The sequence below is a fragment of the Enhydra lutris genome, unplaced genomic scaffold, assembly GCF_002288905.1.
Source record: "Enhydra lutris kenyoni isolate GAN:26980312 unplaced genomic scaffold, ASM228890v2 scaffoldscaffold9, whole genome shotgun sequence".
In the NCBI taxonomy this organism is placed as follows: domain Eukaryota; kingdom Metazoa; phylum Chordata; class Mammalia; order Carnivora; family Mustelidae; genus Enhydra; species Enhydra lutris.
Genome location: NW_019154093.1, coordinates 32,646,836 through 32,791,014, shown reverse-complemented (window position 1 = coordinate 32,791,014; position 144,179 = coordinate 32,646,836). Strand labels below are relative to the sequence as shown.

The 144,179-nt window shown below is 41.1% G+C and overlaps 1 pseudogene; it reads left to right on the top strand.

Annotated features, from left to right (window-relative positions):
- The first annotated feature begins 27,729 nt into the window (after positions 1–27,729).
- On the top strand, positions 27,730–28,248 carry LOC111142894 (annotated as a pseudogene).
- Positions 28,249–144,179: the final 115,931 nt, after the last annotated feature.

The window sequence follows — 144,179 nt, the reverse complement described above, 5'->3', positions numbered from 1 at the left end:
TCCTGGAATTGAGCCCCGGATTTTTTCCCTGCTCCGTGGGGAGCCTGCTTCTCCCTCTCCCTGATGCTCCCCCTCTTTGTGCACTCTCTCTCTCTCTCTGTCAAATAAACAAATAAAATCTTTTTTAAAAATTTCATATTTAATTTCAGGAGATTTATAAAATCACACACAATTTCAGGCTGTTTATAAAGTCAATGAGCTATGACTGAGCAAGAAATAGATTTCAGATTTTGAACACCTGCTCTAAACAGTTTTATTCACATGAGAGGGAACAGAATATGAATTGATTGATTTGAAGAAATACTGGTATTAAACATAGTGCTTAACTCCTCTATATACACATATACCTGAGTCAAAAAGGGCACATGTGAGGGGTGGGGAGAGGAAAAAGCAGGGGGAGAGAGAGGATGAATCATGATCAGTTAAAATAAGTAATAATAATAACTACCATTTATTAAGGTTCTGCTATATATCAGGTATTTTATATACAATATTTTAATACTCATAAAAATCTCCTAAGGTGGAAATTATTACTCCAGAAGAGAAAATTGAGACTTAGATGAATTAAATGATAAATTCATTGGGGTCACTGACTGATATGGGATTCAGCATAAGATCTTTTTGGCTCCAAACCCATGCTTCCCCCAATATGCAACACTACTCAGGAACACAGATTAAAAACAAACAAACAAGCAAATAAACCACCCAAAATAACAAAAACTCCCAGCTAAAATGTTAGGAAAAGAAAACAGTTTATCTTAGACATTATCTAATACAACCCTATAATGAAACCAAGTTTATTTTATTTTTTTATTTTTATTTATTTTTTTTTAAAGATTTTATTTATTTATTTGACAGACAGAGATCACAAGTAGGCAGAGAGGCAAGCAGAGAGAGAGGTGGAGGCAGGCTCCCTGCGGAGCAGAGAGCCCGATGTGGGGCTCGATCCCATGACCCTGGGATCATGACCTGAGCCAAAGGCAGAGGCTTAACCCACTGAGCCACCCAGGCGCCCCTGAAACCAAGTTTAAAATGCCAAAAGAAAACATGTGCCAAGGGAATGTTAACTGAAAATACCATTAGAATCAGGTAAGAACTTAATGTATATTGAGAAGTCAGCCAGCAAACTTCACCCTTTATTCTTGATGAAAACTTTTTAAAAACTGGGTTTGGAAAGTTTATTAAAGAGGCTGTGTCATCACTATGACAACTCCCAACTGCAGCAGTTTGACAAAGGTTTACTTCTTGTTGCCATCACACTTGGCATAGTATGTGTGTAGTGTGGGGGGAAGGGGGATGGGCAGGGCTCTGTTCCACTTAGTTATTCAAGGGACTACTTCTGGCCAGTGGTCCACCTTCCATAGGCCCTCAGCTTCCTCCACTGGATCTTTTGTAGTGAGCCAACTGGTAAGCCAAGGAAGAGAACAAGAGAATCACACTAGCCCTGCTCACATTCCATTGGCTGGAGTGAGTCACATGGCCCAAGCCACGTGCAAGAGAACTGGGAAATGTAGTTCAGTTGTGTACCAAGAAAAAAGAAAACTGTTCTAGAAGGTTTGTGCCATTGAGCTTCTTATTATACCCTTTGTGTGATACATATTTAAAACTAAGATGAACATTTATATTTATTGTAGAACTGACAGAGTTATTTCCTCAGCCATGACTACAAGAACAAATTCTAATTCTAGTCCTACTGAACATACCATGAGACACTGATAGTAATTGTTTAAGAAAAAAAAGAAAAGAAATGTAAACACAGGAAAAAGGAAATAAACATATCCACACATGACATTTTTATCCGTGGAATTAAAACAAAATGATAGGGGCTCCTGGGTGGCTCAGTGGGTTAAGCCTCTGCATTTGGCTCAGATCATGATCTCAGGGTCCTGGATCAGCCCCTCATAGGGCTTTCTGTTCGGCAGGGAGTCTGCTTCCTCCTCTCTCTCTGCCTGCCTCTCTGCCTACTTGTGATCTCTGTCTGTCAAATAAATAAACAAAACCTTAAAAAAAATAAAAAATAAAACAAAATGATAGTAAATTACAAATAATTCACAAATAATCTCATCATATATTTAGAGTATAAACTACACATCTGTATCAGATCAAATCTAATCCATCTTTTCTGATGTCCAGGATGGCCTTTTTCTGATGATGATTCCCCTGCTTCCTGCCTGTGCCACCTTTGCTAAACTCCCTAAGTTTCCTAGAATCAAGTCATAGCCCCGACATGCCTGTGCTACACTCCACACAATTGCATTACTGCTTTTAGTTACCACTTCCAGATGTGGATGTACTACCGCTTGGTAATGTGAATGTTAACGTACAGATAAGTTCTCCCCCCAGGGCTGGAAGACGCAACTCAGAAGTGGAGGAGAGTTATTTTCCTGTGGGATAAACCTTGACCAATAGGGAATGGGAGGTCAAAGAAATCTGTGCAAGTAACTTTCTCCTTTTCTGCCCCTGTGAACTATCGATATAGTTCCTACTTGCCCTTCTGGAAAGATCCTCCATACTTAGCAACACCCTTTGTAGCCCATTGTGAAGTAGTTCACTGTACTGCACTGCTTCTTTCCTTACTTCATTTATCCTTTATTTCTTTATTTTCTGGGTGGGTGCCTCCCCAAAGTCCAGCATTTCATCCTTATCTAAGGCTCTGTTTCCTTGAGGAGCTTGTCAAAGCTTATGTTCACTCACAAATAAATCACATTACTATATGTTAGTGACCTATCTAGAAAATAAGATGAAAAATTATTATCTTTCAAATAATAATTAAATATTGCTTTGGCTGAAGTGAATTTACTTAAAAGGAATTATGAAAACATTCTGGGAGAAATAAATGAAGAAATAATAAATAGGCATATAAGCTATGGTCCTTATTCAGGACCTTGGGAAAGTGGAAAGAATTTGGGAAAGAATTCTTTCTAAGGTAATATATATTTAATGGAACATCACTTCAATTTCCCATGAGATACTTTATGTAACAAGACAAATTAAAAAAAAAAAAGACAAATTGAGTGTGAAAATTTCACTGGAAAAAATGAAAAGTCAGAAATATATATTTATGTAAATGATATAAATTCTTATTAGATTAAAAACCACCTTATTGGGGTATCTAGTTGGCATAGTCAGAAGAGCATGTGACTCTTGATCCCAGAGTTGTGAGTTTGAACCCCATGTTGGGGGTACAGATTACTAAAAATAAATTTTTAAAAAACTTTAAAAAATATGATCATCTAAAAAAAAAACAAACCTACCTTATCAGTATGATGATAATATCATTTTTGGTTCTTTACTATTCATAAAGTACTTTCACATGTTTTCTCATTTATTCTTCACAATAACACTATTAGATAATTATTAGAAAAGGATTAGTGTTTTCTGTACTCTAGAGATTTTTTATTTACTTTTTGGATTTCGTTATAGGTGGCCTTGCTCCAGAAATAATTTGAAATGCTTCATCTCACAACTGAGAGGTTTGAAGGTTGGACAACTCTCAATTAAAGGACTAGTAAGGGGATACTGGGACTCCCACTCAAACATTTTGACTCCAGAGCCCAATTTTTTTCCCACTATACTTGACAGTCTTCTGTTATAATATGACAATAAATCAAAATACGTAGATTTATTTTAAAAACACAACATTTTTAATGGAATGGAACAGATTCCAGAGACAAATGGAAATTCTTAAAAGAATTGTGCATAATTTAAAATTATTTTCATGATCCTATGTGTTCATATCTTGTAAAACTACCTCAAATTATTTTAGAAAGTGGGAAAGATATAAACAAAGAATGAAAAAATAAATGAATGAAGTAAAGAATATATTTCAAACTATAATATTAAACACTATAATATTTAGGAGAGAATACTTAGATACATTTTGTTAGAATAATCAACCATAGTATAGTATGGAAAATTAACTCAATCACCCATATTTCACACTTAATATTACAAAAAAAAAAATTCCAGGAAAGTTAAAATACTAGCTTGCTTCATAGTAGGCTCTTAAGAAATATTTACTAATTGAATAAACATCTAAAAAATAACTAGAGTTCCTGATGGGTTCATAGGTGAATTCTAAACCCAGCAATTTATAGAAAGTATTGTATTTCATAATCAAGTGGTGGGATTTAGACCACCTATACAAAGCTGGTTTAACATTCAAAAATCAAAGAATGTAACCCATCATATCAATGGGATAATCATATGATCATATCAATAGATGCAGAAAAAACATTTGCCAAAATCCAACACCTATTCATGATAAAAAAAAATTCTCAGTAAATTAAGAATAGAGAGGAATTTACTCAGCTTGATCAAGAATATCTGAAAAAAGCCTATAGCTAACATTACAGTTGTGGTGAGAAATTTGAAGCTTTCCCATTAAGATCAGGAACAAGGCAAAGATGTCCTTCCTCACAACTCCTTTTCAACGCTGTGCTGGAAATCCTAGCTAATACAATAAGAGATGAAAAGAAACAAAAAATACACTGATTGAGAAGGAAGAAATATAACTGTATTTGTTCACAGATAATATAATTGTCTATGTAGAAAATTCCAAAGAATCAGAAACCAGCCCCCCAAAACAAAACAAAAACAAAACCTTCCCTGGAACTAATAAGCAATCATAGGTTGAAGGATGCAAGCTTGAGATACAAAAGTCTTTCATGTTCTTATATATCAGTAAGTGGGACAAGTAAAATTTGAAATTAAAAACACAATCTCATTTACATTAGGACCCCCAAAATGAAACACTTAGGTATAAATCTAACACAATACATATGAGACGTATACAAAGAAAACTACAAAATTCTGATAAAACATATCAAGGAAGAACTAAATAAACAGATATTCCATTATTCATGGTTAGAAGAAGCCTTTTTAGGGCCGCAATACTACTCTGTAAATACTATTATGATGAATACATATTATGATAAATTTGTCCAAATCTACAGATTAGGTAACACCAATGTAAATCATAACTGTGGACTTTGGATGATAATGATGTGTCAGTGGAGGTTCATCAATTATAACAAATGTGCCACTCTTGTAGAGGATATTGATAAAGGGAGAGATTATGGCTATGGAGGCAGGGGATATATGGGAAATCCGTGTACCTTCTGCTCAATTTGCTGTGATTACTCTGAAACAAAAAATAAAATTAAAGAAGAGTTTTAAAAATTTAAGAATTATTGGAAGGAAAGGAAGCTATACATCGGTCCCAAATGTGGAAGAGGGATTCATGGAGATGATCAGAGACAAGGTAGATTTGAATGTATGTGCATTTTAAACATTTGACAACAAAATGTCTTTGGCTTTCAGTCTATCTCTCCCTTACTAAATTCTCTCCAGTGGCAGAGGAGTTGCTAATCTGATTGGTTAGAGTCTAGGATAGGCACTGTGTGGTGCCTACCAGTAAGTGATGTTACTGTGTCCACCTGCGGTCCTACAGCCAGTACTTGCTTCCAGCCTGCTTTCCCACATTTTCTTTTCTATGTCCTTTATGTAGCAGGAGGATTTGCCTTTGCTGGACACATCAGGTTCTTCTCTAACTTGCTCATCCATACGCTAAGCTTTCAGTCTCATGCTGCCTTCTTGTTTTAGGCACACTGTGGCAAAGCCTGGCCCTTAGTGGCAGACCTAGCTATTTTCTACCACCATTTCCTGCTTCCGAGATTATGTAAAGTATAGGAACTTTTCTTTTTTCTTTCTTCCTTCCTTCCTTCCTTTTTTTTTCCTTTTTGGGGAGTCGTGGCTTCATCTCTTCTCCCCTCTTTCCTCCCAGGTGGAAACTAAAGCTCTGCTTTGACTCAAATTTATGCAGCTCTGCAGACACTTATTCAGAAATGGATGTATGAAAAGAATAAGAAGATGAGTCTCTGGGTAGAGACTGCCTCCATAGCCACATCTCTTCTATCCATTCACTCTGGCCACAGTCCTTCCTCCTGGCCAACTGGAGTGGGCACAGGACTCGTGCTTGAATGATAATATGCATTGGGTACTGTTCTAGGTGTTTTAACAAATTAACTCATTTACTCTTCACAATACCCTTATGAGAGAGTTATAGAGGGATTAAGTATCTTCTCCTATGTGACACAACTATGTGATAAGTGAATGAATGTTCTGAGGTCTAAAACCAGGTAGCTTTGTTCTCAAGTCCTCCTGATTTCAATGACTCAAGCTGGACCATTCAGAGTTCTTTCCTGGGATTTTTCCAACTTGTGCTGGGGTAAGAACAACTACTATATTCCCAAGACTTTGCGATGTGAATCTAAAGCCATTTGTAGACATGTTCCCCATCAGGTGTCTGTCATAGAAGACAATGAAATTAAGAATAGGAGACAAGCAGGGATGCCTGGGTGGCTCAGTCGGTTAGGTGTCTGCCTTCAGCTTAGGTCACAATCCCAGGGTCCTGGGCTCAAGTCCTGCATCAGACTTCCTGCTCAGGGGGGATCCTGCTTCTCCTCTGCCTGCTACTCTCCCTGCTTGTGTTCACACACTCTCTGTCTCTGACAAGTAAATATATAAAATCCTAAAAAAAAATAGGTGACAAGCAGAATCACTTGGTAGGTCCCTAGAAATGTCAAGACTCAGCTTCTAGTTATCTTCAGCTTTTCTTAGTTTCATTAGTACAGGAAATGCATCAATTCCTTTTTCTGCTCATGCCTTTTCAAGCTGTGTTTCTGTCATTAGCAACCTAAAGTGTTTTTACTATTAGAAAAATTGGAAACCTGAATCACCAGGTTTATGTGACAAAGTAAGCATGATCATTAAAATGGGAATAAGGTGGGCTTTTTTAAAATTTTATTTATTTGACAGAGAGAGAACACAAGTAGGCAGAGAGGCAGACTGGGGGGCGGGGCGGGGAAGCAGGCTCCCTACTGAGCAGAAAGCCTGATGGGGGGCTCGATCCCAAGACCCTGAGATCATGACCTGAGCCGACGTCAGAGGCTTAACCCACTGAGCCACTCAGGTGCCCTAAGGTGGGCTTAATAGTCTCTGTTAGAGAAATTGCTAACAGAAGACCTCAGATAAAGTTAATTAGTTATAGATTCACAAAAATGAATTTAACAGAAGGCCCACTAAAGTTTTGATCCTCATAACCCCAAACACACAAGCTCTGGTAAACACAGGCTTAATGTAGGCCACTGCATTATAGAGACACATCCTGTCATCCATTTCCAGACCCAAATAAACTTCCAGACCTTCAGAATTTCCAGGACCTTACTATAACCTCCTCTGCACCTGCTATGAATCTCCTTTCCCCCAAACGATATGTTGCCTATGTGACTATGCATTTAGGAGACAGAAATATCCACATTTGGGACTGGGGTATAGAACACTATTAGATTAGGCTCCAAACACTGCTTTGTGGCTACCTACAAATACCACCATGGGTGTTATGGGATCAGATGGTCTGAAGCTGGTTTCTAATCTGAGTTCACCTCATAGATGGTCCAGTGCAACTTAAATCCATTTATAAGGTAACTTCCTACTCCCTGATCTCAAATGAATATCCCTGGCCATTGAATCCCACATTGGATCCCTGACTTACAAAATAGCAATCATGAGAGGAAAAGCCAAGTAGAAAATGTTAGAGATCTTCCTCCATAACAAAGTAAAAAAACAGAGTGATATGAATCTCTTGGAGCATTGCATGGATAGTGACACATTAAAAGAAAAATAAATTAGCCCTTTGTCACTGGGCTGAAAGTTGATTACATATTTTTGGCTTCTCTACAATCATTCACTCTTTTTTTTTTTTTTTAACTTAAATCCTGGATTTTGAAGCCACATTAATTTTCTTCACTTGTTTTTGATATAGTTTTAGTGTGTTATTTGTTATTTATGTCTGGTATTTGTTTATGAGCTAATGGTTTTAAGATTTCTATTTATTTATTTATTTATTTATTTAAAGATTTTATTTATTTACTTGACAGAGGGAGACACAGCGAGCGAGAGAACACAAGAAGGGAGAGTGAAAGAGGGAGAAGCAGGCCACCCAACGAGCAGGGAGCCCTATGTGGGGCTCAATCGCAGAACCCTGGGATCATGCCCCAGCCGAAGGCAGACGCCCAGTGACTGAGCCACCCAGGCGCGCCAAGATTTCTCTTCTTTTAAACTATATTTAAAAAGCTAAACATGCACAGTAAAAATCTTCTTACTCCAACACATAAACAGAAGTTAGTCGAATAGAAAAATGTTATGGAAAATAATTATCTTGGATATTTAATGACGAGTCAATAGGGACAATGATAGCTGGCTCACAGGGTTAAGGTAGCACACATTTCTTATCTCCTGAGATGTATATGAGTGAACCTCTGCCTGCTAGTCAGTTTCATCTTGAAGACTGTTTAGAGATAAAGTTTTGAAATAAGTGCTTAATATAGAATGTGAAGGGAAGAAAGATCCTGTCAAATATTTCAGGTTTTGGGAAAACATATTTTGTTAGTCTATTCATCCAGGTAAGAAATCTGTATTTTATTTTATTTTTAAGATTTTATTTATTTATTTGACAGAGATCACAAGTAGGCAGAGAGAGAGGGGGAAGCAGGCTCCCTGCTGAGCAGAGAACCCGATGCAGGGCTCAATCCCAGGACCCTGGGATCATGACCTGAGCTGAAGGCAGAGGCTTTAACCCACTGAGCCACTAAGGTGCCCCAGAAATCTGTGTATTAAAGCTGTCATTTTTCTAAATGATTTTATGGATTTTATAAAGTTCTAACCAAAATCTTAATTTTACTTTTTAAGAACTTATCCAAATCATTCTAGAAATTTTCTATAAATTGGAAGAGATATAAATGACAAGAGAGTTATTGAAAAAGATGACTATGTAGTGGAACATTGTTCACTAACAGTTACAGTGAAATAATTAAAGTGGTACCGTATTAATTCAAAAACAAACAAAGGAGACAGAAGAATATGCACCACATGAAAGAACAGACAAAATCCTCAGAAAAGGAACAAATGAAACCGAGATAAACAATATGCCTGATAAAGTTTAAAGTAATGATCATAAAGATGCTCATTGGACTAGAGAGAATAGTGCAGAACTCAGTGAAAACTTCAACAAAGAGATAGAAAGTATTTTAAAAAGAACCAATCAGAGTTGAAGACTACAAAAACTGAAATAAAAAAATACACTAGAGGGAATCAACAGTAGATTAATGGATGCAGAAGAACGGCTCAGTGATCTGGAAGGCAGGGTAATGGAAAGCATCCTAACTGAACAGCAAAAAGAAAAAAAAGTAAAAAAAGTTTAAAAAATGAAGATAGGTTAAGGATCTCTTGGACAACATCAAGCAAACAAATATTGGCATTTCAGGGGTCCCTGAAGGAGAAGAGAGAGAGAAAGGGGCAGATAATTTATTTGAAGAAAACCTCCCTAACCTGGGAAAGGAAATAGACACCCAGGTTTAGGAAGCCAAGAGAGTTCCAAAGAAGATGAAACCAAGGAAGTTCACACCACAACACATAATAATAAAAATGTCAAAATTTAAAAATAAAAGACAAACAGTTATCTTTTCTTCTTTCTTCTCTTGCAGTAAGACAGAGGTAAAAAGTTTCACACAGGGGAAAAACCCATAAGTTTACCAGCTGATTTTTCAGCAGAAACTTTGTAATCTAGAAGGGAGTAACATAATATATCCAGAGCCGAAAGTAAAAAAACCTACAACCAAGAATACTCTCTCTGGCTAAGTTCTCATTCAGAATTGAAGGAGAGAAAAAAAACTTCCCACACAAACAAAAGTCAAAGGAGTTCATCACCACTAAACTGACCTTACAAGAAATGCTGAAAGTACTCGTTAAGGTGGAAAAGAAAGGCCATAATTAGAATTAAGAAAATTATGAATAAAAAGATGTGAAATATGACAACATATACATGAAATATGGAGGAGGAGAGTAAAAAAAAGTTTTTAAAAATGTGTTCAAATTTGGGGTGCCTGGGTGGCTCAGTGGGTTGAGGCCTCTGCCTTCGGCTCAGGTCATGATCTCAGGGTCCTGGGATTGAGCCCCGGATTAGGCTCTCTGCTCAGCAGGGAGCCTGCTTCCTCCCCTCTCTCTCTCTGCTTGCCTCTCTGCCTTCTTGTGATCTCTGTCAAATAAATGAATAAAATCTTTAAAAAAAAATGTGGCCAAATTTAAGTGACCATTAGCTTCATATAGACTGCTATATACTTGACTGCTATATATGAATCTCATGGTAACCACAAACCCAAAACCTATAAGAGACACACAAAACATAAAGAGAAAGAAGGCCAAGGATAACATTACAGAGAGTGATCAATTACAAGGAAAGGAAACAAGAGAAGAAGAAAGAAACAGAAAAGAATTACAGAAACAAGAAATGAATAAAATGGCAGTAAGTACATACCTGTCAATAACGGTTTTAAATGTAAACGGCCTAACTGCTTCAATGAAAAGACACAGTTTGGGAGTATCTGGGTGGCTCAGTAGTTTGAGCATCCGACTCTTGATCTCAGGGTCATGAGTTCAAGCCCTGTGTTGGGCTCCACACTGAGTGTAGAGACTACTTACAAAGTAAAAATAAAAATAAAAATAATTAAAAAAAAGACACAGTTTGGCAGAATGTATTAAAAAATAAGACCCATTTATATACTGGCCACAAGAGACTCACCTCATATCTGAAGACACATACAGACTGGAACCAAAAGGTTGAAAAAAGATATTCCATGCAAATGGAAGCAAAAAAAAAAAAAAAAAAAAGTAAGAGCATTTACATCAGACAAAATAGAGTTTAAAGCAAAGATTGTAAAAAAAGAGAAAGGAGAGTATTACACAATGAAAATGGGGTCAATGCAACAAGAGAATATAACAATTGTAAATATCTATGCATCAACATTACAGCACCTAAATACATAAAGCAAATATTAACAGACATAAAGGGAGGAATTGACAGTAACACAATCATAGTAGGGGATTTTAGCACCCCACTGATATCAATGGATGAATTATCCAGGCAGAAAATCAATAAGGAAACAGTGTCTTTGAATAGCACATTAGACCAGATGGACTTAACAGATATGTACAGAACATTCCAACCCAAAACAGCAGGATACACATTCTTTTCAAGCACACCTGGGACATTCTCCAGGATAGATCACACATTAGGCCACAAAACAAGTCTCAATAAATTTACAAAGATTAAAATCATTATCATGCATCCTTTTCAACTACAACAGTATGAAACTAGAAATCAATCACAAGAAGAAAAAAAACAGGAGAAAAACACAAATTCATAGAGGCCAACCAACATGCTACTAAATAGGCAATGGGTCCATGAAGAGATCAAAGAGGAAATAAAAAAAGTATGTGGAGACAATTTAAAAAATACATGGAGACAAATGAAAATGAAAGCTCAATGGTCCAAAATCTTTGGGACACAGCAAAAGCAGTTCTAAGAGGGAAATTTATAACCTCAAGCAAGAAAAATCTCCAATAAACAACCTAATCTCATAACTAAAGGAACCAGAAAAAGAGAAACACACAAAGCCCAGGGTTAATAGAAGGAAGGAAATAATAAAATCAGAGCAGAAACAAATGAAATAGAGATTTAAAAATTAGTAGAAAAGATCAATGAAACCAAGAGCTGGTTCTTTGAAAAGATAAACAAAATTGATAAACCTTTAGCCAGAGTGATCAAGAAAAAAAGAACAAATAAGTAAAATCAGAAATGAAAGGGGATAAGTAACAACTGACGTCTCAGAAATACAAAGGATTATAAGTGAATACTATGAAAAATTATATGTTAACAAATTGGATAACACAGAAGAAATGGATAAACTCCTGGAAACAAACAACCTTCCAAAACTGAATCAGGAAGAAATAAAAAATCTGAAAAGATCAGTTCATAGTAATGAAATTGAATCAATTAAAAAAAAAAAAAACTCCCAACAAACAAAAGCCCAGGATTAAATGGATTCACAGGTGAATTCTTATTTTTTTTTAAATTTTATTTATTTATTGGACAGAAAGAGAGAGAGCACAAGCAGGAGCAGCAGCAGAGGGAAAGGCAGGAGCAGGCTCCTTGTGAGCAGGGAGCCCCACTCAGGGCTTAATCCCAGGACCCTGAGATCATGACCTGAGCAGAAGGCAGACACTTAACTGACTGAGTCACCCAGGTGCCCCTCACAAGTGAATTCCACCAAACATTTAAAGAAGAGTTAATACCTATTCTCAAACTATTCCAAAGAATAGAAGAGGAAGGAAATCTTCCAAGTATGTTTTAAGAGGCCAGCATTACCCTGATACCAAAATCAAAGACACCACAAAAAAAGAAAACTATAGGCCAATTACTCTGATAAACATAAATGCAAAAATCCTCAACAAAATATTAGTGAACCAAAATGAACAATACATTAAAATAGTTATTCACCATAATTAGGTAGGATTTATTCCTGTGATTCAGGGGTAGTTCAATATTTGCAAATCAATCAATGTGATATATCACGTCAACAAGAGAAAGGATATGGTTTTATATGATCATCTCATAGATACAGAAAAAGCATTTGACGAAATCCAATATCTAATAGTTTTTTTAAAAGATTTTATTTATTTATTTATTTGACAGACAGAGATCACAAGTAGGCAGAGAGGCAGGCAGAGAGAGAGGTGGGGGGAAGCGGGCTCCCTGCTGAGCAGAGAGTGTGACGCGGGGCTCAATCACAGGACCCTGGGATCATGACCAGAGCCAAAGACAGAGGCTTTAACCCACTGAGCCACCCAGGTGCCCCCTAAATCCAATATCTATTCATGATAAAAACCCTCAACAAAGTAGGTTGGGAGGGAACATAGCTCAACATAATAAAGGCCATATATGAAAAGCCTATAGCTAACCTCATACTCAGTGGTAAAAAACAGAGCTTTTTCCACTATGATAAGGAATAAGACAAAAGGTCCACTCTTACCACTTCTATTCAACACAGTTTAATTGTCAGGGAAATGCAAGTCAAAACCATAATGGGATATGACATCATACCTGTCAGAATGGCTAGAATCAGATAGATAAGAAATAATAATTATGGGTCAGAATGTGGAGAAAAGGATCTCTGTGCACTGTTGGTAGGAAAGCAAATTAGTGCAGCCACTGTGGAAAACAGTATGGAGACTCCTTGGAAACTTAAAAATAGAAATACTATATGATCCAGTAATTCCACTACTGGTTATTTACCCAAAGAAAACAAAAACACTAAATTGAGAAGTTATATGCATCCCTATGTTTATTGCAGCATTATTTATAGCAGCCAAAATATGGAAACAAACCAAGTGTACATTGATAGATGAATAGATAAAGATGTGGTATATGTACACACACACACACACACACACACACGATAGGATATTACTCAGCCATAAAAGAGGATGATATCTTGCCATTTGCCACAACATGGATGAACCTACTTCACATTAAGTGAAGTAAATCAGACAAAGAAATACAAATACTATACAATGTCACTTTTATGTAGAATCTAAAAAGAAAATAAATGAATAAACAAATAAAAAGCAGGCACAGACTCAAATACAGAGAACAAACTTGTGGTGACCAGAGCGGGGAGGTAAAGGATGAGGAAAATGCATGAAGGGGAGTGGGAGATAAAGGTTTCCAGTCATGGAATGAATAAATCATAGGGATAAAAGGCACAGCATAGGGAGAAGAGTTAATGGTGTTATAATAGTGTTCAATGGTGACAAATCACAGTTATAGTTGTGATGAACATAGCGTAATATATAGAGTTGTTGAATCACTATGTTGTACATTTGAAACTAAGGTAGCATTGGGTGTCAACTATACTTAAATTTAAAAAAATAGATAGAAATTCAATTAAATAGAAATAAAAAAACCAAGAAGCTAAAACTGGAATGTATAAAAACTTAATACATAAAGAAAAGTAAGGAAGTAAAGAGTGTTATAGAAATTGGCTACTCTGAAAAAAAAGAACATTCTTCTCTCATAACGCTTTATCAAATAAATTAAAGTTATATTACATTTAACTAAAACAAACACAGGATTATTTTAATGTATCGAGTTTTAGTCTAGGAGAAAAATCTGAGCATACTCAACTAAAGAACAATGGAGGACGCCTGGATGGCTCAGTGGGCTAAAGCCTCTGCCTTTGGCTCAGGTCATGATCCCAGGGTCCTGGGATGGAGCCCCACATAGGGCTCTCTGCTAAGCAAGGAGCCTGCTTCTCCCTCTCTCTCTCTCTCTGCCTGCCTCACTGCCTACTTGTGATCTCTGTCTGTCAAATAAATAAATGAAATCTTTAAAAAAAAATAAAGAACAATGGAAAATTTAAAAAACATAAATTGAAAGATTTGATATGATGCATATATTATAAATCAAAAGTAATCATAAATATAATTTAAAAAACTAATAACAAACTGGGGAACAAAGTTTGTAAATAATGGCAGTTAAAAGATCAGTGTCCATAGATATACAAAACTCATGGATATTGATGAAAAAAAAGTGTGAACTCCTGGTTAAAAGACAGAGACCAAAACATCAACAGTTCACAGACATATATACATAAATGCAAAAAATTTAAAAAGAAAAGACAAATGCTTAACAGTATATAAAAACACTTAATGTTATGAGTTATGGCAGAGATGGCTAATAGCCATGTTCCTTTTCCACAGCAACTTTTTAGTTAGGAACTACATTTCTTAACCACACTCGCAGGACCATATGCAGGATCTTATAACTGGTCTCTATCAGTGGAATGTTAGTGAAAAGTGAAGTTTGTCCCTGTTAGAGGAAGGCTTTTAAGTATTGAAATGAGCCTTTTTCACATTCTGTATTCCTATTCCACCTTCTGGATTTTTATTTGACTGAAATTATCTGGCATTTTCAGCTCTTATAATTTAAGGTGGTCTCTTTACTCCTAACAAGATTCATAAAATAGAAATTCAGAGGAGGTTTCAGAAAGTGGGTATAAAACAAGTAATACTACTATGCGAGTATTAGGTTTTAAGAGAGCAGTAAGACTATACTCAGAAAAGCAAGGAAGAAGACATGGGTTATTGGAAACTGTGAAACCATTTCAGATAGAATTAGGTTTCTGTATGTAACAGACAAAAAAGTAATGGTGATTTAAACAGGATAGAGAATTATTGCTTTCTCACATAAAGAAATTCAAAGACAGGCAATGTAGTACAAATATGATGTCTACACATTATCATTTAAGACTTGGGCACCTATCTTTCTGTTTCACAATCCTAACATTTTGTTCCCTTACTCAAGGTCACATAATGATTCGAGATGGATAGTGGAATGCTAGCTGCCATAGCTACAGGCTCGAGGAGGGAGAAAATGCAGAGAAAAAAAGACTGCTGAGTCCGTTTCCTTAAAAACCTTTGTGATGAGTAGCAAACTCTATTTCTGGTTCTGTTTCCTTGGTCAGAATCACTGCATCATCACACCAAAATATGAGGAAATGTGTTTTATAGCAGGCGACAAAATATCCACTTAAACCTTGGACCAAAGGGAAATGATGAAGATGATAGGCAACTGGCAGATATCTCATAGGGCCCATCCTACAGAATGGAGAAGGGAAGTTCTAAGATGACCATTGAAAGCAACTCTGGCCCCACCAAAAAGGGTGTAGCTCTCTGGGGGGAGGGTAGGAATGAGAGTTCCATGCTTTACTTTTTTTTTAATTTTATTTATTTATTTGACAGAGAGAGAGAGAGAGATCACAAGTAGGCAGAGAGGCAGGCAGAGAGAAAGGGGGAAGCAGGCTCCCCGCTGAGCAGAGAGACAGATGTGGGGCTCGATCCCAGGACCCTGAGATCAGGACCTGAGCCGAAGGCAGAGGCTTAACCCATTGAGCCACCCAGGCATCCCTATTTTTTTTTAAAGATTATATTTATTTATTTGACAGATCACAAGTAGGTAGAGAGGCAGGCAGAGAGTGGGGGTGGGGGAGGGGGAAGCAGGCTTCCTGGTGAGCAGAGAGCCCGATGCAGGGCTTGATCCCAGGACCCCGAGATCATGACCTAAGCAGAAGACAGAGGCTTAACCCACTGAGCCACCCAGGCGCCCTGACAGTTCCATGCTTTAGACGATATGTTTGAGAGGGCAGGACAACTTGAGAATCTGTAAGAACTTTTTTTGTTTGTTTATTTGTTTTGAGAGAATGAATGAGAAAGTAATAGTAACTACAAACTCCAGGAAAAACAAAAGTGGTGCAATAAAATTATATTGAAATATAAAATAATGGTGTAAGAAAATAGAGTTCACTAATATTTTTAATAAAGTATATTCTTTTTTTAAGTGTCCAGGGGCTCAGATGGGAACCATGTAAAGAAAGACGTAATCCAGGGCACTTGGGTGGCTCAGTTGGTTAAGCGTCTGCCTTTGGCTCAGGTCATGATCCCAGGGTCCTGGAATTGAGTCCCAAATCCAGCTCCTTGCTCAGCAGGGAGCCTACTTCTCCCTCTCCCTCTGCCTGCTTGTACTCTCTCTTTCTGTCAAATAAATAAAATCTTAAAAAAAAAAAAAAAAGGAAAGAAAGACATAATCCTAGCATACTTCTTGAAGGAATATTATGAGAAAAATGTTTACATAGGTATAAATATGAAAACTATACATACTGGTTTTTAACATTTATAGTCAGCCTTTAGACAAGATATGGATCAGTTTTAACAGTAAAGCAGAATAACTGTTACCATTATAATGTAAAAGTATAACTGACAGAAGGTGGGAAGTGGGAGCTGGGGGGAAACAAAGTAGAGGGTTTTTTTCCATTTCTCATATACAGAACTGAATCAGAATCCTGATTCATGGAGATAGAAAGGGAAGTATGATTTTAACTATTTTTTAGGGTTATAATGATAATTAATAAAAGAACTAAAAATAATACATTGGGAGAAGGAGGAAACAGACAAAGTATCATTTGTTCCCAGAAATTAGGTCTTTAATGTTAATAATTTTAATGAAATTTACATTTTTAATAAAAGTAATGTTTTAATTGATAATTAAGTATTAAATAAATTCCATGAACAGTATGTCAGGGAAGCAAAGAATTATAATAAATTTACATATTAATTTAAAATAATTTATCTATATTACAAATGAGTACATTTTCACTGATGTCATTTATTTCTCAATCGTTCTAACATAATTAACATCATTACAGATCTTCCTTAATTTGTGATGTGATGATGTCCCAATAATCCCATTATAAGTTGGATATATTGTAAGTTGAAAATGTATTTAATACACCTAACCTACTGAACATCATAACTTAGCTCAGCATCCTTTAAACATCCTCAGAAACTTACATTAGCCTATAGTTGGGCAAAATCATCTAACACAAAGCCTATTTTATAATCAAGGATTGAGTATCTCAAGTAATTTATTGAATACTGTACTGGAAGTGAAAAAAATGGAATGGATGTATGGGTACAGAATGGTTTAAGTGTATTGGTTGTTTATTCTTCTGGTCAAGTGGCTGACTGAGAGCTATAGCTCAGTGCGGCTGCCCAACATAAGAGTATTAGACCAGGGGCACCTGGTTAAAGCCTCTGCCTTCAGCTCAGGTCATGATCCCAGGGTCCTGGGGCTCTCTGCTCAGCGGGGAGCCTGCTTCCTCCTCTCTCTCTCTCTTGCTGCCTCTCTGCCTACTTGTGATCTCTGTCTAATAAGTAAATAAAATCTTAAAAAAAAAGTCTCAGACCACATATCACTAGCCCAGGAAAAGATCAAAATTTAAAGTACAGTTTTTTATCAAATGTGTATTGGTTTTGCATTATCATAAAGTAACAAAATAATAAGTGGAACCATCATAAGTTGGGGACTGTCTATACTAGCCAGAAGGTAGACCTGTATAAGCTTTAAAAATACATGAATTCTTACGGACATTGGGGAGGGTATGTGCTATGGTGAGTGCTCTAAAGTGTGTAACCCTGGCAATTCACAGACCTGTACCCATGGGGCTAATAATACATTCTATGCTTATAAAAAATAAAAAAATACATGAATTCAACATTTTTATCTTTTAATTTACTTGCTGTAATTTGGAAATACTTCAGTAGCTTTGGATGGTTTCCTTCTATTCAGGAATTGTTTCCAGAAAGATTAAGATAATGATCTTTCTTTACATATAAATTTGCTGATAATAAGAGAGAACTTCAAAATAATTTTGCCAACCTTACAGCATCTCAATTTAAGATTACTGTTTTCATTAAGAGGTTTTGAATCCCCTAAATATTTGTGAACACTAATGTGGACTTTGTGAGATTCTGGGACCCATCATTTCCCTGAGGCAGCAGGAAAATGTTTGTTTCTCTTCCCAGGTCCACCTTGATCAACATAAAATGCAGACTTGAAAAGAAAATAATTCATTAAAAGGTGGAATTGCGGGGTGCCTGGGTAGCTCAGTGGGTTAAAGCCTCTGCCTTGGGCTCAGGTCATGATCCCAGCATCAGGCTCTCTGCTCAGCAGGGAGCCTGCTTCCTCCTCTCTCTCTGCCTGCCTCTCTGCCTACTTGTGATCTCTGTCTGTCAAATAAATAAATAAAATCTTTTTAAAAGAAGATGGAATTGGGAGCTGGTAGAAAAAATAGAGCATTACCTTGGTCAGAATTCCTTCCTTTCTTGGGGATACAGATGAGGGGTAATTGGGGCAGTTGTGTTATATTCAGGGTGATGATGAGACTGAATATTTTTTACATCTCCTGACGGAGAAACACTTGTACTTTCCTGAACCAGTGCCACTAGGGCCTCTACTCAAAGCTCCTGAAAATTAGGAAAATTGATACAGTGACTAACAAAATAAAGTAGAGAAAATCCCTGATTTTCAAGTACTTCAAATTTTACTTCCCTGGAAGCTATGTATGTATGTACAATGTATGTATGTATGTATCAATGTATTAATCGTCTCTATGTAGTATGATATAGGGGGACTTTCTTTTTCTTTTTTAAATTTGCATTTTCTAATTTTTCAATAATGAATATGTAAGATACCTATGAAAATAAAAAGGGGGAAAGAATGCTAAATATAAAAACAAAAATAATTTGAATGCATTCCCCTATTTTCTTCATTTCATTTTCTTACTCTTGTTGTCATCCTTTTGTTACCCCCCTGCAAGGCAATCTATACACAGGCTGAGCCACAAGTCAAGATTTCAAGCTTTGTGCTACATACTAGGTTGGCTATTCTCAATTCTGAAATACGTGAAGAAGTTCAGGTTATTTTTTCTCACACTAACAGATTCTGCTAACAGGAAAAATATCTACATAGGTATAGATATAGATATTAATATACATATAGATAGATATTTTTCAGTTATCTATTTATAGATTTTTTTTAAAAGCAGAATGTAAATTATATGGACAACAAATCTATATTTATAAAAAAAGTTATGAAAAAGAAATATACCAATGTGTAAATAAGTTAATTTTTAATATAGTGTCTAAAAAACACCCCAAGTTGGCCAGTTTGTAGGTAGTCAATTAATGTTAGCTGAATTTTGATTTGTAATCTCACTTTTAAGGAATCTCTCATAAAGACATAATCCAAAGGAGGGGTAATTTATATAAAAATGTATTCAGCTTACCCCTAAATGCATGAAAACTTGGATGTGAGCTAAATATTTAAAAAACAGCAATATGGTAAGTAAACACATTTGGAAGCAATCTAGTTGGTGTTTAGTCTCTGGATGGTAACAGATTTCCTCTTTATAAATTGTACAAAAGTTTTCCGTTTTCTAAGACAATGTCTGATAATAGCCACAAAAAAATGACACATGAACATACACATATCATGTTCATTGAAAAAAAGAAAAGAAAAATATGTAGACAATGAATGCAAATATGAACCAATCTATATCCTTATTAAGGCTAATTAATAATTTACAAGAAATGAAAACAAAGTTTTAATATTAAGTGGATTCCATATGTCTCTTGCAACCTGTGAAAGCATCTACATGGATACTAATAATCTTTAAATCTATCAACAGAGGAACACTTATCAAAGCCATTCTAAATAAAGTGCACTGAGAGATTAGTGGGTCTGTCCTACTATTGAGCAGTTCATAGCTAACAGTATAAGTAAAGATACTTGAAAGAAATGAAAAATCTACTTTTGCTTTCCAGTCTTGGAGGCATTTTCAGAATTCCCAGAATTTCCTGTAACATGACTTACATCTTCACAAAGCTGTGGAATAACCACTGGAATTCTCTTTACTAGACTTTTTTTTTTTTTTAACAGTAAGGGGAAATTTTTTTTTTAAGATTTTATTTATTTATTTGTCAGAGAGAGAGAGAGAGAGAGAGAGAGATCACAAGTAGGCAGAGAGGCAGGCAGAGACAGAGGGAGAAGCAGGTTCCCTGCCGAGCAAGGAGCCCGATATGGGACTCGATCCCAGACGCTGGGATCATGACCTGAGCCGAAGGCAGCCGCTTAACCAACTGAGCCACCCAGGCATCCCTCTTTACTAGATTTTAATATTAAAAAAAAAAAAACAACAAAAAACCCACTGTAGGGGATTTTCTTATGAGATCTGGGCTACCACAGGGCCTCAGCAAATTGGTTCTGGATATGGTGGTCTGTAGCAGAGACTTAGGTAATTTTTTTTTTCTTAAATGCATCATGCTCTAGGTATGTTTATTCTGTAAATTCAGAAAATATGCTTTATGGCAATTTCCATTTGAAAACAAATAAAACACATTTCCATGCCTTGAGAGTATAGCTGAGTTAACATTTTTTATTATGAGCAAAAAAAAAAAAAAGTTGTAAATAAATTTTTGTTTGTAACCATTTTAAAGATTACCTCAAGTTAAAGTATTTTTTCTATAAATGTTTATATTAACTTGTCAGCAAAATGCATTAATTTTTAAAAACTCAATCATTAATATCTCTGCATTTTTTCCTAATTCTCATAAGAAGTCTTTTATACATTTTATAACACTAATCAGTGAATGCATTTGATTTTGTGTCCTGCTTTTTCTATTTACTATTATGTCAAGTTTTATATTTCCATATATGAAGATTTTTCATGTTTGTTTTAAATCAATATTTTTAGCCATATGTAAGTATTGATTCTTCTTGAAAACTTAATGAATTGTGCATTTAATTGAAAATTCACCTTTTATATCTCAAAAATGCCGAGACAAGGCATTTATTTTTATCTATGAGAAATATTTTTATAGAAAAGTCTACACAACCAGGAACATCTTCTCTCCCCAGGCCATCTCCTACTATGCTTCTTTGACTATAAATTCAGTAAATTCAGTAAAGATATTCACAAATCTTTCTCTGCAGCTCTGATCTCTTTTGGGGATTCCAATTTGGATCTCAAACGGCCTCTTATACATGTTCATTTCTACATGTTGATATAAATTAATTTTCTTCTTTTTTAAGCTTTTATTTATTCATTTGACAGAGAGAGAGTCAATGAGAGAAGGAACACAAACAGGGGAATTGGGAGAGGGAGAAGCAAGTTTCCTGCCTAGTAGGGAACCAGATGTGGGGTTTGATCCTAAGCTGAAGGCAGATACTTAATGACTGAGCCACCCAGGCACACCATAAATTACTTTTCTTGATTAATAAATACAATGGACTCTTAAGAAATGTCTATTTGCTTGTCAATATTTGCTTTTTATATGTAGCCAAAAGGAATTCTTGATTATATTCATACCAATACATTCTCATACCTGGAGGAGAGAAAAAGTCTTAGGGGGAGATTTTCATCAAAACATACATAAAAGTAATAACAGAAGAGGCGATCAGTATTATCAAGAGAGAGGTTTGTTGTCTTGTGGGTATTCCCTTTGAAAAATGTCAACATTTGTCATTATCCTCTATGACAGAGGCAAAAATATAAGGTCTTGCTGTGATGACAGGAGTTGGCAGTAGGTGTAATGGAGCTTGGGATCTAAGGGAAGAAAAGATAAAAAAGGAAGAATAAAGAAAAGGGACTTCCAGGACTTTCCTTCTTCTTACCAAATATGATCTAATTTCTTGACATGACATAACAGACTGTATCTTTCCTGTGATTTCTCTCCATCTTCTAGGACTAGTCAAGGGTACTAAAATAATATTCCATGCGTATTAGAGTCAGATAGACCTGGATTTGAAATCTATCAATGACATTTGCCTGCTGTGTGACCATGGACAAATAATTTCAGTTCTCTGAGCTTCCATTTCTTCATCCACCAGTGGAGTTTATAGGAGCATCAAGTGAAACAATTAGCTGAGATGCAAACCTCAGTTTCTGACACACATCAAACATTCCATAAATAAATAACTATTCTCTATTCTCTTCCTTTAGACAACTAAGCAACCTAAGAGGAAAATACCTATAGATACTGACATTTGCAAGAAAAATTGTCAAATGAAGTATTAGGACAATGCCAAGAGAGCATCAAGTGTAGGTAAGAGCAGAAGGACAGAGAAGCATAAGAAGGATGTCCTGTTATGAGAAAAATGACTTGAGAGATTATCAACTGTGTTTGAAAATATGGAGAGAAGACTTTTTAGTTCTGTCAGAAAATTTAGGGATATTTAAGACAAGTATGGGTGATTTTATTAAGAGAATCTTTATGGCTTAGCCGAAAATAATATCTTATAGCCTTAATAATGAAAACACTGAGTAATAATTTAACCACAAATGGTGATGTAACTACTTTGAAAAGATGAAGAAAAAGGAAATATGTACTTTTGTGGGGATTAGAGATCTGAGAGTCTTCCATCACAGGAATTTGGCAGGCAATATTTGAAAAGGGAAAACAAAAAACAAAAAACAAAAGATCAAGCAATAGCACTTACCATGTAATTTAGAAATATAGGGGTAAATGCCAGAAAACATGGCTAAAAAACTTGGAAATGCTTCTTTATGCAGAGGAAATTAGGAATGGAGTCTGGCAGGACAGACAACCGTTTTAAAATACTTGTAGTATTACTTGACTTTTTAAACTAGTACTTGAATTACTTTAATTCCCAAAAAAGATAGAAAGAAAGAAAATGAGAAAATAAAGAAAAAAAGAGGAGAGAAAGAGAGTTGCAGTGCCTATCCTCTCTTCTCCCTCACAAATGATAAGGTATTTTTTTTTTTTAAATCAGCTGTATGTTTTTGTCCTAAGCATAAATGGCAATATTACAAGTTTTTGAAAAATTGAAATTCAGAAAGAAAGGGAGTAAATGGTAGGGGAAGTTTAAGAGAGTTCCCGGAAGCTAGGAATCAAAAAAGTTTAATGTGGTTTGATTATTTTAAGGCGAAGAGAGGGTGGGTGGTGTTGTGGTTTAAAGACCACTCATATGACGGGATTTTAAAGTGATCCCAGCACAGTGATATAAGAAGCTGTCACATGATGTGATGAACACTGGGTGTCATACGCTACTAATGAATCATGGCACACTGCATCAAAAACTAATGAGGTACTATATGTTGGCTAATTGAATTTAAATAAAAACAACAACAACAACAACAACGAAGAGGCTAGTTTAGAAAGTTGGGGCTGACATCTTCTAATGCAGTTCTTACTAAAAGCACTACTCTATCTTCTAAATTCACAACCCAATGGTGTTTGAGGACTTTTCCAGTTTTTCCTTCTAGAACATCAGCTTCTTTGAGTTCGGGTACCAGATTTCCCACACATATGCATTTCACACAAAACTTGACACAGTATTGGGCACATAGACTGTAGTAAGAGAACATTCAGGAAAATCAGTGTTACACTAATTCCTTGTATAATTCTGTAAAATTTATTTATACATTCCCTGTAAAATTTATTCACTCTGTTTTCACATTAGCATTTTCATTAGAAAAATCAAGTGTATTAATTACCTCACCTTCTTAGCTCATTTCTCTTCTTTAAAAAAATTTTTTATATTAGTTTATTTGCTATATCAGACAAGTATTTACAATACTTTTATGTAGTCATTCTCTTTAAAAATTATTCTTTTGATTATTTGACAAATATTTGTTGAGGAATTTTATTGTGTCAGGTCCTATGACAGAGGCTTAGAGCAGTGAAAAAGAGATAGCTATCTAGGAAAAGAAAGATTTCAAATAAAAAGTCATACAACTAATATGTAAGAATGAATCGTGCTTAAAGAGTTTTAAAGTGAGAATTAAAAGGGACATTCTCTTATGTATCCTTGGGTTCAGAATTCTGGATCCAATTTTTCTAGCTTAGAAAATTCAATTTCAAAAAAGTGGGTATACAGATTGGCTTTCTTTAATAAAAGCATAATAGTGTGCTGGGAGGTAACAGACACCTATTATCCACATAGCTTTTTAATCTCTTCTGTATTAATTCTTCTATTTATAGCCACTCAATTTATAAAATGCAGCTGCCTGTAGTATTTCTCCTAGTTGTAAACAACACAACAAAGTCTTAGCTTAATTAAAAGGCTATAAATAGGGGGAAGAATCCCAATTCCTTTCCCTTTTCTTCTGCTGTCAATAGGATTAGAATATTTCTCCATCCAACTTTGCCTTCAGATGCTTATCACAGGCATTCTCAGAGCCAGCAGCTAATGAGAGGTATCAGCAAGTCAGGGGGGGCAGAGAAAGAGGCTTATTTTCCAATTATGAACGTACTGATTCATTCACACTGACTCAAGCATTTGTTTTAGATTCAGGTTGTCATGGACTTGCATTTAACAATAGTGGCATGTGGATCTCTGCCATTTTTCATCAATGTAGTATGGGGATGCCATTTAAGAAATAGAAAAGGAGCTGAAAAGGAGTAAAATATGCATGGCCAAGGCCAAAACTACATAAACTTCTTGAAGAATCATAATTATTTTTACTCATCATTGGCAAATCTCAAAATACATTATAATATTGGCTTATTCTACAAACTTTAAACTAGACACTGAGAAATACAAAGTAAAGAAGTCATTATCTGGTCTAATATTACAGCTTAACTAGAGACATGGGAAACTTAATGGCAGTATTAGTTAAAGCATCAGATTACAAGTAAAATTAAAGTAAAATTATAATACTACTCTTACTGTTTTTAACTCTTACTATTATTCCTCAAAACCTATGAATGTACTCAATATTTTCCTAAAACTATACCTCATTAGTAATATACCATTATAGTCAATTTTTAGTAAAAAGGATCATATTATCTTGATTAACTGTTCATCATTGTTCAAGTAACCATCTCAGACACATTCTTTTGCCTAACCTAAGTGTGCTTTGGACTTAGGAGAATAATTTATACTACTATTTGTCATACATCAGTAGCCAGGATACCACCTTCAGAAATTTTGTTCATTTCCAGGCATTAATTGTACTATTATTTTTTTCATGTTTTTTTTAATTGACAAATTTTATTTTAATTAAATGGACTTAAGTAATAATATGATTAAAATCAAAGGATTGGTATGATAGCTGTATGTTTTTCAAATAAACATTGAAATAAAGCCCAGAGTCTACAGTATATAATTGTTATCAGCTGGAGTGTTAGTTTGAGGCAAGCTACAACTCTCACTCCTTTTAAAGCTACTGAAAACCAAGATTTTTTTAATTGTTCTTGTAGATCAACTTAGCCTATCCCGAGTGACGAGGAACATACATCTTACATTAATAGTTGTGTACTACCCTTCAAGTTCTTCACTGAAATTCTTTTCAAATCTTTTAGTTGACTCCAAAACTGTAAATGAACAGTGAGAATCCAAGAAGCCTAGCAAAGAGCAGCAGCTGGGAGGGAAAGGCTTCAGTAGCTGCAAGGACCTGGGAGAAAGAGTTTGAAATTCAAATTCTGCCAAATAAGAAGAGTTTGAGAAATATCTTAGACTTTTCACTAAGACCTCAGGAATGCCACACTTTATGAATAAGCTTAGGACTAACGGCTCCAGTCTAGAGTTAAAGGCAGAATGGAAATAAATCCACTATAACAAGACCTAAAACAAGATTCCATTTAACATTAATAGAATACAGACTTGTGGTTATCAGAAACAGGGGGTGGGTGGAGAATATAAGTGGAAGAAAATTGGATGGTCAAAAGGTATAAATTTCTAGTTATAATGTAAATAAGTACTAGGGATTTAATGTAGAACATGATGACAACAGGTAACATTGCTATGTGATATATAGGAAAGTTGTCAAGAGGATAAATCCTAAAAGTTCTCACCACAAGAAGTGTTTTCTTTTCTTCTTTCTTTTTTGAATATCGTGTCTATATGAGATGATGGAAGTTAGCTGAACCTATTGTGATAATCATTTCACAACTTATGTAAGCCAAACTATCATTGTATAAATCTTAAACTTATATAGTATATCAATTATTTCCCAATAAAACTGGAAAAAATAAGACTGATGTGCCAAAAGCTTAGCTGTCTGTGAATACAAACTCAACATTCTTTAGGGGAAGGATATAAAAATACATTATCTCTATAACATAGATCCATAATATCCATTATAAAATATTACTAAACATTTGAAGAATCAGTCAAAGAGAAAACATAGACAAGAAAAGCAAGCCCACAGATGACCCTTATGTTAGCATTGAGACAGGACTTTTAAAACACCTATTATAAATATGTTAAAGGACTACAAACAAGAGATGAGCAAAATGGGTAAACATGGAATCCCAAAAGAGAAACGGGAACTCTAAAATAATCAACTTGAGATTCGAGAGCTGAAACATACAATATCAAAAAAGAAAAATGTACTGGGTAGATTTTAAAAGATTAGACATTGTAGAAAAAAAGAACAGTCAGTTTCAACACTCAGTACCTCAGAATGTGGCCTTTTTAGAAATAGGATTGTTGCAGATGTAATTAGGTAATGTGGTGAATCACAATATGGACTCCTAGTCCAATACAACTAATGTTCTTATAAGAAGATGGCAATTGAAGACAGAGGTACAAAGAGAAAGTCACATAAAAATGGGGGCAGAGATTAGAGTGATAGAAGCCAAGGAACATCTGGGGTTATCAGTAGCTGTAAAAGAAAAAAGGATCCTCTCCTGAAGCCTTTAGAGGGATCATAGCCTTCCTAATATCATGATTTTGGACTTCTAGCCTCCAGAACTGTGAGACAATAGAATTCAGTTGATTTAAGCCACCCATTCTGTGATACTTTGTTGTGGCCACCCCCAGGAAACTTCCATATATTCTATATATTTCTATATATTTCTCATTAAGTTAAACATACACTCACTATACAACTCAGTAATTCTGTTCTTAAGAATATATCCAAGGGAAATGAGACTGTGTGTCCACAAGAAAACTTGTACATGAATGTTCATAGCAACTTTAGTTATAGTAACCACAAACCAACATAAACAAATGTCCATCAATCGGAGATTGGATACACAATATGGTATATTCCTGATATTGAACTCTACTCAGAAATAAAAATGAACTCAAAAATGCAACAATATGGATGAGTCTCAAAAACATTATGCTGAGTAAAAGAGGCCAGACACAGTATTGAACATATTGTTTAATTCTATTTATCTGAAAATCAGAAAAAGCAAAACTAAGTTATAATGGTAGAAATCAGAACAATGTTTCCTTCTGTAGGTTTACATCTAAAGGGTCATGAAGAATGTTCTGATGTAATGGAAACACTCCATATCATGATTGGGGTTGCTGGTTATGCAATGTATACATTTATTAAAACTTACTCTCTTTTCCACCTGCTTCCCCCTCACCCCAAGTGCCACTCTGGCAGCAGGGTACTCACTCAGAGCTCATGAGTCCTGCTAAGCTAGGGCCTCCATTGTCTCTCTCCAGCTACCATCATGATCATCTACCTGAACACCATTAACGGTGATGAGATGTTCTCCAAGATATGGGATGGCCCATGGGTTATGCACAGAGTTGGGGAAGATGGCAGTAAGACAGAGGGTAACATTGATGACTCACTTATTGGTGGAAATGTCTCCACCAAAGGCCCCAAGGGTGAAGGGACTGAAAGCATAGTCATCACTGGTGTTGATGTTGTCATGAACCATCACTTACAGGAAACTGGCTTCAGAGAAGAAGCCTACAAGAAGTACATCAAAGATGACATGAAATCAATCCAAGGTAAACTTGAAGCACTGAGGCCAGAAAGAAGAAAACCTTTTATTACAGATGCTGCAGAAAAAATCAAGCATATCTTTGCTAATTTCAAAAACTACGAGTTCTTTATTGGTGAAAACATGAATCCAGATGGGATGGCTGCTCTGCTGGACTACCATGAGGATGGTGGGACCCCATATATGATTTTCTTTAAGGGTGGTTTAAAAATGGAAAAATGTTCACGAATTTGGCTATGACTTTGGATGTATCACTGGTTGTCATAATCGGCTACTGCTCTTCATCCATGCAATACCTGAATTAAAACAAATGGGACTCAAGTCATCTTGAGCTCTTTATTTATTTTGACCTTGATTTATTTGGAGTAGAGCAACTGTTTTTAAGAAGAAAAAATCAGGTCATATAGGCTGTCTAAAAATAAAATGCATTTCAACTCATTTGAGAGGATGTTCTTCATTTAACAGATATTTAAATCCATCCTGTGTTGAGTCCTGGAGAAGCAACCTTGGTTGTTTCTATTGTGAGAAAGCAGAAGACTGTGGCTAACTTCCACAGTGAAAACTGTGGAACTGGGACTGGAACCTAAAAAACAAGAGCCAAAAATCTTAATTCTGAGTTCAGGTGAAAGGAAAGGCCATGCTCATAGCTGTGTCAACATTTGAAGTAGATTCCTTACACATTTCCTCACTGACAAACGGAAGTAGTTAACTCTGGAAGAGATTACTAAAAGCATAAAAAGAGATTAACACAGTTGGAAGCAAACACAGTAACAAAACAACTTACCTAACTGTATACTTAAGATCTTTATATTTATTGAACATAAATTATATAAGAGTAATTTTTAAAAACAACAGTGACAACAAAAATAAAAAAACAAAAACTCTTAATAGAAACACAAAGAGCAAAGTTTGACTTCCACCCGTGGGTAGAATGGAGAAATACAGGATAGGTCAAGTCTCCTGTCAAGGACAACTAGGAAAACCAGCTAAACTACAATAGCCATCTATGTCAAGGTTCAGAAAACTGTAGAAACCATGAAGACTAGATGGATTAAGATTCCAAAGACAGAAAACCATGAGATCTGAGCTGAGGGTCTGCAGATATTTTCTGTTTAGGAGTTTTTGCCAAGTTTTTGGCAAGCAAGAAGGTGTCAAACTAGACTTTGCCCAATGAGAAGTGACTGCTAAGTTCAGAAAAACAGACATTTTGAGGGTTTCACATGGCTAGAAAGATAAAACTGTAGACTTGATGAGTCTCAATCCCATTGCCAATTTTTCCTTCCAGATTTGCCAGATCCCACCAGGCTAGAGTCTAAAGAGTGGAAGTGAAAAACCTTTCATATTTACTTGGGAAACCCTATAGTCTGGTCTTCAGTTTACCCTTCTGACTTTATTTTTCAATGTACCAGAACCCACAGATGCTAATGAGAAGGAACACCTCACCTTTCCTTCCTTTTCCTTTTTCCCTTTCCTTCTTCCCTGTCCTTTCCTTTACTTTCCTGCCTTTTTTTGCTTTGTTAATGACAGTTTCTATGCTTGAATGGCCTTTCCCATGACATGTCTTCAAATATAAAAATCGATCTTTTCTTCAAAACCAATTCAAATACTTTTTGTGTGACTTTGGGAAAATTTCTTCCTTATTCTGAACCTCAGTGTTTTCTAACAAATGAAGATGGAATACAGCTGCAAGATTGTGGTGGAAATCAAAGCAACAATATAAATGAAATTATCATATTGAGTACCTAGCACACTAAAGTTCTTCAAAAAAATTATTCTTCACAAAGTCTATGTAGAATAAATTATATTTTAATATACCAAAAAAGGAAAAAATGAAAGTTTAAAAAGCAATACCCTTACAGTAGAATAAAAACACAACATATGTAAGCGTATATATAGCAAAATTTGTGCAAGAGCCCTATACTGAAAGCTAGAAAACATTACTCAAAGTAAATTAAGAACTAAATAAAGTGATACACCATGGTTATGATTTAGAAAACTAAACTTTTTAAAGATATAAATTTCCCCAAAGTTTATATATAAATTCAAAACAGTTTCAATCAAAATTCCAGCCACTTTTTTGGTCAGGAATTATGAACTGATTTTACTTATTTTTTGTTTTAATTTTAGCTTTATTGAGGTGTAGTTGACATAAAATTATGAAGACGATTTAAATTTCTGTTTTTTTTTTTTTAAATATTTTCTTTATGTATTTTAGAGAGAGAGAGAGTGAGAGAGTATGAGCTGGGTGAGGGGTAGAGGGAGAAGGAGACTCCCCGCTGATCAGGGAGCCTGACACAGGGCTCAGTCCCAGGATTCTGGGATTATGACCCGAGCCAAAGGCAGATGCTTAATTGACTGAGCCACCCAGGCACCCAATGATTTAAATTTCATAGGAAAATACAAAGAATTCAGAATTTTTTTTCTTAAGATTTCATTTATTTATTTGAGAGAGCAAGAGCCAGAGAGCATGACCAGGGTGAGAAAGCATGAGCAGGGTAAAGGGCAGAGGGAGAAACAGAGTCCCCGCTGAGCAGGGAGCCTCATGTGGGGCTTGATCCAGGGACTCCAGGATCATGACCTGAGCTGACGCCAAGCCCTTAACTGACTTAACTGACTAAACCACCCAGGCACCCCAAGAATTCCGAACTTCTAGGAATTCTTTTTTTTTTTTAAAGATTTTATTTATTTATATGACAGAGAGAGAGCATGCACAAACAGTGGAAGTGGCAGGCAGAGAGAAGCAGGCTCCCTGCTGAATAGAGAACCTGGGACCTGAGCAGAAGGCAGACGTTTCCCTGAATGAGCCACCCAGGCACTCCCTAAGGAACTCTTTAAGAATAATTCCATTACTAGATATCATTATGTATTAGAACACTGTAGTAAATAATTAAAACAGTATGATATTGGTGCAAAGATAGATAAATGACCAGTAGAACAGGATAAAATCCAGAAACAGACCCATACCTATGTGGAATCTAGTTTCTAACAAATACAACACTATAGAGGAAAGGTAATCCATGATATATCCATGAGAAAATTTTTTTACTTGAATCCATACCCAACATTATACATTGGACTATGTTAAAATTAATAACTCCTGTTCATCAAAATAGCTTCAGACAGTAAGAAGGCAACCCGGATGGAAGGAAGATAGTCTCAATACCCACATGTGACAAAGACTTCATATCAACTGTACGCAATGAACTCCTACAAAGCAATAAGAAAAGGAGAGATAATCCATTTACAAAAAAGGGCAAAAACTTGGTCGCCTCACAAAGAAAGGTGGAGAAATGGCCAATAAATTTTTAAAAATGTTTGCCTTTATTGGTCTTCAAGAGAAAGCAAGTTAAAACCACCATGAGATACCCTTGTTCCCATCTGAATGAATAAAATGAAAAAGTAGGAAAATATCAGGTGAGGAGGTAAAGCAACAGAACTCACATACACTGAGGGTGGGAGTGAAAATCGATACAGCCGTTTTTGCAATATCTACTCAAGCTGAATGTGTGCACAGTCTATAAACCAGCAGTATATATACATATTCAGAAATAAAGACCTATACTAGAACATATATAACAAGACTATTCAAATGCCAATCTGCAGAAGTATAGAAAAATAAAACATGATGTTGCCACACAAAGGGATTCTACACAGCAGTGAAAATAAAAAAAATCTGTGGCTCTGTTGTTAAGTGTTTGCCTTTGGCTCAGGTCATGATCCTGGGGTCTTGGGATCGAGTCCCACATCAGGCTCCTTGCTCAGCGGGGAGCCTGCTTCTCCCTCTCCTTCTATCCCCTGATCATGTTCACTCTTTCATTCTCTATCTCAAATAAATAAATGGAATCATAAAAAAAAAAAAACTATGACAACATGGGTGAATCTCATAAGCAGCATGTTAAGCAAAAAAAGACACAAAGGAGTCATAGTGTGCTCATAGCATATGATTCTGTTTATATAAGATACAAAAGGTCAAAACTCATCTGCGCTCTTAGAAGTCAGCATTGTCGTTATCTGAGGGAGAAGGAGTACTGAGAGGGAGCCCAAAGGGGTTTTTTGGGGGGTTATAGTTTGATCTGTGTGCTGGCTACATGGATGTGTTCAGCTTGTGAACATTTGTCAAGCTGTATACTTACGATAAAGGCAATTGCTGTATGTGTATTGCATTTTAATAAAAATTAAAAAAAAATCTTTCCTGTCCCTTCTCTTTCATTCCCTGCACAGATAAAATATTGGCAGGTCCCTTGGCTTTTCCAGTCATGCTTGGATAATAAATAGTCCCTTTGTTTGGGCATTAAAAAAATCCACTCTAGCCTAATAATCACATAACTCCAGCCTGGTCCAGGGTAACCATCACAACTTCAAATTCTTGTCCAATATAAAGCTTCTCATCCCAGTGGGGGCCTGACCTAGGCAGGGAAGCCCACAGAGGAGGCCGTGATGTTCCCGGTCGGTGTCTTCACTGGTTCCCAGCCACTTCTTCTGCTCACTGGCTGCTGGCTTGTCTAAGCCCTCAGATTCAGGCCAAGGTACAGGGGATTAGGGGAACGGCACTGTTTTATACGGCCGGAGCAGCTGCAGTGTACTTTGCTCCCCGGGATCCTGGCTCTTATGAAGTGCTTTTGTGGGTTTTCTGGAGAGCGTCCCATGGAGACCTCAGATGGCAGTGGCTCCCTGCCCCGGGCTGTGCCCAGTCCCACACACGTGAGCTTGTCCTCTGGCAGCTGCTGTACGAGCTGTTCCCAGGCCTGGACTTCCAAACATACTGTACACAGACCCTCACCCTTAGGGTCCTTTCTCCTTGCTGGGGAGCCCTCTTGAGCATGATTCATTTTGAGAAGATTTCAGATCAGCTCCTTCTCATGGGATTGACATCTTTCCTTCCTGGAAAACACAAATGTTCGCCCCGCTGTTTGTGGAACTGCCGATTGCTGCCAATACATTCCTCTCTCTGTACTCTGCTCAGGCTGGTCACTCACTTTGAGATGACTGGATTAGGTTAATTCCCAGGTCTTCATGTTCCCCAAATTTCCGAGGTGCCCTTAGAGCTCCCTCGCTTGGCTTAAGGTGCAGGAAATTGACGCCTTTTCTTCTATCTGCATAGTCAGTGAGCGGGCAATGCATAGCGCACTGATTATTCTCTCCAAAGAAATCCCCTCTGACCTGGCCTTTGGGACATCATCACCTCTGTTCTCTCAAGGTAAGCCTCTTAGCATCTTCCTCTAATGCAATGGAGACCCAGTCTGATACTTATACCTGTTGGGTTGTTCTCAAAGTGAGACAGCGAAGTCTTATTTTAACATCTTACATAATTAATCTCTTTCCTCTTCTCTTCTATCATAGGTTTCCTCTCTTGGCTTTTGCCACTTTCAACCCTGTGTTTTCGTTATTGATGTGCATATCAAATTTCCCCTACTGAACTATAGATTTTTGGAGAATTGGGTTCAAAGCTGATTTAACTATGCATCTCCCACAAAAGCTAGGGGAGCACTGGTACAGAGTTGGAGCTTAAGGCACATTGAGGGAAGGAATAGGTAAATAATTGAGTTGCCCCCTGCAGGACTGGACACTTTGACCTCCCCCAAGGGTTTCCCGATCCTGTAACCATGTTTAAAACACACTCATTCGTCTCCTATTTACTCAACAGATATTTTTTGAGAATTTATTCTGGTCAGGTCCAGGATAAATGACTGGAAATAAAACAGACACAGCCTCTACCTTTTTGGAATTTATAAGTGAATCGATATGAGTTTGACATGACAGATGAGTAAGCTTTGGCTAGGTGGACGGGAAGGAAAACAGCCAATCACTGCAAGGAAACAGCCGCCAAGGACTCCTGACTCAGGAGAGAGTGTGTGGATGCGTCCAGAGAGGGTATGTGGGTGAGCCAAGCGTATCAGAGAAGCCTGAAACAAGGGCAGCCCGAGCTTGCTCCAGGTTATTGTGGCGGGTGAAGTGGTACGATGGGACAGGCACAGGTAGGCTTGGGCAAACAGCAGTTGTCTCTGAGGACGGCTCTGAAACCTGGTTTACCTCAGCACGGGGTAGCCATAGTCCTTAAACATGTGATTTACCGCATCCTCTAAATCCTTTGTAAATGTATTCATCCTGGTTAATGAACATAAGCACTGAAGTATCTTTTTGTGATAGTATCTGTCTCTCAATTGATAAACAGCCTTGTCTATTTTATATGATATTTAAAGGTTCTTCCTTAACCATGAGAGACTATGGACTCTGAAAGACAATCTGAGAGTTTTGAAGGGGCGGGGGGTGGGAGGTTGGGGGAACCAGGTGGTGGGTATTAGGGAGGGCACAGATTGCATGGAGCACTGGGTGTGGTGCAAAAACAATGAATACTGTTACACTGAAAAGAAATAAAAAATCTTAAAAAAAAATAAAGGTTCTTCCTTCATGATGCCACTGAATAAGAGACTTGTCATCTCCCCTCAGTTTTCCCTACTACAGATGTTCTCACTCTCTCTGTTTCTCTCTCTCTCTCTCACCCACATACACACAGGTACACGCAGACAAACACACACACACACACACACACACACACACACACATCCCAAGAAACTCATGCTATTAGGCTGCTCTATAAAGTCAGGTACTTGCTTACCTTTCATTAAACTGATTGACAAGGAATTTGAAAAGTGACCCTGGGGAAAGAATATGGGTTATCCCAAATGAAGCTTTAGCAAAATCATGCCAACTTTGCCTGAGGGAACAAAGGAGTTCTTCAAAATTAGCTGAATTGGTCACATTTTCTCACTATGAGAATATCATGCACCATCATCTCAGCAGCAAAATTCCAAAGCCACATGAAGAACCAAGTGTGTGGTCTGGAATATTAACCATGCATTTTAATTTGAAGGCATTTTTGCCTGTAGGGCTTTGGGCACTTAAACAGAAAAAAATAACTAAAAACAAAAGAAGATCAAATAAAATGACAGGTCAATCATAATGTCTAGTCTACATGCAAAGAGCTGCCATGACTCCTAATAACATGTGAATGAACAAGATTTATGGAGTGTTGCGTAACAGGATAAAAGATATTAAAAATAGAAAAGAAACAAGTCTTCATAAGGCCGTTGTTTATTGGTGCAAAATGACTCTAAGACACACACTGACTAATGCAGTATAACCTTCAAACCATGGGAATCTCAAAAGGATCCAAGCTCTAATTTTGAGCCTTGGTACTCAAGGTGCTCTCTGACAGTTGCATTTATCTTTTATGTGGCAAGAGAATTCCTTCCAATATTTTGTGGTCCTGGCAAGCATCAGTAGTCAATGTTATGTCATGGCTGTGGTCCATGCCACAGGTGAAGGTCAAGGAAATGGCTAGAATAAACATCTATGGGGAAGTTGGAAAGGATGTGTAAGGACATAGAAGCAAGAGGTTGCTAGTAGCTAAGGTTGTTAGGTGGACAGGAACGTACTATTTGGTGCAGGAAGTGGAGATCTAAAACACAGTGTGGAAGGCAAGTATTACAGCCAGAAAGAGAATGGGTTCTTGAAAATAACAAGGGCAACCAAAAAGCCAAGGCACAGAGCTCAGTGGAGATAGCAAGTAATGAAGGTTGAAAGCCAAAGTGGGTGAGTGGAGACATGAGGAGAAGATTCCAGGAACAGGGCAGGGTTGGTGCTGTTTTGAGAAACCAAATGAGGAAGCAGGGAGGTCTGTGCTTACTCAGAGTGGTCAGACAAAACACTTTGTGACAATGAACATCTCTTTCAGATGGCTGTGACAGAGATATTTCATCTGACGGATGAAAAATCAAAACCAGATGGCTCCAAAAGAGAGGCTTCTCATGGGATTGCTGTTTTTCTCTTCCTCAAGAGGAAGAAAGTTGAGCAATAAGGCAATGCCTATCCTCCAACAAGATCGGCAAATCTCTTTTGTGGAACACATAAGAAACTCAAACACAAACACGGAACACATCTTGTAAAATGCTCAAACTATGCTGTGGTCAAATACATTAAAAAGTGCTTATAATCTTTGGATTTACAACGTGCGTTAGTATATTAAACATTCTGAAAAGTCTTGCAGTAAAGAAGCCTATTTAACTTTGTTAACCAAATTTAATGCAATGTTTCTAATACTTGCTTGACTGTGGAACACTTTTACATAACACTTAATTTCCTAGAAGTTTCTTTTCTAGAACATTGGCTATAGTCATCCTTGTACTCAATACAAAGACAAAACCCACCTTGATCCAACTATATGAAGATCACATAAAACACTTGCTTTCATAGTATAAATAAATTAATACCAGGTGTGGACACAATATTATTCAGAGAAAGCCCTTGTTATTTATTTATTTTAAATATCTATTTCCAAAAAGGATTTGAAATGGTATGTGTGTGCTGTGAGTTGTCACCTGGTCTGGTGAGTGATGACCAGGACAATTATTTAATTAAATTTACTTCTGTTTTTCTAGCAGGAATGACACGAGCAATCCGGATAAACCAGTTGGTAGGTATGGAGTACTTTGAGGATGAGCACATTATTTTGGAAATCTGATCATTAGATGTAGAGTAATGAAGCTACATGGTGGTTGCCTATGCAAACATGAATAGCATTTCTGACTGCAAATCCATCAAACTCAGCACATAAAAATGGAGATCGGGGCACCTGGCTGGCTCAGTTGGGAGAGTATGTGACTCTTGAGACTACTGATCTTGGTCTCATGAGTTCAAGCCCTGCACTGGGCGTAGAGCTTATTTTAAAAAAGTGGAGATCCTACTTTCGATATCTGGCCAACTTTGTGTTGCAAACTAGTGCAGAGTTGTGATTATTGTGACAGAGTTGGGTATGGAACCAGTAGTTTTTAAAGCATTTTTGGACTTCCCAGAGATGGACCAGGCAGGGCCAGCTAGTGGATTAGGTCTAAAGATTAAGCTTTTGCACTGGGACAGAACAATGTTTGGCTACTTCCAGATCCCTTTCTGGAGCTTTGTACTTCCAATTATATTTAGCTAGAGGTGGATTTTTTTCAATGCTACTGAAAGTTATAAAGGATACACTCTGTTAGCATGAAAATAAGGGAAGAGACAGATTGAAAGACACTGAAGACAGACAAGTTTTAACATATTTTTAAGTGGAGTGTCAGAAGAATAGTAAAGGAAATGAAGAAGAAGGAATAGTTCAGAAGATAATAGCCAAAACTTTCCAGAAATTAAACACACACACACACACACACACACACACACACACACACACACAACTAATCCTCAGATTTGGGAAGTCCAAGGTTTCAGCCAAAGATAAGGAGAAAGAAATTAGCATTAAGATATAAATAATAGTGAAACTACAAAGTATCAAAGGTAAAGAGAAGACCTGAAAAGCAACTAGAGAGTCAAGACTTTCCACAAAGATACTGCAAGTATCCTGAGATTGAGTGACTTTTCAACAATGATAATGAAAACCAGAAGACAATGAATGATATTTTTAAAGCCCTCAGTGAAAATAATTGTCAACCTACAAAGGAATGTGTGGTGAAATAATCTTTCAAGAAGGGGAGGGAAAGACTAAGATATCCAGGCTAAAAGAAAACAAGATAACAGAATTTACCAATAGATTCTTAAGGATAATTCTCAAGGATGAGATTTGGGTAGAAGTAAAACCAATGGAAAGTCTCAGATGCAGAAAGAAATGACCATTCAAGATTTCTGTAAATATGTAGGTAAATCTAAACAAATAGTGACCAAATAAAATAATACCTACTTTATCCAATTAAAAAAACATATAAAACCAAATACTAGATTACAATGGTATATAATCTGGGAGAAGATTGATTAGATCTGAAGCACTAGTATCTTTGTATTTGGCAAGAAATAGAAAGATGTTAACATTAGACTTTTTAAAGTGTCCATGTTAAAGTATTTGGGGATAACTACTGTAAGAATATGGAAAATATAACCTTCAAACTCATAGAAGGCAAATAAAAAAGAGAAAAAATGGAGAGAAAAACTATCAAGAGTAAAAGACCTCAGTATAAGAGGTCTTTGGGTTAAAGAAAATAATAAAACCCATATCATTGCAAGGAATTCTTTCTCATCATTTCTTCCAGATTCCTCAGGTTTCTGCCTTTATCAGTAGCACCTGGCAGTGGAGAAGATAACTCAGAGCTAGGACACGAGAGGAGGCAGGGGTTTTGTGAAAAGGAGAAGGAATTAAAAGGACTGAAGAACTATAGAAGTTCTAAGGGATGGGAGGAGAGAAAGGAGGCAGGGAGAAGGCTCTCTCTTGGCTGTGGTCTAAGAACACTGTGATCAAGTAGTTCAAAGACATGAGACAAAGAAGTTTCCTAATATTGATGTTGCATGAGAAAGTGTTGAGAGAGAAATCAAGCTACTGAAAGAGTCAAGTCAATGCCCAAAATAGCTGTTATGAAAAGAAGCTCTAAGCACTGAGGGGAATCCAGTGCTACAAAGGAGGTGGCATGTGAGAGGCAGGCTTCTTTCTCCTGTTTCCATAAGAACATTTGTTAGCTGGAGGCGGCTAATTCTGTGTACAACCCCACACTAAGCACTACATCCCCGTGATCATCTGACATAGCCCTTGTTCTCCTGGGGTGAGAAAATTCAAGTACATGAAAGGTTGAACAAAAGGGGTGGTTACAGAACGGGAGGTGGCGATGGAAGAATTTGGGGAATGGGTCATTCGGATGGCCGTGACTACGAGTGTGAGTGGGGGTGGAATTGATCAGTGCAAGCTTGCAAATCTCAACACTGACGTTAGCATCTCCATGGACTTTCTTTTTTAGTTCTGCTTTGTAAGCTTCATGCCAAAGATTATAAAGATGCTTTAAACACACACACCTACACATACACTCTTTAAAAAAAAAAAAAAAAGATTTTATTTATTCATTTGAGAGAGAGAGAACACAAGCAGGGGGAGAGACAGAGGGAGAGGGAGAAGCAGACCTTCCCCCCAAGCAGGGAGCCCGATGCAGGACTCGATCCCAGGACCCCGGGATCATGGCCCCAGCCGAAGGCAGACGCCCAACAATCTGAGCCACCCAGGCATCCCCTACATATACACTCTTTAGACAGCATTTCTGGGGTCATGGAATTCTTGCTTCTGCAATTACAATGCAGTGAATTTTTGTCTTTCTTTTTTTTTTTTTTTGTCTCCTCATGTCTGAACCTCCTTCCTATGTTTGGAAATTTCTCATGTTATGAGGTACAGCTCTTATTCCTTAGAGATGTTAAAATAGCAGACATTTTCTTCTCCGGCCTCCACTGATTGGTCAGATGAGCTAGGTTCTGCTAGGTTCTGCTAGGTTGAGCTAGGTTCTGCTCAACAGAGGACGGAATTGGAAGCCTGTGATGGGAAGTAGTGGGGTCTGCTTACGTTGTGTTTAGGCGGCAGAGTGGCAGTGAGGACAGAGTGCAAGGGTGGAAACAGGGCAGTGGAGGCTCTGGGGACAGTCATGATGGGGCTGGAAGCTGCCATGCAGGAGTTGTGGAGCCTTTCTAGAGGCCGCAGGGACAGTGGCTCTTGTGGCAGTGCTACTGCCCCATGTCCAGTGATGCTGGCAGTGCCAGCTGTGGCACAGGGGGCCTGGAGGGAACAGCGGTTTTGCATTGTGATTTTGGTCATTGTACCTGGCACTGTAGCCTCCAAAGCTGGTTCTCTGGCTCTCCCGAAGACACTGTAAACTCCTCAATATACTTTTCTGCTTAAATTAGCCTAAGTTTCTGTTGCTTACACCTAACAATGATGGATATGTGGAGTAAAGTCTTTGCTCAAAAAAAAAAAATGTGGGGAACTCCTGGGTGGCTCAGTCAGTTGGGTGTCTGCCTTTGGCTAGGGTTATGATCCCAGGGTCCTGGGATCAAGCCCCACATCGGGCTCCCTACTCAGTGGGGAACCTGTTTCTCCCTCTCTTACTACCCCCCACTTGTGCTTTCTCTCTCTCTCTCTCTCAAATAAATAAATAAAATCTTTAAAAAATTAAATAAATAAAAAAATTTTAAAATGTGGGTATAATTCCACAAGATACTATTCTTACAAAACAACTCAATAATACCTCAGAGTTAATTTTTCATTCATTCAGCAAATATTTATCAGGCTTCTCTTTTATGTTAGACATTGTGTCAGACCCTCCAGATGTGTGACCAATGTAGATACTATCCTTCCACTATGTGGCTTACAGCCTAGTAGAAAATACAGATATTATGTAAATAATAAAAATGTATCACCTGATTTCTAGAAAAGGCCATGTTCAGTTATATTCTATGGGAAGCCTAAGAAATAGGGAAGCTTAACCTGATTTTAGGTACCAGGAAAAGCTTAGCATTAGACATGAATGATTTGTAGGAGTTAACAAGGGAAAGAGACACAGAACCACAAGACAGCGTTCCAAATGTAGGAACAACATTTTGAAGACCCAGAGGTGAGAGACACAGTGTGGATTTTGAGAATCTAAACGAAATTTTGTCTGACTAGAGGAAAGAAAGTGAAATATGGAGAGAATTGGTAGAAGAGATGGGAGACATTAAAGGAAGACTGTGAATGGCTTTGTAAACCATGACAATTCTCTGGATTTCTGAGACCCTCAATCCATGGAGTCAGTTGCCACCACCTGTATTCATCTGCCCCAGAGAAAAGAGGTCACAAAGGAACCCAAAGAAAAATTAGAAATCTATTGAGTTTCTAAGTGGGTTGTTTGTATTGTGGGCTGAATTGTGTCCCCCTCCCCCAAATTCATATGTTGAAGTCCTAACACCCAGCACATGAGAATGTAACTATATTTGGAGATGGTATCTTTAAAAAGAATCAAGGTAAAATGATGTCATATGGGTGGGCCCAAACCAACATGACTGGCTTCTTTACAAGGGAAGGAGATTAGGACATTGTTAACACACAGAGTGAGGAAAGACCATGTGAAGACATGGCAAGAAAGGGGCATTTTCAAGCAACAGAGAGAGGCCTCAGGAGAAGCCAGCCCTACCAACACCTTGATTGTGGACTTCTGGCCACTGGAGATATGAGAAAATAAATTTTTGTTATTTAAGCCAGCCAGTTCAGGGTGTTTTGTTATGGCAGCCCTAGAAAAACCAATCCATTTTGAAACATAAACAGAGATAATAGTCTTGAAAAATCAAAGACATTTTGAGCTGTAAGACTCAAGAATTCTTGAAAGAGAAAAGATTTTCCACACACTCAAAGCCTGGTTTTGAAAATCCAGAGGCAAATATATAAGAGTTACTATAGAAATTTAATACCATAAATACATGCATTGGAAAGAATGCATAAGGATTTTAAAAGATAATAATAATTTTTATTTTATTTTTTATTTTTTTAAATATTTTATTTGTTTACTTGTCGGAGAGAGAGACAGCAAGAGAGGGAAAACAACCTGGGAGGAGCTAGAGAGGGAGATCCTGGGATCATCACCTGAACCAAAGGCAGACACTAAACAACTGAGCCACCCAATAATAATTATTTTAAAGATAAAACAGACATAGCAGAGGGCATAGAGAATAAACAGGAGCTAGATGTCAGAAACTGTCTTAGAGAAGGGATCATGTGTTCCTATCCTGTGCTGGGCCAGTGGAAACCCCAGGGAAACTTGAGAGTAGCTCAAACAACAGGGACTCTAGTCTTCACCTCTTAGAATGTGGTTTCGAAGAACCAAACCTTTCAGACCAACCTCTATTCAGCCTGGAGCTAAGCACTGGCGCAGCAGAGGCTGAGTGAAGCAACCCTGGGATAAAGTTAAGGGCAGTTTAAGAAAATCTTGAGCACACAATGTGGAGCAGGAAGTCAGCTCTGTGCCTGGCAAAGTGGTGTGGATTTATCTAAGAGAGGCTAGTAGACTCAAAGGAGTCTTGAGATTGGGATAAGGAGTACAGAACCTGCTAGCTGGAAGCCGTGGGGAGACAACAGTGATCTTAATAGATGCAGGGAAACATAAAGGCCAAGGACCAAAAACTGCTGGCGGGGGAGAGAACTTGGGGTCTCCACCTCACCACCGTCCCTCGTGGGGAGCCATCTCATCAGATACCAGCAGAAGATAGAGGATGATGACACACCAGACACCTTACCACATCAAAGGGGCCAAAGGTAAGGTCTCCCCAACAGGCAGAAAGAAGAGGGATTAAACAGGAGAAAATAACACAGACTGAGAAAGCAATCGTTTGACTCAGAATAATACATCACACAGTGATATAAAGAATAAAGGAAGTCTGTGGCCCATGACATTTATATTTACTATTCTTACAAGAAGGATAGCTCTAGGGCCATAATGCGAGGATGTATTGGTTATAAGAAACAGAAGACAGACTCCTGCATGGCTCAGCCACTTGAGCATCCAACTCTTGGTTCCAGCTCAGGTCATGATCTCAGGGTCCTGGAATCAAGCCTCATGCCAGGGGATGGGGGTGCGGGGGAGCTGCGTCAGTGGGGAGTCTGCTTTAGGATTTTCTATCTCCCTCTACCCTTCCCTTTTCTCTTGCTCCCTCTTTCTCTCTCTCAAATAAATAAATACACCTTAAGAAAAAGGAAATAGAGTTTAAGTTTACGTTAACATCTAGCACAGACTCAAAAGACTACAACCACCTGATATTCTGAGAAAGTGTGTGCAAGGGGGTGGCTCCAACTCCACACAGTTCTTTATAAAAACCAATTAAATGACTCAGAAGTAGCTCTTTTAAGTGCAATAAGGACATAATATATATTGGGCAGTCCTACAAAGTTTTGAGAAACCTATTTGGTTGGATTAGATCATGGTATGCTACAAATTCCTTGTGTTTGGTAGGACAAATACACAGAATATTGATGAAATAGCCTAGAAAGGTATTGGTGGTCCTGAATTCACATTTCAAGTTTTTTCTACTTGAATATAAAATTGCAAAACAATGCATGAGTTTTTTCTGTGAGTTTCTCTCCTATTGATTCCTAAAACACAATATCACAGAAACATAGAACTACATGGGGGAGTCTAGAAACAAATATTTCAAAGCACTGGAAAATTACAGTGTGATAGAAACTAAGAACTGGGAACGGTGGGTCATTTAGACCTTGTGATGAATTTCTACATTTGGAAGAGATTGAATTTTGCAAAGCAAATTCAGTACGTTGCTGATCTGTGGCAAATACTAGAAATGAACTCCATATTAACAGTTCTCCTGTGATTTCTCAAATCTTTTCCTATTTGATGGTTACAGAATTGGCATAATTTTGTTTAAAATATTATGAACATTTAAGCTCTACTTCTGTTATTTTCTTTAGTGCCAAAGAAAGGTACATCTCAAGCTTTCAAATAAATTTGTGTGGAATCTAGAAAAAGACAATCCTTTTCTGGATAGACAGCCATGCATTAGGACGCAGAGCTCAGATCTCTGTACTGCGCTCTCTGGTGTGGACAAGATCTCTCTGTGGTGACTCTGGTTGGGGAAAGTTTTTGGTATTTTTTGTGGTGCACTAATGAGATGAAGAGCTCAGACACTGATTCCTAATGATGTGAATCACTTTCATCCGAAGAGGCTTGTGATAGACAGTCTTCAGTGATCCCCAGTTCCTGGTAGTTATACCTCCGTGTGGTCCTGCATTGAATAGGGCTTATCCGTAACCAATAAAACATCCCAGGAGAAACCTCTAAGTCTAAGAAAAAGACCATTAAAAACATTGCAACTTCTTTCTTGCTATCCTGGATCACTTACTTACTCTGGGGGAAATGAGCTCTCGTGTCATGAGGCATCTCAAGCAGCACCAGAGAGCTTCTACCGGCAACCATGTGAGTGAGCCCTCTGGAGGCAGATTCTCCAGCCCCAGGCAAGCCTTCAGATGATTTTGGCCCTGATTTCAGGCTGACATCTTGACTGCCACCTCATGAAAGATCCCAAGTCAGAACCACCCAATTAAGCCATTTCCTAATGGCCTGACCCATAGAAACTGCGTAAAATAATATATGTTTATTGTTTGTTTTAAGTTACCAAGTTTGGGAGTGATTTATTGCACAGTGATAGGTACATAATACAGCCTTCATACTATCTTATCTTTTATCTTTAGTAAAAGTCTGAGACATACACAAGCTTTGTGGTACTTGGGGCAACTGAGCAATTAGAGTCAGGAATAGTGTAGGATGATGCAGGCTGGTGAGAAAATGCAAAGGCAGTAATGGAGGATGCGAGGAGTAGTTAATAGTGGGAAAGAAGGCTGTAGCACATACTGAGAGGGAAATCATGAACCCCTGGGAAAAATTCAAGTTAAGGATATTTTCCCTACTATATAGGATAGAGACTTTAGCATCTTATTTAGATTTTTTTGGAGTATGACATTAGGGCACCTGATGGCTCTGTTGTTTAAGTGTCTGCCTTTGGCTCAGGTCATGATCCAACATCAGGCTGCCTACTCAGTGGGGAGTCTGTTTCTCCCTCTCCCTCTGCCCTTCCCCCTGTTCATGGTCTCTGGCAAGCATGCTCTCTTTCTTTAAATAAATAAATAAATAAAATCTAAAAAAAAAAAAAGAGTACTGAAATTATTCTTTTGTAAAAGAGATTAAATCAGTTATCTATTGATATATAAGAAATAACTCCAAAACTTAGTACCTTAACATCACCCCCACCCCCACCCAACCCCCCACAATTTATCATGTCTCATGAGTCTGTGATTGGACTAGGATGTTCTACTGCTTCTTCCTGGACTCACTCACGCGGCTGTAGTCACCTGGCAGTTCAGCTGGAGTAAGTTGATCTAACTCCTATGTCTAGGGTCTCATCTAGGATGTTTAGAACAGCTGGGATTGCCTGGACTGTCTCTTCATGTGGTCTTTCAACTAGCACTTCTGTGCAGCCTGGTTGTGTCAGGGTTCCAAGAGGGTGAACATGGTAATCTCAATGTATACCTTCTGTTAAGTCCTATTGGCCAATGCCAGCACAAGTCTAGCTAAGATTCAAGGGGGATGGGAGACAGACTCTATTTCTTTCTTTTTCTTTTTTTAAGTTTTATTTATTTGTTTGACAGACAGAGATCACAAGTAGGCAGAGAGGCAGGCAGAGAGAGAAGGGGAAGCAGGCTCCCCGATAAGCAGAGAGCCTGATTCGGGGCTTGATCCCAGGACCCTGGGATCATGACCTGAGCTGAAGGCAGAGGCTTTAACCCACTGAGCCACCCAGGTGCCCCAACAGACTCCATTTCTTGATGAGAATACCTGTAAAGAATTTGCGGTCAATTTTAACCTACTACAGCGATATTGTCACTACCTGAAAATGCAAGCAATACAGAGGAATAAAAGAAGAAGGCTATAAACACCCCGAATCTCATCATCCATAAGTAAGAAATGTTAATATTTGATAAACACCATTATTTAAAACATATTTATATGGGGGCACCTGGCTGGCTGGCTGTCAGTAGAAGATGGGCCTCTTAATCTTAGGGTCGTGAGTTCAATCCCCATATTGGGCGCCACATTGGACATAGAGCTTTCTTACAAGAAATAAAATATATCTATATGCATATATGTAGAGGATGGGCAGATGGAACAATGGATGGATGAATGGTTGGATAGCTAGAAAGAAATTACCACTAAGAGGTAAGAGTCATTTATTTTTTAACCTACATGTTACAGTTTTAGATAAAATGGAATGACTACTTGTTAATAAAGATGAGGAAAGGAGCTTTCTTATCATTCTTTCCACCTCTCCTTCCCACCTGTAGACTTACTTTGATTTGGTCTGAGTTTATAAATTTATTTTTATTTTCTTTTTGTTATTATTATTTTTAAAGATTTTATTTATTTGAGAGAAAGAGAGAGCAGGCAGGGAGGGGGAGAGGGACAGGAGGAAGGAGACTACCCGTTGAGCAGGGAGCCTGATGAGGGGCTTGATCCAGAAACTCTGGGATCATGGGATCATGACCTGAGCAGAAGGCAGACACTTATTCACTGAGCCACCCAGGTGCCCCTATTTTTAACTCATAATCCTATTGGTTGTTTAAATGTAGCTCTGGGGGCACCTGGGTGGCTCAGTGGGTTAAGCCTCAGGTCATGATCTCAGGGTCCTGGGATCTAGGCCCACATCTGGCTCTCTGCTCAGCAGGGAGCCTGCTTACCCCTCTCTCTGCCTGCTGCTCTGCCTACTTGTGATCTCTCTCTCTGTCCAATAAATAAATTTTAAAAATCTTAAAAAAAAATGTAGTTCTGTATTTAAATGAAGGCAGTGATCACAGGGCCCCTTCATATTGGCAGGTTGTTAAACGGTATGCCTTAAGATTAGTCCCTTAAGATTTCCATATTTTAGTTGGTCCATCCCTTGCCTTTATCTTTGAATCATTTTTTGGCTAGGTATAACATTTTCTTTCCCTCAGAACATTAGAGACATACTTCCATTGTCTTCTGGCACTCAATATTTCTAATGTAAATGAGAATGATAATAGCCTCATTTTTTTCTCACTTGTAGAAGACCTGATTTTTTTTTTTTAATTTAGAGTCCCAGAGAATTCTAGAATTTTAATGATTTCACCAGAAAATATTTTTTTGTATCACTTGTATCAGTTTCTTGGGATTCAATCTGTAAATTTAATTCTCCTTTATTTCAGAAAACATTTTCCTTATCTATCATCATCTTCTAGTTACTTTAATACTCTTTGCCTTTTTCTTACACATTTATGTTGATTATCTAAAGCTTTTTAATATTACATTAATTTTTTACTATTTCTATTGTTGGGTCTAGAGTGGTATGATTTGGTGTCTTAATGTCTTAGTGTTTGCTTTGCACTCTCTCCATTTACCTTTCTTATTATGTGTCATATTGCTTTTGAGCTCCTCCTTTCTTGAATTCATAGCTTTATTTGATTTTATACTGGCATAAAGTACTTGCAGTCCATATACTTATGTTGTGTTATGCTTTCTCATAAATGTTATATATATTTTTTCTCTTTTGCATAATACACTTTCTCTTTTGCATGATACTTTTTTGCATAACACCCCACCCTTTTTTCCCATTTGTCCTTTGTTACCCTTTCTGTCTTTTCTGGTGTCAGTTTACTTTCATTTCTTGGGGTTTACTTTCATTCCCTCGTTTAGTTTGAAGACTACATGTTGCGTGCCATCCACTTTGCTGAGGCCTAAGGACTCAAGAGAGGAGAGTACTAGATTTTAGTGAAGACTGATTATAGACTTTCTGTGAGGTCTAAGCCCTCCTTTATTCTGGGATTCCATTAACTATTCAGCACTAAGGCCCCCTTTACTCTGCCAGAGATGTATCTCATTTCAGGGTCCTTGGGTTCAATTCCCCAAAGATGGCACAATCCCTGAAAGATAAAATCCCAACAGATTTACCTAATCCATTATTGTCCCAAGGTCATATTAAGATAGTGAAAATAGAATAATATAAACTCCTGTTTTGAGAGTGAAAATATTAAATCAGGAAAACAATGTCTCTCTTCAAGAATAAAATTGGCCTTAAGTAAGGGAAAGCTCTGTAGCAAATCACTTATATAAAAATACTTGTTTATAAAGGCACTATGCTATAATTTGCCTTTCTGTGCTGATAGAAAAAAAGAATATAGAATATTTAATCTCCAAGTTGCTCAACAAAACAACTCAAATACTGACTAGTCAGATCAAGATGAAGCTCCAAACTAAGATTAAAATTGACTGTTTTTTTTTAAATTGTGAATAACAAAGATTCTCCATTGATTTTTCTTGATACTCGATGTTAAGTGATAAGGACTTTTTGTTGACAAGTTATTTTTCCATTGGTCTTCTCATTACTTATCTGATGTGTAACCCCTTAACCTCAGTGTTTGAATATACTTCAAGATTTTGAGAAATGCTTTATATAATTGTACAAAGTCATAAAATATGGCTGGTGAAAAAGTTAATGTTTCACAAAATATGCATATTGTTGATCATTTCAGATGTAGATAAATTTGCCATGAATTTAGTATGATTTCACTGTCCTGTCTCTTTTTCCCCATAGTTCTGTGGGTCAATGTTTTCAAATACTATAATAATCATTGAATATTTTCTTATGTTGAGACATTCATTTACTCAGCCGATTCTCTTGGAGTAGTGTTTTATAACAAGCTTGTTAAAAGTGTTTTTTGACAGTTTCTAAACCTAACCCCACTGTGAAGTCAAGACGGATCAAAACAGATATAATGTTTGAAGAGACAAAGGCTGTCACATAAAAGATAACTTTGATTCTTCTACAATTAAATGGTGTTATGGGTTGGATTAAACACACACCACCCTATAGCCAGTCAAACTTCAGGCTGAAACTTAACTGATCTTGTGGGCTGCAATATCAGTCAGAATCCACTACTTTATTTTTTTTTTTTATTTTTTATTTTTTTTAAAGATTTTATTTATTTGACAGAGAGAAATCACAAGTAGGCAGAGAGGCAGGCAGAGAGAGAGGAGGAAGCAGGCTCCCCGCGGAGCAGAGAGCCCGATGCGGGGCTCGATCCCAGGACCCTGAGATCATGACCTGAGCCGAAGGCAGAGGCTTTAACCCACTGAGCCACCCAGGCGCCCCAGAATCCACTACTTTAAAAAAAAGAAACGCACAAGATAGATAGTATTGGTAAAGAAATAGTCAATTTTGTGTCAATAAATGGGCTCGCCTATGCTTCAGATAATTGAGCCATGGGAGATTTGTTCTCTCGTAAAATGTGTGTTTTCTACCAGCGATGGATCTTAATCAGATTAACTTGTGTCTGAATAGGTGCAGCCCAGTCTGTGAATTCCCCACCCCCCAGCTTTTCTTATGATAATGAAGTTCTGGTGTCAGTCACCCCGGGCTTCTGTTTCCTACCAAGCAGTTAAGAGTGGTGCGATCTTGGGCAACGTATTTACCTCTTTCCAGCCTCGGTGTCCTCTGTTGTAAAATAGGATGTAGTGCGAAATACACATAATAAAAGTTTTTAGTAAAAATTGGAATATATTACTAATACTGCTAAGTTTCTTTCTTTCTAGCATATTTTGAAGACACAAGTAATAATGAAAAGCTGGCAAGGCTCAGGGGTTTATACATAAACAAATAAGACATGGACTGCACTTCAATGAGCTTACCATCTGAAAGGTGTGAGAGAACAATGGTGACTAACAGGCAAAAAAACACATGACCGTCAAATTTATATGTATGTGTGTCTGTCTGACTTGTCTACCTCTTACCCATGACTAAAGTTTCTGTTTGAAATAATAAGGATTTTCTGTGACTAATTTACATAATGATAGAAGATTACCAGATGTGACAAAATGGTAACAGAAGAAGGTGAGCACAAATGGAAAATATGGGGATGCCTGCTGGCTCATTCGGTAGAGCATGCAACTCTTGATCTTCAGGTTTGTGAGTTCAAGCCCCTACATGGGTGCAGTGCTTGCTTATTTAAAAAAAAAAAAAAAAGACAAATTAGTTAGTGTGGTGGGAAAAAAACCAAGGAATTGACATTAACTCAACGTCGGAGACAAAACTTTCATTCTTTGCAGAGTTTATTTGTGAGACTTCGGGGAAATGAAATCCTCTTTGGACCTTGGCTTTCTAAAATAATAACAAAAGGGATGCCTGGGTGGTTCCATGGGTTAAGCGTCCGCCTTTGACTCAGGTCAGCATCCCAGGGTCTTGGGATCAAGCCTTCCATTGGGGTCCCTACTCAGTGGGGAGCCTACTTCTGCCACTCCCCCTACCACCTTCCCTGCCCCAGGCTCTAGGCACATGCTTGTACATTCACTTTCTCTCTCTAAAATTAATAAATACATCTTTTTTTAAATAATAATAATAATAACAATCTTTTATTGAGTGCTTACTTTGTGCCAAGCTCAATGATAACAGTTTTCCACTCATGAAAAAAAATTCCTCATAGCTACTCTAATTGATGGGTACTATTACTTTCCTTATTTTACATCAGAGAAATCTGAGGTTCGGGAAGGTTAAGAAACCTGCCTAAGATCACACAGCCAGTAATAACATTTGCTGTTATTTTCATGGATGTAGCGTGACTCCAGATTCTGGGTCCTAGTCCAAACAATAGAGAGTTCAAGATTCCTTTTCTTCTAAATTCCATGTTTCTGAGTGAGGTGAAAATGCAAGTGGCTCAAGGATTTTGATAACAATATTTTGGAAATTGCATTGACTAAGTTTGTACCTTGGGTCTAAACAGTGGAATGTTCAAATCAGAGTTTCTTTTCCCCGTTTTTGTACCCCTTTGCATGCAAAACCACATTATTATTGGGAGGGGATCTCAACACGGGTAACTTTGCCCTCAGGTACTTTAAACAGTGATGTGTTAATTATGCTCATCTGGATTCTCCTAGGCACTAAATTACTCCCATAGGAAAAATTACTTTCTTTTTAAGGTTATTAAATTACTGACTAGTTCCCTGGCACAAAAATCAACTGAATGATACCCAGATGACTTTCCATAGTTATATCTTGTTATTTTGATCACCATTAACAGGATGTTTCTTCCTGGATGGTATTTCAGTAATCCTCACAGGGGTCCCATTGTGTAGGTATTGTTACTATTGTCCCTATTTCAGGTGAGTCCCTATTACAGATGAGTAAACTGAGGCTCAGGGAGGCTGAGTAACAAAGATGACCAAAGACATTCACATTGCCTGAAGATATTTGAGTCTCAACTAATCTTCCAGTCATGCTCGCTGCTCTCTCCCCTTCTACCATGACCCCTCACCACTATATCGAATGGTATAGGAAGCCCATCCTGGGACATCCTATCTGACAGTGTTTCCAAAACGTGAAGGGAGTGTTTAGGTGGGGCAAGCTCCTACATACTCCTGCACACCCAAAACAACAACATAAAGGACATTTAGGTGAGGAAGTGAGGAAATAAAGTTAAGAATTTAATTAAAAAAATAATCAAAACTACTCAACTCCCTGTAGACCAAAAAGGCAGTGAGTTAAAATGTTTTTCATTTTCAACTGGTTTTTCTGGACTTTTTACAGACAGTGAGTCTCATGAAAACATTAAATGAGTTTATTACATTTTTAAAAAAATCTCTATCAGACTTCCTTCAGGCTCTAGGCACATGCTTATGATATGGACAAAACTGATTTTGAACGGGGTTCCCACTCAACAAATGAATGGTGGAGACAAGAAAGTTACATGAAACAGAGCCAGCTCTTTCTGCAAAACCACAGCAATATTCCAAGCCACAATGGTGAAAATTGCATGCATCTGGGAGGAAGGTATAAACTAGCATGTTATGGGGGAAATCAAGGGAGCTTGAGAAAGGGAGGAGGGTCAGAGATTAAAAGAACTCGAAGGATGGAGGCAGAGTCCTAAAAGAAACCAAAGGAAAAATAAAAGCAAATTCTAAACAGCTCTCCTTACAAATGACTTTCATATGCATGGTAAGAAGTGAACTGAAAGAAAACAAATACCAAGAGATATAATAGACACATTATGTAACAAGGATTACTAAGGAGAGGCTAAAACCAGAAACAGATTCGGAATAATGTGGAGATGGAAAGTTTATATAAGAGATAGACACAACAGGCTAGGGGGAATTATGCCAACATGGGTCAAGGAGGATAGTGTGTCTGAAGGGAGAAAGAATGTCACATAATAAATAAGTTGGCAGTGGGACAAAATATATTTGGATGGAAATAAAAGATAAAAGGAACATAGGAGTAATCATAGGAAATTATTATAGACCAGCTGGATCAGATAAAAAGGCAGCTCGGAATGTTTATGCAGATAAGGGTGCCCAAGAAAACCAGTATGGCCTGGGTTAGCCATACTAGTGTTGTGTTACAGCAGTGGGATGTGCTGGTCACATTCCTGAAGAAGACGGTGGATTCGATCGGAGTTTAGTTTTCGCATACCTTCTTGAGGCCAGAAACCTAGAAAATGGCAAATAGGCAAGGATCCAGAATAATTGGGGACAGGCTGTCACCAGACAGGTATCCATCCCTGACTCTGTAGTGTTCAGTGGTATCTGTGAAGACTTGGTGATCCTACCTTTCCCATCACATCAGCATCCTGGGTACCTGCTATCATTCGACATGCTTCTTATTAATCCCCCGCCCCACCAGTCTCCTTGCAGACTTCTTCCTGGTGTGACTACACCTTCAACTCCAATTGCCAAGTCCACGCAGCTGAGCACTCTCGTAAAAACACAACTGGCCTATCCCTACAGCCCCTGGCCGCTTGCCTAGTCAGAGGGCTTTGGTCTCGGGGTTGTACCCAGGCAGTCGTGGAGAAAGGGAACAAAACAGAGCCAGCAGTTGGGATTCTGGTCCACTTGCCCTTGAACTCTCTAACTACAGTAACAACAGCATCAAGCAAATTGCATTGTTTTGTGTGCAGTGACAACCCTGTTGACTTCCTGACAACGTGAACAGCATTTTGAGGACTTCAACAGTAGGCTGATAGATTTTTTCTTTTCTTGATTTCACCTTCTCTTCTGGGCTCCAAAGCCTCTTCTCTAAATGCATATCATACTGTATTATAGATGAATAGGGCTATATTGAACATGGGACTTGAACTCCCCAAGGACAGAGGTTGAGTCTCTCATCTCCCACTTGCCAGAGATTAGCATCCTGCCTAGTAATTATGGATGCTCAGTTATCATGCAGAAGGAAGAGAATGATTAGGGAGTGACTCAAAGGAATTAATTTTTAAGTATAGGATTTTAGGCAGCTAGATCTAGGCAGTAGGGGAGCTCTTTTGCCAAAGAGCTGGTTGGGTGGGAGGGAATAAGAAGGGATGATGCTCACCTGGTGTCCTTTAGTTCATACCTCAATCTGGAATTCCCTCCTCTGCTCACATAGACACCAGCCCTGGACATGCCTTTCTGATCCAAGAGTTAAAAATTCCATCTGTCAAGATTGGAAACCAAATTATCTCCAAATAGATGCTCCCTATATATTTTTCTCGTTCATTTCCACATGAGTGTCAAAATACTTGTGCATCAACTCTTTTGGGTCCCGTGCAAGACCTAATGGTCTTGTATAAACTCTGTAGAATATGACTTGGAGAAAATGAGTGTATGTATTGCAATGATCTTAGCCCTCCTAACAACACGTTTTATGCTGGTAGTATCCATAAGGCTAAAGGATTAGGATCACTTAGGGAATTAAAAAAATGAAAAAGAAAGAAAAAGAAAAAAAAAACAAACCCAAATTCCTGATTCCAGCCCTGGCCTTACAGAGTTCAACTTTCCATGGTATAAAGGAATCTGCATTTTCAATCCTCACGAGTTTCGAAAGCATAGCTGGATTTAAGAGTTACTGTTTCGACCAAATGAATTTCTTAAGTAAATAAAAGTCCACTTATTTGGTTTTAAAATATCCCTTGTTAACTTCTGTACTATTTTTAGAGACACCAAAAGTCACACATGATAGTTGGAGTTCGCTGTAGTTTAGAGCAATATGTAATAACCTCTGCTCACTGGAACCTTCACCCTTGAAGGAGGAATGAGCCTAATTAGTAACTACAGTTCTTTTAAAATGATAAATTTGTCTCTTATGTGGGCAATTACCGAATAAAATTCATTAATATTTAGCTCTATCTTCATTTATCCTATATAATGATAATGATCTATTAGTTCATCTTTCAACTGTGCCAATGGGTAGGGAGGAAGTATATAGGGCATTGTGCTGAACAAATTACCCTGGACAGTAATTGTCAATTCTTTATGTTGTCTGCTTCAGGGATTGCTGGATGTGACTGGAGTGTGACTGCAGAAAGAGAAAAATAGAGGAGAAAGAATAGTTGTTTCATGTCTCTGGGTATTCAGAAAGCAGGAGAAGATGGCCAGTTCTGGAGCTGGTGCCAACAGAAACCAGTTCCTTGCTGTTGAGACACACTCTCTTTTGTGAATAAATAAGTGTGGTACAGAAAGGGGGACATTAAAAAAAAGAAAAAGGTTTAAAAATCTCCACCTCCAAGGAGCTTTCTGTTTATGTGACACAGCCATAATTCAAGATAAAATACAGTTGTTGCTATAGCAGAGGTTAAAACCAAAAGTATTCTAAGAAGGTGAAATTAGTGGAAGAATATACCAGAAAGACCAATGGCATAGACTTGCTCCACCAGATATTAAAACATATTATGAAATCACAGCAAATCAATATCTGTGGTACACGGGCAAAAACCGGATGAATGCAACAGAGAGAGAGCCCAGAAAAAGACTCTATCTATCTAGTCAGTTACCAAAGAAGGAGATAAACTCAATCAGTGGCGGAGGGCAAGTTTATTCAACAAATAGTTAACACGTTATTAAGCAGATTTGGATCAAAATGAATTAGATCTTTCTCTCCTATCAGCACTATGAGAACACTCAGTGCTAGGATGGCTGTGGTGGGATGGAGATCATCTTGCACAGTGAGTACACATGTTTCTGGAAAGCATTTTGTAATATAAATATAAATTAACTTTAAAATTTCATAACCTTTTGATTCAGTAGTTCCATTTCTAGTTTTAGACACACAGAAACATACATACTCACACACACGTATATACACACACCCTTAAGAATGTGAAATTTTAGGGCGCCTGGGTGGCTCAGTGGGTTAAAGCCTCTGCCTTCAGCTCAGGTCATGATCCCAGGGTTCTGGGATCGAGCCCCGCATCGGGCTCTCTGCTCAGCAGGGAGTCTGCTTCCCCCTCTCTCTCTGCCTGCTTCTCTGCCTACTTGTGATCTCTGTCTGTCAAATAAATAAATAAAATCTAAAAAAAAAAAAAGTAAAAAAAAAAAGAATGTGAAATTTTAGTTAAAATGTAGTTATAAAATGTTCACTAGAATAGTAATTAAAGCGGGAAAATAGTGGCTAATTGGGAGATTATTAAGCAGATTGTTACAAATTATGTTACTTTCATGTAAAGGAATAGAATGTATTTGTTAAACACATTTGTGCAAAGTGATTTATTGGTATGGGAAATTGCTTTTGATGTGTTAGAGGCAAATGGTAAGGTACTGCCATCTCAATTATATTTAAAACACATATGGGAGGCCTGGGTGGTACAGTCGGTTAAGCGTTGGACTCTTGGTTTCAGCTCAGGTGGTGATCTCAGTGTCATGAGATTGAGCCCCTCCTCAGGCTCCAAGCTCAGCAGGGTATCTGCTTGGGATTCTCTCTCTTTCTGCCCCTACCTTCCATGCTCATGCAATCTCTCTCTTTCTCAAGTAAATCAATATATCTTCAAAAAAACCACACACATAGAAAAAGGACTGGAAAGATATACATCCCAAGCTATTGATTTTGTTATTTGGGGATAATAGGATGACGGCATGCCCTTTTCCTTTAGTGTACTCCCTTTCCAAATTTCTTACAATCAGCACATTTTAGAGTAGATTCTTGACCTTCACAGGGAACATGTCCTAAAACGGTTGCTAATCCTTCAAATGCAAATACCTTCACTTTCCGAGACTTCAGTTTCTCTTCATTGTCATTACCAGCACTATCTGCTTTACTCTCACAGAGAACATTTTTGTTACATCACTAGAGTTACTATATCCTTGACAATGAGAAGGGAAAAACAAAGCCACACGGAGCTCTGATTCTGGGTGGTCTGCTGGCTGTAATAGCAGCAAGGAATAAATCCTCTCTCCTCCTTTCTAAACACCCCCTTCCAAAACACCCAGTTAATAATAATAATAACGATGGGATTCTTTAGTATGGACAAGTGACATTCTCTGATTCTCAAGTGAAAACTAAATAAATGCATCTTTAGAAAATGCTGCTATTTTTCTTGGTTAAAGTTAATGGAATGTTGACCAGCCCCTATAGAGAAATTTGAGAGGCACCATTTTGCTAGGCTTACTCACCAATAAGCCCTTTTTGTCTCACACCATCTTCAAAGCACTTGTGATTTAAATTCACATCAGAGCAAAATTACCATCTACCAGGTCCGCGAACTCGGGTATTTTCTGTGAGTACATAAACCCGGGAGAGTGAACTATCAAATGCCAGAGTCTATATTAAAACCGGAGAGTAAGATAAAGCAGTGGAAATGAAGAAAAGGAAGAGATTAATTTGATGTGGGATAATACAAGTATGGCTTTTATTAAGTAATGACAGGTACAAAATGTAATTCTCTTTATTGTTCTATGACTGAAAGTAACTATATCCTCAGGCTCCGCCCACTACCCAACCCACAGATTTCTTCATCTAATAATAAAACTCTCAATAACTCCAGGTATGTTCCATTGCGATGTAAAATATCACCACAAATTTAGTAGCCTAAAACAGCACACCTTTAAATGATCTCACAGTCTCTGGGGCTCAGGAGTCCCAGCACAGCTTAACCGAGCCTTTAGCCAAGCTGTCATCAAGGTGTTGGCCAGGGCTTGGTTCTCATTTGGAGGCTCAGTCCGTGGTGCATCAACTTCCCAGGTTACTCCAGCTGGTGGCAGGACTCATCTCCTTGCAGTTGTAAGACTGAGGACCCCAGCTTCTTGCTGGCAGCCACTCTCAGCTTATAGAAGTCTCTTGCCATGTGATCCTCTCCATAAGATTTTTTACAAGATGGTAACTTCCTCCTTCAAAGCCAGCAAAGGACCAAGAGTGAGTACACTAGTGAGAGAGAGTCTCCTCCATAATTACAGGAGTGCTATCTCATTGCCTTTGCCACATTCTATAGGTTGGAAACAAGGGATAGGCATTTCACACACTCAAGGGGCAGACATTACAAAGACATTAATACCAGGAGGTAAGGACCACTGGGACCATGTTAAAGCCCGTTGGACAAACAGGGCAACTCAGCGTCTGGGTTCTTTTCTGTCAAATTCGAATTTCTTCTACTTCCATTCTCCCAAGGGCTTTACATGCGTGGTGTTATGACTTGAACTGTGCCCCCCCCAAAACTTTATATGTTAAAATCCTGCCATCCCACAGCTTCATATGTGATCCTATTTGGAATTCGGTTCTATATAGAGGAAATCAAGCTAAAATGAGGTTATCAGTGTGGGCCATAATCCAACATGACTTGTGTCCTTATAAAAAGGGAGAATTTGGAGACAGACAGACTGACACACATGAGAGCACCATCTGAGGATGAAGGCAGAAATCCAGCGTGATACTTCTTCAAGCCAAGGAATGCCAGAGATTGCCAACAAATCGCCAGAAGCTCGGGGAGAGGCATGGAACAAATTCTCTGTCTTAAGTCTCATAAGGGACTGACTCTGCCAACATCTTGATCTCAGACTTCTAGGTTCTGTAACTGAAAACAATAAATCTTTCTTGTCTAAGCCATCCAATTTCTGATACATTGTTTCAGTATCCCTAGCAAACTAATACAAATTGTATTAGGGGTGGAACATCCGGGGTCATAGGATATCTCTGGACCCTGCTGAGGTCTAGGTGTCTTGTCTGGTCTTTAAATGTTGTCCTCTCTACTGTATCGTTGTTGATGTATGGGGCCTCACCATGCTCCTATAACTTGCATTATCGGCATATTATTTATTGACTGGGTTTTCATGTGGTGTCCATGAAGCCTCTTTCCTCGCCTGGCCTTCTCTGCCTCTTGGAACATGAATATATTTGGCAACCTGCCTGTACCACTCAGGAGTAACCAGGAATCTCTGAGAATTCCCTTCTGTTCCTTAGCCGTTGCTGCTTTGCTGGATCCTAGGTCAAAGTCTTCTTCAGGAAGCTTGAAGCCTACTTAGGGAGGTGAGGTACAAGCTCTCTGCCTTGAGCTCTCTTCAAATTTACCTGTGGTTGGTGACATGGTCCCTGCAGGACTGATCCCAAAGAGGGTGGGGGACTAGAGCTCTTTTTTACCTCTAAACTCACTAACTCCCATTTTCTTCTAACTCCCAGACCATCCCCACATCCCTTGTCCAGAGAGCAGTGTTATATCCTGTCTGTAATCTTTGGTTATCACATCATCTTCCCATCTAATTTATGGTATAAACTCCATCATAGGAATCCTCCAGGTTTTACTTTTCATATTTTGGAGCTCAAAGCTAAAGATTTTGATGCTTTGTTCTTACCGGGACAATAAACTTAGTCCAAAGATACAGTGTTAATAGCAAAAGTTTGGGAGAATAAAAAGGAATTACTAAGAGGAAGAAAACCATGAGTCAATATCCTATATCTCAATATATGTAGTGGTTGACAATGGCATACTGAAGAGGGAATACATTTAATTGGTATTAAAAGAATGGGTAGGATTTTAACACATTATCTAAAATACTCCCCTACCCCCAATCTTAGCCACATTCTCTCTGCTTACTCTAAATTATTTTTCTTCATAGGATTTACTTCTGCCTGAAATTACATTATTTCTTTATTATCTCTCTCTTCCAATAAGGTGTATGCTCCATGAAGGACCTCATCTTTCTTTTTCAAGGCTGTATCCTCCAGTGCCTAGGATAGTGCCTGCCATATAGTAAGTGCTTAATAAACAGATACTAAAAGAATGAACATGCAGCAAAATATAAAACATATTCTAAGGGCAAGAAACACTAAATAATGACAGAGGTGGAAAAGTGCTCTAGTAAGAACTGAAATCAATGTAATATCTCTGTGCTAAACAAAATATGAACCATGTGTATTTCCCTGACCCTATGTTAAACAATACAAGGATCAAGCAAAATAACTTAGTTTAGCTACCTGTTCTAGAAACTACTCTCTTCTAGAAGATAACACTGAATCAACTAACATAGTCACTTTAAGGCCCTTATCTCTGTGATTTAGTATCCAAAACTTTCAGGTTAGAAATTCTGCCCAATCTTAAGGAGTTCCCTGTCTTACAGTATCCTTCTTAAAATCACCTAGTCAGAGCTCTCAAAGCCCATATTACTCCTTCCCTAACTTCCTCTCTAAGATGTTACTAAGATTCTGGCATGGTGGTGTTCTCTCTTCCTATAGTAACTCAATAAATTTAGTTTTGCTTGATCTGAGTTGTATCTGATGGTCTTTTTCAAGAGATAGCCACATGACTTAGGTGAAGAAGGAACAAATGCAGTGTGACTGGAGCCTATGGTTATATGAGTCAGGATGGGAGGTAGTATCTGGTTTTAGTGGTAGGCAGGAGATAAGACTAGAAGGATATGTTGGAGTCTGTATTAATGAGAGTCCAAGTCAAGAAAACAATAGCAGAAGACTGAGAAAGAGAATGAGACCACCAGGACAAATGGGTTGGCTAGTGACCCAAGTTTAAGCAAGCAACTACATGAACCAGCAATTACAGTGCTAGAGCTGGGGACAGAAGGATGAAGTTGGTGTTATCAGAGCCTAGATGTACAGAGAAGGGCTGTATGACTTTACTGTAACCGTGGAGGAGAGGACTCACAGCTGTTACAGTTACCACGGAGAAGGTGGGGATTGCCAGAGGGTTGCAGCCACTTCCGAGAGAAGGTGCTAGAAGCAGAGAGGGAGGAAGGAGAGCGGCTCTACCTTCTTACTTTCTATGTCCTGCCAGTGACCTCTACTGGCAGAAATAACAGGAAGCCAGCTGTCAAGGAATCCTGGGAAAACTAGTATGCAGACCCTGGGGTTTAGGATTACAGAGCAGAATAGAGAAGAAGCGTGGGCTGAAAGATGACAGGTAAATAACCAGCACAGGGCCAAACCAAGAAATGTAGGTAAGGAGTTTGGACTTCTAGAGAGGTAATAAGGGCCTGTAATAAGTGGAATTACATAAACAAAGTCTTGGGAAATAAGTAGGCTGGCTTTCTACCTCACCCTGTCCCACTCAACCCATCAAGCTACTATGAGATTTTTTTTTTCTCTCCCTACATACTTTATTGTAAAGAACTTAGCTTTCTCCTACCAACCCCTTTAATTTCCTTCATGGTCAGAGAAGAAATTGAGGGACTAGGAATAAGAAATTTTACCATGGTGCTATTCACTGTCAGGGAACATGAGGAAGATCTGTAATGAAACTCAGGACAGGGAAAGGGAGGTAGAAATGTATCATTTTAGAATAATAATAACCAGGGTTATTATTTCACAAGATGTAGGGTCATCAACCTTATTATTAGCCATATGAATTTCTCATGTTGGTGAAACGATGTCATCTTCAGAAAATAAAGGAATATTTGTGGCTGCATGTTGTGTTGGTTCTAGCTATTTTGGGAGAAAACAAGTTTCAGCCCGGTGAAAACTCCATAATTTTGCCCTTCTTCCAATGGGCCATATTTGGAGTGTATCTTTTAACTCTGCCTTGAATGTTATTACCAAAGTTCTGTAATTAGTTTTGGATCTCTTTTCCTTTGTCACTGGAAGGACATGAAATTATTAGGATGCATCATCTTGTTGACCTTTCTCCTGGTCTCTGCCTCCACTTTTATATGTTGGTTGTGACAAAACTGTGCTATATTCCATACATTGGTTACTCTGGACTTACCTGGGAGCTCCAAATTCTACAACAGAACTCAGTCTCTGGGCTTAATTATGGAGTGGGGATATTCAGATCCACCATGCCCTGGGTCTCATTACGAAGTTTCTTCTAATCACTTTACTATGAAGAGCACTAAGTTCAAAATGCTTCCCTCCTAGTACCAGGTTTCTTTTTTAACCATTGAGGGGGAGGAGCAGGGATTTAGGTTGTCTTACCATATGTGTGCTTGTATATTAGATAGAGAGACATGGGGGGTTTGGGGGCAGGCAGGCAGCCCTTTACTCTCCAGGGATTATAGACACACATCTCCCACTTTTGGAACCACATAAAAAACACAGTTGGGCTATTGTATGTAAAGGTTTGGGCAGAGGTGTGGCAGCGAAGGGGATAGAGTCACCTAAGGCCAGAAGAAAGATGACTGCTTCCCTTAGAATATTAGCCTTGAGACTCAGAATGTCCCATTAAGCTGAATGGCTGGGGACAGTTGATCAGATGAAGAGATCAAGGGTTTCCTGGGTTCCTTCACTTGGGGGAATTTCTAGGGTTAAAGAAATTTCAGGCCAATAGTCCTTCAGACCCCAGAAGTCACACTGAGGAGGGCTATTAAGGAACATCAGTAGGAAAACTGGTGAATATTCCCTTGAGTTTCTTGGCCCTTAGTTCGGAAGAGAGCTTGGAATTGGATAGGATAAAAGGAAAACACTGTTCTGGAGTAGAGGGAGCAAAATCATCAAGAAAGGAAGTGTAGTTGATGCTGCTGGTGCTTTTCTCCCATTCCCTTTTCTGGGGTTTTCTCCCTGTTCCTGAGAATCACTCATTCCCATCTGGGAACACATGCAAGGTCATGCACGTCTACCTGTGCTTTCCAGAGCCAATTACTATTACAAGTTACCAAAGCCTGGTCCCCTTGTCTCAAGGTAGGACAACTCTTGGTGCCATTCATACTTCAGAGTGTTCTGTGGCTCAGGCTGAGGCTGAACCCACATCTTTGCGCAGCTTCTTCACAGATCTATCCCGTTTCCCTTCTTCCTTATAAGTTTAACCTAGAAAAGTCCCTCACTAAATTACCCATAGAAGAACTTCTGCCTTAGATTCCACTCATAGGGAACTCAATCTAAGACAAGCATGGTCTATTATTCTATTTTTCTGGAAAGCAGGGAGAGGGCAAAAAGTATCAATTTTAAAAGGGTCCAGCAGGATAGGCAGAATATAAGCCCCTGGGGATGGAAGTAGGTCTCCACCTAATAGGGTCCTGGACTGGAAATCCTCTGTGTCCTTGAAGATTTTCTGCTACTGCTATTGTATGTCTCCCAGCTCCACACCATAGTGGGAGACGCTGCTGGTCCAATGGCTCTTCTGTGGTACAAGTTCTGCTGCTGGTTGGTCTAAGCCAAGACCTCCCTCTTTGTGATTTGTTATTTGAGTTAAAGGTCAACATCCACGTCAGCAGATTCTGAATTTTGACGTTTCTCATTCATTCATTCTAACTTGCATTTATTCATTCAAAATTAGTATTACATCCCTACTATGAACCAGGCACCATGCTAAAGACCAAGGGGAGGAAAGGAACTTATAATCAAGCAAGGAGGCAAGTCCAAGATAGTGTGAAGTGTGCTGTGATAGGAAATGGAAAAAAGAGCATGCTACCTGAGGAATGAAAGTGGGTGTAAGACTGCAACTCCTAGTGCTTATGTGATGGAGTACTACAGAGTTTGCCGTTATTTTAAAAACAGTGACTATTATATAGAATCTCAAGGGAACTTGACTAACCAAAACAATTTTAAAAAAGAATGAAGTTGGAAGACTCACACTTTCTGATTTTAAAATATATTATGAAGTAATACAGTAATCAAAAGTGTGGTATTGGCATAAAGAGAGACATAGAAAGAAGAATAGAAAGTCCAAAAATAGATCTTTAGATATGTGGTCAAATGATCTTTGACAAGGATGCCAAGACTACTTAATGGGGGCAAAACAGTCTTTTCAACAAATGGTGCTGGGAAAACTGGGTATCTACATGTTAAAAAAAAAAAAAAAAGAAGTTGGACTCTATTCCACACCATATACAAAAATTAACTCAAGACAGTTTAAAGACCCCAAACTATAAAACTCCTTAAAGAATACACAGGGGAAGAGCTTACTGACATTGGACCCGATTTCTTGAACATTACATCAAAAGCACTGGCAACAAAAACAAAAAAAGACTAATGAGACTACATCAAACTTAAAAACTTTTATGCTTCAAAGGACACAATCAACAGAGGAAAAAGGCAGCCTACAGAATGAGAAAATATTTATCATGTGTCTGATAAGGGGTTAATATCCAGAATATATAAAGAGCTCCTATAATTCAACAAAAAATATCAAATAACCCCAATTTTAAAATAAGCAAAGAATTTGAATAGACATTTCTCCAAAGATGATATACAAATGGCCCATAAGCATAAGAAAAGATATTCAACATCACTAATAATCACAAAAGTGCAAATCAAAACCTCAGGAGATATCACGGCACAGCCATTTGGATGGCTATTATTTAAAAAAAGAAGAAGGGACGCCTGGGTGGCTCAGTTGGTTGGACGACTGCCTTCGGCTCAGGTCATGATCCTGGAGTCCCGGGATCGAGTCCCGCATCGGGCTCCCGGCTCTGCAGGGAGTCTGCTTCTCTCTCTGACCTTCTACTCGCTCATGCTCTCTCTCACTGTCTCTCTCTCAAATAAAATAAATAAAAATCTTTAAAAAAAAAATAAAAAAAGAAGAAGAAAAGAAAATAGCAAGTGCTGGTGAGAAATTGGAACCCTGTGCACTGTTGGTAGAATTATAAAATAGAGAACAGTATGGCAGTCCCTCAAAAAGTTAAAAAATTAAACTCCCATGTAACCAAGCAATCCCACTTTTGAGTATAATCTCCAAGGAACCGAAAGCAGAGTCTTGAAGTCTGTTTGCCTACCCATGTTAACAGCAGCTCTATTCACAGCAGTCAAGAGGTGGAAGCAACTTAGATGCCCATTGATGGATGAATGGATAAAGAAAATATGGTATATACATATAATAAAATATTATTAAAATAAAAATTTAAAATAAAATAGCGGGAAATCCTGCTACATGCTGCAACATGGAGAAATCTTTAGGACATAATGCTAAGTGGAAAAAACCCATCACAAAAGACAACTATTGTAAGATTCTACTTATACGAGGTATCTAAAACAATCACATTCATAGAAACAGAAAGTAGAATGGTAGTTATGAGGTCAGGGGTGGGATGAGAAAAGGGGAACTATTCTTCAATGAGTATAGAGTTTCAGATTTGCAAAATTCTAGAAATGTTTCACAACAATGTGAATATACTTAACGCTACTGAATATACACTGGTTGAGGTTGGGGGGGCACCTGGGTGGCTCAGTGGGTTAAAGCCTCTGCCTTCTGCTCAGGTCATGATCCCAGGGTCCTGGGATTGAGCCCCGCATCGGGCTCTCTGCTTGGCAGGGAGCCTGCTTCCCCCCCACCCCTCTGCCTACCTCTCCACCTACTTGTGATCTCTGTTAAATAAATAAATAAAATCTTTAAAAAAAAATGGTTGGGGTGGTAAATTCTATGTTATGTATTTTTTACCATAATGATGATGATGATGTTGATAAACAATGCCCTTCCCTCCTCTCATACACTCAGAATGGATTGTTTTTCAATTCAGATCATCGCAAGAGATTTTCTCAACCAGGGGAGTTCGTGCTAAAAGCTGCTTCCTCCACCTGGGAGCCATCTAATCCAGCCTATGGGAAAATCCCTTTCTGTTGCTGTGGGTTAAATTGGAACTACACATACACAAAGGCTATTCCATTTATGGTTCTCATTTAAAAGCTCAAACTTCCTGGGACACCTGGATGCCTCAGTCGGGTAAGCCGCTGCCTTCGGCTCAGGTCATGATTCCAGGGTCCTGGGATCGGGTCCCACATCTTGCTCCTTACTTAGCTGAGAGCCTGCTTCTCTTTCTCTGCCTCTGCCTGCCACTCTGCCTGCTTGTGCTCTCTCTCTGACAAATAAATAAATAAAATCTTTAAAAAAAATTAAAGCTCAAACTTCCAAGGACATTTATACTAACTTTGCTTCAGGAGATAAGTGGGGTTATATAGAGATTGAACCTGGTGAGTGTGTTGGACCTCATCTGGCCCATCCCCACCACTTTACAGACCATGAGATTTGAGAAGTGAATGTTTGAATCGAGATCACATAACTAGAAACAAAGCTAGTGTCTGTTTAAGGATCTTGAGACGATACATGGACCCAGGAAGGAAGAGAACGGAGTTCTAGTCCTGTGTGTCATGACTGGGACAGGTCCCATTTCTCTCAGCCTTGGTTTTCTCATCTGTTCCCTGGGCATTGGTGGGGTGCTGTGGGTGACCTAGAGTTTAGGTGTCCTTTCCAGGACCAAAGTGGCTGACGTAATATTCATTGAGTATTTGTTCAATGAATGAGGCAGGCATAAACTGTGGCTCTATGACCATCTATCTATTTATTATTTAGCACGAGCATTCTCTTCACCAAATGCTCATTCTCCCCCCTTGTGAGATTTCTCCTGTCGGAATACTCATTCATCTGTTAATGGTTAACCTTGGATGTAGGTAATTATGAAATTACTTATTTGATTAACTAGCCAAGTAACATCAGATGTGCCTTTTAGCAATCTGATACTTTAGAAAAGAGAATGCCAAGTCCACACTCCATACGGATGTGTTGAGGACCACGTGACCAGACACACCTCTATCCTCCACAACTCATCTTTTTTCTTCATCTCCCCATTAAGAAGTAGTTCTTGATTACCCAAGGACTTAAAGGAAATGTTCTCCTAAGTCCAATCAATCAATCGGTCTGCAAGTAGTTATGGAATATCTACCCGATGTCTTCTCTTTAGGTGGTATAGGAGGGACAGAGAAGTTTAAAACAAGGTCCTTACCCCCTTTCTGACAGAAAAGTTTAAAACAAGGTCAGCTAGGACTGCTAGGTGCCACAGTGCATATGGTCTTCTTCAAGGAGGCTAGATTAGGTTTCTTCCCATGGTGATGGGAGACTTCCAAGGGAGCAAGTCCCAATGTTTTCTCAGTCTCTTGCTTGCTGATGCCTCATTGGTCAAAGCAATTCTCCTGGTCAAGCTGAGTCTACACAAGCAGATGCATTCTGGAGGCCTGATTAATTGAGGGTCATTAATGTAACAACCTAAGCTATTTGGAGAGAGAGGAGTCTGACAACATTACTAAGCTCTTGGATTTAGTCATGATTAAGGCCAAATCTACACAGGGTCTTCCCCACCTTATTTAAAAAAAGAAAAAAGAAAAAAGAAAAAAAAAGTAAGGTTGTTCCAATCCTAACTCATACAAAATCTTACCTACTGCAAAAACTTATAGAGAAACTAAATCTCTAAGCTCTAGGAATCCTAACCTCCGTGTATATGAAGTATTAGATGGGCTCCAACCTTTCATGCCTCTCTGTATTTTGAAACTAATTTAATGCCTGACAAAAGCAATCACTGCCCCGCCAGTGATACCCTCCCCTAGCAGCCCCTTAAGAATGGATTGACATGTGTGAGTCAGGTACAAAAGAAAGAGCATGGTTCAGGCACCTGGGTGGCTCAGTGGGTTAAGCCTTTGGCTTGGGTCACGGTCTTGGGGTCCTGAGATGGAGCCCTGCGTCGGGCTCTCTGCTCAGCAGGGAGCCCGCTTCCCCCACTCCCCGCTTGCCTCTCTGCCTGCTTGTGATCTCTCTCTCTGTCAAAGAAATAAATAAAAAATCTTTAAAGAAAGAGCATGGTTCTATGAGCTAAGTCATATTCCCCCAAACATTCTGTCACATAAAGCTGCCTCAGTGCGGTAACTACACTTCTAAATTTCCACGAAAAATACGACAGATGTAAGGTGCTGAGGTGGAGGTAAGTGGAAGGTGGCTGTCTTTCTTAGGGTTCCTCGTGTGTGCAAGTGGTTTGCTTGGGAGGTAATGTGAGGAAGTGCTGTTGGAGGCATGGGAAAGTGAGACAGGGGAAGGACGGACGCTCATCAGGGGTACAGTAGGGAAACAGTGACTGACAGCTGTGGGCAGCTGGTGCTCACCCCCTTTGGAGAGCTCTGGGAGACAGCCTAGAACATACTTCAGAGTGACCTGCCCATTCATTTGCTACCGTAATAACCTAGCCTCTTCCGACTCATATAGATACAGAGAACAATAGTTGCCGCTTTTAACATGCAAGTCAACAGACTTCCACACGGGCTATGAAATACTTCTGAGGGTCTAGTTGTAAATGACAACAGGCCTCCAGAGGCCGCCCAGGGTCAGCTGCTCCAAAATCCACTCTGCTTTCGCCGTTGAGTTGGGAAATATGGGGGGCCAGTTGTCTTCTAAGAGCTCAAGGTTATCCCCTACCATGTGGTTTCAAGCGGTTTTGCACTTGAGAATTAATTGGAAAGAAAACCTTTTCCCGTAGGCAGTTTTTTTGGCCCGTCTTAACCTATATGCCTGGAAATAGGCTCTTGGCCCCAAATCACAAAACATTCCTAAAAGATTCCACCCCCCCGAGGCTATTTCCATTCCTTTCACTTTTATGCTTTTATTAATAATCTAAAATGCTCAAACCAGGGAGCTGGACTAAACCACAGATAAAACGTGGTCTAGGGATGCCATCTGGATTAGCTGCCTACATTTAATCAGTTACTGTTGTTTGATTAGTTGCCTGTGGCTCCCCCGCTGAACGAGTTGTCCACATTTGAAAAGCATGAGATTTTCAGCACCCAAAAAAGAAAGTAAGAAATCCAAAATCTGGATTTCCTGCTTTTCTTGAAATATGGGCTCTTGCAGGGCCCAGACTGCTCAGAAGCTGGGTAGCGACCGTGTGACTTTTTGACAATTCATGCTTTCCCTCGGTTGGCAGCACTCCCCACCCGGACCTCATTCCACTCAGATCTGTGACTGGAAAAGTCTTTGAAAAGAGCCCATGCATCTTTCTGAGAGGCCATTTAGGACATCAACATCATGGAGCATACTGAACGAGTCACACAATTTCAGCCACGATGGCTTTCACACCAGAGTTCGGGACAAACGTGGGACAGATGCAAAGTTACTTTTCTATGCCAGGATTTTTTTTTTTTTTTTTTTTTTTTTTAGGATTTTGTTTATTTATTTGAAAGATAGAGAGAGGGAACACAAGCAGAGGAAGTGGGAGAGGGAGAAGCAGATTCCTCACTGAGCCGAGAGCCCGATGTGGGGCTTGATCCCAGGACACTGGGATCATGACCCGAGCTGAAAGCAGACGCTTAACTGACTGAGCCACCCAGGTGCCCCCTATGCCAGGATTGGAACAGACAAGCAATATCCTACCTATTCAGTGGGAACCCCGCCAAGAAGATCAAGACTAGCTATAGCTTTGGGGGAAGAGAATTCTACCAGTCCATCTCTAAGACTTGTTAGTAACCAACAAACACACAAAACCTTGCACCCTGAGAAGTCAGCACGAACATGAAACCAGCTTCAGCAACCTCAAAGACATTTTCTCTAGGGAAACAGGAACATGACAGAACACTCACCGAGCATTTACTGTGTGCTCGGCACTGTTCTAAGTGATTTGTGGGAGTTTCATATTTAACACACACACAACTTAATGGGAAGCTATTGTCCCTGCTTTACACATGAAAATACGGAGGCTTAGAGAGGTAGAGTAGTTTGGTCAAGGTCACCTGGACGGTAAGTTATGGAGTCAAGGTTTTGATATAGCTTAGTAGGATGGCAGAGGCCACGCCTCCCCTCTCACCTCTGCCTCCAGCCTCATAACCTATCTTGTAGCTGTGCGGCCTGGCATTTCTGAAATTATTTGGTGCTCTTAAATTCTCCAATATATTGATGAGACTCATTCTCAGGATGAAGACAGCTAGAACGTGGAAAATACGTGACTGATGTTCAATTCAGGGCTCAGGGAACAACATTAAGGTACGGTGATCAGAACCAACCCCTGCAACAAAAGTTAGCAGGGGAGCTTGGTGGAGTGAAATCCCAGCCCTGTACCTCCTAACTCTGTGTCCTTAGGCCAGTCAGCCTCACTTCCTTCCTCTGAAAAACCAGGAAGGTAACACCTGTCTCTCAAGGTCATATGAGGGGTAAGTGAGGTAGCATACGTGTGTACTTGGTTGGCAATGGGCAGACCAAGAATGCTATATGTAACCCCTTGCACTACCCCTCAATGGTTAAAAATGGTAATTTTGTTACTAAGAAAGATATTTGGTGGTATATGTGGTTTCCTCTTGGACAAACTGCCTGATGGGGTTCTAGAACAGTTGTCCCTGAGTCTCAACCTGTTTTACCATGAATGTTTCCAGATGCCGGATGGGGCTCCTACCAACCTCCACAAGTAGATTTCCAGGGGGGATGACACAGCTGGCAAATATTACCCCTTAATCCCTTTATTTGAGGGACAACGCCTTGTCACGGCACATTGGACTTAACATGTGGGTACAAGAGCGAGATTAAAGAGATTAGACTGTTTCATAAAACCATAACATCACTCACTCCCTGAGCGATAGGATCATGTCTGATTGGGGTTCAATTCTGTTCTTTTCATTTGCACTGGGAACATTCAGTGGTATATCTCCCAGTCTTCTTGGGCTCCAGGCCTTTCTTAATGCTATTAATTTGCCTAGAGTTGTTTTTTAATTTTTCTGAAGGCCCAACTCAGTAATTTCCTTTTTTTTCTCTTGCGAGCAATGATCAAGCTTAAAATGAACAGTAATCTGTTCCTTTGTCCGAAATCCACCTTCTACGGACAACCTGTGAAATTGTCATTTTATTTGCTCATTTATTTGTTTATTCTTAAAGATTTTTAAAATAAGATTTTACTTATTTATTTTGAGAGGGAGAGAGTGAGAGAGCACAAATGGGGTAGGGGGCGGACAGAAAGAGAGAAGCAGACTCGAAGCAGACTCCCTGCTGAGCAGGGGACCCAACGTGGAACTTGATCCCAGAACCCCAGGATTGTTACCTGAGCCGAAGGCAGATGCTCAACCCACTGAGCTACCCAGGTGCCCCTAAAGATTTATTTATTTATTTAAGAGAGAGAGGGAGAGAGCATGAATGGGAGGGCTAGAGAGCAAGGGAGAGAGAGAATCCCTAGCAGACTCTTTGTTGAGCACAGGGTCTAACGCAAGTCTCGCTCTCACTATCCTGAGATCATGACCTGAGCTGAAACCAAGAGTTGGATGCTTAATCGACTGTGCCATCCAGGCACCCCTGAACCGGCCATTTTAGATGCAGAGAGAACCAAGTCTAACTGCTTTGCCTCTTAACCTCCCACTAGCCTGGTAGCATGCAGACTAGGACCTGGTCTCCTGGCTTCTTGGTCTAGCACTCTCTGCACTTGCCCCTCTACAAGTAAGAAGTGTTTTGATTCAGCTCTGCTGATGGAGAAACGGAGGCACAAACACTTTGCTTCTGAAAGTGAAAGCAAGAGATGGAGGTCTCATTACCTCTGCCTGTAACCCCCTCCGACCCCACAATCTCTTTCCTGGGCTCCATGCATCCTCTCCGGCCTTTCCTACTCATCTCTCCCCATGCAGAAGCCAGAGGAACACATTAAAACAGCAGTTAGCTGATGGCCCTCCTCAGTGCAAAACCCTGCGATAACTCCCCATTTTACCCGCGTGTGGAAACGCAAAACTTCTCGCAATGACTGACGGTACCTCCACGTTCTTCTCCCCACCCTCCACATACATTTTTGGGCCAGACGTGATGGAACGTGTCCCTTGGACAGCATGCATCCCCATCTCAAGGTCTGACTCACTGTTCCCTTTGCCCAAAGCTCTTCCATATTTGCCTGGCTCGCTCCTTCACCTCCCATGAGCTGTGCTCAGACATCATCTCCGTGAGGCCTCCCCTGACCACCCGTATTCAAGGGCCAAACCCTTTGTCAGCACGACCCCGTTTTTTATTTCTCTCCAGGCACTTACCGCCATCTGTGTTAGTCTTCTCAGCCTGGCATAACAAAACACCACAGACGGGGCGGCTTAAATAACAGAAACGTGTTTTCTCAGAGTTCTGGAGGTTATTAGTTTGTGATCTAGCTGCCAACAAATTCTGTTTCTGATGAGTCCCTCTGGCTGGCTTGTGGACAGTTGCTGTGTCCCTGTGTCCTCACAGGGCCTTTCCTCAGCACTGGCACTCAAAGGTAGGGGAACCTGCTTCTCCCTCTCCCTCTGCCTGCCACTCCCCCTGCTTGTGGGCTCTCTCTCTGACAAATAAAATAAAATCTTAAAAAGAAAATGTTTGCCACCTTAAGCTACAAAGTTATGGGATAAGTTTTTATGCAACAGAACGCCAGTTCTCCGGTGTCGCTTCTTCTAAGGACACGAATCCTATAGGGTTAGGGTGCATGGTCCACTGTCATTTATGGTCCACATGTCATTTACCTTATGACTTCCTTAAAGTCTCCACCTCAAAATTTATCCACACTGGTGGCTAGACAGTCAACCTATGAATGGGGGGGGGGTTGGGTGGGTGGGAGGGGTGGGTCACATGCATTTAGTCCATAATACCATGTGATACTCTATATTGATTCCTTTTTTTTGTTTGTTTTTAGTCTATCTTCTTCCACCAGAATGAGGACAGGGATTTATTTGTCTGCTCTGTTTACTGCCTACAATGGTGCCTGTCACACAGTGGGAGCTCCATAAATATTTGTTAAATGAGTGAATAAAATACCCAGCCCTTATGTGGTAGGCAGCCTCCAAAATGAACTCCCCAGTTTCTGGTACATGGCTAAGCCAGGTCTGTCATGATCCATCAGCTGGTCTTGGCCTGAAGAAAGTATGAAATAATGTTTGAGGACACCTGGGTGGCTCAGTCAGTTAAGCATCTGCCTTTAGCTCAGGTCATGATCCCAGGGTCCTGGGATTGAGTCCCACATCAGGGTTCCTCGCTCAGCGGGTAACCTGCTTCTCCCTCTCCCCCTGTTTGCCACTCCCCCTGCTTGTGGGCTCTCTCTCTGACAAATAAGATAAAATCTTAAAAAAAAAAAGTTTGCCACCTTAAGCTACAAAGTTATGGGATAAATTTTTTATGCAACAATGCATAACTAATATACCTAACAACATAGGAATGATAATTCTGTCTTCAGAAACAAAAATCTGAACACTAAATTTGGCAATGATCATTTGAAATTGGGGTTGTCCTCATACTCTGGGGCCATTCAATTGCTACCGGCCTAGACCATGACAACTCAGGTATTTTCTTTATCTTGGGCTCTAAAGCCAGGGTTCAGTAAATTATGACCCTGAGGCCAGGCCTCTGTTTTTATAAATAATGTTTTATTGGAACACAAACATGCTCGTTCATTTCCAGACTGTCTATGGTTGCTTTTGCAGAATTAAGTAGGGACGAGAGAACCCACATGGCTAGTTAGCCTCAAGTTTTCCTTTTTGTCCCATTATGAAAAAATTTGTTGACTCCAATTCTAAAGGGAACAATTGACAAGAGTTGTCTATCTTTAATGCTTTTGGAGGAATGCACCCTTTGTTCTCTCTCCATGAATTTTTAAAAGTCCAGTTAGAAAGTCTGGTTGCTCCCATCTACACAGGAGGAGCAGGATTGCTTAGTGGTTTAGTACAATGGCTTTTAATTTCTTTTGACCATGATCCACCATGAGAAACCAATTTTGTATCAAGAATGCCGTATACATATCAAGAACACATATACATATATACATATGCATATAATTAGAACAAATGTATCACAAATCAGTACTTATTCTTTACGAAACATGTCCTCTAGCATTTTCTGTTTTACTTCATGTTATTATAAAGTGCTGGTTTTTCCCACTGAACTGAGCTTTCTAATAGGACTGCTCACTCTTGCTGTCTCTGGAAACTTGGGTTAGGGACCTGACTTGTCTGAGCCTCACTCTTCTCAGTGGGAATGGGGGGGAGGTTCCTGGGGTGGGGGGCGGCGGTTACGAGGTGGGGGGAGGATGTACATGAGAAAGTCTGTGTAAGGTGCTGTGTGCTCAGCACGGCAACAAAAGTCACAGATGCTTTCGGTCCAGTCGCATATCAAATTAGTTTTTGGTCCTTTGGCGGGGCTGAAAGAGACTCTCAAAAGAAGCTCCGAGCAGAGGGCTGACAAAGTCTTCGGAAGCATTTTTCCTTTCCTGAGGTTCAGATAGGAGTGCGTCGGCAACCCAAAGGGCTGTGTATCAACTGGCTTGGAACGCCCACAGGCCTCTAAACAGCTTCTCTTTGCCAAATGGGCTTAAGGAACCTCCCTTTCTTTTATTCAATCCCACAGCTATGATATTTGCCAATCGTCAAATTCCGAGGGAAGGTGAATGTTTAACTCAAAAACCATACTTAGACTACCCCGGGTAGATCAGTGCTTCTCTCCCACCTGCCCTCCTTTAGGAAGGAAAATTTGGTCTTAAAATAGGAAAATCCAGAGGCTTTCACATTTTTCTCCCCAGTAGCTTCGACTTCTCTCTCTCTCTCTGTGTCTCAGACTGCGGCCTTAAAGTCCATTTCTTTTTTTCTTTTTTTAAAGATTTATTTATTTATTTGACAGACAGAGATCACAAGTAGGCAGAGAGGTGGGCAGAGAGAGAGGGAAGCAGGCTCCCTGCTGAGCAGAGAGCCCAATGCGGGGCTCAATCCCAGGACCCCGGGATCATGACCTGAGTCAAAGGCAGAGGCTCAACCCACTGAGCCACCCAGGCACCCCTTAAAGTCCATTTCTGTCAAGAAAGGTGTAGTGGCACTTTTTAGGGGCAGGTAAGCCCGAATAAAAAGGAATTATGTTCAAAATTGGCCTTGGCTCATTGTTGCCTTTTGTCCTAGTCCTTTAAAGTCCTTAAAGTCCTTTAAAGACACCAAGGTCTTGATGTCAAGTCCCCAGGGGGTCTCTGAGAATGTTTGTTGCACACCAGTTTTCACTCTCAATTACAGGGACCACAACCCCCCACCCAGAGTTCAAAGACAAAGACAGAAGAAACTCAATCAGCTATAGCTCATTTGCTGCCTTACTCACTTGCTACCCCTCCCCTCACAGTCAGACCTACTTCGGGATCTCTGGAACTGGTCCCACAGCTGTGGATCTCTGTTTTTCAGCAACAACTCAATGGTCAGACAGCCCCGCTCATCTTGGTGACTTCTTACTCAATTCCCCAAGTCTGCTCCAAGTGTCATCCCAACAAATCATCTCATTACTGCCAACGCTAGTCTAGAGACCAAAAATGTTTTCTAGAAAGTGAGTTGTTTCTGAAGCACTTCCAAACCCTGACTGTGGGAACCTGAAAAAGCAGGAAGGGAGTCGGACACCTGCTCTTGTGGACCATCGCTTGTACTGGGACACCTTCCTTCTTTCCCCGCTACTTGGTGGGACAGTTCAAGAATCCTACATTTGTAAGGCTGGGGAAGGAGCTTGGTTTTCCTCCTCTTAATCTCCAGCCCTCTTCCTGGTACAGGAGAAGGAACAGTGATGTTTTGCTCTCTGTTCCTTGCTGCTCCCTTGGGTTTCTTGATGCCATGGGAACTTGTCTGTCTTCCCAGAGAGAAATGATTCATCATGTACAGATTCTTGTGTGGCCTTGCTGGATACTGGGGCCATCATTAAATTGATTCAGGACTCGTAAGGAATGGACTTGTACATGATACAGAATAGGGCTTCTTTATCAGCCACTGAGTGACCGTGGGCCAGTCACCTTTATGGGTATCCATGTTCTCATAAAATGATTTAGACTAGATTAGGCAGGACTACTCTAGTAACTCAAATTACTTGACAATGGCTGCCTGGGGCCTTATGTAGAAAGTATCTGTTAGCCCACATTTCGGGTCAATAATTGATTAGTGATGTCTGCCATGGATGGAGGATAAAGGGAAGCTGTACCATCTATCATGTATCCCTAAACTCAGTGCTCCACCAATTATTCCTAATTCTAGATTTGATTCTATACTCCTTTTTTTAAAAAAGATTTTTATTTATTTATTTGACAGACAGAGACCACAAGTAGGCAGAGAGGCAGGAGGAAGCAGGCTCCCCGCTGAGCAGGGAGCCCGACGTGGGGCTCAATCTCAGGACCCTGAGATCATGACCTGAGCTGAAGGCAGAGGCTTTAACCCACTGAGCCACCCAGGCGCCCCTGATTCTATACTCTTGTATGACTGCTATTGAGATCTATTTCAATTGAATCCCACTGTTTTATGTATCTGTCTTTGTGCCAATGGGAGTGGAGGAAAAGAACAGAAAAAGACTGATCCTCCAAGCTGATGCTGCCTTTTGAATAATGAAGACCTAGAAATCTGGTCTACTGCTGCTCTTTGAACCAAAGCAGCTTAATCAGCTACAGAAACTGGAAAATATTCTCTTGTTAAAGCATAACTCTTGTTTTCCTTGTCCTAAAAATAAGGAATAAAGAAAGAAAAATAAGGGGAAAAAATAAGGCTTATCTCTTTTTTAGCTCACCATGTCATTATGGACAAAATTCTAATATAAAGAATGGCCTTAAATATTCTTTAATAAAAAATTAAATTAAAAAGCAATTTAAGGATTCTCCTTTGAAATGAGGACAATGGATAAACCAACATTAAAGAATGTAATAAAATATATTTCTGTATCTTGTCAAAAGAATGAAAATAACAGTACCATGGACCGTGGAAACTTTTTGATTTCAATGACATATGCGTCTGAAAAGTAGTTCAGAGAACTACCTAAATAGAAATAAAATAAATATTCATCTACCAAAAATGGTAGAAAAAAGGGTGCATATCTGTTCAACTGAGAGTTACATACCATACATGTCATGCACAAATTACAAATTTTCAAAAATTTGGAATATTAGAATTTAGAATATGAAAAGATAAGCCCCATAGTAACTATTCAGAATAAAACTTCATCTTGTTTTGGTGGTTTGAAGATACTCCAAAAATTTGCCATGCTGCTATTGTACCTTTTTTTTTAAAGATTTTATTTATTTGTGAGAAAGGGAGAGAGGGAGGGAGAGAGAGAGAGAGAGAGCATGAGTGGGGGGGGGTGGTGGAGAGGAGGGGCAGAGGGAGAGGGAGAAGCAGGCTCCTGCTCAGCATAGCTCTGTCCCAAGACCCCAAGATCATGACCCAAGGCGAGGGCAGACGCTTAATGGAGTGAGCCACCCAGGTGTCCCTCTTGTACCTTCTATTAAAAGAATGTTCACATTTTCAATTCAGGTTTTTCTGGGACTATCCTATTGTAGAGATTTAGAAGTGTATCATACCCAAACAATAAGTGCACACTACATTGCTTCATGTGGACAAAATATTTTCTTCCTTTCCCTTCACTAAAAAATGACCCATTAAGCACAAGTATTCTCCAGGTGTATAAGATAGGACTGGAGCAGAGTTAGGTTTCCAGGGCCGGAAGATGGACACTTCCCCGATGGCATCTCAACCGTCACATGATTCTCAGCTGCCTTATTGACATCTTCTGTCCAGACCTTTCTCCGAGCTCCAGAACCTCACATCCACTGCACAATGATTTAACATAATTTATTCATTTATGAGCCCGGCACGTGCCAGAAATTAGGTGTGCTGAGATAGATAAGATAATGACTGAGATGGACATACAGTTAGATAATTAAACTTGGTATGAAATAGGTAATTAAACACACAGTGTGGTAGGGAGCACAGAGGAGTGGTACCCAATCTGCGTAGACTCCAATTACTACAAATACGTCCCAACTTGACCTCATTAAATCTGTCCCCACCCAAACTCCTACTACAAGAAACTCATAGCAGATGATATGCAAACTATGGGGGCCTGACATGACTTGTGAGAACAGGTCAACTCTGTACCTCAGAAGTTGTTTCAAGGCAACCTATGTTATGAAGTCCCTGCAGAGCCCTCCCAAAGACAGGAAAGCCCTAGAATGAAGCTCAGAAAAACTCTAATTTTTGTTTGGATTCTACCTTTGTATGACCTTGGGACATGTCACTTTACCTCTTTGTTCGGTAAAAGGAGCACTTGCAGGGAATAAATGGGGGATCGTCCCTTACAAAATAAGAGTCTCTGAGACAGATACTGGTCGTATCGAGCACTATTTAGAGAGGGGAGCTTGACCAGCAGACATCTGGCAGGGGCGCCTGGGTGGTTCAGTAGGTTAAGCATCTGCCTTTGTTGCAGGTCATGATCTCGGGGTGCTGAGATGGAGCCCCAGTCGGGTTCCCTGCTCAGTGGGGAATCTGCTTCTCTATCTCCCCCTACCCACCCCCTGCTCATGCTTTTCCTCTCGTGCTCTCTCTCTCTCTCTCTCTCAAATAAATAAATAAAATCTTAGGACAAAAAAAAAAGAGAGAGACATCTGGCAGCCAGTCCCCGGGGTTTTGTGAGACACTGGCATTTACTACTCCAGTGGTTTGCGACTTAGGCTGTACATTAAAATCAACTGGGCAGTGTTTGAAGCTATACGCATGCTCAGGGGAAAACCAGCACAGTGAAATCAAATTCTCTGGGGCTCGAGAAACACTGCTCTGGCCTGATGCATGTGAGCGCCGACTACCTGACCACTGATTTCGTGTTCACCAAGCCATCATCCCTGATTAATATTTGGCTTTCCACACAGATTCAACAGGGAGAAAAATGTGCTGGTTAGAATGACTATTTCTGGTCCTGTGACATTTATAAATCTCTGTGAATTCATGAATTGGCCTTCTCTTTCCCCTACCTCCATCCTATGAATGGAGGTAATGTGAATCAGCTCCTGAGAGCTTGGCCTGCTGTCAGTGTGGGGACACATCACGTGTCTAAGCTGGCGAGGCTGGGGCCAGGGGCTGGTCCTTGGAGATCTTACCAGCTAATGAATGCCAAACATCCAGGCCCCTCAGGAGGTGCGCTGCTACCTGTTCCCACGAGAAAAGTGCATGCCCGTGAATTGCTTTTTGTGTGGTGAAAGCTAGTGAATGTTCATTGCCCTTCCCATACCTTAAGGCAGGATTTCCTGCTTTATTCTTTTTGTTCTTATAGGAATAATCTTTTATTTAAAAAAAAAAAAAAAAGGAGACATGTTCTATTTAATCTGTAAGATTCTTCCCTAGCAATCATCATCTACGATTGGCTTTAGTATTTCTAGTATTTTAGAAATAGGATTCTTACTCCTATAAGGAGTGATTTTCTCCAGAATTTCCCTCTGTCATTTTAGAGTGTTTTCTAGCAAACCTTGTATTTAAAAAAAAAAAAAAGAAAAAGGAGAGAAATATCTACTTGCTCTCAATCTGGCCACCCACCATCCTATCTAGTCAAAATAGAGCTGATTAAATGCACTTGTATCTTTTTAAAGGCATGATTCACGTAAGTCTCAGGGACAGATGTATCTGGGGAAATGATGTCCCAAGATAAAATTCAAATTTCTCCTTATTCTCAAAATTTGTTCTTGTCCCTGAGTAGCCAGACCCTGAGCAGGTTTTTCCTTCCAGATGATAAAGTTATCTTTTTTTTTTTTTAAGATTTTATTTATTTATTTGACAGACGGAGATCACAAGCAGGCAGAGAGGCAGGTAGAGAGAGAGGAGGAAGCAGGCTCCCCGTTGAGCAGAGCCTGCTGTGGGGCTCGATCCCAGGACCCTGAGATCATGACCTGAGCCAAAGGCAGAGGCTTTAACCCTATAAAGTTATCTTTTTCTTAAATTATGATAAAATATACCCAAAATTTACCTTTTAAACCACCTTTCAATATTCTATTCAGTGGCATTAAGGACCTTCACAGTGCTGTGCCACCATCACCAATGTCCATCTCTAAATTTTTTCATCTTCCCAAACGGAAACTCTGTACCCATTAACGATCACCTCCCATCCCGTCTCTCCCTAGCCCCAGGCAGCCACTACTCTCCTTTCTGTCTCCATGAATTTGACTAATCTGGGTACCTCATAAAAGTGGAATGATAACATTTGTCCTTTTGTGACTAGTTTATTTCACTTAGCATAATGTCTTCCAGGTTCATCCATGTTGTAGCATGTGTCAGAATCTCTTTCCTTTCCAGGGCTGAATAAATTCAGTGTGTGTGTGAGTATGTATCACATTTTGTTTATCTATTTATCCATCTATGGACCTTTGGGTTATTTCCACCCAATTTGATTATTGTGAATAATGCTCTTATGAACATTGGTGTAAAAAAAAATCTGTTTAGGTCCCTGCTCTCAACACTTTTGGTATATACCCAGAAGTGGAATTGCTGGGTCATATAGTAAGACTGTGTTTAATTTTTTTTTTTTTTTTTTTTTAGGAACTGTCATAGTGTTCTCCACAGTGGCTGCACCATTTTACATTCCCACCAGCAATACACAAGGGGTCTGGTTTTTCCTCATGCTAACATTTCTTAGTTTCTATTTGTTGTTGTTGTTACCAGCCATTCTAATGGGTATGAAGTGCTATGTCATTACTTTTTTTTTTTTTAAGATTTATTTAGTTGACAAAATGAGAGAGAGAGAGAGAGAGAGAGAGCACAAGCAGGCGGAGTGGGGGAGGGAGAAGCAGGCTGTGGGACTTGATGCAGGGCTCAATCCCAGAACCCTGGGATCATGACCTGAGCCGAAGGCAGACACGTAACCAACCCAAGCACCCCTGTCATTGTGGTTTTGATTTGCATTTCCCTAACAATTGGTGATATTGAACATTTTTTCATAAGCTTATTAGCTATTCGCATATCTTCTTTGAAGAAATGTTTATTCAAGTCCTTTGCCCATTTTTAAATCAGGTTATTTGCTTTCTATTGTTGAAATGTAGGTTTTTTTTTAATATATTCTGGATATTAACCCTTTATCTGGATACTAATCCTTTATTGCTTTGCAAATATCTTCTCCCATTCTTGTGGGTTTTCTATTCACTGTGTTGATAGTGTTCTTTGATGCACAATAGTTTTTTTTATTTTGGTGAAGTCTAATTTATCTATTTTTTTTTCTTTTGTTGCCTGTACTTTTGGTGTCATAGCAAAGAAATCAGAACCAAATCCAATGCCATGAAGCATTTCTTGTATGTTGTCTTCCAAGAAGATCACACAGGTTTTTTAGCTTTTATATTTAGATCTTGAATCCACCTTGAGCTAACTTTTGTACGTGGCAGAAGGTATGGGGCCAGCTTCATTCTTTTGCAAGTGGATATCCTGTTTTCCCAACACCATTTGGGAAAGACTGTCCTCTCTCCATTAAATGGTCTCAGTACCCTTGTTGAAAATCATTTGATCATACACACAAGGATGTTTTTTGGAGCTCTCTATTCTATTCCATTGGTTTTTTATGTCTGCCTTTATGCCAGTATCATGCTGTTTTCAATCACTATAGCTTTGTAGTAAGAATTTGAAATCAGAAAGTGTGAGACCTCTAACGTTTTTGGTTTTTGTTTTTTAAGATTGCTTTGGCTATCTAGAGTCCCTTGAGATTCTATATGAATTTTAGGATGGATTTTTCTATTTTTGCAAGAAATGCTATTGAGATTTTGGCAGAGATTGCATTAGATGTAGAGATTGCTTTGGGTAGTAGAGGCATGTTAGTAATACTGTCTTTCAATCCATGAGCACGGATGTCTTTCCAATTGTTGTGTCTAATTTCTTTTAGTAATGTTTTTTAGCTTTCCGTGTATAAGTCTTTCTCCTTTTTGCTATAGTTTATCCCTAATTATTTTATTCCTAAAATATTTGCCTTGGGAGCAGCCCCAGAGTTGGAATGGAAGAGAGCAGCTAGCATGATGCAAACCAGGGAGGTCAGCAGGAGGAATAACTGTAAGCACTAGAGGTAGAAGTTTTTACATGAACTGCTTGTTCCCAGAAAAGTCACTGGGTTCAGTCTAAAATGCTCCTGACATGGTACATAACAGTAGCTGTCAGCCTATGCATTAATATTTGTTGTCCCTGATGATAGAGAATGAGACAGACGATTGATCTTGGAGAGGTTGCTAGATGGTTCTTTAACTGCAAGCTTTTATTTGATATTTATTACAAGAGATGTCCATGACTGTTAGCTGAGATCTATCCTGGAAGCCAGCCTTTCCTCCTCCTAGAGAGGAGTGAGATCACACAGGTTTTTCATGTCTGGATACCTTAGTGGCTTTAAATATATATATTTTTTCTATAAGACAGCAAACTTTTCAGGGATGCCCGATTAGTTTTACAGAGGGAAGAATCCACTGTTACCACCCTTTCATGACTTGTACTTAATATGCCCTCTTGTAGCACAAGCTTTCCTGCCACACATCACGGATCAAAATATGAATTAGGAGCCCCCAGCTGACCATCAGAGTGTGTAACTGTGTTACAGTCCATTTCCAACCTGTAGACCCAATCTCCAAGGAGGCAACTGAAAAATGTTCTTACGGATTTCAATATAATATAGTGTTGATTTTTTTCCCTCTTAGAGCTGACAACAGCTAACGATTACAGTGCAACCTCAAAGGAAGCGAGCAGTAAGAAACAGGCAGACAGCTCCCCAGCAGGTATCTAACAGGATTCGGAACTACTGATTTATTTTCATCGTGATGGTGATAGAGTGGGAGGAGGGGAGAAAGCTGTCATTAAGTACAGATTCAAAGGAGACCTTGAGAACCATAGTGCTCATAGGTAGCTTTAAATCTGACTTACGTCTATCACTGTATTCCTAGGCAACACTGCTACTGTTACCCGTATTATAAATAATGCCAATGAAAGGTTAATAAATACCGGATTGCCAGCTCACCTGGCAAATATGTCAGTTTCATTTGGTCTTATCTGCATAATGAAAACTGTAAAATAATTAACTCACATGACACCTTTTCTGTTCCTGCTGATAAAAAATGGTGTTTTTACCATACTGACTATGTTTTAAGGAGTAAGTAATGACGGACGGACTGATTAATGCTCAGTACTGGCTCCCGTAGCATCCGCTGTTAAAAATGACAGCGACTTGTGTATGTGTATGTGTCTTCCCTGGAAGGTTGCAAGTTTCTTGAGTTTTGGGCCCCCTTTTCACTCCTCTGTGTACGACAGAATAAGCACTAAATAAACTCACTCAACAGACTTTTTTTTTTTTTTTTTTGGCCCTCTATCTACCAGATGTGAAGACAGAGATGAATAAGACAGATCTTTATCCTGCAGAAGCTCTGAGTGAGCATGGGAGGCATTATCTAGAGTAGCTACCAACAAAAGAAATACAGTTCACACCGTAAATGCCATAACCGAGAGCTGGTGTTGATGAATGCAAGTAGGATACACGGTAAGGTTAATGCATTTTAGTTTCCAACTCTTTTGTGTTTGGAGGTGAAGGTGATGGCTAGAGGTCAGATCTGTGTCATCTACTGGCAAACCAAATTAGAAACCTCATTGTGTCCTTACCCTCCCTGAAATAATCTCAGAAAGAAAGGCCAACAGAGCAGCTCAGCTTTACAGTCTGTGGGAAACATTGGGGGCAGTCTTGTCCTGAGCTCTCAGATCTTCCCACACTTGGTTGAAGACTGTTAAGAGAGAGATGCCTGGCTCTCCGGGCTTGCTTTGAAAAGTTTTGCTCTGTGCTCTTCTGCCAGCTTGCTAGGTAAAGATGTCTCCTGCTAAAAATAGGAGCAGGAAGGCAAGGTTCAAAAGCAGGAGGCAGAAAAGGGCTGAAGGAGATGTCCCTCTTAAAGGAGCCAAGGGACGGAAGGAAGGGGAGGGCCTGAGGGAGGAAGAAAAGCAATTCCCTTTTGTTTCTGTGTAGGAAATTCCATGTGCTGTTACCTCATGAAATCATCTCAACAGCATTGCTAGGTATATGTTATTACTTCCTATTTCATGTAGCTAACCATTCCTCATTCAATACTTATTTATCCTCTCTCCTGTGCCGCACTGTGGGAGGCCAGCACTGTGCTCAAGGCCACTTCCTCCATTGGCTTTCCATGGGAGATGGGTTGGATCCCATCCTGCTTCGAGTCCAGCTAGAGGGCCACCACCAAGTTGGGAAAGGGGTCGCTGAGAATGCATTCACTTGCGTCTCCGAGGCAGATTGCAAGGGGCAAGCTCAGGTTCCCTGGGGTGAAGAATTTCTCTCCTGCTTGTGAAATTGCTCTGGTTGCCGTCACCAAGCAGATTTACAGCCTACTGAGAACTGGCTCTTGAATAGCCGCGGAGAGGCAAATGAAAAGGAACGGAAGCGAAGCAGATTCTATGAGATTTTATGATTTCATTTTCATTTCAAAGTTTTGTTAGGGGTTGAGTCAAGGAGAGGGGCAGGAGGCCCCAGGAAACCACCTTCCTCCCTCCTCCAGCATGCAGGAAGTTAGAGGAGAGAGGCTTGGACCCCAGAGAGCTACAAGGGGTTCCCTTAGCATTTTCTTTTGGAAACTGAATTAAAAAGATAAAATGAAACACAGATCAACTCAACAGATCTTTCTAGAACAATGTACTGTATTAGGTATTGGAAAGGAGTGGACACAGGGATAGCAAGGGTGGTTGCAAAGGAATTCATTTGAGTTTAGACCTGTAGGTCAATATGCTAGTGGTTAAGAGTCTGCGATGAGGGGCTCCTGAGTGGCTCAGTGGGATAAGTCTCTGCCTTCGGTTCGGGTGATGGTCTCAGGGTCCTGGGATCGAGTCCCGCATCGGGCTCTCTGCTCGGCAGGGAGCCTGCTTCCCCCTCTCTCTCTGCCTGCCTCTTTGCCTACTTGTGATCTCTCTCTCTGTCAAATAAATAAATAAAATCTTAAAAAAAAAGAAAAAGGACAAGAGTCTGGACTAAAACTTGAAACAGATCAAGCTATGAATTCTAGTTCTGATAGTTACTAGAAAAGTTTAGGTGAATCACTTCACTATTCTGAATCTGTATACACGGCAGTGGGACCAATCATATGTGTCACAGAAGATGCTATATATTTCTCTGGAAAATGCCTCCCAAGTGGGTCATTATACCCACACTTAAAGCTCTCTAACATTCTTCCATCATATTTGGGATAAAAAGGTGTGAAAAAGTCCAACAAGGCCCTGGCCCTTCCAACTAGTATAGACTACACCCATTCTCAATAGCCTTCCCACCACACCTGACCCTTTTTCTTCATGGAACCATCATGACTTATCATTGTACAGATGCTGGCTTCTAGTCTTACTTCCTGTTTGCCTCCACTACAAAAATGCAATCTCTAGGAGCACAGGGACTGCTTCTAATTTTGTTCTTTAACCCCCTAGATGCTCACAGTTGCCAAGATCTTGGGTACTCGGTAGGTATTTTTTGAATGAACAAATGAACGAACGATGGATGAATGAAAAGTGTCTGGCCCATAGCAAGCAGTCATCAGACGGTAGCTCTTATTCTTGTCATTAGTAGCAGTGGGTTTTTATACTTTTGGGGGAGAGAGACCCCCTACACATGAAACCACTGGAGTGCTGGATAACTTTACAGTTTAAAATATGCTGGTGATGAGGCATCTCACCGTCAGTCTCAAACTAATCTTAAGAGATAAGCAGTCCAGGTGTCCTAACCCAACTGTACCAACACGAAAACTGAACTAGAGTAAAGGAAAATTCTCTGCTTCAAAGTCCCACAGTCAGCTAAGGAAGATCAAAGTGCAGATATTCAACATTCCATCTTGTGTAGTAGAAAGGCGAGAAAGCTCCAGGCCCAAGCTGAATGACAGAGAAGCCCCCAGCACAATGTCAGGCAAAGCAAGAACTCGGCCCTTCTTCTGAATCTGGGAGAGAAGGAGAGGAGTGGAGTTCATGATGACAAGGGATGTTTATGACTTAAGGAAATAGCCTTCCAGCCACCTTCTTCCCCAGCTCTATAAAATTGTGGGGGGGGGGGCGGGGAGAAAAAAGAAAAAAAATGTTCAGAAAAAATAAAGCAGGTACTGCCAAATATTGCCCTGCTTTGTTCCAGTAGTCTCTGCCCAGCAAAGGCCTGGAGGGAGGCACACTCACGTTGTTCACAAAGTGAGCAGGTCAGCAGAAGTGAGTAGGAAAGAGTCTTCCTGAGATGGGATTGGAGTCGTGAGGCAAAGCCACCTGTCCCGCACCCCCGGATCTCCCCTGTCCACGGCTCTGACCTCTTACGGTCCCTCCCACCCTTTTGAACGCACCATTGTGGAGGGGCTGTATGCTTTTGCCATGACTGCTCTAGCAAATTACCACAAACTTGGTGACGTGCAACAACACACCATTGTATTCTCTGGAGGGCAGAGGTCCAAAATCAGTTTCACTGGGCTGAGACCAAGGTGCCAGGAGGCCCACACTCCCTCTGGAGGCTCTAGGGGAGAACCTTTTTCTCGCCTCTTCCAGCTTCAACTGGCCTCTGACAGTCCTTGGCAGGGACCCACATCACCCCAGTCTCTGCCTCCGTGATCACATTACCTCCTCCTTTTGTGTTGTCAGATGTCCCTCTGCCCCTCTCTTAGAAAGATGCTTGACTACATTTAGAGCCTACCTGTATAACCCAGGATAATACTCCCATCTCAAGATCCTTAATTAATTCCCATCTGCAGAGTCCCAATTACTATATAAGGTAGTATGGTTAAGGAATATAAGCTTCCAGGAATTTGGGCCGTTTGATCGCTGAAGCGTGTTATTTAGCCTGCCACTAAGAATCGTGGTTAAGAATCAGGATTCAGATGATCTCTATCAAATCCTGGCTTTGTTCTTATCAGCCCTAGAACCAGAGACAAGTCACTTTCCATTCTGTGACCTTGTTTCCTCATCTGTGAAATCAAAGTATGAACGGGAATAATCCCTATCTCATAGAATTGTTGAGTGGGTTAAAGATCAAAGCAAATGAAGTACATCTTAATACTCAGTAAATGTTAACTATTGTTCCTTGAACTGAGTAAATGTTTAACTTTCCTTTTCTTTGTTTCCTTATTTTTCCTTCCCTTAGTAATAAAAGTCCTTCTTCAACAGACTTTAATGCAAAACCCAATATATAAAGCAGATCAAGGGTGGGCTGTCCTGGTTGAGGAGGTAAGAAGAGAGGAGCCGGTCTTGTCACCCCCAAGGCTCAGCCACTGCCAAGTCACCAGGGAGAATCTTGGGGGTCTTTTCATAGGACACAGACCAAAAAAAAAAAACAAAAACAAAAACAAAAAACAAACAAACAACAAACAAACAAAAAAACCCCAAACCCATATAGTTAGACAATCTGTCCAAATCAATTCATTCAACTGAAATCTGTTTATGGCTGTGTGTCAGGCCTGGGGTATAGAAGTTAAAAACATGATCTCCATCAGATTGCCTGAGAAACATCTTGGTTCTGCTTCTGGTTGTGTGGCTTTGCACAAGTTATTCTGTGCCTTGGATTTCCTCTTCTATAAAATGGTAATGATAATAATGTCTGACTCACACAGAATTTTTATAAGGAGAAAATGATTTTACATTTGCAAAGTCCTTAGGATAAGGTCTGACACATGCTCCGTGGTAACTATTTTTGTTATGTGCCAGAGGTACAAAGAGCAGCAGGCCCCGTCTCTGCCCTAGGGGCCCTCATAGAGAGCTAGGGATGGCAGATAAGGGGCCCTGACCCAAGGCCAGGTTTTTGTTGGGGGGGAGGGGTAGACAGGAGGCACTGGGCAAGGGAAAGGAAGTCTGAGTCACACAGAAGAAGAGGTGTGGAGACACAGAACCCAGTCAGCTTTGAAAGAAGGGTGGCTCTGTGGCAAGGGAAGTGTTCTGGGTCATGGAATCACGGAAAGGTTGGTAGACAAAATCAGTCAGTGGGTAGATGAAGCTGGATGTGGGCTGCAAGGGATGCTGTGAGATGAGATGAAACCACAAGAGGTGGAGACCAAGGGCCTTGGGTGATCCAGGGAAGAGTTTCCATCTCATTATGGTGGTCATACGGAGTCATGAAAGGAACTGTAAGCTAAGGGAAGATCACTTACTTCTCTTCACCTCCCTTTTCTTGAAGACCAATGTCCTTGGGTTTCCCTGGAGGGTTGAGAGCTCTGTGTGGCCCTCACTGCCTCTGGGGTGGCTTATGGCTGTAGACAGGCTCAGTAGGGAGTCATTGCGAGGGACTGAATCCTGTCCTCTTGAGGCTTATCTGAGAGATACTGACATGGGAATCTGGGCCACCCCATGCAGGCCAGACTCTCCTTGAGCTGCAAATGAGCTGTGGGCACAAAGGCAGCAGTGCTCTGGCTCAGGAGAACAGCCTACTATATGCAACTTAGGGATGAAAACTGCGCCCCTAACACAAAGAAATGTGACTGTGTTTGTTTCATCAAATACAACTCAGTAGTTCACAGCTTATTCGAGCTGTAGAACCCCACAGCTAGAAAATCCTTTGAGTTAGGTGGTTTTTAAACTGGTTCCCCAGAATTTTAGGGTTCCATAGAGATAGATCTGGAACTGTTTTGATCTAAGAGAGAGACTAAGCAGTGGGGCCTGAGTCCACAACCTTTCTTTAACCAGGGCTTTATTTACTGAAGTTCTTTGCAGAATTTTGTTAGAACTATGAATTTTAGGTTAAAACTAAAAAACGGATGGGGTGTCCGAGTGGCTCAGTTGTTTTCGAGCACCTGATACTTGATTTCAGTTCAGGTCTTGATCTTGGGGTCCTAGAATTGAGGCCCGCATTGGGTTCCATGCTGGGTGTGGACACTGCTTGGGATTCTCTCTCTCCCTCTCCTTCTGTCCCTCTCCCCAACCTGCTGGCACATGCGCACATGCCCTCTCTCAAATGATAATGATAATAATAAAACTAAAAATTGGAAATCACTTTCTTAGCCAGCCTTCTCATGTGACAGAAGGGAAAACTGAGACTCAAACTGGAGAAAGTTCAAAGTCATAGGACAGTTGTAGAAAATGATAGATTTAAGGAGCTGGCTTTTCACAACATCATACTGTTGTGAATCTAGAAAAGTCATATTAAAACAGATGGACACATTGGCACTGGGTTCCTTCTCACTTCCCTGCCATGGGTCCTCTCATTTTCTGGGGTTTGTCCCCCTGCTTCCTCTTCTTCCCTATCTCTTCTATGATGTTTTATCTCTTCTCCCACCATGAAATTAATTTTAGATTTTTTTGGTCAGGTAGAACTGTGTAGGGGGGTGCTCCCATACTCCCCTATTTTGGTCTCCTTATCATCCCAAGTTCCCTTTTCATTTCTGAGGTCTTTATAAATATACTTATATGGACAGAATTAAGAAGAATTAAATTGATTTCCCCTTTCTCTCACTTCCCCCATTTTATCTCTCCAAATCCCAAAGAGTTAAAACTTGGATTTCCCTCAATACTTGTATATTGTTTGTTTGAGTTTCCTGCAGCAGAAACAGATAATATTTAATTGCACATAGAGATGTTTGCTGGTTATATTCACTGTAAATTTTATTTCATCTATTTTTTTTTGTTTTATTTGGGAGGTTATTTGGGAGGGTGGTTGATTTTGTTTTTAAATATTAAAGAAGAATCTGTCAAAAAATTTTTTAAAAAGGAAGGTTGAAAGTAGCCTGATATATAGACTACATTATCCATTCAATTTGGAATTCTGTTTTATTTCTGAGGAAAGAGGTGGGACAATCAAGTACTTCCCCTGAATGCTCTCTGGAAATTTCCAAGGATGGGAAGATGTGTTAAACTTTATTTTTTTTTTCCCCATGGTGGGTAATTAGTCTGGGCTCTTGAAAACGTGCATAGTGGCCTACTTTGGAGAAGTAGCTAAAAGCAGCTCTACCTCAAATCTATTCCCTGACATTCACACACACACACACACACACACACACACACACCCCACCACCACCACCACCACAACCACCAGCACGGCCAGGGGGTGTCCTCTGTTCTTTACAGCTGCCCTCCCTGTGGGGAACTTTGTTCATCATCAGCTCCGGGATGAGGGAACTAGGTCATCTGCTTTTCCCTGTGAGCAGGAAGGTGAGGGCTGCACACCCATTGGCCTGGGGCTGTTGCAGAGCAGAGACAAGGACCAGCCAAATTCTCTTTCACAGACTTTCATCTCAGGACCCAAAATGCTTTGGTTTAGAACCGCAGACAAAAGCCTTCACATTTCATATTTCTCTCCCTGTCGCTGTCACCCACACCTCCTCCTTTCCCTTTTTATTTATTAAAGGTTTTTCTGACAAGTAAATGGAGCACCACAGCCTTCCAAGTTCCTATCTATCTCCAGGGCCTCATTTTCTCCTTTCCAGAGGGAAAGACTGAGTCACATAGAAAGTCTCCGCTGTGCATGCAAACAGAGCTCAGCAGATAGGGGCAGCTAGGAGGTGAGGTAAAATAGACTGCTAGCACATGCCCCACCCTGCCCTGACACCACCAAATACAACTGCAGCCACCCATATAGTCATATCCCACAAACCATGCCATAGACACGCTCCATACATGCAGGACTGGTGGAAGCCCCTATTTGCAGAATTCAGTGGAGGAAAATGCACTGCATTGTCTGTCCTGAGTCTGCCATTGTCCATGTCGCTGTCCCCTCCCTGTCCAAGACCTCGCCTCAGAGAGCTACAGAGTGGTCAGAGGAACAGCCCCTGTCTCAGGCATCTTGCCCAGACCAGCTTCTCCTTTATTTTCCCAACATGTCATCCTTGGACTCCTGGTCTTGTATTTGGGCTTTTGATACTCAAGTTTGGTCCTTCCTTGGCTTACATCTTAGGTTTGAGTTTCCCCAGAAACAGCCTGAACCAGTGGTGGTTTATTTGGGAGGTGCAGACAACCTTGATAGAAGAATCACAAAGGAAAGGAAGGCAGACAACAAAGTATGCCTTATGAAGCCAGCCACTCCAGAGAATTCCTGGATCACTGCTCTGTGGGGAAGCTCTTGGATACAGTGCAAACCACACGCCTCAAGGAATGAGGGAACTAGAGTATTTATACAGCATTTCCAGATAGCATTTGACTATTCATAGGGGCTGCGAATTTCCAGTGCTTCTGTTCTGCCACTTACTGGAAGAGCAGCCCTTCATGGAGGAAAGGGATTCTGGGAAATAAGGCTCTTGGGCACAGGGATCCAGATGCTGGCAGTTGGAGTCAAAGGGTTTGAGAGATCTGGATGGGGCACTGGCAGCGTTTGCTATAGGTTGCCAAGCCTGGCCTCTTCCTTGGCTTCCCACACCTGTCTCAAGGTGGGCCAATCGCATATCTTCCTTGGGATTTTAGAACTTGGAAATGAAAAGGCAGAGCAAGTGTCAGTTCCTCTCTGCTTGTGAGGGGCCCTGCCCCCAGCTGTTGGGAATAAGTCCGGGGTGCAATGGGAGAAAAGGAAGCTGACACTCCAAGAGAAGTGAATATGACTAGAGAGAATTCTATTGGGTTCTAGTCTATGGTTCCAGCTGAGATGCCTTGAGATCCAGCTAAGTCCTCTGCTGTAAACCTTTAAGGAATTCTCTGCTTAAGCTATTTGATTTGGGGTTTGTTCCCTTGAACTTAAATGAGTTCTGATTAATGCACCCCTGTATAATCTTGGGTTGTCTCTTCCTTGGCACTATCCGTAAATAATAACAAATACAATGATCATAATCATTGCACTGATACTATGTGTCACATTTTCCTGGTAAACATTAGAGTATAAAGGGAGAAGCGATTATCCCATGAGCAGAATCTGCCCATGATCCTAGATATTCTTATCTTTGTTTTCTCTACTTTCTCTAATGGTCCTTATTTGGGCCCCAGTGCTCTTCAGTGGGCTATGTGTTTTATATGCTCTGTTCCTACCCAGGGTTTTTCCTTGCTTAAGTGCTAGATTTCTTCTCTCAGCCAGTGTGAAATCCCTGTGTGAAATCCATTAAAAAATAGTCCTCCTGAAATTTAAATTTATTTTGCAAATAGAATAGACCTCCATTTGAAAGTTGAAAGAAGTGTCCATGTATGATTTGCCTTTGCAAAAGGGAAATTTGCTGACTCACATAGTGAAAAGTTCAAGAGTAACAGCTCCAAGTATAGCTGCATCTAGGAGCTCCAACAATGCCGTCATAGCATACTATTGTTACATCTCTCAGACCTGCTTTCCTTGATACTGGCTTCATTCTCAAGTGAGCTCTAGCCACATGGTCACCTCTCTCTTCATCTCCAGCAGCTTTAGGATAACACCCTATCAGCAGAACCTTGAGGCCAATGTTCATTAATTAACTCTCATTGGCCAGCTTGGGTCTTGTGTCAACCCTTGACTTATCACTGTGGCCATAATCATATGGTTCTATTACTGGTTGTGTTTCGGTAATGTGCTCACATCTGGATTGGGGGAAAGAGTTGGGTCTCTAATCCACAATGCCTGGGGTTGAAGAAAGGAGGGCCTCAAAAAGAAAAGAAAAGAAAAGAAAGGAAAGGAAAGGAAAGAAAAAGAAAAGAAAAAAGAAAAGAGAAGAGAAGAGAAGAAAAGAAAAGAAAAGAAAAAAAAGAAAAGAAAAGAAAATTACTCTTCTCAGAGAAGTGTAATTGCATGTAGGATCCACAGAAACACTAAGTCCCTGCACCATGGAAACAGCTACCTGTGAGAGAGCACCTCAGTGTGTACATTTGTGGCACAATATCTTTCCTCAATCAATAACATACAACAACATCTAACCACAAAGTTTTCTCTGTTCTTTTGGAGGAAGGGGATGTAGAGAGCAGAAGACAGAAGGACCCTGAAGCATGGTGAGAATTTCTTGGCATCAGAATGTTAGCACTTTGGGCGAAGGAGCTCTCCACCAAGCACTGCTTTTGGCCTTAGTGCCAAACAGGAGAAAGAAAGGAATGCACAAGCTGAAGCAAGCACTGGGAGGGACGTGGTAATTGCCTGGGGCTCTAGCGAAAGCCCTGCCAGAGCTAACATTTGAAGATAATTATCAGGACTTCTCTATAATACAGTTCTGTGTTCACCAGACAGAAAGCTAGGGAAATCTTCTCTGATGCCCTAGAGCAGGATTAGTCACTTAGCATTCTGCACACACCCTGCTATCTGACTCACTTAAGCAGCATTGTATTATAATTGTGTTTACATATCCGTCTCCACTAGAATGCCAGCTCCCAGGACTACTATGTCTTACCTTACAAATCACTCCCCCATTGAAATAACACCCGGGAAGTGCTTTACTAGAGCACTTATTACATACTAATACGCCATACATTTTGTTTACTTATTTTGTTTAGTGTCTTTCTCTCCTTCAACTGAAGGGCAAGCTCCTTGAGTACAGGGACTTTATCTGTAGTTTTCTACTGGAATGTATCCTCAGCACCTAGGACAGTGCCCAGCATAGTGTAGGTACTCGGTAAATATTTGTTAGATGAACGACCTCCAGGAGACTGGAGGTGAAGTGAGAGGAGAACCAGGAAATGAGTTCATTCATTTATTCATTCATTCCAGAAGAGGGTAACTGGATGCTGGCTAGGAAATAGAAAGTGGCCTCTATTAAGGTGGGTAAAACATGAGTCTTCCTTGTTCTTCCTGTCATTTTTATTTTTTTTTAATTTCTATTTTTCTTCCTGTCATTTTTAAAAGTATCTATTTAACAGTAACTTCTCTTTCAAACAATGATCAACTGTTTTGATGAACCAATGAATTAGAAAATAAACCATAAATGCCATATCGAAAAACTTTAACAACAACAAAAAAACCCCAGCAACACTTCATTGAATAAATTAATGGGATGTTAAATGGGACTGTTCCTGCTTTCTTGGGAATTTTGTTTGAGGACCAAGAGGTTAAGAACACCCACACATCCTAACAGCATGTGAGAATAGCTACGCTTGATTTGCTAAGAGAGTCTCCTAACACTAGCTCATAACCACATCAGTAGGAAGAACTGTTTTTGAAGAGTTGTAGGTGTACTAATTTTCATCTTTCCTATCTACTCCCATGGTACTTTTGCTTTACCTTGAGCCATATGAAGACAGTGTTTAAAGAGACTTACTCAGGGAGATTTGCAGTGTTCTCTGGAACTTGGAGGACCCAGTGACTCTCAAGGGACAAATCTAAAGGCTGCGGCATGTAGCAGAGCAAAATACAGAAAAGACTTTTTTGGTTGCTGCATTTCTACTGAAGGCAAGTAAAGGGATATAATTCCTTGTGGACTAAATAAAGGCCTCCTAGAAGGGCCAGAGTGGGGTCATCTTAAGAGGGACCCATCCTAGAAGGACTACCTGAGGTGGTAATGTAACTTTACAGAGGGGTAGACCAACATGTGGCAGGGAGGAGGCAATGCTCATCCCAGAAGAACTTTAGGAAGGAGGTGCCCAGCAGGGAACCTCCAAGGACATATTAAAGTGCCCCATAGGAGAAAAACACAGCAAAATACTCCCCTACTGTCTCTGCTACCTTCACTTTGCTTCTATCTTGCTATCACTTCACTGTGATAGAGCCCTGATGAGTGGACTTGTTTTGGTCACTAAGTGTTTTTTAATAACCACTTGTAGGTAAAAAAGCTGAGGCTTTTGATTCTCTATTCTCAAAAAGAATACAACCACAGAGTGTTGAGTAGTCCGTGGGTTGGTGAGAAATGTTTTTCATGTGCCAAAATTATTCCCCATCCTTCTTCCCCAAGAGGAAGTGCTTTGGATCTTTGGTGGCAAGAATGGAGAGGAGGGAGATTTTCTAACAACAGAACTCACAGTTGATTCTGCCTGCCTGATAGAAACACCCCATTTAGAAACATTGAAAATTGCTATTTCTACTGGAATGGCCTTTTTCTTCTCACCCAAACTGAAAAACATAAGGAGTATTTATTGAATGCTTAAATAACCCTAAGATAATATAGTCAAATAACCAGCAATATGTAAAATTTCTGCATAGACTTAAGATTGTTTGTAATAGAAGATTCTGACAGAATACAATCTCTCTTTCATTTACTCATCCAGTTATTCTACAAGTATTTATTAAGTAGCTACTATGTTTCTGGTACTCTATTGAGCATTAGAGATTCAATAATGAAAAATTTTTCACATGCCTAAATTATTCCCCATTCTTCTCAATTCCTTAGCATATAACAGGGAAGATCAATAGGTATTCAATACTAATTTGAGTGTGAGGAGGGTGTTATGGACTGAATGTTTGTGACCCCCCCACCAAATCCCTGATAATAATTCCAATATGATGGTATTAGAGATGTGAAGATTTGGGAAGTAATTAGGTTTAGGTAAGGTCATGAGAGTGGGGCCCCCATGATAGGATTAGTGTTGTCATAGGAAGAAGAGGGTGGACCAGAGTCCTCTCTCAATCTCTATCTTTCTTTCTCTCTCTCCCTATCTCCCTGCCACATGAGAGCACAGTGAGAAGGTGGCTCTCTCCAAGCCAGGAAGAAGAATTTTACCAAGAACTGAATGAGCCACACCTTAATTTTGGTTGGACTTCCCATCTCCAAAACGGTGAGAAATAAATGGCTGTTGCTTAAGACACCCACTTTATGGTTTTTTTTTTTTTTTTTTTTTATGTGTGTGTGTGTGGCAGCCAGAGCTGACTAATACAGAATGTTATGAAGGAGGATACAGCAGGAGCCCATATAAAAGGGGGACTGAATGTAGTGTAAGAGTCTTGAGTGCCGTCCCTGAAGAAATGACACTTAAGTTGATATAAGTAGGAAGTAGAAAACTTTGGCAGGTGTAACACCTTGACTTTGGTCAGGAAAAGAGAATCCCTTTAAACATTACAGGGACAAAGGGTTTAATGCAGAGCTTCCATGAATGTGGGAGAAGCTGGGGGAGTGAGATCTGGAAGAAGAGTCAGGTTTGGAGAAGCAGGTGCTAACTAGTCCAGCTTGAAGCACAGGTGGGGGTGGAAAAGCTATAGTTTGTGGGGAAGTTTGAATTGGGTCTATCTGGATGTCAAAGTTAGACCATAAACCATGTGGTGAGAGCTGTGGTGAGGTCTGAGAAGCCTGTCTAGCTACTACACCTGACCAAGCACTCTGTCTGATGATTACCAAATGGCCGCCATGTTTGACTGCCATGATTTTGTGTGAGTAAAGGACTCTACTTCGTTTTCATTTTCTAAATCTCACATGAATTCCTCTTGTTGTCAGTGAGGAAGAGAGTTCTATGAAAGGTAGTTCCTAACCTTAGCCAGATGTGGCTGAGCCAAGCTGACTGCAGAGAATCTAGTTCAACAGGTAATGGGGGAGAAAGATCTGGGATAAAACAGGATGAGTGGAGATGTGGAGGTAAGAAAGCATGGTATGACTAAGAAGGGGAAAGATTGCTAAGGCAATGTCAAGATATGGTAGGAGTTCAGGTTGCAGGAAGTTTTAGCTTTTTATGGATATTGAATCATTTTTCTAAGAGGAAGAGGAAGCCATTAGAGGATGTCAAACAGGGGAGCACCTGACCAGATTTCCATTGTGAAGAGGTCACTCTGGCTGCAGTATGTAGAGAGGACTGAGGCCAAGGGAGGATAGAGCAACCCTCCAGGCAAGATGTGGCATTGATTTAGGCTAGCATGATGGTAATGGGGATGGAGACAAGTGAAATGGTAGGAAATGCATTTTGGGGACAGGGAAAAGCTCCTTAGCTGTAGCTTTTAAAAAGCACCTTCTTCTTGCTAATTTATTGGGCCATATGAAATGGCCATCTTATGGATATGGTCATATGATCATCTTACGGATGATCAAATATTGGCAATTTCATGTGATTCAGGATAATACATTTTCTAAAGTTCTATAACAGTTACATTGCTCCAGAGGAGAGGCCACTAGGACAGCTGCTGTGACTTTTCTTAATGGCCAGAACTGGGAGCCAGAATGGGCTTTCCACCTACATAAATGCCTGCTAAGAAATACTCAACCCAAAAGGTCTTTAGTAGCAGGTAAAAGGAAATCTAATTCAAACTGAGTTAACATTTAATCAAACTTCCAGGCACATGAAATTGAAATACCTGTGGTATGGAGACTAGGTTTGTTCAGGAATTTGATTTCATTCCTCAACTCTTGGCTCCTCAGTGAGGCAGCTTCATCCTCAAGCTGACTTCCCTCATGATGTGAAAATGACTGCCATCATCTTAAAAACAAAGGACCTCAGCGCATCTGGCTGGCTCTGTCCAATGAGCATGCAACTCTTGATCTTAGGGTTGTAAGTTCAAGCCCCCATGTTGGGTGCCGAGATTAGTATGTGTATATATATACATATACATGTGTATGCATATATATATGAAGGGCCTTACTAAATCTAAAGGATTTCTTAGAGTCACCATATAGTCTAAAGGATTTCTTAGGGCCAACATTAGCCCAGCCCTGCAGACCCTGGGGCATGTGTTCTTGGGTCCTGAGACTCTATCACTCTGTCACATGCTGAGGAAGCAGCAAGGAAGATTCAGCTTGAACTCATTTCCTGAAATTTGCTCTGGTCCAGAATAAAGAAAAAGGGAGTCATCTTTTCAACTTGGGTTAACAATCCATCTCCTATAATTACATTAAGATGGTTCCTCAAAGGCTGTCTTCCCACCAACTCTTTGAAATTCAGTACAGATAATGGGCTTAGAGAAAAACTGAGTACTGTTTGCAAAGAGCTTGTAAAAAGTTTCCAGTGTTATAAACGCAGAGAGGAAATATGCTAGACGTTAGCTCTGTGTCATAGCCCAGCTCTTCTAGGAGTGGTCTCCTTGTGAAGAAGGCTCATTCATCACCGACCACATTTTTACACTTCTGGATACTCTGAGAATTTACTACTGAACTCAGCAATCCTGTATTAGGTTGATGACCCTCCCTAGAAAATGTTGCTGTCCAGAATGCATTCTTGATATTACTAAAGTGACCATAGATCCAGGTTTCCCCAGGGCTGACTGTCCTTGTATCCTGGTTTAGCATTTATCATGGGTAGAAACATCCTGATCTGGGTGACAGACCATATGGTTATCTTAGCTGTTAACCACTTGGCTTATGTTGACAAACATATTGGGTGATGGAGAAAAGATGGAAACAGAAGGGACCAACCTTAATCTAGCCCTGAGATTTCTAGTATGTACCATGTGTCAGACCCTGCATTAAGTGCTTAATGGACATTATCTCAAGCCTCACAATGATCCTTCAAGGGCAATAACTTACATATATTTATTTTACAGAGGAGAAAACAGAAAAAAAAAAAACCTAAGCATATTACCCAAGCCAATTTTCCCAGCTCTTAAGTGGAAAAGAAAGGACTCAGAGTCAGCATAGATACAATCTAGAGGTCAAATAACAGTACAAAACAACATTGATGTCAGTATTGTGTCGCTGAAGATGTGTTTATCAACCCCATCCCTATTCAAACTCAACAACATGTATGTATAGTACAGCTTCTGTGTAATGCTGACATTCTGAGTTTTATCTGAAAATGGCTTCTTTTTACTCTTTTACTCTGTGGCTATATGAGAAGGACTAGCCTCTATAATTTTTGGGTAGAGACAGAGCATGAGACAGGAAATCAGAACTTAAGAGGTAGGGTTTTAGACAGTCAGGAAGATAACAAATGGGAGTAGTTGATGCTCTTTGGTTCTTATTCTCCAGGGTCTGGATGTCGAAGAGTTTCGAAGCAGTAAAGGAGAGATGGTTTCTGCTCTGAGGAGCAGGCTGAAAGGAAGGCAGAGTTGGCCAGAGGGGCTCTCAACTGGGAAGAGAGGGTCATGTGTTATAAGCCAGGTTATAAAACTACATGCCATTCTCTTGTTTTGATTTCTTATTCTTACCAGTCTTTTTTTTTTTTTTTTTAAGATTTTGTTTATTTATTTGACAGAGAGAGACATAGGGAGAAGGGGAACACAAGCAAAGGGGAGCAAGAGAGGGAGAAGCAGGCTTCCCCCTGAGCAGGGAGCCCGATGCAGGGCTCAATTCCAGGACCCTGGGATCATGACCTGAGCCGAAGGCAGATGCTCAATAACTGAGCCACCCAGGTGCCCCTTACTCTTCCCAGTCTTAAAGAAAAGTGTGTTTAAATGCAGCAAGCTTTGCTAGTGAGATCTATGGGATGACTCTTGCCTGGACCCACATTTGAGCTGAACCATTGAGGAGGGAGCAATACTGACAAATACGGTATGATCTCTCTTCTGTGTGGAATCTAAACAAACAAACTCATAGAAAAAGAGATCAGATTTACAGTTACCTGAGGTGGGAAGTAGGGGGATGGGAGGGAGAGTTGGAGGAAGGTGGTAGAAAGATATGAACTTCCGGTTATAAGATAAATAAGCCCTAGGGATATAATATACAATATGATGACCATAGTTACCAGTCCCATGTGATATAGAGATCTCTCCCACTATTTGAAAGCAGGTATTGCTATGAAACCTCTCATAAGCCAAAGTGGCTCAGAATGAAAATATCCTTTCCTTTCTGAAAGTTCATGTTATGCCATGTCACCTTTCGGAACCACCTACATTAGTAAGGCAATGGCATTTTTTCATGTGAGTGAAAATCCTCTTTAGCTTTTTTTTGCTTAGTGAGAACAGGTACTAATGTAGGTCTTTCATATAAATGAAGTGGCTTAATGAGAACTTTGGAAAGTGGGTGACACCTGTACAGGAAAGTTGTTAAAAAAGTAAATCCCAAGAGTTCTCATCCCAGAGAGACAAAACCTTTTTCCCCCCTTTTTACTCTATCTCTATGAGAAGATGGATGTTAGCTGAACCTATTGTGGTGATCACTTTACAATTTATGTAAATCAAACCATCACTCTATGTGCTTTAAACTTGTACAAGATGTAAGCCAATTATTTCTCAGTGAAACTGGAAAAAAATTACCTAGTAAGAGGAAACAGAGGGTATCTTTGGAATATTCTGTTGAAGAAGTTTTCATTGAGAATTGCAGATGAGCCATGATGTTCAGCAACTATTTTATTTTCCAGACTTAAAGTTAGAAGAAACAACAATCATTGTACATATATAGCAGAATACTTTGACTTGATATTTAGAATTTTCCCAGTAAAATGATAGAGATTAAAAAAAAATAGTGAGGAGACAGGGTAACACATGGAAAGAAGGACAAGAGCAGAGAGAGTCAGGACACTGCCTCTTCCTTGGCCAGGCAGAATCAGCCATCAGGGGAAATAACGGTGTTAAAGGGGATAAGGAGAGAAATTTCTGACTTCAGAGACTCTTGATTAGTCACTGTTGGGTCAACTCCAGGGATGGGGAGAGTAGAATGCACTGAGTTGAGATCCTAGCTCCACCACAACCATGAGCTGACCTTAGGCAAATTACTAAATCTATCCAACCCTCAGTTTTATCTTTTCTAAGATGGGGGGTTCCTCTCATGGTTATTATGAGGGTTACATAATAAATGAACATAAGTAAGTATTCTGTAAGTGGTTTCCCTTCCTTTTCCTTTCATATTCTGTCCCCCAGAATATTCCTCCCTGCCAAAATCTCCACCTCAAATACTGGCTCTAAGGCTGCATCTAGCTCTCTAATTTCAGGGTTTCAGGTTCAAGGCTGGCTGACTGTAAGGGACCTTCCTGTTTGCCCTCAGGAGTCTTCAACTGTATACATGGGAAGGGAGGTATGATGAAAATCTGAGTCTGCAAAAAACCAGCAAAAGTGGCAGAAAATCAAGCTTAGAACACCTGTGAGCTGAAAAAGGAATCATGATGGAGCTGGGGAAGGTCCGCCACAGACGATTGGGAGAGGAACTAGCAAAGGACAGGAAGAACAAGCATCCACGGGATCTCCACCAAATGCCGTCAGCACTCTTGCCCTCCGTAGTCTCTAGTTTTCTGCTCACTGAATCATTACCTTTCCCTACGGATCAGCTTCTGGAGATCCCGGCTGCGAACAGTTTTTAAATTTCACAGCTTGTAGCTTCTTCTCACAACCAGAGAAAGACCAAACCACCCTCTCTCATTGGTGTCAAGAATAAACACGGGGCGGGGGCTGCGCTTGAGGGATTTGCTTACCTTGGGTGCAACCAACAGTGACTTGGAAGGGGGTTTGCAAGCACAAGGGGACACATACTCAAAATAAATGGACAGAGTTGATATTGAAAGATTGCCCACATACCCAAAAGGGACTTCTGTTCCTAGAATGAAAAGAAGGGGTGCCAGAGATAAAGCAATAGATGTCTTCTACAGACAGTGTAAATCCCACAACGTTATGCTAGATCAGTCGCATTCAAGCTGGAATTTCTCAGACCAGGAAATGGCTACACTTCACAGGTGAGACGTCCTGTCGCAATCTTCATAGGCTGGCATATAGACAAATCCAAATTGCAGGGGTGCAAGATTCCAGAGGTGTATGTTATTTTCATGGAGAGCGTTAGTCTAATCTAAGCGATGATTTAACCAGATAGAACGGAGGCAGCCCACCCTGTGAGCCACATGGCCCTTTCTCACCGTGGCTGAGCGGGCCAGGCAGGGCCCACAAGCCTTGTCAGTGGTCTGTGAATTCATTATGCATCGATCTCTCAATTCAACAAATATTCATCAAAGGGTAGGCACTATTCCAGGCACCAGGCATATAGTGTCTCTGCTTTTATGAACCTCACGTTCAAAACGGAAGACAGATAAGAAATAGATGTTAAGTGTCATGACGAGTATGAAGCAAGGCATGAAAGTAGGGAGTGCCTCATTAGCCTGAGGCAGGAGGAAAAGATGGGTGTTCAGATTTCTGGAATTATGCACTGGGAAACTAAGTCCGGAAGCTGGAAACCCTCTTAAGAGCTGAAGCCCACAGACGGGCCAAATGTGACATAAGTGAGCAGAGGAGATCTTTCTAGAAAGGACGTAGAGAAAAGTAGAAGCAACAGGGAGAAGCAGCTCCCAGAGGCAGAAGGAGAAGCCTCCATTCCTGATGTCTCCTCTTCCACTTCCAGCCCCTGGGAGGCCCGGTGGGGATGCTCACCAGAAGCAGGGGTGTGCTGGCAGGAGCTCGCCCTGACTCACGAGAGCCCGTGTGTGTGCCTGTCTTCCCAGCTCCGTGTTCAGTGACATGTCATTGCAGCTTGGAATTTGCCAGCATGGGAGGATTTACACCACGGGAACTAGCAACTGGTACAGAAGTGACCATCACGCTCCCCTCCCACACCCAGCACCGAGTCTGGCTCACAGTAGTCTTGTCAATGCTCGCGTGTAGAGAAGGTTTGTGTTTAGTTATCGAATGATCGACTTGTTCTCCGAGGATTACTCAGAGCTGACAGCACAAGCTATACGCTTTTGTGTCAGGCACTGTGTTCAGCACTTTATATACATTCACTCATTGAATGCTTTTTAAAAAAGATTTTATATATTTGACAGAGAGAGAGAGAGAGAGAAAATACAAGCAGAGGAGCAGCAGAGGGAGAGGGAGAAGCAGGCTCTCCGCTGAGCAGGGAGCCTGATGCGGGCCTCGGGGCTCGATCCCAGGACCCTGGAGATCATGACCTGAGCTGAAGGGAGACGCTTAACCAACTGAGCCACCCAGGTGCCCCTCATTTAATCCCATAGCCACCTTGTGAGGTACAACTATTACCCTCATTTTATAGATGAGAAACTGAGGCACGGAGAGGTCAAATGAGTTCCTGAAGGCCATACAACTAGCAGGGGGCAGGACAGGCATGAATAAATAGAGTGGATTGTACCTTACTGGCGATCAGTGGTGGTGCCATGGGGCGCTCACTACTTGACTATGTGGCTTCCTTCCCCAGGCCGACACAACCAGCACAGTAGAAGGCTGATGAGGGACAAGTAAACTGGGCCAGACCTTGTAGAAAACGGTGAAGGAGGGGGGGTCACAGGGCACTACATGGTTCCAGGTCTGTGTGTACACGACTCTGGCTCTGAGTTTCCTGTAGACAAAGCGTGAGCCTGGCTTTCGGCGTCCTCACCGAGGGGCGGCACCTTGGGCTGTGGGGTTTTGAAGGGGTCTGGATAGCCCGCACCCCTGGAGCCCAGCCACGTAGAACAGACCCTTGCCAGTCATGGTGGAGTTGTTTTTATCTGGATGCAGCTGCAACGGCCCAAGGCATTTCCTGAGGCTGGCACAAGGCCTGGCAAGGGTTTGAATGTGGCCAGGCTTGAAAGCTGAGCAAACCTCAAAAACCTGGTCATGGGTTGCCCCCCCGGAACCGGCAGCTGCCAAGGACCTGGCAGCCAGACAACTGTAGGCTGGGTCCACTGTGGGGTTCCAGCCCAGCCCAACCGAAGTCAGGAATGGAAGCTCTCGCTTTTAGAATGCACTGAGCTCTCTTCCAGCAACCTGAGCTGTCACAGTCCTGACAAGTGACAACAGAGCTGTCTTGTTTTCCTAGCTTGGTGAGAAGGCTGGCTGAGCCCAGTCAGGCTGCTGTGGGTCCTCCAGGGGTGGGTGAACAGAATGGGATTATTCTGAGCCAACGCAAGGGCTGTGGCATCTGTCAGACCTGAGTTCAAATCTTGCTAGCTATTGGGTTCCGGGGCCAGAACTTAACCCTCCAAGCCTCAGTTTCCTCCCTTGCAAAACAGGGAGAGTCCCTCCCGCCTCCCAGGTGATGGTGAGAATGCATGAATGAGACTTGAGTCACAGCCCCACAGGTGTGATTTTCTGAACAGATCAATTTCCAACACAGATGAAGGCACAGAGGCAAAGTGAGGAAATCAGAAATCAGCTCCTAGAAAACTAGTGTATGGTGACATCTAAGAACTGGTCCACTCCGTGTTCTCATTTTATAGAGAAGGAAACTGAGGCCCAGAGAGGTGATACTGTTTATTAGATCAGGACCACAGCTGGAATCCAGCATCCCTGGGCTTTCTTGCTCATTCTGGCATCATTCTCCATTGGTAAGAAGGCCAGAGCTGGGACCAAACATCTACAGGCTATTGAGAGCGTTCCAGCTCTGTGATGGGAGGGAGGTTCTAGTGACCAGGACTTCTCCAAAGATGAGGCTTCACATTGATGGGGTAGAGCAGGGGCTCACTAAATGATGGCTAAATTGAATCAATGACTTTGGATGTCCGTAAGAAGATGCCAGATACTTTCAACCCAGCCTACTCTCTTTTTCCTGGGCACGCCCCATGGCCCAGGAATATTTGCTCATGCGGACCCTTAGATGCAGAATCCCTCCAGGTGATCAGCATGGAGAAGTAGAAATGGCACTGGATTGGGCCCAGTGGATCGAGGTCTACACAGTGGCTCTGCCACAGTCTAGCTGCTTGAAATAGACCACGCCATTCACTTTCTCTGAAGATCAGTTTTCTCAGCAGCAAAATGAACCACAATCCCTGCCTTGCCTACTTTCCAGGGAAGGTTTGGAGACTGAATGAGAGTCCTCCATTCTCTCCCACATAACCCACATGATTGGTAGTCAGTGCATGGGAGAGACGGGCCTGGACTCTGAGCCAGACTGCCTGGGTTCACATGGAGCCCAAATGCTTACCTACTAACTGTGGAACCTTGGCCATAATTTAGTCTCTCTAGCCTCACTTTCTTCATCTGTAAAATGGGGGTGATACTACTACCTCATAAGATTACAATTGAAGACTTAAAGAATTGATCCACATGGTATTTTTAGAACAGTGTCTAACACTGCGTGCCCAATTAAATGCCAGCTTATATGACAATAGCTTAGAGGGTAACCTTTTTCCAACTTAAATTCTGACATGGCCTCATTTGCAGGAGTCTGTTTTCTCCATCAGGGCCCCTAACTTTTTTTTTTTTTTTAAGATTTTATTAATTTATTTGAGAGAGAGGGAGAGCACAAGCAAGGGGAGGGACAGAGGGAGAAGCAGACTCCCCACTCAGCAGGGAGCCCAGTCCGGGACTTGATCCCGGGACCCTGAGATCATGACCTGAGCCAAAGGCAGATAGATGCTTAACTGACTAAGCCACCCAGGTGCCCCCCTCAAGGGCCCTTCCTAACACATGCTCTCCCACCTAACTCTCAGTCAAGTTGCCCAACGAGCTTGGAATTTCCTCAGGCATGCTTCCAGACGCCCAACACCCAGAACGAACAGAACAATCTGACCAGGCTCTAGTTGCTCTTGACACCAGATTGTGTCTGGTCCTGCCCAGATGCTTGTCCAGTCCAGTGACGCCCTGGCCAGTACTTCAGCAGGGCCCCTTGGCTGGGCTCCAAAGCTGCATTCTCTTAGCTCACGCTCCCAAAGCTGCTCAAATCAGAACCCCATCCTGGAAACAGGGTCAAGTCCAGGCTGGGCAGGGACTGGTCCAGCCCCAAGAGAACCAGAGCCTTGGTGTTGAACCCAGAGGTGGGCTGCCCTCCTGGTTGGAACGCTTGCTGTGCTCTCCTGCCTGCTGGCCTTGGTCAGAGCTCTAACTTTGACTCTCCAGGATACAGGTTTGGGTTCTCAGCAGTCTTTTTCCCCTCACCCTGGCAGACCCAGTCTGTCAGGATGGGATGGCCTTCGTACACGCTTCCCTATGGCAAGGAATGCCTGTTCCCCTTGTTCGTATATGTAAGGAGACCCCACGGCTCTTGGCAGAGCAGGTGAGGTCTGCTATGAAGTCACACAGGGTACAGTGAGGGGAGTGTGTCCTGCCCAACACGGACATCCACCTGGGATCGTATCTGGAAAAAGGGTCTTAAGAAGCTCTAATTAATTTGAGGATCTTGAGATGAAATCATCCTGATGACCTGAATAGACCTGAGATCCAATGTCAAGTGTACTACAGGAGACGGAAGAGAGGAGGACACAGACATGGGAGGGGGGTGGCCACGTGAAGTCAGGCAGAGACTGGAGTTAGGTCACCCCCAGCTAGAAATACCCAGAGCCACCAGAAGTGGAAGAGGCAGGGAGGATTCTCTTCCAGAGCCTCGGGAGACGTGGTGACCCTGCTGACAGCTTGATTGAGGATGTCTGGTTTCCAGGATTGTGACAGAAAAATTTCTGTTGTTTTAAGTCACCTAGTTGGCAGCAATCTGTTACAACAGCCCTAGGAAGCTGATACCTGGTACGCAGTGCACGGAGAAGAGGCCAGCAGTTTTGCATCCCATGTGGACGTTTCCTAAGCACATCCTCACTTGCTGGCGCTGGGCTAGGGGATGCCAAGAAAGGAGAAAGCTTTGTTAACCACAAAGTGCTCTACATACAAATGCGTATCATTAGCTGCTATGATGATGGATTTCTTAAAATCCGACTCTTCAGGTTGGGCTGTGATTTGAGAAGCTGTCAGAGTTGAACTTTGAATTTCCCAAGTTCAGGCAGTGATAATAGCTAGCTTTAAATTAAGCCCTCTGTGTGAGGTACTGGTCTCTCTGCTTTTCATGTGTGAGTTCACAGAAACTTCTTAATGACCAAGAGCACCTATAACTATAGTTGCTGTGTTGGGATGAGAAATTTTGAGTGCAGAGAAGTCCGATAACTTGCCCCAAATTCCACAGCGAGTTTAGTGTGGACGCTGGTGCCAGACAGGGAGCCCTGCCTAGCCACTTGGTCATTTGACCACAACATGGGGCCCATCAGTTCGCAAGAGCTTAGAAGCCAGAAACAGAGCCAGGGGCTGGGGCTGCAGGGGTGAATACAATATAGTCTGTGCTCAGAAGCAGGGGCGAGGGAAAATGTGAGCAAAGTAGATTCATGTGAGTGTCCTGGGTGCCTGGTGGGGAGGGGGTCTCGGTTGGTTAAGCCTCTCCCTTTGGCTCAGGTCATGATCCCAGGTCCTGGGATTGAGCCCCTCATTGGGCTCCCTGCTCAGCCAGGAGTCTGCTTTTCCCTCTCCCTCGGCCCCTCTCCGCTGCTCCTGTTCTCTCTCAAATAAATAAATAAATAAATAAACTCTTTTAAAAAAAAAGAAAAAAAAAAGAAAGACCTCTCTAAAAAAAAGGTAATAATATAAGTATCCAAGTTCCACATGGATTAAAGGTAAAACCTGAATCTAGAATCTGGCTGCAGACTGGCGTGGGCAAAGGCACTGAAGTTAAGCTCGGTACTTGGCTCAGGAGGCTTGCAGAGAGGGCTCTGCAGGTGGGCTTGGCCGTAGTCAGGGGCCAGGACGCCACTTTGAGGAGAGGTGGGGAAGGACTGCAGATACAGGCCACCGGACTTGGCATATCAGGATGGTCGGCATGTGTATTCCCGGCTCTATCCTCCCTAGATTGGCTCATGATGTTCTTCACTCTGGACCCAGGGAACTAAGGTGCTTTCTCCCAGGCTCCTCCCACTTTGCCAGCAAGCCTGAAACTGGTCAGCTTGACGTTCAGCTGGTCCTGAACTCAAGTCTTCTCTGTTTGAGCTGGTCTCTCAGATGTCATTCTCTTATATAACTCCCTCTACAGTTCCTTCAACCTGGACCAAATTAGCATTCTTTCCAGGCTCCAGTTTCCTATCCTCTTCTTATCCCTGGTAACCAGCTCTCAGCTGCTGTGCAGCTGCACTTGAAAGGTCATGAAATAATTCATCGATTTTTATTGCCCACCCTTGATGTGCGGGGCTCTGCTAGAGACTGTAGAGGATGAACAGATGTGTCTGTCTCCTCCACTCCGCAAGGACCTTATCTTCTCCTTGCGTTAGCACAGTGCCTGACTTTTGGAAGATGCTCAGTATTTGTCAGATGAATGACCAAACAGATGAAGAAATAGTTTCTGCCTTTAATGATCCTGTCATCTAGTCGGACAGACAGGTACAGCCATGTCTTTCTCACCTGACATCACTGGGGAGTAAAAAAAATTCTAGATACATTTTCTAGATAAGTGAAACTATCAAATTGTGTTTATCTTAGACAATTTAGATGAGAAAACTTAACTTCTTCCTTTCCTTTCTTCTTCCAGTAGTTATTACTCTTTATGCTGCCCGTGGTGGAATTGAAATTGACTTTGATAATTGAATTTTCTGATCTGAAAACCGGAGTTTCACACTTTCAGCTGGGGCTTGATCCAAGGCTCAGAGAATGCGATCAGGATGTAGTTTTTTTGCTTTTTGGTTTCCTCTCCCCATTTCTGGCCTCTCTCTCTCTCTTAAAATTTTGCTTCATTTCCAGACAGATTTTTCCCTTTGAAGTACAAGAGAGTGTCCGCAAATCCCAGGGCCGAACCCTTCCTTGTGTCAGTCAGGAAGAGAAGAGCATCTTTGGTACCTCTCATCGAGGAGGGGGCTTGTCTTCCTCTGAAGACCCAGGAAATGTCTCTGATTGGGTTTTACACCATCTTTGAACCAATCTGTAGTCAGAGAATTGGAATTCTGTGATTTCTCTGGGCCAATCAGGTTTGTGGTGGGGTCAATTATACCCCGATACCAAAATGAGCACTGGGAACAGTGGTTCCCTCACAGGAAGTTAGAAAAGTGGCAAATGGAAGCTGAGAAGCAACCAATCGTGTTCACTACCTCCTTCCCTTCTTTCCTTTCTTGTTCTCACCTTCTTTTCTTCTCTCTCTCTGGCAAATGCTGGGCCATGGCAGAAGTAAAACACATGAGAACATATTTTCTGCCCTGCAGGTCCTCAAGACAGGGCAGGGAGTGGTATATGAGAGCAATAAGTATAGCAATGGACAAATGCTAGTTATACTGAAATGGAAACACAGAGGAAGAACCTGGACAGCGCTACTGGCCTGGGGAGGACACAGAAAACTTTCCAGAACTGTTAAAATGTGAGCTGATTTAGTAGATTGAATGAGAGGTCACTAAAGAGTCAAGAAGAGACACGGTATTCCTATCAGACAGGAGAGAAAATGTGAATGTAAATAGATGTGAAGGGCTGAGGGGAACCTCACGGGGCTCCATGCGCCTGGAAGAGAGGTGGAGTGGGGCATGGAAGAGAAAGAAGGGGACTAAGATTGTTTATCTGTCATCCACTCCACTGGGCATCGCACATCCATCACCTTGATTAATTCTAACATCAGCCCTGTGTGTTCTAGAATGGGATAAACTTATAGCCAGCCATCCTTTCTCTTTTTCTACTTAGTATCTCCCCATTCCTTCTTCTCCTCATCTCTGAAGACAGAAAAGATAAAAATGTCAGAGACAGATTTTCAGGAGAAAAGCAATGAGAACAGAAGAAGTAGAATCCCTGAAGGGCTGTTCTTTGTGCAAAGACATGACAAGTCAACAACATGCTGTGGGGGCCAGGGGACTGTGGTGAGGAGAAAGGGGATGCGGGTGTAACCTGAAGGAATAGGGAAGGCTGGTGAGATGTTTCCATTAAAGTAGAAATGGAAGAGAGTCCCAGGAGGTTGGTGTGTTGGAAGAGAGGAGAGGGCAAGGGATCTGATGCATTTCAGGGAATCCTGAATTTTTGAATCTTGAATTTTAGGGCTCTCTATTCGTTTTCTTTTGCTGTGTAACTCAATAAACTAACTCAAAACTTAGTGGCTTAAAACAACAATAAGCACTTATCTCACACAAGTTCAGTGGGTCAAGAATTTGGAAGGGGCTTAGTAGGACTGTTCTGGCTCAAGGTCCATATGAGGCGTCAGTCAAGGTGTCCACTGAAGGCATGACAAGGCCTTGAAGAGCCACTTACGTGAGGGCCCATCATGGGGCTCTCCACTGAGTGTCCTCATAATGTGATAACTGCCTTGCCCCAGGGTGAGCAATCCAAGAGGGAAAGAATGGACTTCTCAGGGTGTCCCACACACAGTCGTTTCAGCAGTATCCCATTAGTTACAAAGGTCGTCCCTATTTGGTGTGGGAAAGGCCTAAACAAGGGCATGAAGACTGGAAAATCACTGGGGGCCATCTTGGAGGCCCAGCTACTACAGACATCCTTTTATGTTTGAGGAAGACATGAAGAAAAGATGAGAAATTCCATGCTGGGCCACATTCATTAAACGTTTTGTAGCTTGGGCAGAAAACTGAACAATTTTGAGTCCTGGCTTTATGTGCTAGTTTTGGTACTTTAAAACCCATTTGACAGATGGAAAGTATTACGCAAAGGCCAATAGCCATCTCGGTCCACCCAAATCCAAAATCCATGTTGCTTCCGCAGGGTAAAACAAAAGTTAGGAAGATGTGTTGAGGTTCTGCAGGGGGGTGTCTGACTCTTGGTTTTGGCTCAGGTCATGATCTCACAGTCACAAGATCAAGCCTCAAGTAGGGGTCAGAGCTCAGAGTCAAGTCTGCTTCAGATTTTCTCTCCTTCTGCTTCCCACCCCACCCCCCAACTACCACTCCCGCACTTATAACTGCACACAAGCACATGCACAGGCTCTCTCTCTTAAATGAATGAATAAATGAATGAATAAAATCTTTAAAAAAATTAAAAAGGCAGGTACATCTTGCCTGCCAATTCGAACTCATTCCGTTGTTCTAGCTAGTCTATTGTTCCTAAATTTCTTCCTTTTCATGATTTCTATTCATTTTCAATGAACATTTACAAAATATAATAGCAGACATTCTTCAAGGGAAAGAATCATTTCTTAGTTACATTGCTATTCCAACATCAAAACCAGTGTCTTAAATGTAGACGGTAATAAATATATATTAGTTTATCTGTTGCTTTAATTTTGTTATTAAAGTTTCATTACCTTGGAAGGTCTATCAGCCAGGGTTCTATCAGGAAAACAGAAACCACTCTAGGTATTTCAGGTTGGAATTATATGTGATAGAGGGAGATAGAGGCCTATACCACCGTTGGGAGGGCTGGGGGCAAGGATGGGGAAGGCTGCTGGCTGCTCGCCATCAAGGAACCTGTATATGTAGGAATCCCAGTGAAGCTGTCCTGAGGACCCCCGCTGTTGGCAGCATCAGAGGTCTACTACTAGCTACTCCAGAAAACAACATCTCTCCTCCTCTGTCTTCCAGATCTCTCATCAGCCGAGTCTAGCCAAACCCCTGTTGACCAGGGGCCCTAGGAAATGTAATTTCTGTTTTCAACCTCTAGGGTACAAAGAGGAGTTAGAAAGGGTGGGCCATGTAGTGGGCATCAAAAGACATTATCTGGTATGAGCCTCACTGCTTTCAGACAGTCATGGCCCACGGCATTGCTTACTATTACACGGTGTTCTTTGGAGGGCTAACAACTCAAGAGATAGGTAGCTAAAGTCTGAAAAAGAATTATTAGTCTTAACTTCAATGGCATTACTAGCAGCAGTAATTATTATTCATAACAGCAGTAACAGAATAATTATGGGTATGAGCTTCAGAATTCTAAAACCCTGTGTTAATATCTGGTCTGTGACCTTGAGGACATCATTGAACCTCCCGATGTCTCAGTTTCTCATCTGTAGAATGGGGATATTAGACTCTCCCTCATAGGCTTGTTGTAAAGGTTAAACGAAGCTAAACATAAAAAATTCTCAGCACCAGGCTGGGAACCCAGTAGATGCTTATGAAGTGGAAACTATATCTAACAGGACGCACTACTATTTACACAATGCCTCAACACGCGCGACCTCATAAGACAAACCCAGTTTAAAAGGAATACAGGAGGAGGAAGAGAAGGGAGAGTGGGAGACATGAATTCAGGAGAGGGTCCAGAAGGCAATGGGAAAGCCCCAGATGCAGAAGACCAGGGTCAAGAGGGAACAGGGAGGTGGCTGGCCGACTCTGGTCAGGGGGGAATGCTGGGTTCAGAGTTGCCAAACCCACCATCTTGTCAACAGTCCTTTCCCAATGGTTCTGTTTAAACCAGAGCATAGGAAATACAAACAAGTGCTAAGAGTCTATAAAGCCTGTAAATGATGACCATGGATCAAAATACTTTCTTTCACCAACTATTAAAACAGAAAATATAAATGCCAAGGCCTTTCGTCTGCCCTAGCTCCAGCCCCTGAGGGTTCTGCAGCTCCATTTATAACAAACAGATGAAGAACAGAGACTATGGGCTTTGCTGTACCCATTAACTTCGTCTAATTATTCTGGGCTTTTTTTTTTTTAACCTAGAAATTAATCACAGATGAACTATTCAACTGATTTTATGATTTTTCTCTTTACTGATACTGCAGGAGGCATGCTCAGATCTTTATACACTTCTCTGTTCTTATCCTTTCCTTTGAGGACAACAGCTCCAGGACACACAGCTCAAACAGGGCTGGAGATGCATGGTGCTGCCCTGAGGAGAGTGGGAATTCATGGCCACACTCCCAGAGGGATGTTTCTTGGTCATTACCATCCCCAAAGCTACCACTTTGGGGGCCCTTAGTTTTTTATAGGACACCTGATCTTTTCTCAATCTATAAAATTGAGAATTATAAAATCTATAAAAAAGTCATGGGCACCTGAGTGGCTTAGTTCATTGGGCAACTGCTTTAGGCTCAGGTCATGATCCCAGGGTCCTGAGACTGAGGCCCACATCAGGCTCCCCCTGATCTGTGGGGAGCCTGCTTCTTACTCTCTCTCTGCCTGCCGCCTCCCTGCTTGTGCTCTCTCTCTCTCTCTCTGTGTCAAATAAATAAATAAAATCTTAAAAAAAAAGAGTCAAACATTTGTAGTGGTTTTTTGTTTTGGGTTTTTTTTTTTTTTTTTGCCATTTCTATTAATATGTAACACATTTGGGGCACCTGTGTTTCTCAGTCGGTTAAGCATCTGACTTCTGCTCAGGTCATGATCTCAGGGTCCTGGGATTGAGTCCTGTATTGGGCTCTCTGCTCAGTGGAGTGACTGTTTCCCCTCTTTCCCTCTGTCCTTCCACCAACTCATGCTCACACGCTCTCTCTCACAAACAAAATTTTTAAAAATATATGTAATGCATTCTAACTTAAAGTAATGCTCTGCAAAGTTTGATTTAGATCAAGTTTGCAAGCACCCCTGCACAGCCATGCTGTAACCCTTCTCCTGACTGGTGACTGCGGCACTGGTGCTGTTAACTACAGGTCTGCCTCTTGTTAACTATCCACTGGAATTAGCTTTGTCACTTTTGCCAACCTCAGTGTCTTCTGTAAAAGCAGAATAACCACCCCTATTCCTGGCATTGTTGTCAATATTACGTAAGTACCATGAAACACACAGAGCAGTATTGGGCACATAGGGAATGCTCAGTAAATAATGATCATGGTCATTAACTAGCATTAGTCCCAAGGTCATGCTATTAAGAAAAGGCAAGAGTCTAGATTTGACCCCAGATAAGACTCAACAATCCTCTGTACTTTTCACTCTAGAATTCTGCTTCCCAGTCGAGTAGATGCTCTGGACTTGGTGGTTTCCTAATGGGCAGGTCAGGGAAAGGAGTGAAACAAAAAAGAGCAATGAAAGGAAGTATGTGCTAAGTGGCCAGATCAGAAGAAAAAGGATGTACTGGGATAGCACGGAGATGAGTAGAGACTTCCATTAGGTTTGAATTGAGATTTGCTAAGCTGATAGGAGAAGGGGAGGGGGTGGCTTCTTGTTTGCATTTATCCGTTGGATTAACCATCAGGTCTTTCTCTGGAATGAGGAGTTCAGACTCAAGGTGAAGTCCTGCTCTATACTTCGCAGCTGTGTCAGCTTGGGGAGCTCCCTTTACCTCAATCTGGACTTTGGTCTCCAGTTCAATGAAACAAGGGAATTAGACTCCTCTCACCATCCACTTGTTCTGGAAGAAGGCAGTGCTCTGTTCTTATTTTGTAGAGTTATCTTGTTTTACTTTGGATTGTAGATTTGGAGAGAAACCCCATCAACGTCCATTGAGAGGAACAGAAGACTCTAGGAATGCCTCACTTTGACCCAAGAGGATGAAGGCATTCAGGCCTCATGACAGGAAAGACCAAAGGGGAATTCTCTCTCTTTCTCTCTCTCTCTCTGACATGCTTGTTTGTCTTTTTTTCTTGCTGCCTATCTGCTCCCTTCTCTTATTTCTCTTTGCAAACAAGTTTTCTGCTTGCATTTCTGCACACAAAGTCCCCAAATGGGCAGCCCCCACCCAAATGCCTCCCTTGGCTCCCAAGTTTCCAGGACCTCACAGGCACAGCCCCTACAGCCCAGGGACGCAATTGGCCTAATTCAGGAAATCTGACTGGTCCAGCTGTGGTCCGGGGATGTTCCTTGGTCTTACCAGCTATGAGTAATGATCCTACAGTGGAGGCCAGTTCCTCTCCTTAGGCTGGAGCATGGTCAGGGCAGATGGGAAAGCCATTCTGCTACTCATCCTTTCCTGGCATTGGGTCAAATGAGTTCCATCTCTCCCACGCCAGACTGCGAGTTCCTCAGCATTCTTTGTATCCCCTTGACCACCACGGGAGGGTCTCAAGGATTGACAATCTTTGTGGAACTGCGATGGCACGTAATAAAGCCTACGTTTAATGTCCACATAGATCTTTACAGCTTGCGTCATAGTTTTCCCACATGTGATCTCATCTGACCCTCACAACAACTTCGAGCAGTATTATTATTTCCTCCATCTTATAATTGAGGAAAACGAGGCAAGCCCAAGGTCACACGGCTATTAAGTGTGCAATCAGAATTCATATTTAATTACTCTGGCTTGGAATACCAGTGCCCAACTGGATCATTGCTAAGGATCCTTCTGGTCCTAATATTAACCAGTCCAAGAATATGAATATCATGGTGTTTTCAGAAACTCCCTGTCCCAGCGCTTCTCGCTAATTATTTCCATCTCCTTCCCAGTTTTAGCTTTGAATTGCGATATGGCCAGTAAGATGCTGCACTTTTTAAAACCACAACATAGAAGGTCTCATTTTAGCTGTCAAAAATGCATTTCATTTGGAAGCAGGGAGAGTTAGAGAGGAAGGAGGAAGTTCACAATGAAAAGAGGAAGGCTCGCAAAACACCTCCTGGCTGTGTCGTTAATGAGAAGCACCAGGATCGCTCTGGAGGCCACCTGGGAGGGGGTCTGGGGATCTGAGGATCTGGCTGTAGTCTGGGGGAGAACTCCGCTCCCTGGCTGCCTGCGGCACCTGCCAGAGTGGCCCTCTGTAGTGGAAACGGCAGGAAAGCCTTTTATTCCTTTTACTGGCATAAGCCATGCTCTTGGTTCACTTGCTAGTGTTCGTGTTTGTACAAACCTAAAGGGGGCTTTCTGCTTTCATCCCTGGCGGGGGGGGGGGCATTCCCTGGGGAAGAACAATGATAAACACTCTATCATTGATTGATTATCCGATAATGAGTCTGACAGGAAGTAAATACACATAATACTATTCATTTAATTCTACCAAATCCTGTGAGATAGGGAATATAATCTTTCTTTTGTATAGATAGTACTACTGAAGCTCAGAAAAGTAATGTTCCATAATAAATAAATGGCAGAACCGGCATATAACCTAGGTTTGCTTGACCGCAAAGAGCAAGCTCTTGGTCCTGGGGCTTGGGGCCTCCTAAGCCTGGGTTGGACACCAAGTGGCTGAAGCTGGGTATGAACCCGAATTGGCCTTGTTCCAAAGCCTGCACGTCAAAGAGAGCATTCTGCTGTATATATTTGGGTTCTAGGGACCATAACATTTTATTAGAAGATTTTATTTATTTATTTATTTGAGAGAGAGAGAGAGAGAGAGAGCATGCGTGCACGCACAAGCTGGGAGAGCAGCAGAGGGAGAGGGAGAAGCAGGCTCTCTGCTGAGAAGGGGGCCTGATGTGGGGCTCTATCCTAGGACCCCAGGATCACGTCCTGAGCCAAAGGCGGATGCTTAATGACTTTAACTCACTGAGCCACCCAGGTGCCCTGGGACTGTATTATTTTGGAAAAGAAAAATCTCCCATACTAAAGATACAACAAGAATCACAATAACTCTGAAATATGCTGAACTCCACTGTCATTCAGAACTTGCCCCAATTCTTTTTCTACCACCCCTCCCCTCCATTTTCCCTTCCTCCTAGGCATTCAGCTAGATCACCTTTCCTAGTCCTCCTGGCCCTTCCATGCGACCAGGTGACTGAATTCTGACCTACACGAGGCAGAAGTGAAGGGGACCACCTCTGAGCCCGGTCCTTCACTTTCTCGCGCCGCAGACTCCTGTCTGACGCAGGCCTTGCTTCCCACAGGAGACTCGCATCATAATATTCTGACGCCTGGTCCCGACTTCAGATACCTGTACGTCAAGACTTGGGACATTGGGGCGCCTAGGTGGCTCAGTGAGTTAAAGCCTCTGCCTTCTGCTCAGGTCATGATCCCAGGGTGCTGGGATCAAGCCCTGCATCAGGCTCTCTGCTCAGCCGGGAGCCTGCTTCCCCCCCCACTCCCCGCCCACCATCTACTCTCTGCCTACTTGTGATCTATTAAATAAATAAATAAATAAAATATTTGAAAAAAAAAAAAAAGACTCGGGACATTTTGCTTGACGTGATCTCAGCTCTGTTGTCAGAGAAACGGTTTGTTTCCGGTGTACAGCCAGCATCTCTCCACTCCAGCTTAGAAAGGACTGTTTCACCTCGTCCTCCTGCTTTGGGCCCACAGGCTCTACTCTCCTTTGTGTATGTCTACATTTCCACCATCACAGAGCTCTTGAGTCAGACTGTAGCAAAGAGGACCCCATTATTGAAAACATTCCTCAGAGAACTTTCAGATTCTCTAGCCCAGGTTCCTCATTTTACCACGGATGAGGCAGAGACCCAAGTATTCAATCACTTGCCTAGGGACACACTGTTCCTAGTGGCAAGCAATGATTTGAGAACCCAGGGCCGGGCCTAGGGGGAGGAACAACTTAAGGAGGGCCTCACTCTCAGAGGTTGACCGTGTGTTTCCAACAGAACCCTCTGAGATGTTCTTTTCTTCAAGAAATAGCCATGTGTTCAGCTGGGTCGTTTTCTCAGCCTCCTTCCTGCTCCTAAACACTCTAGAGCAAAGAGACCCCTTTCCATTTTGATTGTCTCAGTCTGTTTTAGCTCATACTCATCCAACTCCCTTGAAGTCTTTGCACTGGATTAAAGTCCACTCCATTAGACAGAAGCTACACACCAGCCTTCTTTTCCAGACAGGCCTTTCTTTCCTGAAGTACTGGCAGCTAGTTCTTTTGCCTAGCGGGACGGGTTTATGGGTTTAAGGAAAACCTGTCTTCCTCCTGCATTTCTCTTTTCCTTTCACACGACTACCACACTCTGGCACCTCTGACCCCAGACTTGGGGTGGGGGTGGTTCCCACATCAAGCAATTCTGTGACACGATCTGGGTGTCCTATAATTTAAGTCAGTTCGGACATTATCAACCCAGAGACAGCATCTGATCCCACAGGTTAAGGGCACAGTCCCACAAGACTAGCCCCCCAGCCCCCAACACACATGACAAGCACAAGTCGGAGGTCTCCTGGTTTCCCACAAGTTCTCTGGTTCGGCTACAAATTGGAGGTTCACAAGACCTTCTCCCCTCAGATTCAAGTATTTGCTTCACCAGCTCATAGAACGCAGGGAAACACCTCCTTATGGTTTCCAGTTTATTAAAGGATGTGATAAAGGGCACAGAGGAACAGCCAGATGATACATAAGGCAAGGTCCGGGAGAGTCCAGAGCATAAGAGCTTTTGTCTCTGTGGAACTGGGGTACTTTGACCTCTCAGTATTTGGATGTGCTTACCCACCCGGAAGCTCTCTGAACCCCATTCTTTGGGTATTTTTATGGAGTCTTCATTACATAGGCCTGATGGAATATTAACTTTGTCTCCAGCCCCTCTCCGCTCTCTGGCGGATGAGAAGTAGAACTGATACTCTTAAGCTCCTAACCCTGGCTTGGTCTTCTGGTGACCAGCCCACATCTAGGAGCCCACCCAAAGTCACCTCGTTAGAACAAAAGACCCTACTATCACCCAGGAAATTCCAAGGGATTTAGGAACTCTGTGTCAGGAATGGGGGTCCAAGACCAAATGTTAGACTAAAAGATGCTTCTAGTGCTCTTACCACTTAGGAAGTCTCACGAGGGTTTTAGGAACTCTGGGCCAGGAATGCAGGGCAGACACCAATACATGTACATTTTCTATTATTTCACACCAGTATCACCTTAAACATTTCAAAAATCTTAACAAAGGGTCTTAAGCCAGGTCTTTGATTTGAGCTATTTCTTAATTTAAGACAAGAGACCAAAATGTGAAACAGTGTTATTTTCCAATCTAGCAAGTCCCCCGTCCTCCACCTTTCCTCTAAACTCTGCTTGCAAACACATGAGTTCTTTCTTCCCTCATCTCTCTGCAGCAGCTGAGAGCACCCGATGTACTTTTCCGACATGTGTTGGGAGATTTTAGCCAAGTCCAGATATTTGCTGTTTTCCATCTTTCCCTTAACTCTAGACAACGCTTGGTCAGTTGTTTTGCTACTGATAATGTGGGTCATCATTCTTCCAAGTCGCCATCGGAGTCTCCGCTAAGGTTGTCTTGATCACTTCCCCAGTCTTTGCTAACGTTTTCCTCACTGCTTTTCCAGCATCTTCTCAACCAGTCCTATTGCCAATGCCTAACTTCATTCTTTCTAAGTGTTGGTTACAGCAACTCCCCTTCTGGTACCGATTAGGCATCACTTACCTAATGTTGCGCAACAAACCACCCAGAAAACTTACTGGCTTAAAAAAAAATAAGCCTTTTTCTTGTTTTCTTTTTATTCCTAAGTTTCTGCGGTTTGGCTGAAGGGGGTTTCCTGATCGGAGCTGGCTGGACTAGAGCTGGAGGAGCAGTGAGGGCCCAGGCACATACCTGAGGGTGAGCGGGAGCAGGACAGCCGGGCCACTTATCTCCAGCAGCTAGCCTGTGAGCCCAGGCTTCCTCCCACCGAGGCTGGGTTCCACAGGCAGTTGATGGAGAGCAAACCCTTTTCTGTTATCTGTTGGTGTTTCATTTGTTACTTGCCCAGTGTTCAAACCGAGTCCTGTGACCAAACCCAGATTCAACCAGTGGGGCAAATGAAATTGATGATGGTGAGGTGGGAAACAAAGGCAAAGGGAAATGTAGATAAAATTAAACGCTCTTGCAACCTGCCCCCCATTGACAAATACTTGAGGCAGGCAGGGTACAATATTCCTCCAGGGAGCTCCTGTCTTAATGTTCATGCCTTGCTAGAGGGAAAAGCAACCTTAGTTTGACAATAGCAGGGCATCCTGTACTCCGTGTGTTTTCTTTAGCATAGGAAAATCCTTCTGGAACCTCCCTTATCTTTACTTCCCCCTACCCCAAAGTTTATAATCACTTGCTCCTCATAACCTTGGGGCAGCAGAAAGCAACAGCCACTCTTTTTGCGCTTCCTGTCCCCATGCTTTCATAAAACCACCATTTTGCACGAAAGACATCTCCAATTCTTTCATGGCCGTCGCCTCTGGACCCCACAGAACCCCACATATATTCAAAAACTACCTCAGTGGGAACTGCAAAATATGTGGCCATTCTAAAAATCTATAATCTAAAGTAAGCATTGTTTTGTGGAATTCTTTCATGCATGCTTAGGGGACCGCTTGCCGTCCAGCGTGGTGGATAATGTTATGTGTCAACTTGACTGGGTCACAGAATGCCCAGATACTCCATCAAACATGACACTGGGTGTGTCTGTGACAGCGTATCTGATGGGAGTCCTGTGTAATCTGGTAGGATCGGTATACTGAGTAAAGCTGGTTGCCTTTCGTATGTGCGTGGACTTCATCCAATATATTGAAGACTTAAAGAGAAAAAAAAAATTGGGTAAGAGGGATTCTGTCTGATTGCTTGAGCTCAGACTGGTCTTCTCCTGCCCTCAGCTCTCTAGTTCTCGGTCTTCCTTCAGAGCGGGACTAGAACTTCCCTACCTGTTCCCCGGGCTCTCAAGCATGCCAACTCTAGACTTTGGACTTCTCAGCCTTCATTAATTGTGTGAGCCGATTCCTGACAATAAATCTCTTTATAAGCATAAATTTAAAAAGTAATTGTATCTGTATGTTCTGTTTCTCTGGAGAATCCTGACTAGATACAGCCAGTGTCCCCGGGCTTGTTGGGTGGGTATGAGGACTCATCAACATACAACACACATAACCCTGATCAAGTGACTGTTAGACTCCAGGTACTGTTCTAAGTGCTTTATCTTTATTAACTTATTTAATTAGCAATCTATAAGATAGACATTTTTAATGTACTCATTTATACACACTCACACACACACACACACACACACATTTTAAATATTTCATTTATTTATTTGACAGAGAGAGACACAGTGAGAAAGGGAACACAGCAGAGGAAGAGGGAGAGGGGGAAGCCTGCTTCCCCCTGAGCAGAGAGCCCGATGCGGTGCTCTATCCCAGATCCCTGGGGTCATGACCTGAGCCGAAGGCAGACGCTTAAGGACTGAGCCACCCAGACTCCCCAATACTTATTGTTATTAATTTTGTTTTCCCTTTTATCAGACCCACCCAGGCACCTAGATAATCATCTATAAAAGATAAATAGGAGATACAGAGAAGGGAAGTAATGTGCCCAAGGACACACAGCCACCAATGACAAGACTGGGTTTGGGAGCAGCGCGTGTGGTTATAGAACTTGTGATCTAACCACTGCACTTTACTAACTTTCTAAGAAGAAAGGGAAGCAGTGGAGGAAGGAGTAAGAGTTGGAGAAGAGGCCACAAGAGGAAAGGAGCAAAGGGATGATGTAAGAGAGGTCGGCAGGGCCCAGATCCTAACAAATCCCGTGTGACAAAGTAGGCACTTTGAGGGGTATGTGTACAGGTCACATAACCTTTTCAAGTGCTTCGTCCCACCAGACACTGTCAGGAGCTACATCTGAATGCATTTTACCCCTTTCCTTTGACTGCAGTTGGTTGAACTGGATCCAATCTGGGCCAGTAAGAGTCTTGCAGGAGTTTGGAAATGGGACTGAGAGATGCCAGATGGGTCCAGATTTGACTGTTGTAACTTGAAGAAGCAAACTCAGGACCTTGGGGTGGGGGTGGGGGTAACTTCTGCCTACCATGTGTCCTTGAGAGACCGCGGAAAAGAAATTCTAGAAGCAAGCGAGAGCAGAAGAGATGGCTGGCAGGTCCCTGAGCTGCCCTGTGTTCTCAGTCCCAGGAGCTCCCTGCGCTCCTGCTCCTTTGGTCTGTGAGTCTCCCCCATTTCCACCATTTCCTGCTCCGTTAGGGCTCATCAACCAGTGGTACTTAAAACCCAAGGTTTGAGGGATTTTGCACAACCAGGAAAAAAAAAAGTTTAAACTTAGTGGAAGGTGATGGAAACCCTCAGAACTACTTAAAAAACAGAGAAAAGGAAAGGGGCGTAGAATTGTTCTGTCTGTACCAAAGTGTGGAGGCTCAAGGGAGACCAACTGGAGCTCAGAAGAATGGAGAACTTCCCGACATTGGCACAGTCCGAAAACAAAGTGGTGTGAACCCCACAGTGGGGCTGGCACTTGGGGGGCACAAGCCCAGAATAATCCACCACATGACAGAGGCAATTCAAGCATCAGGAGGGGCAGGAGTTGGACAGGGCGATGAGTTCCCCGGTTCCTTCTACCCTGCAATTTGTGACTCTGTGAGTCTGGACTGGGGCCTAGATGGGTTTCTGTCGGGACTTTGTTTCTGTCAGGAGGCATTCCCGGCTTAGAACGCACAGTTGTACAAGCCACTTCAGGGAACAGTTGCTTCCAGGGCAGAGCCGCTGTGACGAGACAGCTGGTGTCCTAAGGCCCCGCTCTGTGAAGGCTGAGGCAGGAGCCAGCGCCTTTCTTGTCTCAATAAACAGTGTTTCGTCCCCTCACGTGCCCCAGTGGGCCAGCCAGTTCCTAGGGCACATTAATGGGCCTCTCCCTGGCCAAGGCCCCAGGCACAGGGCTCCTGAGCAGCAATTAAAACTCAGGCAGTGCCGGAAAGCCTGACCATGGCCTTCTGCTCCTCCGCACACCCTGCCCGTGCCTCCTCCCTCCCGCCCCCACCCCGCCACAGACGTAACTGGTGTTTCGGGTTCTGAACACCACCGATGATTCCTTATTAGTGAGGGTATCCAGAAAGCCTCAAGAAAATAGGAATTAGTCAAAGTCCCATCACTCAGAAGTAATCACCAGTCACTTTTTTGGTGAGCATCTAGCCAATCTGTGCCATACACTCGCACTAATATAGAGCTCTCCTCCTCTGAGCTACTCTATGAACTGCTTCTCAGGGAATCACCCCTTCCAGACAGGTTTTCCTGTGGACAAACATGGACCAACCTTCTGAGACCCCCTCTTCTCCCTTCTGGGAGCATTCCTTGCTCCTTTTGGATTTTGGCAGCCCTCTCAGCCCTGCCATTCTGGCTGGCTTCCCTCCCCAGGCATCAATAATTGAACGAAAGCCTTGGCCGACTCAGGGTGGGGCACTCCAGCTGCCACCCCCCGGCTGCCACCTCCCCTCCCCCCTCCCCCCACCAAACCCCATCTCTGCTCAGCCACAACCTTCCCACTGAGGCTTTGGAAAGAGCAGCTGCTGGGACAATCACCCAAGAAAGAGACAATGGAAATATCTTTTGGCTCCTTGACTGGCTTGTCTCATTCCTCCTTAACGGAATTCTTGGTTTGTCTCTTTCTAGCACCCAGAGCCTCTGAGCAAGGCTGTGGCTGAGAGGACGCCATGCTTCAAATAATTTGTCAATGGAGCTTAGGATCTTTGGCACAAAGGACACTATAGAAAAGTCTAATGCGGCTGTGGATCCATTAGACTCTTGCCAAAGGAGACTTGTGGTTTCACAGGCAACAGGGATGGTGCCTGATTCAGAGGAATGATGTCCAATGGGTGTGCTTGCCACTGCAGTGGCGTCCCCCTGGAATGTTCTTCCTGATGGGAACCTGCCCCACTCCTCAGTGGCTTATCCTAAAACAACAGTCAAGGCTTACGAACCTATGCTTCACCTTTAGATTTTGTTTTTCCTCTAATTGGAGGCATTAAACAGAGGACATGGTTTCTTAACTTCTCAACTGGGCACTAGTGGCATTTGGGCTGGATAATACTTGCTCTTAAAGGGCTATCATGTGCCCTGTAGAGTATGTATGTATGTATTTTGAGAGCACACACTCATGAGTGGGGGGAGACGCAGAGGAGAGAAACTTCAAGCAGACTCCCTGCTGAGTAGGGAGGCCCACAGCATCTTTAGCATATTAAAATTCTTTTAGAACCTCCCTTATCTTTACTCCCCCCCGCCCCGAAGTATATAATCAGTTGCCTCTCACAATCTCAAGGCAGCAGCTCTTTCTGCCCACAGGTCCTGTCCCTGGGCTTTAATAAAACCACCCTTTTGCCCAAAGACGTCTCAAGAATACTTTCTTGGCTGTTGGCTCCAGACCCCAACCCCAACACCACTCCAAACCACATCACTGGCACTGACCCTACTTTACTGTGTCACCTTAGGAAAGTTATTTTTAATAGTTTTGCTCCTCAGTTTTCTCATCTTTACAATGGGAAAGTAACAGTACCTACCACAAGCAGGTTAGTGAGAGGATTAAATAATCCGAGGGAAATAAACAGCAAAGGGCTCAGTGAATTATTTAATTTTGTTTTTCACAATAATTCTTTGAGGTAGATAATATTGGGGAACCTGGGTGACTCAGTCGGTTGTGTCTGATTCTTGATTTCAATTCAGGTCATGATCTCAGGGTCATGGGATCAAGCCTGGCATCTGGCTCCCACTCAGTGGGGAGTCTGTCTGTCTCCCTCTGCCTCTGCCCCACCCCCAACTCTCCTGCATGTGCACTCTCTAAAAAATATATGGATATATCAATTTTAAAAATGAAGTAGATAATATCAATAAACTCATTTTTCTGGACTGACAATTGTGCTGACTGAGGGATGTTAGGCAACTGCCTTGATTAGGAAGTGGTTTGTGTCATTAATTCCTAGGGAAGGGAAACTTCCAACCATGCCTGGAACAGGTTATGGTAGGCTGAGGTACCAGATCCCTCAAACCAGGAGCCCCAAGCAGGGTTTGGGGTGCCCAAACTCATGGACTTCTTGTCTTGGCTTATCCCAGTGTGGTTCATAGACGTCATCACTTTTCTCTGTGACCACATTACACGAGAGGCCTTTTTGTAACTCCAAGCTATCATGCAAATGAAAGCCATTATTACACAGAACTTATCCCTCGGAGGATGTAAATGCCCAAGAGAGAGGTTTACTTTGTAAGAGCTGGACCTCATTAGCCTTTAAAATCCCTTTCCTTACTTAAGATTTGTGGAGCCAATATCTTACGAACGAAGATGGTGAGAACTAGTGCTGATGGTGAGAGAAGGAAGACAGACAGAGAGGAGCTCCAGCTGGACAACTGGGAGGGGATAGGACCCCAAGACAAGCAAGTAATCAGGAAGATTACACTATAGGATGGTACCCCCGGGGCTGCTTCATCCCTGAGGATGCCCCTCTTCTGCTCCATCCTGAACTTCCAGAGTCAAGGTTGAATTGGGGGTGAGTAGAAGGATGAATAGATAGGTAATAAGTGAGTATACCAACGTGTAGAGGACAGACTCTAGGTGGTGGGTGTGCGGGTGTTCACTGAAACATTGTCTCACTTTGGTGTATGTTTTGATGTCTTTCATCATATTAAATATTTAATCCCTGGAAGAATGAAAGAAAAAGTATCCTAAGGCCAGAGACCCCAGCTGTGGGTGTGCACAGACCTCGAGTCCTCTTCTCACTCTTCCCCATTGAAAGCCTCAGTGGGGCTGATGCTGCGGGGCTGTGGCACCCCTGTGTCAGCAGCGGTCGTACCCTGGGGAATGCAGGTGGCCTGGAGAAAAGCAAGACTCACTGGTCACACTCCTGAAGGCCGCAATTTGATTTCTGGGCTACCTCATTTCTCCTTCCCCACCCGCCTCTCATGCGTGCAGAAGTCCTCCAGAAGAAGCAGCCAGCCCTGGGCATGGTCCCCTGATTTGGGTCTCTTTACTCACTTCCTGATTCAGTGGTGACCTCACGGGGCTCCAGACCCTTCAAGGCCCCACCCTGGCTTCTGATACCAGAATAGTCTATTACAGTTCCTGCATTTATAGTTTTCCCAGGAGTCTAGGAGAATATATTTCTGTTCTTCTGAATTTCAAACTTGAAAAGATATTTTTAACATTTTTAGGGACACCTGGGTGTCTCATTCATTAAGCGTTTGCCTTCGGCTCAGGTCATGATCCCGGGGTCCCGGGATCGATCCTTGCATTGGGCTCCCTGCTCAGCGGGAAGCCTGCTTCTCCCTCCCCCACTCCCCCTGCTTGTGTTCTCTCTCTCGCTGTGTCTATCTCCATCAAATAAATAAAGTCTTAAAAAAAAAATTAGGGGCACCTGGGTGGCTTAGTCAAATGAGTAAGCATCCAACTCTTTATTTCTGCTCTGGTCATAATTTCAGGGTCATTGAGATCAAGCCTTGCATTGAGCTCAATGCTGGGTGTAGAGCCTGCTTAAGTTTCTCTCTCTCTCCCTCGGCCCTTCCCCACCTAAAAACTTCAAAGTCTTTCTAAAGAGCAAAAAATGTCCTATAGATCCATCATTTTAACCTGTTCTTTCCTGTCAGAAGTAGTTCTTGGTTGAGATGATAGTTTTTGGACAGGCACAGGTTTGAATCCCAGCCCTGGTACTTGTTGGCTCTATGACCACGGGCCAATTCCACAACATTTGCAAGCCTCATTTCCCTACCTAAAAAGGGACAATTCCTGCGTCATGTTGTTTGGAACTGAGAAAATATGTTTAAAGGTCTTTGTGTGATGCTTGGCACAGAGTACGTTCTCAATTAGTGGTAGCTATTAATATCATTATCATTATTATATTTCTCTCTCAGCCCTTGCTTACAGATATCTAAATTTTTATATAGGTAAAGGAATAGTTGACTTACTTACGAAATTTTGGACTAAATTTTGGCCACAAGAAAACTGTGACTATCTAGCTGCCAAGTACTAGGGGGACATTTTCAGTCTCTTAAGAATTTATTTATATGAATCAAACTCATGGAAGGCTGAAATACAAATCCAAATCAATTTTTTGACTGAGAGATACAGAACTGCCTCAATTGTTAAAAAAAAAAAACAAAAACAAAAAAGAGGAGAAAATGTATCCCAAGAGTCTAAGGTCTCTTCTGATGAATGGGAGGGTTTACCTGATTTATTTAGGGATGGGTTAGTTTAGCACAAGACTGGACGGTTGATTTGCAATTCAAGAGAACATGTTCTCTTTCCTACAACGAACTTGCTAGAGGTTAAATGAACAGTAAGATATTTATAAGCTTTTGTGGCCATCCCTTGTTTTACAGTTGGAGGTTACATTCCTAAGAGATTAAACAGGAAGTCTGAATTGAATAGTCCCAGAAGAATTTTTTAAAACCTTGAACATCAACCTGAGAGCACAGACATGTAAATGTTTTCCAGCTTCCTTTTCTTATCTCATGAGGAAAAAAAATGACTAGCCTAGTGCTCTGAATTGTCAAAGTACTTAATGTCAACGAGATTATTTCCTCTCAGGCCTTCCGATTAAAAACCCTTGTGCCTTATGGCCTATATTTCCATTAATTTTAATGAAAGCTGAAACTAAGATTGTAAGTTTGTGATTTGTTTCCACACACTGAAGAGCAGCAATGGCATTATCAGTATGGGGTTAACCACTGGAAAGAAAACACTGGGACAAACTGAAGGCTTTGCGGGGGTGGGGGGGGGTTGGTGAACCTGGTGGTGGGTATTAAGGAGGACACATATTGCATGCAGCACTGGGTGTGGTGCATAAACAATGAATTCTGGAACACTGAAAATAAAATAAAATAAAATCTCAAAAAATTGTATCAGAAAAGGGAGGGGAAAAATTAGTTAAAGAAATTTAAGTGAAATTTATTTAATGAAAAACAAGATTAATAAAATTAGCAAAATGCAAAAAAAAAAAAGAAGAAGAAGAAAACACTGGGGAGTATGGGTCAGAATGCTCCCATGGGCATGATGAGGTGTTTCTCTCTATAGAGAGACCGTTTAGGAATTCAAACATACTCTAGATTTCCCCAGTAAGAAACCACAAAGAAATAGTAAATAAATAGGACTGGAGAAAGATAGAAATTTCTTTAGGTTAAAAAACCCAAAACCAACAAATGAATGCAATAAAGAGGGAAAAGGCAAACTAGGAAAAACATTTTCAAAATACCTGGCAGAAAAATGATTCAGATCCTAGCTCTAAGCAATGAACATCTGTGCTTATAATTTTGGTTGTCCGTCAGTTTAGACAACTTTTTTTTTTTTACAGTTGGAGAAATTCCTGTATTATGAGTTCAGCCTCCACAATGTTAAGTCAAAACTAAAATTCCCAGGTTCCCAGCTAGATATCAGGTACAACAGAAGACTGATTTTGAAAACAGCAAAGGAAAGGAATTAGGCTTTCACAGACTTCCACTTCATTGGCGCTATCAAATTCCTAGTACAGATGGGGCAGTCATGAAGATGTGCTGATTTCATGGTCTAATTCTTAGAGGGAAAGCTTATCTGCTTTTTAAGGGTATGGCTTAATTAGTTAGTTAATTCCCAGTACATCCTATATTATTTTTATTATTAACATACATTATTAATATTTTATTTAAATATATTTTAATGATGGAATGTCATAAACCTTGGTCAGTTGTTAGGGAGACCACTTGAGACAAGATGGGGGTAGCAGACTTCTGAAGATGGCCCCATCAGTATCTCCCATCCCACATCCTATTTTACCAAGTGACCTTGTCATGCCCCCCATCAAGAGGTAGAGGCTAATCTCTCTCACTTTGAATCTGAAGCTGTCCTTGGAGTGACTGATAACCAAAGAATGCCACAGAAGTGCTGCTATGTGATTTCTGAGGCTAAGTTAGAAAAAGAGGTGTATCTTCCACCTGGCTTTCTTGGGTCTTTCTAGGGAGAGCCAGCCCCCGAGAAGAGAGCCCAATCACCTCAGGATCTCTATGTTGGGACACCATGTGTGGATAACCAGTTGACAGTCACAGACAAACCAAATCTTTCAGCCATCTCCACTAAGACACAGATATGTTAATGAAATAGTTCCAGACTCTCCACACTAGCCCATCTGCCAGCTGAGTACCACAGTTAAAGAACAGAACAGTCACCTAACTAAACCCTACTAAAATTCTTTGCCCACAGAATTCACAACATAGGGGGTGCCTGGGTGGCTCAGTGGGTTAAAGCCTCTGCCTTTGGCTCAAGTCATGATCCCAGGGTTCTGGGATGGAGCCCTGCATCGGGCTCTCTGCTTAGCAGGGAGCCTGCTTCCCTTCCTCTCCCTCTGCCTGTCACTCTGCCTGCTTGTGATCTCTGTCTTTCAAATAAATAAATAAAATCTTAAAAAAAAAAAAGAATTCATAACATACAACAAAACAGTTAATGTTTTCATCCTCTAGGTTTTGAAATAGGTTTTTCCACACCTTTAGTAACTTGGACAAGGAGATTTGGGGAAACATTACAATTTAACAAAAAATTCAACTTCTATGCCTGATGCACTGTATAAGGTTCTAGGGATTTGAGCAAAGAGTCAAAGAGGTCCTTATTCTCAAAGAATTTGTTGATCACTTATAGAAGCTGACTTGCAAATAAATATTAGCATAATCATATGTTTCAGGTGCTGTGATAAATGTATGAAATAATGTTGGGTGACATAAGGTAGGGATAGAAAATGATTAGGTCACTCATGATTCTAGAGATTTTGCTACCTATTTTTCTCTTCCAGTGTTTGCTTCTGACATGGAAATGTTGACTAGGAGTAGGAATAGCAGACACCCTTGTTTTACGCTAATCTCAGGGTAAAATGTAAATATTGTAGGAGGTGGTCTTGGGGGGTTATGTTTCTTGTTTTGGGGGTTCTTTGGTAAAAACTATGAGAGATTAAGGAAATTTCTTTATATTTATCAATATAGATTTAAACTTGAATGCATGTAGAATTGTTAAATGCTTCTTTATGAACATATGATTTTTCTCCTTTATTTTGTTACTATAGTTAATTTTATTGATTGATGTTCAATATTAAATCAACTTTACCATCCTGGAATAAATCCAAATGATTTGCTAATCCAGTAGGATATTTATTTCACATTAAGTTCATGAGAGTGATTGGCCTGAACTTATTTATAGATAGATAGATAGATAGATAGATAGATAGGAGTTGATGCAAGACTGGGATAATTCCCTCCTTAAAAGATTGGAGAAGTTCACCAGCGAAATCACCTGGGCTTGAAGATTTCCTTATGGGAAGATTATTAACTAGAAAATTAATTCCTTTAAATAATTGTTTTTCTATTATGTTGAAACACAATAGTTGTTTCCTGTTAGAAAATTTGTTGTTGTTGTTGGTAATAGGACAATGCAGATTTTTTATTTTCTCTTGTGTCAGTTTGCTAAGTTAGGTTTTTCAAAGACTGGCCATTTTATTTAAAATTTCAAAAATTTGTTGGCACCAATTTACTTGTAATATGTTATTATCTTTTTAATGTCTTTTGGATCTCTAATGATCCCCTTTCCATTTCAGATTTTGGTGATTTTTCTGTTTCTTTTCTTGATTATATTGCTAAAGGTTTTCAAAGAGTCAACTCTTGATTTTCTCTATTTTGCATTTGTTTTCTAATTCATTTGTTTATTCTCTTAGGACATTATTGTCTTCTATTTTCCTTAGGTTTGTTGTTGTCTTTTTATATTCTTGAAATTGACACTTACGATCATTGATTTCTTTTCAGCCCTTATTTCTAAATATGCATTTAAGGCTCTAATAATATCTTAACTACAGCTGCATCCAACAAGTTTTAATAGGTCACATTTTCATTATCACTCAGTTCAAAATTTATTCTGATTTTGAGTTTATTCTTTGACTCATGTCTTACTTAGAAATATATTGCCTAATTTCCCAACATTTGGATAATTCAAATGTTTTCTAGTTTAATTATACTGTGGTTAGAATATTTTCTATGTTTAATTCTGTTGTGGTCAAAAGACATTATAATGAATAAATCACATTCTTTGGAATTCACTGAAATTTGCTTTATGGCACTGCATATGGTCAATCTTGGTAATGTTTCATGTGCATTTGAAAATAACATATATATTGTCCTTGCTGCAGTGTTTCATATAAGTCAATTAGGTCAAGTTGTTTTACTGTGTTATACAGAGTTTCTATGTCTTTATTGATTTTTGTTTTCGTATGCTGTTTTCTCAGTTCCTGAGAGTGGTATTTTAAAGCAATACCTCCACACATATACATACCCACCCATCTTACAATTATAGGTTTGCCTATTTCTTGTAGACCTGCCGATTTTCGCTTCTTAATTTTTGAAAGTATGCTAATAATGCATGCAAATTTAGAATTGCTATATCATCCTGGAAGATTTTTATCCTTATGAAATATCTTCCTTTTCTGTGGTAAGTCTTGACTAAAAGTCTATATGTCTCCTCATATTAGTATGATGAAAACAGCTTTCCTTCAGTTTACATCTGCATGCATTTGATTTTTTTTTAATGGAACACATCTTAAAAATGAAATTCTCCATATTGTCATCAGTTTCTTGGACCATAATAATTAGCAATTTAAAACTCTGTGCCTAATAACACGAATGTTTATATTGCCTGTAAGTCTGTTTTTATCCTCTGCTTTTTCTCTTTATTTGTTGGTGAGCCTGTTAATTTTGAATGCTAGAAACTATCCAAGAAAAAATGTGAGGCCCTGAATGATGTTATGTTTCTCCAGAGAAAATTTGTCCTATCTTCTTTCAGGTGGCTAGGAGGGAGGCAAACTGTCTTAACCTAATCAGGGATTGAGCTCACTTGAAATTGGGGTACATCCTTTGCAAAGCTTAGTTGCAGAATTTGCATGATTTACTCTCCCTTTGACTTGCCCCAAGCTCTAAGGTAGAGTCTCAACCAAGAGAATGGAGTACTTATCAGAGTGCCTGCCCTTGGCAGATCCTAAACTCTAATTTTAACTCTTCAGCATCACAAAACTTTCCAAATTTGTTCTTAGATTCCCAGCTATACTCTTCTCATTTTTTTAGTCTCTCATTTCATCTGTCCTATGAAACAACAAATTCCTTGAAGTAAAACGGGAGTAGAGCATTGATCTCCGTTTCTTACATCTCTTTTCTTTTTGGAGTTTGGTCCCTCGATTCACAGCAGACATAACATATCCAAACGCAACTTTTGCCTCCCCAGTCTCATGAGGTTGCTGAAAGCTCTCGTCTTCTAACGTCAGCTGTCTTCCATCCCTCTTCTCAGCCTCTCATCTCACTCCTTAATATTTGATAAATAGAGGAGAAAGTCATGATCTATTTGTCAGGCTCAAATCAGTAACATTTTCTTCTAAAATCTTGATCCCTCACATCCTGATTTCCTCTGTATCTCTGTGGCTTCCTGCAGATTTTTGTTGCCTGTTTTGTTGTTGTGTTTTATCTAGCTTTTCTACTCACCTCAATGTTCTGCTGCAAGTTACTCCAGCATAGCTGCTGTTAACTATTTATTTTCAAATATAAAATGATCTCATGTACAGAACTTGTACATTTTCTCATAAGGTCATATATTAGTTATGTTTTGTAATAAAATCTGTTGTACATGTAAGACTCATAGACTCTAAGCTTACTACAATGAAATTGGATGTAACCATAGAGGCTCAAAGAACTAGGCTTATAAATGGAAACCACAATGGGAAATCTATCAGTGCTATAGCTCCAAAAAAAGGTTGTATGGCTTCAACATAAATCTTTAAAAAAATTCTGTAAGAAATAAATTTTTACCCACGTAAACTTTCCACTTTACAGAGCAATAAGTAAAGTAGCTCTGTGCCTGAGACATACATTATAAATGTGAGAATATTAATAAAATAAATAAAAGAAAATGGGTTGAAGCTGACAAAGTTGTAAAGGGGATTCTTTTACTGAAAAACATAATGCTTAGGTTCTACCAAAATAAAATAAGAAATTGATAAAGACTGTGAAGATGATGGTTCTTTTGAATGAAAAGACAGCTACTTTGATCTTTCATGCAGTGAATAATTTTATAGAAAGATGGTCGTATTACTCTACCAAAGAGGTCATGCAACTGAAATATTTTCTCTCTACTTTCATAAGAAAAAAGAAAACCAGGAAGATAGCAACCAGATGGTAAGGAAATCAGGTTTAACAAGTTTCAGGTTAGCACTTAAATAATTTAGGATAGAGGTTCAGCTGTTCTGACAGACTTAAAATAACATGTTTTTAATTATACACATCAGGAGTCCTCAGGCTATGGCCTTGGGTCAAACCTGGCCCATTGCCTATTTTTGTAAATAAAGTTTTATTAGAACATCAACATACCCTTCATTTATGAATTGTCTGTAGCTGTTTTTGAGCTACAACGGCAGAGTTAGTAGTTGTAGCATGAATCATATGGCCTGTGAAGTCTAAAATATTTACTATCTGATCCTTTTTTTTTTTAATTAAAAGAAATTTTTTTTTAAATTTAAGTACTCTCTACACCCAACACGGGGCTCAACCTCATGATCCAGAGATCAAGAGTCACACACTCTTCCTGAGCCAGCCAGGCATCTCTACCATTTGATCCTTTACAGAAAAAAAAATCTTGCCAACCCCTGCTATCGCAATTTCTCTTTTGTGTAAATATATGAGCAGTTATGATGGCTCTGTTCTATGAAGTCTTCAAGACTCAGGAGCTTTCAGTTTTACCATTTGACCTTCCCTAGATGTTCATCCTGTCTGCATACTAGAAGATGGCTCACCATTAGAGCTGTATTACAGCCCCTGGGAAGGAATCATGTAAATTCCAGTCAATCTACATTTATAGCACAAAAAGTGCATTATTCTATGATGGTCCTCTATTTCCAAAAAAGAGGTAAGCTATCTTGTGAATATCCTGTGTAGCAGGTAGCAAAACAACATATTTTAGAAATATATTTCCATTTTAAGTTCTCTACACCTGAAGTGAAAACTTAGTTACCTTGTGTATCTCTGCTCCCAAACATGACATTTCAATGATATAAAAGCTGTATGATGAAGTGGAAAAAGGATGTGCTTTAGAATCAGATCAGATTTAATCTCTACTTTCCTTCAATGACTTGGGCAGATTCTTAAACTCTACTGAGTCTCAGTTTCTTCATCTGTAAAAATGGGTTGCTGAGCAAATAGTTGTGAAGAGTAAATAAAATGTGTATGCTGTGTCGACTGCTAGTAGGTACCCATTTTTGTATCAATCATTTGTGAAGAGCCTAACTGGGAAGCCTGTCTTTGCACAGGAAGCCAATGACCATCTTTGTCTACTCTACTTCTGAAGCCAGTAATTGAGGCCTTAAACTACAGTATGTAATTTAGTGTGACAGATGTCTTTTGTGTTAATAAGAAGTTCCTCAATAATTCATTCCCTAGACCTCTCTATGTAAATCGTGATAAACTAATGTGGTTTTAATGAGGCTGTGATACGTTTTTCCGAGGGAATTCTGCTGTAACAATTAGTGTACCATGATTTTAAGGCATAATTATCTCAAGAACGGACACAGTTCAACACCAAAGGAGAGGACACTTTCAGGGCCAGTGATGGGCAGGTCCCCAAAATACTTTGCACACAGTTGTTGTGGAAGATGGAAATTAAGGGATGAGCCCTTAGCACAAAACTCTGAGAGTCTGGCCTGTGAAATGAAACGGTGTTCTTCCATTCCCTGAAAACTACTGTCCACTAAGGAAGAAATAAAACAAAGAAAAGAGACACACTGAGGCTTTCAGCACTCATTGCCTCCAACAGGGTAACTAACCCATTCCAGGTGCTTGATAATACCCTTCTGCTCTTTGAATTCCTTTGTTCATTTTAATGGGATTAATTTTGTTTTGATTTTCTTTGTCCTTTAAGTTTTGCTTAATCGTGGGAGATGCCTCATGTGTTTTTTGAAAGGAAGGAGGGAGAGAATTACTTCTAAACAGAAGGGCAAACAAACAAATGCATAAGACTTGTTTCCCCTGAAAACCTCTGAGAACTTTTGCATATACCGCTACTTAGATTTCTCCTTCCATATGCTAGGGGTTTTTCTGATATACACATTATAACACGTATACACAAGGAAGATAAATGACCACCATTAATTCAATTCAATAAACATCATTTACGTACCTACACAGGTGCTTAATACAAACAAAATGCAACACATTATGAGGACATAAAGATGAATAAATGTTCCTAGGATCTCGAAGCAAAAGAGAGAACGCAAAAGCATACATGGGACATATATGGGACTGTGTGAAAGCTGCTATTAGAGAGTACCATGTATTGAGGAAATACAGTAAGTTTCATTTGAATTGTACTTTTGTGGCTTACAAAAGGCTTTCATGTACATTATTATTCATTTGGATCCCACAAAAATTCCATAAATTACATGAAGATCATTATCCCAGTTTTAAAGATGAAAAAACTGTGGTTCAGAGTTGTTGACTAGCCCAAGTTCATATGGCAAACAGGAAAACGAGTCAGGCTCTAAGTTCTTTGCTTGATTGGCAGTATTATTCTGCTTTTCATATATAATATGAACAGGCAAGGCATTAGTGTGCTCTCCATAAATAACGTTAAGTCTAGTAACTGTCAGGAAAGGCTGACCTACCCATGTCATATCCAAATCCTTCACTGGCTTCCAAGCCCTGGGTGAAGTCCAAGCTCCTGGACCTAGTATAGAAGGTCCCTCATCACTGGTGCTTTTGTTGGAGTCTTCAGCCTCATTGCTTGCCATTTTGGCCCCTGAACTCCTGTATTTAATTCCCCATGCACTCACATGGTTTCTCATCTCTACCCAAGCGGTACCCTCTACCTGGAATAGACTTTCTCCCCACTGAAACTGACAACCTCCTATCATCTTGAAGGCTTGGCTATTCTACTCCCCATTGGAAGTTTTCCAAACTCTATCAAGGTTCGGTTTTCATTCTCTGTGTTCCTCCAATATCCTTAATAACATTTTCCTCACCTTATTATCATTATGTCCGTGAGCCTCTCTCCTCGATTGAAGTGTGAGCCCAGTGAGAATGGGACCTAGGTCTTCTTCTTCTCTGTGCCTGACACATAGTGAGTGCTCAATAAATGAGGGCTGTTTGAATGAGTGACTTTGTTGAATACCTAAGTGCCCCTGCAGTGAGGCTCAGCACAAACCACCAAGCATTACAGTGGCAAGCTACTGGAGGTGCCTTCTCTCACATTCTTTAGGATGCCACCGGTGGATGAATGGAATAGCTGGTCCCTGGTCAGCACTGGGCTGTCCACAGTGCTGTTGCCTCTTCTTCTTTTTTAAAAGATTTTATTTATTTGAGAGAGAGAGAGAGAGAGAGAGATCACAAGTTGGCAGCGAGGCAGGCAGAGCAGAGAGTCTGATGCGGGGCTCGATCCCAGGACCCTGAGATCATGACCTGAGCCGAAGTCAGAGGCTTAACCCACTGAGCCACCCAGGGGCCCCCGCAGTACTTCTTAGCCTAGACTAGAGGCTATACTAAAGGCAAAATACAGTAAAATTTTCTTAGCACAGAGAAGACAACTAAGTAAAGACAGCTTAAAATGTTGAAATAAGTAAATTATACTTTTACCAAAAGAGAACAGTAATATCATAAAGTTTCACTCAAAGATCCTAGAAGCAGATCATTACAAGGAGATGAAACCCAGAGGACTGTCTGAGCCAGGCCTAATGTGTAATCATCACACACACACAAGGTTGAACTTCACTAGGAATGCAAGTTAGGGTAAGACAGAAGTCCCACTCCCACATCTCTCACTCTAGTCACTCTATTAGATGGCCAATTAGCACTTTTTTTTTTCCTGTTATTGTATCCTGCTTCATAGAGAAAAGGGGTGTTGTACACACCTGGAACCCTGACCCTCCTGATGGGGGGAATGGGGAGCCACCCATCCCAGCTAGCTCATCTCCAGGCAACCCAAAGAGAACCTCTGGGTTCATCTGGCACACTGTCTTGTCTCTTCACAAACTTACCATGACCAAAATTCAATTCATGAATAATCCCCCAACCCCAAGCCTGCTCCTCCCACAATCACCCCTTTTTCAGTAAATGACAGTTCTATTTTTTTGAGTTGTTCAGGCTGAAAAATTTGTGGGCGTTCTTGACTTCCCTAGTTTTCTCACACCCTGTATCCAAACCATCAGCAAATCCTGTAAATTCTATATTCAGAGTTACTGATCAGTTGGCCCCTCCTTCCCTCTGCCACCCCATGCTTCCCTTGGAGCTCTGTATTAGTCCCCCAAGCTCATCTCAAAGTTCCCCCCTTGCCTCTCCAGTCTAGTCACCACCCAACAGCTGGGGGATCCTTTAAAACACCTCCGAGGGTTTTCATTTCATCCAGAATTAAAACCAAAGACTTCACGAGGCTCTTACATGCCTGGCCCCCCACTACCCCCTGCCACCTCCTACCTCACATGCTCTGCTCCAGCTGCATGGGCCTGCTCTCTGTTTTCAAACACCAAGTAGGCTCCCACCCTATGGTCACTAGTAGCATTTGCTCTGCTCTGAGCCAGGGAGGCTCTTCCCTTAGACAAATGCTTGGTTGGTTCCCATATTTCGTTTAGGTTTCTGCTCAAGAGCCTCTTCTCTCTCTCTGCCTGCTTGTCATCTCTGTCAAATAAATAAAATCTTAAAAAAAAAAAAAAAAAGGAATTTAAATTCTAACCCTCTCTCCTACACTCTCTGGCACCTTTCCCAGCTGTATTTTACTCCACTTATTGCTACCTGGCCTGTTGTGTACATAGTATATGTTTGTTAATTCATTTATTACCTCTTTCACCTCTAAAACAAAGTTGACTGTTGTGTGGAAAGAGACTTCATGTCTTGCACTGAAGTATCTCCAGGAACTAGAATGATACGTGGCACACGGCAGGCTCTCAGAACGTTATGTGTTGACTGACTGACTGACTGACTGAATCACATCCATTAAAATTGAAAAGATCGTAATACTTCGTGGTGGTGAGGATATGGGACAATAGCATCATATTCTGTTTAAGGGGCGGGGGAGAGAAACTGGGACAATCATTTTCAAATACCTATTTGAATCAAAATTAGATATTCCTTTTGCTCCAGCAATCCAATTTCTAGGAATCACTCTCATAACAGTACTAGTTCACAAAGATACATGGCCAAAAAATAGCTTAAGAAGGATTTTTTTTTAAATAAAATAAGTCAAAACAGCCCTCCTCATGGCCATCAATAAGGAATTTGTTAAATAGGTTTTGATGCCTTGGAAAACAGCTTTGAAAGCAAGCGAGGAAGACTCAAATGGAAGGTACTGTTGAGGGGGCGGTGGGGTCAGGTGGGAGAAGCGTAGGTTACAGAATTGTATGAATAGAATGAGCCAGCTTACATTCTAGAAGAAGGCGTGATAGAGATTTACATTTACCCATGCTTCTGCACTAGCGGGTACCTGGTAGGGGGTCATCAAACAGGAGCTGTTTATCTCTGAGAGGGGGTGGGAAGGGGGCTTTGCTTCTTTACGTATTTCTGTGCTATTTTATTTAAAGAATTATTTTTAAATGCCACATTTCTCAGAAAGCCTAAAAGAGCCATGAAGATAGATAGGACGCCTTGTTTGAATATTGGCTCTGCAATTTACTAGCTAGGTGACCTTCAGCAATCAATTTAATCTTTGCAGAAATCAAATCCCTCACTTGACAGAGAAGCAGGCAGCATAGGACTCCCACCTGGCTGTGTGATAGGGGACCCTCCCAGACACCGAACCACACTGAGGAGGGAGCAGCAGGTAACGGAATGGATGGGATTTGGGGAAGAGGTTAGCATAACACTGTTTCATGTCATTTGATACTGACATTAATGGGCTCCATAAAGCTTTTCCCCCCTTTTTACCCAGGACGTGAGCCAGACGTCTTTAAGATTACGGCAGTTAATTTTATTCATCCAGGCTTCCCAATCAATGCTTTTACTTGGAAGATACTTATGTTTAGAATGCTGAAAAGCTTTCCCCACAGTCAGGTCCGCAGGGCATTCTAATACACTTTCCGGAGTTAAGTGCTGAGACCTTGGACCCTTGATGTGAGAAACAATAAATAATCATGACTGCAGCTCTTGGCAAATCTAACACTCTGTGCAAAGTCGTAGAAAGAAGGCTCAAGCATGCGGAAGGAACGCGTGAAACAGAACGCAATGCTCCCAGCTTTTGATTCCAGCAATTAGAAGTGAAAACAGCAGCTCCGGTGTTGAATGTTGGACTGTCCCCTTCCAAGCATTTTCTCTGTCAATTGTCACTGCTTGTTAGGGTGCATTTCTTCTCAGTTGCTGGGCCCCTGCTCCTCCTTCCCATCCCCGCCTCACTGAGCTCAGGCTCTGTTTACCCACACCACACCTTAGTTACTGTTTTCTCTCTTCCCGCCCTCACTGGCATCCCTTTTCCATCTCAACCAGAATAGTCAGCTTTCCACAGCACTGTTTTGGACATGTCCCTCCTCTGCTGAAATGCTTCCTAATACGCGCAGAAACAAGCCATTCTTAAATCGGTACTCAGGGACTCCTCGGTAATCTGATCCCCTCCTTTTGCCTTAAGAGAAAAGAGTAGATCACGCGGCGTTAAGAGACTTAGGTTCAAATTCAAGCTGATTTGCTTATTTGGATTTCTTGACCTCTGTGAGCTTCAATTCTCACATTTGTAAAACAGGATAAATAATAACACATGCCTCTCAAAATTGTTCTGGGGATCAAAGGAATTCGTGCTGGTGAGGACACACCATAGACACCGTACCACGGAATAACAGCACAAACATGGAGCGAACGAGAGTGTGAAATGCCAGGTAGTAGACTTACCCGGCTCTCACAGCACCTAGAAAGCCTATTACAGTTTCCACCTTGGCAATAACATGACCGAGGTACACGTGGGCTAAACAATGCATCCGAGTCACACAGCAGCCGGTGGCAGAGTGGCGTTCTCGGTATGGCCCTCGAGCTTGTGCTTTCCCCCAGACAGGATGACGGTCTGATCCTGACAAAGGGGCGTCCATTTGGGCTCCCATGCCTGCTCCCCCTTCTCAGTGTTTCAGAACACGCCACGCTCATCCCTACCTCCTGCCCACACGATCCCCCCTTTCTTCCCTTCCACAGAGCCAAATCCTTCACTGCCCAGTGCAACTCCCACCCCTTTCAGCAAATCTCCCTTGCCTGCAGAACCCATTAAAACATCTGTCCATTTCTCATCAGCAAATCTCACCCAGCCCTTGGTTGCGCCTATCATGTATTTGCATCCTCCGTGGGCTTCTGCTGGGCCAGAAGGATCTAATTCCCATGTTTTTCAGCATTCAGCATGATAGAAGTTGCTCAGTGACTACTTGGATAAATTAGTATTATCTAATTTACTATGGTTCAAACTATTCTTCAGATGCTTTTATATGAATCACTTCAAGCGACTGTTAAAAATACATTTTTGCGCCCCAGGCTGGACCCACTAAGTCGGCAACTCTAGTGGTGGGTGGAGCCCAGAAATATATAGTTAACAAGCTCCACAGGTGATTGTTGTGGTCAGGTAAGGCTGGGAGGTACTGGTCTAATTCAATGGTTGGTAAACAGGGTATACACCTGAGTGTCCTAGGAAGCTTCCAAAGCAAGCAAGGCCATTTTCACCTCCCCCGTTTCAGATTCATGAAATCTAGGATATTTTTAGAAAGACTTCTGAGGTGACTCTTACGTTTCTTTGCCTTTGCATCCCTGCCTGGTTAAGAACCCATGTTTATTGCTTCATGTATAAGCGCTGTGATCTGTAATCCCCCATGACCAGCCCCGACCCAACCACTGAAGAGACTAGAATATTGGTGATGAGCATGGTGTCCTGTAACTTTGAATCCGACACGACGCTGAGGCATAATGGTTTTCAATGGGAAACTATTCAGTTGAATTAAAAATTCCCTATCTGTACCCCATCTCCCACCCAACTAGATTTTGACTCTACCATTATCCAAACCTACTTTTGGTTGAATTTATTGAATTTCTTTTCATTTGCCCACTTAGGCATCTTCTTACACAGGCATCCATGTTAAGTTACTTCAAAACTTATCCTCATTGCAATCAGTACATTCTGATTTATTCAGGCTACTGACATAAGCCCTACATCACATTTGAAGCACACGCTGGCAGCCAATGAACCTCTGCCCCTGCCCTTGGTAATGATATATGTGCATAAGACCAATTCTACTGCAGATGAATCATGGGTCTCACGGCGACGTGACTGATTGGACCAATGAGGACTGCTCACCCAGAAAACATCTCCCCAGCAGACCTGCCCAGGTACTTTGAATTTCTAGTATGACAACTGTACAGTTTCTGACCATCAGAACAATGCAAACATAACAAGAAAGCATATTAACACCCATAAACTCTCACTAGTTTGTCCAGTTAGCTCAGAAGACCATGAGAGTAGAACGTGGGTGGAGTCGGCTTTGATAGATGGGAGAGGAGAGGACTAAGGGACTCTACTAAGGCTCTGTGAGATCCGTGTATTTGTGACCCAAGACAGGTGTTGCCAAGGACAAAGATGCTTGATGAAGCTGGGAACTCATCGTGTAATGCTTTGAGAACACAGGAATGAAATAGGACGCTGATCACTCAATTCAGTTTCTAACCTCATATTCTCCCTCAACACAGTATCAGTAGGCTGATACTTGTTACTCCTTTGGTGTTCATACCTTCTCATTTACCCTCTCACTCTTGGTTCTCTTCCTGTCTCTAAGATCCCTTAAACATGCTACTTCCCCTCAGGCCTTAATTTTCATTCTTCCAGTTCTCCTCGAATGTGAGATGTGCTGGTGAAGAAGAGGAAAACAGGGAGCAACGGGGTGGCTCAGTCAGCGAAGCAACCAACTCTTCGGCTCAGGTCATGACCTCAGGGTCATGGGATTGGGCTCTGCCCCGGGCATGCAGTCTGCTTGAGATTGTCTCTCACCCTCTCCCTCTGCCCCTCCCCTGCTCTCTCATGGGCATAAGCTCTCTCTCTTAAAAAAAAAATTGGAAAGACATAAAAAAAAGGGGGGGGAGAGACTTTAGCGAAGAACGCATTTGTCTGTTTTGTAGTTGATGTGTGTGTGTGTGTGTGTGTGTGTGTGTGTGTAAGAGAGAGAGAGAAACTGACTCATTAATTCTCTATTTTCCTTAAACAGAATTGGGACTTCACTTTATTATGCAATTGTAGATGAGGTTTGGATTTCTTTCTTTTGTTTTCTTGTCTTTCCCTCCCTTTTCCTTAAGTTGCTTTGGGTTGCAATAAAGACCAAACAATCTGCCATTGTGTATAATTTGCACACAAGCTGCCTGCCAGGTTTAGTCCTGAGTGTTCGAGAACGGTTGGGTTACAAAGCCACTGAGAAAACCGGTTTTCTACAGGAAGTAGAAATTTATTAAATTCAGACCTCTGCAAATGCCCTGGCTATTAGGCTGGCAGCCTGCCAAATCAGCTGGGCTGGGAGGGAAGGAAACCTGTGATGTGATCTCCCAGGCCTGACTCAGGGCAGGCTGGGGGCACTGCAGGGGCCTGGAGACGCATCTGCCGGCCACGCAAAAGAGCCCCGATGATTCCACCTAGGACACCAGAATTTGGGTCTTCTCCTTGCTTGAAATCCCAGGTTGTCTAAGAGGTGCCGTTTGGGGATTCTGGAGCTCATTCTGGAGCTCTGGAGCACATTCACAGGCTCCCAAGCTACGTTTCAACTGAAATCTGATCTACTTGCAGGTTTTCCCCAGCAGAATAAAATTTTAAGACCTTTATGGAATCTTGGATTCTAATTTCAACAGAGTTCCTTAACTTCTGAGCCCCAGTGACCTCATTCCTGCAATGAGAAAAATATCCATCCAGTGAATTGTGAGCATCAGTGAAATAATGCCCAGTAACTAATAAGGACTGCCATTGTTACCTCCTCCCACCCCAGCACGGGCTGCACCGGATGACTGGCCCTCTCTAATCACCTGCTGTATTTGGACACTGCTTCAACACAGGGCCCATGGGCCTGTGGTGGCACTGGCCTTGCTCCCCAGCTTCTCCTCTAACCCTGTAGCAATGGCTAAATTTATTGAAGGCCTACTGGGACCAGCAATTGGTCGAACCTCTCATTATAATTTTTTTTTTAAGATTTTATTTTTTTGAGAGAGAGAGAGAGAAAAAACAGAAGCAGGAAGGAGGGGCTGAGGGAGAAGGAGAAGCAGACTCCTCGCTGAGCTGGAAGCCCGACACAGAGCTCGATCCTAGGACCCTGGGATCATGACCTGAGCCAAAGGCAGAGGCTTTAATCCACTGAGCCACCCAGGTGCCCCAAGATTCATATTTTTCTTAAAGTTCATGTATCACTTTTTAAATTGGAAGGCAAAGTGAATTTGAAAGATTGTATCTATTCAGATCTGAACTTCCCAAGCTCCTTGATGAAATTCAGATTTTTTTTTCCATTTCCAAGTCTTTTACTTTAGTACTAATTGTGTGTTTATTATTTTTGGCAAAGTGAGATAGGGTATCTTTTAGCTGCTCTGACTAAAACAAGGTAGCATGTTCTGGAGGTTTACTTCTTTGTAGGGTAAGTAAATGTTCACTTTCATGTAGCTATCTTGTGAGTCTAAACATTCTTTGAAAAGGTTCTTTTAACTTTTTTGGCAAATTAAGATAAAGGTAAAAAAGAATTCTTGAGATTTTTTGGTTCTCTCTTGGTACAAATCAGATCTTTTTTTTTTTTTTTAAAGATTTTATTTATTTGACAGAGAGAGAGAAATCACAAGTAGGCAGAGAGGCAGGCAGAGAGAGAGGGGGAGGAAGCAGGCTCCCTGCAGGGCAGAGAGCCCGACTCGGGGCTCGATCCCAGGACCCTGCTGGGATCATGACCTGAGGCGAAAGCAGAGGCTTTAACCCACTGAGCCACCCAGGCGCCTCCAAATCAGATCTCTTAATATGGGACCATGGCTCTGGACTTATTTTATCACTTAGGCAATCAACTGAGGGCCCAAGTCTGGGAGACTTAGATATGTCTCAAAATGTTCTTATTAATAGAGTGAAAGCAGTTCTACATCTCATAGCTTTTCTGACATGTTAGTCTTGAATGCTGAGTCTCCCCACCCCCCCCAACTCCAAGATACTATGCTTTACCACTCTTAGATAATGATCTAAGTTGCTCTTTTTTTTTTTAAAGATTTTATTTATTTATTTATTTATTTGATAGAGATCACAAGTGGGCAGAGAGGCAGGCAGAGAGAGAGGGAGAAGCAGACTCCCCGCTGAGCAGAGAGCCCGATGCGGGGCTTGATCCCTGGACGCTTGGGACCATGACCTGAGTCAAAGTCAAAGGCTTTAACCCACTGAGCCACCCAGGTACCCCTAAGTTGCTCTTAATCGTGGAGTACCTTGTTCTCCCATCAAGGTCTCTTGGATCTAGACCTGCAGTTTGTGCTGGATGCTAACATTAAGCCGTCTCTTTCCGGGGCCACCCTGGGCCTGACCAGCCCTGACTGCTGCTGTGGTCTAAGCCTCCCTTTGTTTATGGTCTGTAAATGGATGGCTTACATTACTGAAGTCTACAAATTCTGAAATACAGAATGGGCCTAATCATCCTGTTATTAATTATAAGCTATTTTATGATTGAAAAGAAATTCCTTCAAGGAGGGCTCTGTATCATGACTTTTTATATCTACTCATTTCTTGGGAAATGTTAAAAGCCTGTGTCCTAGGCCAACCAGGATATTTGCTAACCCAAACAAGATGAAAATGCCTAGACTTCCTATAGTCTCAATTCCCTGTCTCCCATCCGTGTCAAAGCAACCTGGACATTTTTGCAAGTAAAAAAATATAAAATACAAATTGATACATATATGTATGATATATATATAATATATGACTGACATATCTATCAATTAATGTATATATATTTATCCATTTTCTCCCTTATTATTAAATGCATTTTAAAATATAGCAAAAGATATTGAAAACTTCCTATTGAATCAGCAATGAATTAAAACAGTGAATGTATGGATAAATTGTTAACAGGACTGACTTGAAATTTGCTAGCAGTTTTGGTTTCTAACACTGAAGACACTGAATCTCTTTGAGGTAGGCATTTGCTCTGGAACAGAGGAATAGCAGTCAGCATCACTCCCCTTTCCTGTTTTCTCCTTCTTCCAAACAGAGGTAAAACACAGGGGTGAAGCCTGGAGCTTCAGCAGCTATGTTGTAATCATGAAGCAAAACATCTGAAGACAAAAGCCAATGCTCTAAAACCGTCAGAGGGGAAATACAGAAAATGCTTGTTCTTTGATAGCATCATTGCATAAGTAGCTGGACCAGTGCCAGTAACTTCCCACCTCAGGGCTCCTTGTTTTATGAGAAAAATAAGTCTCTATTTCTTTAATCCTCTATTAGGTCGTTTGTGAGTCACAGCTGAATGTGGAAAAAAGTTTACTTCTGTGGTCACATGATGTGAGAACTCAGAGTTATAACCTGAACGTTTTTTAACATTAAAGTAATATCTTATTAATAGCCTTTATTGGTGACATGCACTGACGTTTATTTTAGACTTATTATACATTAATTATTATATATACACTCAGCCAGAACAGCACCTTAATTATGTAGCTTGACTTCGAAATGGATAGCAGCCTGCGGACACATTTGCTCTATGTGACTTTTGCTCTAGAAACGTTTGTTTCTATCCGTAGAGCATCATTAACATGAGCTAGCTGTTGAGACACATAAAAAGCCTCAGGGAGTCAGATTGGATATCGCAACCGTATTGTTGAAACAGAATTCGACTTGCAAATATAATTATCCTTGGTTGTTAGAGTGATCACTTTTCATTTCAATTCTAGTCTAGTCTCCAGAACTTAAAAGTGAGACAAAGAGTCGGAAAGGGGGTTTGGACATTCAGGCCATGACGAAAAGCAAAAAAGGCTGGGGTTAGTTAGTACGGATAGTGGGAGAGTATGGAACACTTAAAATTAACCTTCAGATGTATTAAGGGATACTGTTCAGAAAATGAAAGCCAGCTGTTCTCCATCTTTTATGATGAAAACCTCAAATCAAGTGGGTTTCTGGTTTTGCATCTGGGAATCAGATTAGCCAAAAGAACTCCCTCTTGGAAGGTGAATATTGAATATTCCTCCTGGGATTGAATATTGGGGTAAGATTTAGATCTCACTCTCTGGAGACAGTGGCTTAAATTTAATTGTGGAACTCCAAAAACAAAACAAAACAAAAAGATAATTAAATTCTAGGCCTCTGTGTATACTTTGTTAATAAATAAACAGAGATGCCTAGGACAGGGTCTCCCGTGACCCCCCCCACCCACCCAGCGATGCTTGGCATTTAATCTCTAGGGATAACCGTGGCCTGTAGGTGAGAAGTGGGAAGGCAAAGGGCTCTCTAGGTGTACAGGCCCTGGAGCCTTCTGGCTTTCTGCCAGCCCCTGGAGAACTTCCTTCCTCCCTCAGGTACGAGGCAAAGCTGCTCTCAGTGGATGCACGATATCTGGAAGTCATTAAACAAAAACCTGAGCTTTACTGTTCTCTCTTTGTACTCATTCTCATCTACAAGAGGGTGGTGTCTGTGTGGTCCTGCCTGAAGGCAGTGGTGAGGACTGACGGATTTCTTCAGGAGGCTGGTTCGGTGATTTTATCAATGTGCATAATGTGTAAGCTCTGGGTTATTTTCCTCTTAGTAAATCTTTCCCAGCACTGAGTAAACATCTTCCTGGGAAGGGAAAGCAGAATACTTTTGCCCTTATAAAATGTCAATGTGCCATGCAAGCCTTTAAAAGCATAGTAAGCTGGTGCCTGGCTTCTAGGGAAAGTCAGTGCACCTTGACTACAGTACAGAAAATAGCAGCTAACTGGTGCCATCTGGAGGGAAAAAGGAGTCAAAAACAAAAAGGCAAAATTTAAAAACCTAACTCTAAGGTTCTAAAGACAAATCCAAACATTATAGGAAATTTTCAAAAAATGGAATTTCCTGCTCCTTTTCTCCTGTCTTCTCTGAAAGCACCTGGGCTTATCACAAGGTTGCTGGGACTCATGTTCACACGGGACCTCAAATTTAGACTTTGACATCTCTCTCCAAATCAGGCTATGCACTCAGTCATGGGGCTTCATTATAAAGTGACCCTCCCAGCCCCCAATAGTACCACCTGCGCCACGTTAATCAGATTGGAAATGAATCTTGGAATGATATCGTGTCACAGAGTGTCAACCACTGATAACTTCCACCAAAGTCACCTGCGTATTTCATAAAACTGCAATTTATTAGGCTTTCTGAATATGAATTTCTTTCACACTTCATTAGAACAATTACTGGGAGGAAGTAAAATGTGTTTTTTATTTTATCAAACATATATGGCACTTATTATGGGTTAGGCACTGTTCCTAGTACTTTACAAATACTAATGTACCGATGCATTAGATTTTCTCAACAACTGTAGGAACTTAGGTGTCGTTGTTATCCAT